Raw genomic sequence first — 144,179 nt, 5'->3', positions numbered from 1 at the left:
TACAAGGCAGCTTTTATAGCTACAGTTGAGTGTGGCTCACACAGTTGAGTGTGTGTGGCTCACACATCTTATGGCTGATTTGGGTGTATAGTCGTATAGCACTACGATTTTCACTAATAGCCAGAGCACATTAGTAGTTGTTGTGAGGAACCTAGTGTTTCATGCTCGCACTAAGCACATTTGGGTGTATAGTCGTATAGCACTACGATTTTCACTAATAGCCAGAGCACATTAGTAGTTGTTTTTGTGAGGAACCTAGTGTTTCATGCTCGCACTAAGCACATTGAGGTGCATTACCACTATGTCAGGGAAAGACTCTCTACACCTGAGATCAGCTTGGTCTATGTGCCTACACATGACAACATAGCAGATTTATTCACGAGGCCTCTTCCTTGTGAAAAGTTCGAAGCTTTTCGTAAAGCTTTGGCCTTACTGCCTTTTCAAGATTGATCGGCCATACCCTATACATGTTCACATCATCACTCCAGGATCATCACTCCAGGGGGGATTTGTAGCATTATATGGTAGTGATGTGTGTGAACACACTTAGGACCGCCAAGGCACTTTTTCCCTCACTTAGGAGGTTTTTTCCCCCATGTGTATGTACACCCTCTTATCTACTCATTTTGGGGTATGTACTTATCTTTTGTATCTAGCACACATTTGTTTATTCTAATCTAGTGAGTTGTGTGCTCTTAAGCATCCCTATCTTGTGTGTGTGCATTGTTGCAACCCTAACCTTAATTCCAACAATGAACCCCCCAAGAATGCTTGCAGATTTTGTGAGATTGCATAAAATACCTACAAAATCTTTGATCACAAATATTACTAGCTAAAGAGATTACATAAATACTGCTGGCCAAAGAGATTGCACAAATACCCAAGCCTAGACTCCATAGAGGTGCCAGGGGGTGGAGGTCAAGAAGGATCAGTTGTGGATCAAGTGCTACCACCATAGACCTACATAATATCTCCACTTGACTTTGTAAGTTGTGTCCTTAATGTTTATCTATCAGAAATATTCTCCCAACTAGTTTTTAAACTTGTTTAATGCTCATAAAACTTTGTAGGAAAGTGCTAGCATACTGCATGCAGCTTGTAAATATGATGATATTCAAGGGTGATATCTATCTAAAAAACCTATAGACAATGAATGTTATCAAATTATCATGCATCGTGTGTAATCTTAAACCCATGTGCAAAGACAGACGTAGAACAATTAATCCAAAACTGATCATTTGTAGAGCCAACTACCACCCATGAACAAAGCAATGGTGCACCATGTTGAGACATGGACCCATGAAGAGGGATTCGCTGACATGCAGGAAACCTTCAGAGCCTTGAAAGCCAGCCCATTGGCCAATTGGCATGGTGATTCTCTATAGTGTATTGTGTTCCAGATAGAGGAGCAAAATGCAGGCAATGCATTGTTTTTTATAATTTTACAAGTGGCTTATCTCACCTTTGACATAATGGAAAAGGTGACACGAGGGCAATGAATTTATTAAAGAACTAGAAAGATGGGCAGACAAGCATGGCCTATCAAGCAGCTTGGGTCCTATAGGACTAAGTGAAGGGGAAGACAAGGAGGTTGGGGACACCAACATGGGTCCAAATGGAAATGACATGGAACCACCCTTGGGGGGGCACCACCACTGAAGAGCAGCAGCCCAAAGAAACCAAGACTTTTTAAGGAACAACGATAGAGTAAGAGGGCCAGCCTAAGGAGACAGAGTTTCTAGACCCCCTTGATCATGCTTTTGAGGACACATCACAACCGACATAGGGTAGCAAGCTACATGAATAAAAAGAGGTCATGCTTGGTGTAAATTAGAGAACCACACCACCATGGATGCATGACCCTCTACCTAGAGACTGAAACCCTAAACACTTATTCTTTGAGACAGAGAAACAAATACCCAAAGAGATACCGAGAGACTTTTCCCACCTTCCCCAGATCTAAGATTATGATGATGTAATCTATAGAATGGCCAAGAAGTTCACTCATTTAAAAACAGGTCATAAATACAGTTTCTAATGAACTCTCATCTTTCCACATTGTTCCACATCATTTCTCGTTATTCCACATTCTTCTACATCACATTGCTTAATCCACATCCAATCATATGTATTCCCATCGTCCTTCATCCATTCTCATCTAGTCACATCATATTACATCTCATCTAGTCACATCATATTACATCTCATCACATCTATCCACATCACATCTCATCCATTCACATCTACCCATATCCATATCACATCACATCATATCCATTCACATTGCATCTCATCCATTCACATCTATCTTGATTCACATCACATCCATTTCACATCACATCTCATCCATTCACATCTATCTTGATTCACATCACATCACATCTCATCCATTCACATCTATGCCGATTCATATCACATCACATCACATTCATTCACATCTATCCCGATTCACATCACATCCATTTCACATCACATCACATCCATTCACATCACATCTCATCCATTCACATCTATTTACATCACATCACATATCATCCATTCACATTGCATCGCATCCTTTCACATCCATCTCATCCACTCATATCCTATCACATCGCATTCACATCGTAATCACATCCCCAATCTTATGTTGATGATGATCTCTTTCTTATTTTCAAGCACTCTTGTTTATTTTGTTTTGTTTATGTAAGGTGAATGATTTTAATTTGTGCCAAGTCTTTTTTTTGCTCTAGTTTTTATGTTGAGAAATAGAAATTCTTCTCCAAGTGTCATAAAGGTCCTAATAGTGGTATTAGAGCTTTGGGAACCACTCAAGGAGAATATTTTTTGAGAAAAAATCAAAAGTAAAATTTTACGCAATTGTTTGGAGCAAAGGAGGCCAAGGAAATAATTTTTGGCAAGTATTAAGGCTTCAATAAAGGAAGGAATAATTGCGCAAGCAGAGGCAAAAGAGCTAAGGCACGAGGTAAAAGGGTTGAGGCATTGTCAAAAGAAATTGTGAAGTGGAAAGGTCAATCTACATCTTTTTGGGGGGTCTTTGGGCAATAGAAATCCAAAACCTTTTAAAAACATGACATAAATAGAAATACAATGAAACCATTCAATGACACTGTAGCTTCTCCCATCATGCCACTCTATGACATTTTCAAAAAGAGATAGACACAACACTTCCCTAGGCACACCATGTTTATATTGGCATTGACCTTCGAGCACTCAAAATCCAGGCTAGATCTTCCTTTTTGAGATGTGGCTAGTGTATAAACATGTTATTGTTTGCATCGAGCGCAAGTACACACACAAATAGACAAAATACATAGGCTTACATGCAACAAACGGATGTCTGCCACTTACTCTCATATGAAAATTTGGACATCATACCTCTCACATTGCATCCTTGAAGAATTAGTCTCTACTACAAACACTTCATGTTCCATTTTCTTCACGACCCTTTCTGTAGTGATTGAAGCTGAAAAAGTGAGAGCATTGTCTATCCTCTTGGCTGCTATTTATGCGACACTCCTATCTTATACCTCAAGGTTGTGCTTCTTGTTGTGTTCTCTTCTTGTAAACTCTCCTTTTGCAGAACAAATCTATCTTGGTATTGAGAGTGGATTAGCAAATCTAAGGAGGATCAAACATGGTTATAGTCATGGTTAGGTCATGATTAGAAACATGATTAAGAGTGGATTAGGAGATACTAATGAGACATGGCTTAGGCATAATCATGGAAACACACGAGTTGTTTTCTTCATTAGCAAGAGCCTCTTATATAGGCAAGTAGTACATGACCTCATGACATCACCTATGATGTTTTACAAGCATAAGATGCCATCTCCCCCATGTGGGTATGCCATCTCCCCCATGTGGGTATGCCATAAATGAGCAAGATTCCCTCTAGGCTATATTTGAAGTAGGCGCCCATTTGAGGATGTGTCTTGAGTAAAGCAATCAAGGTTATATAGCCCCTTTCAACCTTTGAATGGATTTGGGTGATATATCCAACAATCTAGCTCCTTCTAGCTCGTAAGGTTTGTGCCCTTCTAAACTCGACAAACACTTGGAGGCCGCACAGGTGCGTTTATGATTGTTGAGCATATGGATTGTCGCTTGTATTGCAGAACCACATGAACTATCTACGCACTGTCCACCTGTCCACTCACTCATTCCGTAAAAGCTTGGTGTTGAGACCCCTTTTCTTGGTTGTTTGATTTGTTTTCTGCATTTTCATGCTTGGCCACCTAGCCATGCTTGACAAGTGACTTTGTTGTTTATTTTCGTGTGACAAATTGTCCACATTATATCATGAATATCTGTTTCCCACACTCTTTGTAGGGGCGGCAAGGCGGTTTTAGCAAGCTCACCACAACCCTCCCCGCCATTTGGTTGGGGTGGGGTGTGGCCCACGTGCTCCCAAAAAAGGTGGGAGGTGGGGATGGTCAAGGGGTTATCCTCCCTGCCGTTGGGGGGCGGGGGCGAGGCCCACTTGCTCCCAAAATAGGCGAACCGGACCCCCCCTATAAGGGGGGTCAGGGTTACCACCCTCCTCTCCTCCCCTTGCATGCTTTGGACTCCCCTCCCTTTCCTTACCCTGTCATGTCTCCAACCCTCCGCCTGCTAGTAGGCATATCTCCTACCTCTCCCCTTGCGCCTCCCCCCACCTCCCCCTCCCCTCCCTGTTGCCTCCAGCCCTTCCCTCCCTCTCCCCTTGTGCCTCTTCCCTGCCTTTTACCGCCCTCTCCCTTTTCCCCTCCCCTTGTGCCTTCCCTCTGCCTCCCTCTCCCCTCCCTGTTCCCTCCCCTTGTGCCTCCCCTCCCCTCCCCTCTCCTCCCTCTCCCTCCCTTTTACTACTTCCCCTTCCTTTTCCCTCCCCTTACACCTCCCCCCGCCCCCCTCTCCCTCTCCCCTTCCTCTCCCCTTGCACCTCCCTCGCCTCCCTCTTGCCGTTGTGTGGACAAAAATAGAGGCTGATAGTGTGTACATATGTGTGCATGGCGGTGTGAAGTTTTGCTTTTGAGAGCATTGCCAGGTGTACAGAATAAATGTATTGATGTGAGCATGTACAGGCCTGTCCGGTGAGAGGTCCACTGAGGATGATATCAGCTGCTCGATGGCTTTGATTGTGGGCGCGTCAAAGAAATGAACGGGCACTCGAAGCTGCATTGAAGTGTGTATGGGAGGAAGGGCAATTAATAGGTGAAGGGGCCTTTGTTGCCTTTAAATTGGTGGGTGTGAAAGGATTATGTGGCCATCACTTAGGCCTTAGAGAAGAAATAAAATTTTCTTCAAAATAAATAAAACAAAATGAGGATAAACGTGGCCAGCTGCGTGGAGCCTTGAATGGCTGCCAACGCATCTTCTGGAAGCTGGCAAACACGTGAAGGTGACGGCTTGGAGGAAGACTGCCGGGCTGGTAATTCTGCGCGCGCGTCGAATACAGAGAGAGAGGCGGTCTTGTTCGAGAGAGCCCCGTGTGATTTTGTGTGGCCAGCTGCAGCCACAGGCGCTGGAGAGAAGCGTGGGCCAAGAAGTGTTCGTGGGTGATTCTGCTGGAGACCGCCGTGGGCACCGAGGAGAGAAGGACCTGTTAGAGTGGGCTGGTTGACGACTGAGGAGGCGCAACAGAGACTCTCCGACAGTGGGAGAGCCGACTGAGAGAGCAGCCGCCTTGTGCGAAGGTGGCTCCGACGCTGCAGTAGACAGGCTTTGGTGAAGAAGGCCACAGGACAGAGTCAAGGGTCCGCCAGAGAAGTTGCCTGGCGAGGGGCTGGCTGGAGGCTAGTAGCGATAGAGGGCAGTAGCCTTGAAAGAAGCCGCTTTGGTGAACTGGAGACTGGCAGTGGCTGGTAGCAACGAAAGGAAGGAGCCGCCTTTGGGTTGGGCAGACTTGGAGATTTTGCTTGTTGGTGACTAACGACTGGGCAGGGGAGCCGCCTGGGAAGCAAGCGAAGGAGAGAGTAGAGCAGAGAGAGCAAGAAGGCTGGCTGGTGGCAAGGACAAAGAGAGTCTTACATGTGGTGTTGTGTGAAGGCAGTCACCCAGCTTGCAAGAAAGGGTACAGGGAAGGTGGTGCTTGGGATAGAGGGGGCTAGCAACAACTATATGACAACTTGGAGTTCGAGCAGCAGAAAAAGTGAGAGCAGAGTAGCAATAAAGAGGAGAGCGATGACAATATTGCTGCTTGGTGGTGGGCTGATAGCATTGCAGAGCTTGGGTTTGAAGTGTAGCTGACAGAGAGAACACTCAGAGAGAGAGAGCGTGTATGGTCTTTGTGGATTTCTACTTCTTCTGGAGACTCAGGCCAGAATTGTAAATTCTTTTGATTAGCTGTGGCTGGTGTTTGGTGATGCCAGAGAGTTCTTTTTGTTTCTGTGTTAGTTTGGGTACAAGTTGTGACAGCCAAATCTGAAATATAATTTTGTTCATGCTCTTGGGCCTGGTTTTTTGGTGTGTTTGCATGCGTGTGTGGAAGTGTGGCATGCTATAAGGGCGTAAACAGCTTTACCGCTTCCGTGCCATCACTTTTTGGTGCCTCCACAGAGGAGCAGATTTCCTCTGGTTTGTGAAAGAAGATAGGGACTCTGTGAAGCAAGATTTGGAAAGATGGCTCAAGATTTTCCAGAGTATTGGGGATTACCACAGGAGAGTGCAATCAGGTTTCTGGAGAAGATGGAATTTACAGCCTTGATGAAAGACAGGGCAACCCCGGAGATCCTTTCTCAGATTTTGGCTTATTGCTTGCAAGGTGATGCAAAAACATGGTTACAGATGTTTGTGACTACACACAGGAACATTCATCAACAGGATCCTGAGTACCGTGTAGTCAGAGCTGCATTTTTGGCACAGTTTGCCCGTGTGAAGAGTCCAAATGAAGTGTGGAAGGAGTTGTGTAACATTCAGCAGAAGGACGGTCAGGATGTGGATCAGTATCTGATAGAGTTTGGTAGACTGTGGAGTCTATGGTGTGAGGCTCTGATTCCTGAAGTACCCCCGCAGATGATAAAGAGAGACCGGTTTGTGGCTGGTCTGGAGCCAACCCTCCGTCTGAAGGTGGAGCTGAAGAACCTGGATAGCTTTGAGGAGGCTGTCAGAGTAGCTCGAGAGAAGGAGTGGAAGGTGAAGCGTCTGAGGCAGATGGGAATACAGGAAGAGCCAAAGAAGTTTGTGAAGATGCCAGAGATTGAGAGTATACATCCTGAAAGGGAAGCTGCTGTTGTTCCAAAATAGGAGGACACTTTGAAGAGGGACATACATGATGCAGTGGAGCTCATGAAGTCTCTAAGTTTGAATTGGATGGAAGCATGTGGAAAGGGAAGAAGCCGAGGTGCACCAAATAATAGAAGAGACAATATGTCAACAGGTGAAGGGAATATGGGAGGAACAGGAAGAGGACGGGGCTACTATTTGAGCAATGTCCAATGCTGGAACTGTGGGGAGCGGGGACATATCAGCCCTCAGTGTGACAAACCGCCCAGAGCAGGTGGTGGAATGTATCCTGTGATGCAGAGGACTAATGATAGATCGGGGGATCATAGTGTTGAAGTAAAAGATCCAAATCAACCCTCTACCAGTGGAGTCAAATGGGAGAATAAAGGGAAAGGACCGGCTCTCAGCTTGATAGGAGTGGAGACCATTCCAGAGATTATGCCCGTGGTAAAGAGGACGAGGAGTACAATGGCAGAACCTGAACCATCTTCTAAGAAAGGTAAACATGTCCAATTTGATATAAGCCCTCAACCAGAGAAGAAGAAGAGAAAGCCAAGAAGACATTATAAAACTTCAGATTTGCATATTGGTCAAGGTCAGGAGGAGTATACATTGATGGGAGATTTAAAGGGAAGGGTAGCCAATATAACATTTGCCCAATTGCTTGGATTGTGTCCGAAGCTTAAGAGAGAGTGGAAGAAGTTGGCAAATCCGAGGAAAGTAAATGAGCAGGAGCCCACACAAGGCGAAATGGAGCTGATGTCTGTGGAAGACCTTCCTGATATTTGTCCATCAGTTGATGCCTGGTGTGGAAGTGTGAGTGTTGGAGAAGCATATGTTGATGGCGGTGCACAAATCAGTGTGATGACTCAGTCCTATATGGAGAGATTGGGGTTAAAACTGAATGCTAGTTCAAATTTTAGACTCCGTCTGGCAAATCATGCAAAAGTGAAGTGTCTGGGTGTATGTACAGAAGTGCCAGTGACTGCTTTTGGTGTGGTTTGCAATATAAATTGTCATATTATGCCGGCTGGTTTGGGAGCTTATCCACTGATTTTGGGCAGACCTTGGCTCAGACAGGTGGGTGCCATCCAAAATTGGAAAAGGGGAACTATAACAGTACATAATAGGAGAGGAAGAGCCAGGAAGTTCAATATGAGTAGTAAGCGGGAAATGAAGGGTGAGCCTGAAGAAACAAGTGCTGATGAGTATACAGATAGTGAAACTGAAGAAGAGAGTTCTACTTCTGATGATGAGAGCCAGGTATCATTTATAATGAAGGAAGAAAATGAGCATGTGATGCAAGCTAAAGAGGAGATAAAGAAAGAAGAAGAGAGCAGACTTGAAGATATGGATGGTCTGATGCAGCCTCCATCACCCAGTGCAGAGAAAGAGAAGCTGTTACAGGGCATGCTGAATCCTAAATTGCAGCCAGTGGAGAAAGAAGAGTATATGAAGGTAATACATAAATTCCCTCATTTGTTCATTACTTCATATGAAGAGATCCGAGGATTCAAATGTGAACCAATGCCCATAGTATTGAAAGAGGGTGTGAGGCCAGTGTTTCAGAAACTGAGGAGGATAAATAGAGAGCTATTGCCTGTATTAAGAGAGGAGCTGAGTAAGTTGTTAAAAGCAGGGTTAATTTATCCAGTAGATCACTCAGATTGGGCAAATCCAGTGGTCTTTACTCCAAAGCTTTTTCTCTGGGTGTTTTCAGATCTCAATTGCTGAGGAAGACCAGGTTAAAACCACTATCATTACACCGTGGGGTTGCTTCTGTTACCGAGTAGTACCATTTGGTTTGAAAAATGCACCCTCGTGGTATCAGAGGAACACTGATAGAGTACTTGCACCTCTTACAGATCATTTTGTGAGAGCTTTTTTGGATGATATATGTGTGTATAGTTCTCAAAAGGAGCATGGTAATAAATTGGAGCAAGTATTTTCTAAAATGGATGATGCAGGTGGACAGCTGAATCCAAAGAAGTGTCATTTAGGACATTCAAAGGTGAAGCTGTTGGGGCATATGATATCTCAGAATGGAATTGAACCTGATCCAGAGAAGATAAAAGCTCTTGTCTTATTATCTGCACCATCAACATCCAGGCAGCTGCAGACTTTTGTCCAGAAGGTAAAATATATGGCAAGATTTGTTCCTTTTAATGTCTCGACTGCTTTACCCTCTTCTGCAAGATATGAAGAAAGAACCATTGCAATGGAATGAAGAATGCGAGGAAGTGTTTGAGAAAGTGAAAGAGGTATTGGGAGGTATTTTCAGTGTAAAAGCTCCGGATTTCTCTCAGGTCTTTTATGTGAATCCATCTTTTGGTCCTGATGTAGTTGGAGCAATCTTAATGTAGAGAGGAGATGAATCCAGATATATGAAGCCTGTATATTATGCAAGTAGAGTGAAGACAGAAGCAGCGAGGAAATATACTGAAGCTGAATTGGTTTTGTCAAGTCTGGTATATGCTTGCAGGAAATTCAGGTCATATCTCCTGATGAGACCATTTGTGGTGCTGATAAACTATACTCTACTCCCTCAGCTGGTGAATGGTACTTCACTCTCAAAAGGTATGATGCGATGGTTAGTAGAGCTTCAAGAGTATGATTTCTCATTTTTGATTGAAGATACTTGCAAGGCAACTCTGGCAGATCTTCTAACATACAAGGATGGCCCGATACTGGTGAAGGAAGTGGATTCAAGGATAGAAAAAGAGGAACAAATTATCATTCCTGGAGCTCATGTTTTATTCTTTGACGGTTCATATAAGAGGAGTATACATCAGGCCACCGGGGGATATATAATCCAGGATTCAGAAGGCGTGCTGATTCTAAAGGATGGGATACTTCTAGAAGCTGAAAGTAACAATGAGGCTGAGTACACAGCATTGTTTCAAGGGTTGCAGGCTGCTTTAAACCAGAAAATTCAAAAGCTAATCATAAAGGGAGATTCTCTATTAGTAGTAAAACAGGTCTTGGGTAGCTGGCGAGCAAAGAATCCGAGATTAAAAGAATGTCTGGCTGATGTTAGAAGGCTGCTACATCAATTTACAGCATGGAGTATTCAACATGTGCGGCGGGAGGAAAATCATATGGCACATGAGTTGGCTCAGGAGGCAATTAATCAGGATCTAGTAATTGCAAAAATCGAAGAGCCATTATACAGAGGGAGGGAATACCTGTCCAGAGTGGTGGATTATTTACTCTCAGGTCGCTTGCCTGAAGAGCTCAAAAAAGGCCAAAAGTATCATTTTATCAGGAAAAGTAAGCATTATGTCATGATTGGAGATGAATTATACATGCAAGGAGCTGATCAGGTATTGAGGAGAATTCCCTGGAGGGAAGAGATTTATTATATTCTATCTTCAAATCATGAGGGAGCATGTGGGGGTCATTATGCATTTAAGATCACCTTGCAGAAGGTATTACTGGAGGGTTATGTATGGCCTTCCATCCAGAAGGATATTCAGCACTGGTGCAGGTCTTGCCATGAGTGCCAGAGAATGGGGAAGAGGATCTTAAAAATGGAGCCGAGAAATATTATGCTGGTATATGACATTTTTGAAAGATGGGGAGTGGATGCAGTTGGACCATTTCCCAGGACAGCCAGAGGAAAATGTTATGTGCTTACTGCAGTGGATTATCTATCAAAATGGGCAGAAGTGAAGGCAGTGAAGAGAGTGGATAGTAAAGAGGTGGCTGATTTTGTATATGAACATATATGCTGCAGATTTGGTATTCCTCTGGAGATATTATCAGATAATGGTCCTGAATTTCGAGGAGAGGTAGTTGACCATTTATGCAGACGATTGAATATCAACCACAAGTATTCCACTCCTTATCACCCTCAATGCAATGGCTTGAATGAAAGATTCAATGGTGAATTTAAGCTGATGATAACCAAAATGACAGAAGGCCATATCAAAAATTGGGATATAGAGATGAATCGTGTATTATGGGCATACAGGGTTGCAGTAAAATCTGGTACACAATTCTCACCCTTTCATTTAGTTTATGGGAAAGAAGCACTCATGCCTATTGATGTGGAAATTCCAGCTTTGAAGTTTTTGATTGAAGAAGGGCATGAGCCTATTAATTGTTACAGAGAAAGATTACTGGCCTTGCAAATAGTCCAGTTGGACAGAGAGCTAGCATTTGATCACTATGCAGCTATGCAATTGAAAAGACAAGAGAGAGAGAATGAGAAGGTGGAGCAGAAAGAAATTGAAGAGGGTGATCTGGTTCTCAGGTATAATAGCAAGCTGGATAGTACTTTTCATACTGCATTCCAGACAAAGTGGGAAGGTCCGTATAAAGTTGAGAGAAAATTTAATAATGGGAGTTATCAGCTTGCTGATTTGAGTGGAAAGAAGCATAAAAGGAGAGTGAATGGTTTACGACTGAAGAAATATTTTGCTCGATTGATGTTAGCCGTGAAAGAAGAATATTTAGCAACCCCCTACTTCTGCTGAATGTCTCAGCAGAAGTAGGGGGTTGCTAAATATGTGTGGACAAAAATAGAGGCTGATAGTGTGTACATATGTGTGCATGGCGGTGTGAAGTTTTGCTTTTGAGAGCATTGCCAGGTGTACAGAGTAAATGTATTGATGTGAGCATGTACAGGCCTGTCCGGTGAGAGGTCCACTGAGGATGATATCAACTGCTCGATGGCTTTGATTGTGGGCGCGTCAAAGAAATGAACGGGCACTCGAAGCTGCATTGAAGTGTGTATGGGAGGAAGGGCAATTAATAGGTGAAGGGGCCTTTGTTGCCTTTAAATTGGTGGGTGTGAAAGGATTATGTGGCCATCACTTAGGCCTTAGAGAAGAAATAAAATTTTCTTCAAAATAAATAAAACAAAATGAGGATAAACGTGGCCAGCTGCGTGGAGCCTTGAATGGCTGCCAACGCATCTTCTGGAAGCTGGCAAACACGTGAAGGTGACGGCTTGGAGGAAGACTGCCGGGCTGGTAATTCTGCGCGCGCGTCGAATACAGAGAGAGAGGCGGTCTTGTTCGAGAGAGCCCCGTGTGATTTTGTGTGGCCAGCTGCAGCCACAGGCGCTGGAGAGAAGCGTGGGCCAAGAAGTGTTCGTGGGTGATTCTGCTGGAGACCGCCGTGGGCACCGAGGAGAGAAGGACCTGTTAGAGTGGGCTGGTTGACGACTGAGGAGGCGCAACAGAGACTCTCCGACAGTGGGAGAGCCGACTGAGAGAGCAGCCGCCTTGTGCGAAGGTGGCTCCGACGCTGCAGTAGACAGGCTTTGGTGAAGAAGGCCACAGGACAGAGTCAAGGGTCCGCCAGAGAAGTTGCCTGGCGAGGGGCTGGCTGGAGGCTAGTAGCGATAGAGGGCAGTAGCCTTGAAAGAAGCCGCTTTGGTGAACTGGAGACTGGCAGTGGCTGGTAGCAACGAAAGGAAGGAGCCGCCTTTGGGTTGGGCAAACTTGGAGATTTTGCTTGTTGGTGACTAACGACTGGGCAGGGGAGCCGCCTGGGAAGCAAGCGAAGGAGAGAGTAGAGCAGAGAGAGCAAGAAGGCTGGCTGGTGGCAAGGACAAAGAGAGTCTTACATGTGGTGTTGTGTGAAGGCGGTCACCCAGCTTGCAAGAAAGGGTACAGGGAAGGTGGTGCTTGGGATAGAGGGGGCTGGCAACAACTATATGACAACTTGGAGTTCGAGCAGCAGAAAAAGTGAGAGCAGAGTAGCAATAAAGAGGAGAGCGATGACAATATTGCTGCTTGGTGGTGGGCTGATAGCATTGCAGAGCTTGGGTTTGAAGTGTAGCTGACAGAGAGAACACTCAGAGAGAGAGAGCGTGTATGGTCTTTGTGGATTTCTACTTCTTCTGGAGACTCAGGCCAGAATTGTAAATTCTTTTGATTAGCTGTGGCTGGTGTTTGGTGATGCCAGAGAGTTCTTTTTGTTTCTGTGTTAGTTTGGGTACAAGTTGTGACAGCCAAATCTGAAATATAATTTTGTTCATGCTCTTGGGCCTGGTTTTTTGGTGTGTTTGCATGCGTGTGTGGAAGTGTGGCATGCTATAAGGGCGTAAACAGCTTTACCGCTTCCGTGCCATCACCATATCTACCTCCCCTCGGGATGGCTTGCATGCTTAGACATCCTATTTACCAGGTTTCTTAAAAAATCTCCTATATTTGTATTTCAAAATGCTTCATTAGTTAAAATTTGATATATGTAATTTTCTATATTTGTGTTCAATAGTTGTTACAATATAAATATCTAAAAAAAATTATACATAAATATTAATTATATAATTAAACATATAAAAGAAATTACATTTATAAAAAGGGAGGACATAAAAAATAGTATATATATATATATATATATATATATATCATATATTTAGAGGAAGTGATATAGAGTGAGAGAGAGAATATATTTTCAAAAAACCAACATATAAAATACAAATAAATTAACCTCCTTGTAAAATTGAATGTATATATATATATATATATATATATATATATATATGCATATTTTTTGAAATACGTATTTTATCAAAATGCATATTTTATCAAACCTTTTTTTGAAATGTAAAATTTTTAAAATATACAATCGTATTTTTGAAATGTATTTAAAAAAATTATATTATATATATTTTTCATTGTTAAATACTATTATAAGCTTATAACCAATGCAAATAGCCCCCAATCATGTGTGGTATTGTATTAAGTCTCTCCTCAATGTCTTTTATGTTTTATGGTTGCTATTTAGACAGTATGCATCTTCTAGATAGCTAGCATCGTTGACATAGTTGGATAGTTACAAGAAGATCCGAAAAATGTCAAGGTAGCAATAGTATTATTTGATCTTACAATGTTATATTTTAAAAACTATTTTTAAATATATATTTATTTTACTTATTTTTAGGAACTTGTGCATAACAACAAAGTGATTTATTTACTTGTTGTTAGGAATTTGTGAGGAATGATGAAGTGTCCATTATGTTTGCGGGGAAGACGTACACATCCACAAGTCAAACTGTGCATTCTCGACCTATTCCAGAAGGCAATGTAGGAGTTATAATCGAGAAGTATCTAGAGCAAGACATTCCCTTGTTGTATCCAATTGAGTAGGGCGATATATATATGTTACATGATGCCGTGAACTCATTTGTGATATATAGGAAAAGGTTAACTTGGTAAGTATGCTTTATTAGTGTCACTTTTTGATTTGTGTAGTTTGTTTGACTACTAATTGGAAGATTAACATGCACAAATTTACAAAACTCAAAAGCTTCTTTTAACTACATTGCCCTTTTATAAAATTCTTGGAGATTAGGATTCCTTGCCTTATATTCTCCTTTCATTTGTCGGATGACCAATTGCGAATCCCCTTTAACCTCTACCTCTTTAATTCCATCTTTTACGCAATCTTCTAATCTCCAAATTAATGCATTGTACTCAGCCACATTATTTGATATAGCCTTTGGAAATTCCCTACCCTTGGCCCATACCTCTTTTCCTTCTGTATCAAATAAAACTATCCCCCCAGCCCCACATTGCCTAGAAGGGCTAAAGGCTCCATCAAAATGCATAGTGAAAGCAGTTGGTGGTGTATCAAAATCTTCATATACTTCTTCCTTTGTTCCTCTTCCTTCCTTGATGTAAGCAAATCTGCAAGAGAGGCCCTAGTGGTGTTTTTTGTAATAAAAGTGAAAGAGAATTCTTGAAGCTCACAAATCCACTTTGCAAACTTCCCTCTTGCAGGATTGGGTTTGCAGAAGAAGGTTGAGATGTGAGGAAGAAAAAAGGGCGAGGTAACAAGTATGACCTGAACTTCTTTACACTGCAAAAACAAGAGACAAACCACCTTTCTCCATTTCACCATACCTCTCCTCGGCATCAGTGAGTTGTCGGCTTGCATAATACACTGGTTGCCTACGCCCTTGCTCTCCCTTTTGCAAGAGTATAGCACCCACCGAATGTGATGAGACACTTATGTTCACATAAAAGTCCTCCCCCCACCTAGAAGGCTGCACAATTGGACTTTGACTCATGCATTCCTCCCTTACATTATTGGTAGGTGGTGGGAGGGCCACAATTGCCTGCACCTTCTCAAGATCCATCTCTATGCCTTCTTTTGAGATAACATGTCCCAAGAGGACCACCTTCCTTCGTGCTGCCAAGCGGCATTTTCCAGGATTAAGACACCCTTTTGCATCATCAATACTTTGCAAGGCCAACCTCAACTTTTCCAAGTGATCCATGCGGCTTGAATAAATGAAAAAATCATCCAAAAGGACCCTTATAAACTTTCCCAAGTAAGGTGCAAATACCTGACTCATGAAGCATTGAGAAGTTGTTGGTGCATTGGTCAAGCCAAATGGCATCACCCTATAGGCATACACTCCCCAAGGGGTGATAAATGAGGTTTTCCTTTTATCTTCTTCACAAATCCGGATTTGAGAGTATCCAGAGTATCCATCACACTGAATACAACTCATGACTTGCAACTTGATCCAAAATCTCATCCTGAAAGGGTAGAGGATAATAATCCCTCTGTGCATGCATTCAGAGGGTGAAAGTCCACACACACACTCCATTTTCCACCCTTTTTGGGAGTGACTACAACTGGGGAAATCCACTCTGAATTCACTACTGGAAAAATAAATCCAGCTTCAAGCAAATTAGTTACCTCATTCTTAATAAGCACCTCCGCTTGCACTACTCCCAAACGCCTTAGCCGCTGTACCACTGGCTTACTTTGGGGCTTGAGATCAATCTTGTGCTCTACTAGGGTAACTTGGCGTACTTGTGAGTAGCTGTTTGCAAAAAGGTTAGGAAATCCATCCAACATTTTTAAGTAATTCTCCCTTTCAGTACGTGCTATGGACTCATCAAGAAGAAGCTCATTCTGTTGGTGAAGACTAGTGAGGCCTACATCTCCTTTAATATCAATGGGGTAAGCCCTAGCATCAGGCTTTGTAGGAATGACCTGGAAAGTTGTAGGCACAGAAATACCACATACATCCACTCCCAAATTCCTGACAATTCCTAAGGTTTTCACCTTGGTATTATAGCAAAGTTTGATGCGATAGGGAGAGTTAGTAGTAGAAGACAACTTTAAATCGACATCTTTCATTGTTTTTTCACTCATGACATTGATTGACACACCTCCATCAATGTATGCATTAGAAATTGTTTGCCCCTCAATGATGACATCAATCACACAGGCACATCATCTCCTACATCAATATCCACCTTTTGAGCCATAGGAGTTCCATTATCCCTCTTCTTCTTTTTCTTAGATTCCCTTGTGCTAGCCAGCTTACCCCATTCCTTTTTGAGCTTTGAAGAGAGTGCCAAAAGCTACCCAAATGTGATTTGTGCCGTTTTCCCCCTAAGATCTGTTAAGAGGTCATAACTAAGAAATCCTTGTCCCCAAGAGGAAAGTCAGATTGTCCAATTTTTCTCCTAGATGACTTCTTCTTCTTCTTATTTTTCTCCTCTTCTTCAGATTTATCTTCTTGTTCTTCTTCTTCTTGACTCCTAGTTTTACGACCCCTTTTTGCCATTAATGGCATCAATGTTTCCTCTTCTTCTTTTGAGCATGTTTCCTCTAAAAGTGCTAAACTTTTATCCTCTCTTTTCCTCAATTTTGGACACTCAATGCGATAGTGCCCCTTCTCTTGACATTCATAGCATGTGACACTACTTCTATCCCTAGGTTTATCCTCAACTCGTGGAACCCTAGAAGGTGGCTTTGCGTTGACTAAGTGTAACTTCAAATCAGCAAATTCTGCCATAAGTTGTGCAATGTTATGCTCCAAGGATGGAGCTTGTACCTGAGATGTTGAGGCTATCTCTACTCGTGGTGGGGTCGGCACACTCAGAGAAGATTGGAATGTGGACTCAATATGAAGAGTGGCCTCCTTCTTCAAAGCAATACGAAGAGCCTCTTTAAAATTAGTGGGATCTTTGCTAAGAACTTTTCCATGCAAGCGGGGATCCAAAGCCATGATAAACTTGCTCATCTTAAGGTGCTCCATTGCTAAAGAACTCTTTGAATCTCCCATAGAAGGTGAAAAAGAAGAAGCAACAACATGTAAAGCAGCTTGTTGATATTTGATGAACAAGGCTTCATACCTCACTGCTGACTCTCCTTCCTTTTGGGAAATCTGATCCAATTGCAATAGTAAAGCATTTGGTGACTCCACTGTCCCAAATCTCTCCTTCATTGCTTTGGTCAACCTTTCCCAATCATTCTTGGACTCCTCTGGCAAAGCCTCATGCCAAGCTAAGGCCACATCCTCCAAGAAATCTGGAAGTATTTCTGCCCTCTCCTTCATAGACCAACCCGTCAAGCGGCATGCTCGGTTAAACTCTCGGAGATAACTCCCCAGGTCTTCTCTTTTCGATCCTTGGAACACCGGAATGTTGAACATCTTGCACCAAAAGATGAGTAGTGTGAGGTGAAAAAAAGAAAGAAAACACAAGGTCTCTATAGCCTTCCACCTCGCAACTTTGGAATACAACAACAATATGGGGGCACCAGAGACGATATCACACACGTCTGACTACACTCAACTCACTCTCAACCTATGGGAATGGCCAGGTCATCGAGGCCGGAGCTCGGCGGCTCAACGTATCCTCTCTTGCAGCCGAAACCATAGACAATGGGGCACCACAATCCCCAACACAACACACTCTTTCTTCACACTTCACCCTTCCCAAACCACCCACAAAATCACTCCTTCCATTAAACACATAGACAAGAGCCCACACAGGTTGCCATCCAAAATTGAACTCACACACATACCCACTCTTTTGATTCACCAATCCACTCTCTTCATTGCACTCTTCAACAGACTTTCCTGAGTACACATCAATGCACACACCCGACTCACTGATGCCGAGTACACATCAATGCACACACCCGGCTCACTGATGCCCAGTCAGCTACCTCTCTGTCACCATCACCCAAAAAACTCCTCTCGTCAGATGCGGCTTACATCTAAAAGAACTCTCTCATCCCGTCACCACCATTAGCTGCACCAAAGGAACCATAAACCTGCTCGCTGGCCAGAAAAAAACATCCATCCTCTCCAGGCGGCCAACTTTCTCGCTGCCTTCTCAGGTCTTCGACACAGCCACCGTTATCTCTTCACGGCGATCCTGCCATGACCGGCCTCTGTTTGGCGCCAGTAGCCACCAGTTCGCAGCTCACCAAAGCAGCTTCACCAGCCTTGCCTAACAGCTCCTCGACTCTCTGCACTACCACCGAGCGGCGACTCCAAAATGTCCGAGCCCGTCCCTTTGACGCCAACCACCACAGCAACCCAACGGCTAGCCTCGTCACTCCTCGGTTACTAGAGGCGGCTCACACCAGCCACCAGTCCTTCTCTGCGGCCCAGCAAAAAACCAACGTAACACTCTTCCCTTCTCGTTCCCAGAGGCGGCCACCTTGGCTCCCTTCCTTTGCGCCAACCCCCCTGGTTTTTTACAGGCACCACCAGCCACCGCCTGCTCCTAGGCAACTTCCTCTTCAGTCTCGCCAGCCACAGCAGCTCTCTCTTCAGCCCCGCACGCTCACCCGTGAAGCCTCACCATCGTTGAAGCCGTCAGCAGCAGCAGCTGTGGCAGCTAACCCCAGAGCTCTATCCTCTGCAGCTCATCTGTTAGCTCCTCTCTCGAGAGAAGCATCCTCCACCTTCATAGGCGGCCTCCCACCAAGAACACCTCACCATGCCTCTGCTCTGCGGTCGCTCCCTTTTCAAACAAGACACACCCCCATTTGCTTCCCGTTGCCAGAGGCGGCCACCTTCCGGAAGAATCCGCCAGCGCACCCCCGTCTACTCGTGTCTGGAAAGATTCGCCACCTATCCAAATTGGCATCCTTACTTTTTTAAAAATTTTTCTTGCACCATATTCCTCCTTACCATTTACACATCCATACTTTCCTTTTTGCTTCCCCTTTTCCAGAACCATTTCATGTACACACTTAATTGGCATCCCGACCATCAATTGTCCACATGCTTTCATACCTTTCAAATACAACCTGGTGTGCCCACTTATTTTAGGGACGCACACACATTCAGGCAACCGAGTGGTTGATGTCATCTCCAGCGGACCTCCAGTAGACCACGCTTCGAACAAACCTGTACAAACCTACAGCAAAACCGTCCACCCTGTACATCTGCCAACGCATTCAAAGGCCAAGCTCTTCACCTGCCATGCATTCCATATGTACACAAGCCCAAAACACCTTTCAGAAAAACTCCTAACAAGTAGCAACAAGGAAAATTTACTTATTTCAAAATAACTTTTCTTTAATCATGCAGGACCTTGAGGTTAAAATAAAATAATTCTAAGTAAAGCCTGCCCGCCATCTCCACCAAAAGATGTGACACAAAGTTGGGGTTTTGACTTCGGTCACTTCTTAGAATCAAAACACACTTGTATGAAACCTCACAGCCTCCTCACCTCCCTTTCTCTCCCTAGGTTAAGATAAAGATAAACATATCAAAGATAAGATCATAATTCATGGAAGAAAAGATGAAAGGCTCAGGAGAAGCAAGAATTTCTGCCAGTTTGGCAGCTCCAAACACGTGGGCAATTCTTTGTTGGAAGAAAATCTTCCGACTCAGGATTATGTGAATGGAAATATACGGGGAATGTTGGTAAGGTTCATCCATCCAAATTGGGCGATTTGGACGGAACATATTAAACTAAAAGAATATAGCAATCACTTACAAGAGGATAAGATACATGGGATTTTCTTTTTGATAAGAGATTAAGAGGAATTAATCATTATTAAGAAGAAATAATGGCCAAAAGTCTATAAAAACAGAGATACACAGAGAATTGGAGTTTTAAATCCATATAGATTGTACAAAAGAGGATTACATAAGTATGTAGAGCTTGAAGAGAGCTTCGCGCCTATATAAAAACTTTCAAAAACGGGCAAGCGAGTAAAAAGTTATAAGCATTTTACTACAAGACTATAAAACTACCGAAAGTTAGCAACTTTGGGAGAAATTTTGATCATCAATGAAGTAAAGGATTAAGAAATTAGTTACATGAATGGAAAGAGCACATAAAGAGCTTCCTAGCCATATGATCAATTTTAGAAACCAATACCCGAGTGATGAGTAATTACCAGTTGAAATTTGGGTATTAGACCACAAAAACTGCACTTCCCTCTCTTTGCATGAAACCTCAATTTTCACATCGCCTCTTGCCTTTCATCTCCTTCATGATTCAAGCTAGAGGGTAAGGGTTAACATTGCTCAACGGACAATCGTAAAGATTTACCTATGGTCCCCAAAGTCTTTCCACATGCTCATTACCGCTAAAACCATTGGTACCTCCAAAGGAGGGCGGCAATAAGGCAAGGGCTACCTTGAGAAGTCATAGGCCCACCAAGATAATAACTCCTTATTCCACGTATCATGAATCATCAAAGAGGTCCAAAATTGGGTTAAGCATGAGGAGCTAATGCTAGATGAGACATTCACATGTAAAGAGAGTGTTTGAATAAGGGTTTGAAGATAAGAGAATGGCAATGACACAAAATGCTCAATTGAGGAGGCTTCATTCATTGATTTGAAAGGGAGAGGAGGGCTCCTTTTATAGGTGGAGAATCACCCTCTCTCCCATTGTTACAAATCACAACATAAAAATCTTCAACCCTTCAGTGACATAAGGGTAGATGTCACCATCAATTGTCCTCTTAGGCTAAGTCTTCTATTGATTATTAAATTGAAGGCTTTTTGACTTTGAAAGTGTGATGAGATAATAGCCAAGTCTAAGTGGCATGTAGGTGGAGATCCCACTTACACATGGCGGAATTCTCCTCTTCCATGTAGGCATTCTAGAAGAATCTTTCCCAATTATGCACCTACACACACTCCTCCACATGCCTTCCACACTCCCCAACTTGTAGCCTTATGGTGAATACTATATTAATAATACAATTAAAATCCATGTGAGCATGAAGGTCCACTTTTATTTTCCACATCACTAGCCTATCTACCATACCAAAGTATTTATCAAGCATACTTGTGGCATTTACAATGTGTGCACCCTAAATCAAGTAAAACCATTATATTTGAAGATAGAATGCTGTTATCAGGGTAGCCGCCAAGCCGCTGTATCACCACGCCGTTATTCCACTGTGGGCGCCGCAATCTTCTTGGACAAGCTTCCACCTTATTACCATTGAGAAACCATCAAAATATACACAAAAATGAAAATGAAAGATATCAGTTTTTCATGTCACAGTACTAACTTTTCCATTGTAGACAATGTGCACATATACACGCAGGACTTCAGGAGGTTCTTGAAAAGAGAGGTGTTGTGGAGCCAAATTTTAGAACAAAGCACCTCTATAATCCGGAATATAGAGATGACCTACAAATTGAAAAATTCTTGACACATTCTCTGTCACCGTACTCAAAACCAAAAGGAAGTACTTCAATAGCACATTTGACGAGCTAATCGAGAGAGTATAGTATTTCTTCACAATTGACAAGTAGCTTAGATTGAAGGAAAAGAGATGCTTATTTAGGTACTTTCTTGTTGACCAAGCCTCTGACACCTTGTTATGGCACTGTATAGACTACATTCTGTAATCCCTTTTTGTTGTACGCAGGTGGCTTAGAGCATGCACTTTAGCTCGAGAAAACAAGACCATCCCCCCAATCATCAAGGATTGGATGGATAGGTTCTCCAACGACACAATGTACACAAACTTGCAGGCCAATGATTTTTGGGAGGAGGATGTATTTCTTACTTGTACTTGGTGGTTGGACTTCCCTCATGGAAAGTATCCTATAGAAGAGCAAGCAGAATTTCTACTACAAGAAAAGAAAAGGATATTCAACCAAGCTACTATAAAGTAAGTAAGCATGATTTTAAAAAGGATGAATGATGTTGGACCCTATGTAAAAATACATAACCATTGTTTTTATTTCATAGGGAATAAGAATGAGAAGCTCAAAGGAAAAGCAATCTGGTACACGGGCAACAATGAGGATTCACCACTCCAAAACAACGAATCATATGGGCCTCCCTCTTCTCAACCTAGAGCTGACACACTTGACCTTGGTTCGGTGAGTGTTTAATATGCATATTTTAGAAAACCTTCAACATACGAGTAGCGATGGCGGGGTAAGTAGAAGTAATGAAGTGTTGTGCCTAGCAGCTCAGGGGTGGCAGAAGGCATCGGTAACCCACTCCCCACGTCGTGAGCACCACCTCGGTATCACACATGTGGAGGTGGCGAATTGTAACCACCAAAGAGCCGTTGTCAAGAACAAGAAGACTCAGCATAAAAGAGCAACTGGTCACTCTACAAATAGTGACGAAGGATAATGCTGTATTAGGCAGGAATAGAGATAGATGCTTAGATAGAAGGAATGTATGAAGGGTGCAATCGTTGTATGCTCTCTCAACAGATAGTTGACAGTTGTGTCATGAAGCTTGATATAGTGATAGTACTCAAGAAATGTTAGTCTGTGTTGGGCAATTGCTCTGTATTAGTCTGAAATGCTTTTGGAATATAACTAAGAGCAAGCTTGCCATTTCATCATTATTCTGAGTTGTTCTCTACATTGTGTGGATTAAGTCTGCAGTGTCTCTTTTCTACTGATGAACATGATGTCTATGTATGAGAGAGTGAGTGAGATAGTGTATAGATGCAGAGTGAGAATTGAGAGAGTAAGAGTGAAGGTTTGCTCAGTAGAGTAGTGTTCTATGTGTGTCCCCACCATGACCATTTGATAGTTGGTGTTCGTACCCAAAAACTTTGGTGGGTGACTGCACATCTCCCACGGCATTACCTGATTGTTCTGTCACCACAGACTGCTGTCTTGCCATTCCCCTGAGAGTAAAATCAGCGAGAAATGCTTGGCGATCCTGTTGGGCAAACAACAAATATACTGCTAGGGAAAGCCTCCGTTGAGTAGCATTGTGCACCATCAACCAAAGGAAAGTGTAGGTCTGCTTAGAACAAGTCTGAGAAGAAACTATGTCATAGAAGGAACTTTCCGGAGAAGGCAATATGGAGAGCTTCTCATCAACTAGCTTCAAGCATGCTTCATATGTATGTTCTTTGATCTAAGGATAGTGGAAAGTAATACCTTCCAAGAGACCCTCTAGGAAGCTCGCTTAGCAGGGAGTGCTTCGCCCGTTTTAACAATCAAGAAGGCAGTGCTGAAACTTCTACAACCCCGCATGAGCAAGAAGTGTTAGAATTTAGGCATAACTTGGACCAAGAAAAGGAGTGCCAAGAGCGAGAAGCTAGGCACAGTCCAGGTCTGGAAAGCCCAAGAAGGGTGGAGCAGCAAAACCGGGAAGAATAGCCACAACGAAACCCCCGAAAAAGGTTCAAGGGAGCCATGGCGTCATTAGCCAAAAATTTCCCGGTGTACTAAGGAGAAAAAGGAGAAGATGTAGATCTGTATGTGAGGAGGTTTGAGCAATATTGGAAAGTGTTCAGACCTTGGGATGTGGAAGAGCCAAAGCTGGGTGAAATTTGCAGAGATGCTTTCATGAATACCTTAAAAGATAGAGCCACACAGAGTGGGTGTCAAGATATCAAGACAACCATTTTCAGACCTATGAGGAGGTCATGACTGCTTTTCTAGGAAGATTCCTCAAAATAAAGTCAGTAACTCAACTTGGTGATCAAATGAGAGAGCTCCGACCAAGAGGATATGGATGTGGAATCTTATGCAACAAAGATGCTAAGCTTGAGACAGAGTGGCGGAACAAACCCGACCCTCTATGCAAATTGTTGTAGATTGGTCTGTCCAAGGGCTTAAGCCGGATATCCATGCAGCAGTCAGCACAAAACAAGCGAAAACTGAAGAGGAGTTCAAGGAATTGGTGGAGCTGGCCAAAACGATTGAAAAAAGAAGTCGAGAAAGGAGACAAAAGAAGAAGCCAAGGAAGAGTGTCACCCACTGAAGAGGACGATTCAAGCGACTCCTCGCAGGACTCTCTAGTGCAGTGAAAAAGAAGAAAGACAAAAAGAAGAAAGCCCACTGCACTAGAGAGTCCTGCAACTCCTCGCAGGACTCTCTAGTGCAGTAAAAAAGAAGAAAGACAAAAAGAAGAAAATCGAGAAGGCACAAGCAACCCCCGAAGAATTGATGCTGCAGGTAAAGTAGCTGATGCAAGAAATGAAAAAGAACAAAGGCTCAGATTTATGCAAGAATGTGTTCTGTTCCCAAAACAAGCAGGAAGGTCACCTAAAGGAGGAGTGCATTGTGCCACCAACTTGCACCATTTGTAATATGTATAATCATAGTACATGGAACTACAGGTACAACATGAAAAATAGAGCTCCCATGGTGAACAGCATGGAAGGAGAGGAAAGAAGACCCCCAAGAATGAGAAGGTATGGAAATAGAGGTCGCAAAAATTATTCAGGAAGGAGAAACTAAGGATGAGCCGGTGGTTGTGCAACCTTCACGTGTTATTATTGTTAACAGCATGGACACACCAAAGGAGAATGTGCCATGAAGAAAAAGCATGATAAATAAAGACAAGCAAAATTGATGCAGCTCAAAGAAAATCCGCCAAGCGCCAAGATGATGCAAGCAGATGACATATAGAAGGAGGTGCATGGCATCTTGATAGTCAAGAGGGCTAAAGCTAATGGATCTGGTGTAGTAATAACCCCGCTATATAACCAAAACTCACCCCAAGCCAATAAGAAGGCAGCTGTGGACTGGGATCAATAGGAAAAGGTGAGAATTCAAACTACGAAGGAAATTGAGAGAAGGCAAGGAAATAAAAAGGAGGATGGCTCACGTGAAATCAAATGGGGCACATAGGGTATTACAAAAGATTCATCTTCTTATATGCCATATACACCATAGCTTTTTGTATAAGCTATTGATTATCTTTGAATGTACAGATGAATGACAATGGGCATGTGAAAAACTGAAGAAGGCATTAGCAAGCATGCCAATCCTAAGATTCCCCAGTTGGCATATATAATTTTTCATGTGCATATCAATGCTTCAGCATTTGCTATTGGATGTGTGTAGAAAAATTAGAGGAGCACAACATGGACTTCCTTCGGACCTTTGCTAGCCATTAACTTAATGATGACACTGAGCATAAAGATACAACCACTGAGAGAGAGTTAGCCATGGTATATGGCATAAGGAAATACATGCATTACCTATTAGACCAAATTTTTTTCTGTCTCAACCATTAATAAGCATTGCTATATTTGGTGAATATACCTTGCACCATGAGGTAGATCATCACTAGATGGTTTCTCATTCTTTTGGAGTTTGATTTCCTTATCACCATGCGAAAGGGATCTGTGCATATTTATGCTAACCCCACCTTTTCACCAGATGGTTTCTCATTCTTTTGGAGTTTGATTTCCTTATCACCATGCGAAAGGGATCTGTGCATATTTATGCTGACCCCACCTTTTCAGAATTCCAAATAGAGAATCCTCTCTATTAGTAGAAGATGATCTTCCCAATGTTCCATTGTTCCACATTGTCCATGTACTAGAATGGAGTGAAGACATTGCCCACTTCCTAGCCAATGGATTTCCCTTTGACCACTCCATAAAAAAGGATCAAGCCACATGCCTCATTAGGAAGGAAAACCTTTATTAATTAATAGGGGGAATGCTTTACAAGAAGGGTTAGATGACATCATGAGAAAATGCATTCATGAAGATGACTTTATCACCATTCTTGAGCAAGCCCATTTTGGCATAGGTGGAGGACACTTTGCCGAGGACATGATTGCCCACAAGGTTCTCTAGGCTAGACTTTGGTGGCCTCTTGCATCTTTGGAGATGTGGCTAAGTTTATTAAGTGTTACGATGAATGCCAAAGGTTTACTATAGTTCACGAGAAGGACTAAATGCCCCTAGCCTTCATAGTTTCAAAATAATCATTTAAAAATGGGGTTTAGACTTTGTGGGTCCAACTGCTTGGCTGCTAAGGGAAACTAGGCATGTTTCAACATTGTCGCCAATAGACTTTGTGGGTCCAACTGCTTGCTGCTAAGGGAAACTAGGCATGTTTCAACATTGTCGCCAATAGACTATTTCACGAAATGGGTTGAGACCAAAGCTACACACTAATGTGAGAGCTACTGCCAAGTTCCTCTATGATAATGTGATTACCTACTTTGATTGCCCACTAGAAATAGTGAGCAATAGTGGTACACATTTTATCAAAATGAAATGGTAGAGTTCTTGCTCAAAAAGTTCCTTAGGGTGTAAGTTGACACCTTACTACCCATAAGCAAATGGCCAGGCTGAAAGCACAAAAAAGACTTTGTGCACTATTCTCACCAAGATGGTAGAATTGTTGTGAGGAGTGATTAGGAGCACAAGTTTGACTCTACACTATGGGACTACTGTATGGCATACAAGGTGGCAAAAGCACACCTTTTCAGTTGAATTTAGGCTTGTTGTTGTTATGAAAACAAGCCTTTAAATTGTAGCCAAGCATAACCTCAAGGGAAATCCTCTCATGGAGAGGTTAGTGGCCTTAGATTAACTTAGTGTGATCCGCTTATAGATTGATGGTTGAAAAACTTGATAGGTGGCTACATCAAAGGGCTCAGAAGAGTCCTCAATTGACAATCAGAGATCGGGGAGTAGAAACAAGTTTTCAACCTATCATTTGAAAGCATTCTAAGAGCTGATGAATGTATCTTTGTTGAGATAACATGATGCCCCCTCAGTCAGAACAAATTTGATACCCAAATAATAATGGAGAAGACCCACGTCGGAAACATCAAATGTATTCTATAGGCTAGGGTGATGAAAGTTACAATGTGCCCTTGGTCAAGGCTTGTCTCATGAGAAGATCATCCACACAAAGATTGAGGATAAGGAGATGATCCACATTAAGTGTGTGTTCTCTCAGCGGGAAAAAACCCCTACCCCAGCACAAGGTAAAAAGTGCCCGTGATCAGCACAATTCACACCTGAACTTCTCGGAGTTAGAAGGCTAACAACACATTGAGATATGATGGGTGTATAGCCCATCATTATGCTTATATGGTCAAAGCAATACAAGAGACAATAGTCTTTGATGAGAGGTCCAAACTCTCCTGTATCTCGTTAAAACCAACTCAAACGTTAATTCTAGATTAAACTCGGTGTCATTCTTGGACGCATTGTCTCTAAGAATGACATCTCCATATATGAGAATAAGATCCATGTGATCACCCTAGTTATCCTTCTTTCTCAGGGGTATGGGCTCAGGTTCTTCACCTAGGCTAGCAAGGTTTATTTCTTTGACCTTGGCATGGCCATTATATGAAGCATGTGGCTCTTTGCTCGAGCTTCTCTTTGAGCCTTCTCACCATGTATGACTAGGTCCTTGATGTTGTAAGACTTAAATTACTTGAGAACTTGTTGCCTCAAGTATTACTCTTGAACTCTTTGAGTTTTTCTTCCCTCTTTCCCTCAGCCTTGACCTTATTGAGCTTGCATCTGGTAGCTTAAAAGAGCTTGTCTTGATCGGAGATCATGGACTCCCTGTCACTTTTATACACCACTATCTTGGTGTGAATGGTGACACCTTGTTTAGGTTAGCTTCCCACTATTGAGTGTAGGTTTCATGTGAATCTATGGCCTTAAGATAGTGAAGCTAGTGATGAAGATGTATCTCCATGGGGAGAAGATACTTCTTAGGCTTTCTATGTGGTTTTCTCCTTCTTAGCTCAATGGTTTTGCACCATGTAGAAGTTAATCCTTCTATGAAGGAGTCCTCACTATTCCGTTCACTAGCTACTCTTGGCTCAAAATTGTTGTCAACTCCTAAAAGGGATGCTACATTGAGCATGAATAGAGAGGTCATGTATGTCTTGTCTAGTCACGCAAACCTTGTTCCAAGTTTTATGGAAGAGTGTCCATGGTTGTTGCCATAACATGGACCCAATCCTCAAAGTTGTCAAGCTCTAGGAGAGGTGTTCATAGTCTTAGTTCTCATCTTCCTATCTTCACATCTTCACTATCCAATCCTTAGAGTCATCAGGCTCTAGGAGAGGTATTCATAGTCCTAGTCATCATGCTCTAGGAGAGGTGTTATAGTCCTAGTCATTAGGCTCTACTAGGAGAGGTGTTCATAGTCCTAGTCATTAGGCTCTACTAGGAGAGGTGTTCATAGTCCTAGTTCTCATCGTCATGCTTTGGGAGAAGTGTTCCTAGTTCTCATCTTCATATCTTCACTATCCAACAAATTAGGCATATTGCAAAAGAAATGGAAAAGTGAGTGTTCCTCCAGCATAAGTTTATGATAGGGATGAGTTTTGTCTCAAGAGGAATGGTAGTGTGTGTTCCTCACTCCTTCAAGGAGTTAAGAAACCATGTGGTGAAGGAAATGTTGAGGATATGTTCCTATAGCTCTAATGAAGGAAATGTTGGGGACATGTTCCTAGAGCTCTAGTGAGCATAATTTTTGGGTTTTACCTAGATAGTTCATGTGTTGGACCAAGAAGGGCAACATGAACTAAAAAGCATAAATATGTAAATTGAGAACCTTGGGTAGGTCAAGTAGACCTAAGGTAAATTTGAGAAGGTAAAGAAGACATATGTAACATTTAAAGTTCTAAATCATAGAGAGTGGGTGTACCAAAGGAAAGAACTTGAGAGGTCACAAGCTTTTATACTTGTTGGTAGTGGGCTATATCTTACTTCATTCTTTATTGGAGAAGTCGGTTCCGTAAAGTCACAGGATTTTATACTTGTTGGTAGTGGGCTATATCTTTCTTCATTCTTTATTGGAGAAGTTGGTTCCCTAAAGTCATTAGCATGACAAAATCAAACTCTTGAAGTGTTTGAATCCATCTTCTTTGCCTCATATTAAGATCATTCTAGGGAACTATCTTGGGAATATCTTGCTCCTAAATTTCGATTTGATAATTTTATGACTTTAAGTCAATCTTTGCAAATATTTTGGCTCCATACATATGTTCTAACAACTCATTTATCTTGGGAATATAATATTTATTCTTAATATTAAGCTAATTTAACCCTCGATAGTCAATACATAATCTAAGAGTCCCAATCTTCTTCTTTTGAAAAAGAACTGGTACCCTAAGGGGATACACTGGGACGAACAAAGTTGCTTATATCAAGAACCTTCTTCCTCTCTAGTACAAGGAATTATAGCACTAGTGGTTAGACCATTGTTGATTCAACCCTCGATAGTTAATACATAATCAGAGAGTCCCAGCCTTCTTCTTTTGGAAAAGAATTGGTACCCTAAGGGGATACATTGAGATGAACAAAGTTGTTCATGTCAAGAACCTTCTTGCTCTCTAGTACAATGAATCAAAGTGGTTAGAACACTTGTCTTAGATCATGAAAGTCCCTTTGGAGAGGCTAAAAAAGCCAAGAGGTGTGTCAATCTCTCTTGGCTAAAGAAGGTAAGAGGTGTGTCCCCCCTGCCTAGATCTACTTCAGTTCTTGGAAGCTGAGAAAGACACGTATGTCGATGTGAGGATCTTTGCTTCATCTTCATGGTGATCGTGTGAAACTATTACACCAGTTTTAGTCGTTGTGGAGAGGTTCATCATTGTATACAGGTGAACACAAAACTATAGCTCAAGATGATGAATTTAGAAGAAAACATCACCTCAAAATCTTGCATGTGGGAGGCCTTAAAAAATTAGATTCCAGGCAAAAATCTCGTAGATTTGGTGTAGTGTAGGTTCAAGATTAAGGTCAAAGGTGAGGCCTTACACATGAGACTCTTCATACTTATGCCACTCCAGGAATCCCTTCTCACTCTTAAAGTCTTACAAAAAGAAAATTCTAATCGTGTTGAGGAATTTTATTGAATCTCGGATGGCCACATCTAGGGAATTCTAATAAGAAGTGATGACTTAGATGATCAACCCAAATATCCATTCATCTGCGGTGGGAAGCATTCTGAAGGGAGGTGACTCGAACTCTGGAAAATTTAGGAGTAGAGGATTAGTCTTCTTTCTAGCTTCATACTCCTTCCAATGCATATGCCTGCACACATGCATGTACATCAGGTTCATTCTTTGGTTGACTAGCACGACACAATACATGGCCCAGTAATCAAGATTACGGAGGTATTGGAGCTGCCACTTTGGTTGATTCTTCATCTCCACACAGTTGAAAGCTTTATCATCAACTGGACTTCTATAACCCCCATTCTCTCGAATTTGCATTTTATGTATTAAAAAGATGTTTGAGCTATAGCCGCATAAGCGAGACCTCCAATTTATGCACTCCATGGATGGTTCTCTACATGTCGGGGAAGCATTTTGACCATCTTGTGAATGAGGTCGTGGAGACCTAAGTGATAAAGTTGCAACAGCTGACGGAGAGTCAACGAAGGACGTCTTGCATAGCAAGGTCGACCGAGGTCTTGACCAGCCTCGGTTCGATTTAAATGGTGAGCTTCCGGTACGGTGGATGAGGGACCAAGGAAGCGGCCTATGAGTGAAGCGATAGGTGACCTTCTGCGAAGGAGCCTAGAGGGTGCTGACCATACGGTGCTCGGGCTCTGGGTCGCGCCCTGAAGATACCCACACGTGCGTCGAGGAAGAAAATGGAACAAGGTGTTAGAGTTGTTTTCTGAACTCGGGCATGGATCTGGTTGATTGTCCTTGCTGGTCCTCCAAGTCCATGGCTCTTTTATATAGATCTATTGGTTGATCTTGCTGATCTTCAAGGGAGAGTCCATCTAGATTTTTATAAGTGAATATATTTCCAAGTACTATGAGCTAGGAACTATTGAAAAGGCCCCTGAGTGGACAGGTGGTGAGCGTTCTGGTTGCCAAATGATGCCATGAGTACACCGATGAAGAAATGATTGGAAATTAGAATTCAATCGGATATTTTGGAGGATTATGATCAGTGATACTATGGTTTTATTAAAAGATTGTTTTAAAGATAGCTGAATCTATGAAACAAGCTGAATCTATAAAACAAGCAATTTCATATTGGGTGTGTAAGTGGTGTGACTATCTTGAAGTTTGCTTGAAGTGCTGGCTAAGGGGCCTGGGAACTCTTTTCCCTGGTACCCGGGGCAAAACTTAACCAAATTCCTAAATGGATCCTATTACTACAGGGTTGGGCGGTTGGCTAACCCATGGGATTGGATGGGGTTAGGCTGGACTAATGGATCCCTAAAATGAGACTCAATTCTATTATGGTACAATAGATGAAGTAAATCTCGGATAGTCTTTGTTCTATGGAAAAGAATCAACGGCTGTGCCTCTTGATGAGGAAAAAAGCGTTGGTCTCTATGATCCAAGTGCAAGTGTTTTCCTTGATTTGATCATGTGACTTACGGGTTCGGTCGGATCAGTTTGGTTAGTTAAGGCTCTTGACTACGTTAGAATAAAAATACCTTGGAGGAATCGCCCGTGCTTTTTGGGCGAGGGAAGTTTTTCCGAGTTCGGTTTTGGAAGAACGGAGGGATTAGTCTCTTGTCCGCATATCCGTGGGCGAGTCCCCGAGTGAGAGGCTCTGCCCTGCGCAAGAACTGCTACTTCTGCTGCTAGCACCCTCGATTTTGTTGTGCAGAGGGGGCAAGGATCTCTCATGTGTAGCTTCATTCATGTGTATAGTTGTATAAAACTTATTAATAATGAACTTTGATCAACGACTATTGTTAATGCAGTGGTACATGAGTGGCTCATTAAGGGTGGGAAGGGGGGAGGGGAACGACTTTTTTTTTTAAAGGAGAAATGTCGAAGTGGTCAACACATAACAACCCGAATCCCCCTTATAGAGGGTTATTTTTATACTTGTTTATTGTAAAGTTTTTTAAAGAATTTTAATGTAGATTATGTTATCTATAAATAGATGAGAGAAAGGCATAGATTGTTATTATGGAGCAAAAAAAGGTCTATAGGATGCCTTTAATAAAGAAAACGATCGCTATTGCTCAATGCTCATCATCCACTAGTGAGCAATCTTGATCGGCCACTTGATCACCAATTTTTGGCAAAATTATCATCTGAACAATCTTGATCGGCCACTTGACCGCCAATTTTTGAAAAAAAATATTACCATCAATGGTGTCCAACTGTGTGAAAACCCCTTGAGTAACCAAAGCAAAAAGTGAATAGACCCATTAAAGGGCATTCCAACTGCCTCCCCCCCCCCCAACAATCATTACACAAAAGAACAAGAATAAAATCACTTTTGACAAACATAGAGCATATTTTTTCCGAGTTGTTAAGATGAGATTGTTGTCAAGCATGTTGCTACTCCTCCTTACAAGATTGCCAGCGTGATAGCACCTATAGTATAGAGGGTTATGAACATTACCTCTACTAGAAAATAAAGAAGATTTTGTTCATCCAAATAAGATGCATCAAGGGGAATACATGCATTGCTTCTTGGCTAAAATTTCCATTGTACAATAATATAGCAATTTGATGACAACATAGTATTTAATGCACATATATATTACACATGGAGACCAACCATGGCTTAAAACCAAGATTGTCACGGTTTGTCCGTCCATCCTTCTGTGGTTAATTGGGGACGCTTAATTACCACTATGTTCAAAGCATGGCACTTGAGTGATTCCAAATATTCCATGTGTAGACATATGAAATTAGGGATAGCTGGAACTAAGTGTGGATTTACTACTTATGTGCTGCCGTGGACTTGTGGCATGTGTTGCTAACTTGTAGTGTGTTTGAATGGACAACCTTGTAGGTTGGTGAGATTGTCGTGATGGCGGCGATATGGTGCGAGCTACTACCGGGATGGTTCTCATTTTGATATTTTGCCGTAGAGTGTCTACTATAAGATTTTGTATTTGGCCTCCCCATTTTGATGTATTCGGCGCGTGGACCTATTGAGCCGCCCACTTTTGTTATATTGGGGGTGGATTTATTTATTTGCACATGAATTAGGCCTTGGGGTTCATTTTGTAATTATCCTTTAGTGTAATTTAGCCCTTCTTTATCCTAGTTAAGTAATCAAATTGTTGAATTAAACTTTTCATATTGTTTCTGTTTTAAAAGTGAAATTTGATTAGTTTAGAGTGCTTAAAACCATTTGGGGATAATTTTTAAGTAATTTTAAGTTAGAAAAAATTGAAAAATGGTCAGCCATACAAAGGAGGTTATGGCAAAATTTTCTAAAATTTGGTGAAATAAGTATTACCTTTTATTATTCAAAAAGAGTAATCCCCATCGTTTGTGTATTCTAAAAGTGTTATTTTCATTCTATGCATAATAGAAATATTTTTATTACAAAAGTGTTATTTCTATTAGATTTAAATTCTATGCATAGAAAGATGGAACACTTTACCTAAGCTTGTGTTAAAGGCAACCCCCATTTTTGTAAAGGGTAAGCCCATGCATAAGCATGCATCTATTTTTTGGCTTATGGACTATTTTTTGGCTTATGGACTATTTTTGATTAATAAAGCATAAATACTCAAGAAGTGAAAGGAAGCTGACACTTCTTGAGGGGAGATTGATTGCACCCAATGACTCTCTCTTGTGTTTTTATGCTATGTTATGTTTTTATGATATTTATTAATTTTTTGGTTATGGTAATTTGATTGAAGTGATGAACCAGTTGGTATTTGGTTGGACGGTGTGTCTCCCCATGATCCTAGTGGTTTCAAAGATTCACTCCTACATTAAACATAGTCATCATTATACAAGCCAATGCACCCTCACTTCTCCTAGCATTGCTTCACCTCCCTACAAGGACTCAGCTCTCTCACTCTTGCTCACTCTCTCACAACATACAATAGGCACATGCACTAAGATTCATGCACTCTACTCTCAAGTCTCTCTCTCTCTCTCTCTCTCTCTCTCTCTCTCTCACACACACACACACACACACACACACACACACACACACACACACACACGACAAGAGCAAGTACCCCCCAAAATCAGCAATCCCTCTGCTAGCCTCTCCCCATGTCAACAACCCCACTGTTCATGTGCAGGCCGTGCTTTTACTCTATGTGTAGAGGGAGAAAGAAATGGAGAAATCCACACCCTTTTCTCTTGCCCCCGTTTCCCCCTTCCACCACCCTCATCAATAGAGAGAGACATGCCCCTTTGCTCTGAGAGAGAGAGAGAGAGAGAGAGAGAGAGAGAGAGAGAGAGAGGGAGATATTTGTTTCTTTAAAAAAAAAGAAAGAGAAATTGTAAATATATTAATAGAACATGATAACAAAAAATAAAGTCAGACCTAAGGGTTTAATCAGGGAGTACATCCAGGCTTTGAAGAAGCTTAATTCTAACTTAAGCTAACACATTCCTCATCTTAGTAAGGCTGCAAATGTAATTCTGCAAATCTGAATCTTTAATCAAGAGCTTGACTTCTTCATCAGCCACCAGACCATCTTGAAATTTCCTTTCATACTAGATTTCCCTGATTTTCTCTTGGAAGTCCTCTTTAGCCTTGGTCATTGGGTCTCTTTTGTTGCATTTTTTGTGTACTACACTTCACACGCCTTCATGCTCGCTCTATGCAACGTCTTCATCTGAACTTGCAATTCAGATCTCAGTCCATGCATCAAATTGCTCTGTGTATTCTTAAACAGACAGTTATTCCTATGAATCCAAATAGCCCAAAGATATTCAGCACGAATGACATTCCAAAGAGCAGCAGAGCATTTAATTTGTTGTCCCAGAAGGATTTCTTGCCCCATGATAGTTGCCAGTTCTGTATAGGCACAACTTAAAAATAGATGCTCTATTGTTTCCAGTGCAGCATGACATCTTGGGCATAAACATATTTGTTTCTTAAAAATGTCATGCCAAAATATTTATAAAGCCTCACGTCAAATTGGTTTTCCTAATCTTCTTTCCTTAATAAGCACCCACAACATTTTTTATCATTAATTAATTAATGAGAAAAATGTTACTGTGTTTAACTTTACAAAAACCTTGGTTTGTTTAACCTTACGAAAACCGAAAATCGAGCTTTGGAAAGTTTTCAAAGTTTGGAAGGCCTTTTTTTTGTTTTAGAAACAAATCTTGGCAAATCCACTTACGATCCACGCTTTGCCACGTGAACAACTGCATGGAAGCCACGCGAACGATTGCATGGAAGCCACATCTGACGAGGTTCGATGCCACGTGAACGACTGCATGGAAGCCACATCTGACGAGGTTCGATGCCAAATCTACACGTATAAAGGAGGTGACGGAGGAGGTTTGAGAGGGGCACACAACATTACCAGTTTTAGGTTCGAGAGTGCAAGCACAACTGCATTGAGGGGGCTGATTGTGGTGCCATCCTTCCAGCTGGGGCCCTACTACACCCCTGACACCCTCTACGCCCACGCCTCCTTCGCCATCATAGTCCATCCACGATGCCCTTGATACGAAAGATTGAATTGGGTAGAGATACCTTTTTCTATTCATGAGACTCTCAGCAATGCAGTTGAGCGTGAAAAGGAGTGCATAAAGAAAAACCGTAGCTAGAATCACAATGCCCTTCTCTCTGCCGCCGTCATGCTCGAAACTCCACGGAAAAAAATCCCTTATACCAACTATTTCAATACAAAAAACACTTTCTGTCTTCTACGTTTTTGTCTGTTATCAATTTTTGGCAGTAAATAATTTTCGTATGTACGTTTGTCTAATTTTTCAGCATTCTCTTAATTTATTTAACGTTGTAATTTTGTAAATTTTATTATGTTGTGATTTTCCCTTGCAGTAAGGTTATTGTTGTATTTTCTTTAATTTTAGTTAGATTGTCATTTTTTATTGTATTTTCTTTAATTTAAGTTGGGTAGTAACATTATATTATCTATTTTTTTAAGTATTTTCCAAATCTTTTGAACATTGTAATTTTATAAATTTTAGTATCTTTTGACACTAAGGTTATCAATAATAATTTAATATTTAAATTTACCAAAAAGTTACCACTAAGGTTTCAAACCTTAGTGTGCGTAAGGTTTTTTGGAAAAGTTAAATACTAGCGCCTTCAAAAGAAATTAATTAATGTGAAAGAGTGAACAAACACCTTAAAAAAATTAATGAATGTGAAAGAGTGAATAAGCACCTTAAAAAAAATTAATTACTTAATGAAGGGCCAGGGGCATGTATTATATTTGACCCTTATGCAACGGTCAGATTTTGAGAGCCTTCAGCTTCGGTTTTCTCATTTTGGGTTGAAGGTCTTCTCTTCTCCGCACAGGTGCATCTTTGCCTCTGCAGCAGCTAGCATTTCGCAGCTAGTTAGATCGATCCTCTGCAGCTAGCCTTTCGCAGCACAACACCATGAATCTTTTCAGAAAGAAACCCACTGCCAAAGGTACCCATTCATCAGCAGGGTTTCTTAAGGGTTTTCAACGGGTGGATTTTCTGCATATTAGGGTTTCTTACAGTGGGCTTTTCATATTAGGGTTCTTAACAATAGGGTCTTCACCGTACGTCAGGGTTTTTTCCGGCAGGGCTTTCTTCATCTGGCTTTTAATAGTGTGGTTTCTCCCAGGAGTGTTTTAACAGTATTTGGGGTTAAGCTTTTTCTCAGTATCGATTCAGGGGTTCTACAGTAATGTTTTACGGAGTAGGATTACAGTAAAATGCGGTTTTCTTAAAGTAGGTTTTGGAACTTATATACAGCATGGTGAATTGCGCAATCCCAGATGCATCTCCATGTTCAAGAAATCTGTTTGCTGTTGCTGTCTAGTCCTTTATGTTTGGTTCCTCTAAGCCTGATCTATCTCGTTGTGCAGACGCCCTTCGAACCAGCAAGAGAGAAACAGCGGTTGCAACTCGAGGTTCTATCTATGTTCGGTTATGCATTCATTCATGTAGTAAAGATGCATGCATTTAAAACACACATACTGACACACTTACTGACTTACACTTACATGCAAATAGATGCATGTGCACATGCATACTGGTTACATACATACTGACTTAGTGACATCACGCTTGTCAAAACTTGACATTGGCAAGCTCCTAACCCTATTTCACTGAAGGAGCAGTTGCCAACCCTGTTTAGACTCTGCGTCCCAACTTTCCAATGCCTTTCTTTGACAACACTGTTGGAAAGCATTGGTTGGCAAGTTGGGAAAGGCTACATTGCCGCATCACATTAAGCTTGGCCTTAAGAAAAAGATGTTTTATGAATATTTGCAAGCGCTGCTGCTGAGTGCAGTTGTGCCTTTGCAATTGTGGTGCATCTTCAATCAGCTCGTCCTCTCATGTAAGCTTGTCTATGTCTATAATGTGGCATGATAACAAGGTGTTGGGATAGGTATTCTCAAAACATTGCAGGGTTGCCGTTTTCATTCTGCTGAGATGCTTTGACAATTATGACTGACATATAGAGAGAGAGAGAGAGAGAGAGAGAGAGAGAGAGAGAGAGAGAGAGAGAATTGTTGGAAATTGGGGGCTCCACTTCTCGGGAGGTCACCCATCCAAGTAGTGTTCACGCCACTGCGCGCTTAACCTCCACCACTCTAATCCCTTCCAAGCCACGATAATTGGTGTAGGGATGAGAATGGCCTTGTAGGCGGCTAGGCTACGAAAATTGGTGGAGGAGGGATGAGAATGGCCCTAGTCTTCTATATTACTTATAGGTGATCCCATTGCTTGGGACTTTATGCTTGTGGGATGTAGGCAGCCAGGCCACGACTTTCCAACATGAATGGGCACATGTTGTGTGTTGATTTGTGTATACAACAATGAAGAGAGTCAAAGCTCATTAGCTACTATCTTCGCCTTATCACATTAAGCTTAGCCTTAAGAAAAAGACGTTTTATCTGTTAATGAATCTCTGCGAGTGCTATTGAGTGCAATGGTGCCTTTGCAATTGTGGTGCATCTTCAATCAACTCTTCCTCCCATGTGACATGATGACAAGACGGGGGGATATGTATCTCAAAACATTGCAGGGGTTACCATTTTCATTCTGTTGAGATGCTTTGACGAGAGAGAGAGAGAGAGAGAGAGAGAGAGAGAGAGAGAGAGAGAACGCATGCTAACCAGGTCTATCATGAGCTCGTATCAGAGAAAGATTGGGTTTTAGCCAGGGCCAATAAGGTGTGGGGATTGCACAAGTCTAAATCATGGTGGCAGAAAACTCTTATGCGTGGTTGGCAGTCTAAACTCCCTTACCAAGGTAAGGTTTTCATTTGGAGGATGTTGGTGGGAGGGTTACCTACACGGGATCAGCTCAGCCGTTGTAAAATTACATTGGCCTCTTGCTTCTTCTGCACGACATGCACTGAAACAGTTATGCATCTGTTCATGAGTTGTCGAGTGGCCTGTCAGATTTGGTCTTTTGTCTCTCGCGTTTGGGAGGCAGTAGAGAGGTCTACTGTTTCGGCTCAGCAGTGGATATTTGGGATTTGTCCTCAAGTCATTACTTCGGACAGTCACCTTGTGATATTCCATTTCCTTAGATGGACAGGACTTTGGCATATTTGGACTACACAGAATGGGTTCATCTTTGATTCCTTGTCTGGAATACATGGGCACATTCTACGTATCCGCGGTTTGCTGCTTTGGCAGTTTTCTTCTCTTCTCTCAGCTTAGCTACTGGATGCGGATGTTATTTCGTTATGGTCTGCGGCGGCTCGGCTGGCTCATCTTTGATGCTTTTATCTGGGATGCTTATTTGGCTAGGAGGCTTTCTTATTAGTGTGCAGGTTTTGCATGGTCATGATCCTTTAGAGGATCTTTTGTGGGGTTTTTTTTTGGGCCATAGGTTCTGTGTGAGCCATGTGGCTGATGTACATTTTTACATATAATATAAAACACCATTTCACGAAAAAAAAGAGAACGCATGCTTCGTGAATAATTGGATATTAGAAACTTCTACATAGAAAATGGGCACATGTACTCTGTGGATTTGTGTATACAATAATGAAGAGAGTCAAAGTTCATTATCTTCCTCTTGAAATATAATAGAGTGCATTGTCCATGTGCTATGGCGATACTTCTCTATGGCATGTGAGAATGCAAAAAGAAACTTCTACTTAGAAAATGGACACATGTACTATGTGGACTTGTGTACGGCATGTGAGAATAAAAAAGGGAACTTTTACATAGAAAATGGGCACATGTATTGTGCGGACCTTTGTGTTCATTAGCTATTATCCTCCACCTAAATGGTGCATAGTGGATTAATGTCCATGTGCTGTGGTGGTACATCTCTATGGCTTGTGGCAATCTCCTCGATTGGTCGGTGGCGGGTCTAGATCTCCAAGCATGGGGAGGACGTTTGGCTCTCTCAAAAGATTGAACCCTCACTTTCCTTGAGAGTGGGTTCCAGAGGGTCCTGGGCTTGATTGTGACACCCGTGTATTCTTTGGTTGAAGCTAAATTTTGGGTGCAGATTGTTGTGGTCACCTAGTGGGGCCTAGAAAACCTGTAATGGAGGTACGAGAGGTGTCTTGTCCAATGTGAACATATAGGAAATGTAGGTGATCATGTAGAAGAGGGTATTAGTGACCAAGGATGCTGCCTAAACTTAGCCAATATCATCTCAAGTGGTCCAAAGGGCTTACTCATGATTTTGTGTGAAAACGTCATTAGGTTCTTAAGTCCCCTCCGACAGCGGGTTGACAAAGTCGCATAGGTGGCGGGACTCACCTCGCTTCGGATACTTATTGCTTCTTTGGAGAGACCCTACCCCATAGACAGCTCACACTTTCTTCAGCAGTGGTGGAGTTCTCGGGGCTTGTGAGTCATTCAGCTCACACTTTCTTCAGCCGTGGTGGAGTTCTCGGGGCTTGTGAGTCATTGATTCATCTGTCGCCAATTGGGACACCTTGCTAGAGCTTGCTCTCGTTGATGCAATACAGCACCTAGGGCATCCGACGCTCCACGACGGCCGCGGTACCAAGAGTGGATCCCCCATTGTGTCCTCATTCTTGACAACCCTCCTCCTGCTCGTGGTGGCACCTCGTTCCGAGGAGTAGTTGGATCAGGAGTGGTAGATTGTTGGCGGTCTCAGTCGAAGATCCGTTTGGACCCACCCCAGGACGCGCAACCCCAGGACCACTTGATGCCTCCTCTGTGCTCTAGTCCTACTCTCGCCTCTTGTGATGAGCCGGCACCCTCCCCCCCCACCTCTCCACCCCCCTAAGGAGCCGACCCAGCCTCACCACGCTCCAGAGCCACCCCCCCTACGTATGTTTCTTCTACCATTGGTCAGCCTCTTCCTCCTCCACCCCCTCCATAGTCACAGGGGACGGAGGGGACGGACCATTGGAATGGGGGGACGCCGTCCCGGGAACATTGTGGGATGGGGACAGACGGGGACGGACGGACGTCCCCAGCTGGGCGTCCCTCACAAGGGACGGCGTTCTGGGGACGGATCCAAGAGGGGACGGCTGTGGGGGACGGTTGCATGGGAACGCCTGCAGGTTAATGTTTGGGCAATGGTCACATTTTTGACCTTTTCTTTTGGCTGTTTGGGAGGGGCTTTTCATGGGCCTTTAGCCTTGGCCCATAGGCCTTGAGCCATCAAATTTCATGTGTTGGCAAGAAAGATCACTATGCTCAAAACCTTTTTTCAACAAGAGTAGCCTTGGTCTATCATGTTGGCAATTTTGTGTGGTCAGATGCGCACAAATGCTTATGGTCGTTGGCTAGTTGATCCATCGGAAGTAGTACTTGGCAAATTTCAAGGTAAAATCCCTGGTTGTCCATTTTCTACTTCCTTGATTCAGGATTGGAAGAAAGTGCTCTCTCGCATCAAATGGTCTCCCCATCCTGCTTCTATAGCTTCCTCGCTTCGAATGGAAAGCCTACATTGGAGTGCTGTTTTTTGCTCTCCCCTTGTTGTACAACAACCAATTAGAGCTTACAATCTTATGAAGTTGGGCATCCGGTTCATTGACGACGTGGTAGATACTCAAGGGCAAATTCTCTCTTTTCCGGCAGCATGCCAACAATACAATCTTGGGATGCATCATAGATCTATATGGAAAGCTATTGCAGATCTCTTACACCCTTTCATTCCGATTCCAACATTGGATGTAAGAGACAGGCTTCAAGATTGGCATCTTCAGTCTTCAAGTTCAAGATTATCCGCTCAGCCTTTGCATCTATTGACTTCCATACAGGCTTATCGATTGATATTACCTCCTCCATGGATTGCTCATCATGCTAATTCTCTTTGGCATCTGAATAAGTCTTTAGCTTGGTGGAAAGGAAAACTGACATTGATATGGAAGTTGAAAATGCCATTGAAGCAGAGACTCTTTCTTTGGAGATGCATTGTTGGTATTTTTCCAGTGGGAGTGAAATTGGCTCAAAGAAGGATTGCCTCTCCTCTTTGTCCAAGATGTCATCATACTACTGAGAGTATTCCGCATTTATTGTGGTCTTGTTCATATTCCAGAGACCTTCTGGACAAGATCTCCTATTTTTTATCTCTCAGATTTCCTGCACACAGTTTCTACAGGTTTTTCTGGATGTTTGGCATGTTATCAGCTTCTTTGTCACAGTATTCTCTTTTCTTCCATTGGATCAGATACTGGGCCTTATGGACCCTCTGGCTACAGCGAAATCATGCATATCTGAATTCACCCCTTCAGCACTCTTATGAGTTCTTCCGAGCCTCATTGCGGCAGTCCTTATATGATGCCTTACATGAGGAAGATTTGGATGTTTCTTGTGTTCAGCTTTTCTTTTACTGTTTCTGATGGATAGGGCATAGGCTCTTTTCTTGAGCACTGCCCTGATGTAAAATGGATGTTTTATAATATAGTTTCTTCGTTTCACAAAAAAAAAAAAGTGTGTGTGTGAAGCTTGAGAGAGAGTGTGTGTGAGGGAGAGTGTGTCTTGAGAGGCTACAGCTTGCTTGTGTGAGCTTGAAACTTGAGACCTTGGCCCTTGGGGCTTGCCGCTTGAGGGGGAGAGAGTGTGTGTGTGTGTGTGAAGCTAAAGCTTGAAGTGTGAGAGGGAGTGTGTTTGTGTGTCTTCTTATAGGGACCACCATGCATTCTTGGTGAGCAAAGCAGGTCCATTTTGAGCAACCTTAAAGCTTTTTTATGAAGCTTAGTTTTCCCAAAAATCTCCATGGCTTGAGACATAAAAGAAGAAAGATCTCGAGATGACCAATGTAATAGAGGAAGGTAGAACTGGACATAAGCTAGAACAATGGACTGAACAATTCGAAGCCTTACGTGCAATGGCCAAGTGGAGATCTTCCAATATTCTAATTTGTCCTGAATTTTGTTTAGTACCCAAGATATTTGTTGCTTATTTCTGATTTTCCAGCCAATGGGATAACCCAAATGTCTTACTATGTTTTCTGGGTAAATAATCTGGCCGGGCCACAGGATAGCATGCCAGTCACAATGCTTGAGAGGTAAGAGTTTTGATTTCTGAAAATTAATTTTTAGACCAGCTGCCAACCCGAAATCTGAAAGAGTATCCATCAATAGGCGAAGCTCCAGAGGACTGTTCTTTGGCATGAAGAATGAATCATCTGCATAAGCCTGTGCAATGAAAGGCCGTGAACCAGAAATCTGAAGCCCCTCTAACTGTCAAGCCTCAACTTTCAAGGGCCAAGGCTCAAGCTCTTTGAGCTCTATCTCTCTCTCTCTCTCAAGCTCTCTTTCCCTCTCTCAAGCTCTCTCTCTCTCTCTCTTTAGACTTTGGCAATCAGTACAAGCATAGGGTTTTGCGCATGGCCGACATGGAGGGCTTCACATTGGGGCTACTCACCCACTTCATGAGAGAGGCTCTTGCGGGGATTCGTGCAACCACCGTGCTTGATGAGGAGGACCCTGACACTCCTATGGAGGGGATTAGGTAAACCCATGTCCCATGTTGTCAAATCTCGTTTTCACTTCTGTTTCTCATTCCTTAGAGACTTAACCTTAAAGTGAAATTTTTGCATTCTAGGGATCCCACCGAGCCTCCACCCACTCCACGACGCGATTTGATCGTGGCGCTTGTGGAGAGGAGGTGGCGATGGATGCATAGACCTATCCATGGTCTTGTGGCCTTGTTGCATCCCGCTTACAACGATCGGGATGCCTACTTGCCAAGGATACTTCCCGTCACGAGCAAAGAGACTTCCTCCAAGAGCTCATTCGATATAATGATCAGAGGGGAGCCACTTTCACGAACCCACTTTCTTCGAGTAGGGAGTCAATGGTGTGGCCACTTTTTTGGCGGGAGTCATTTAGTTATCAAATGGCTCATGTACAAAAAGTGGCTTTGAGAGTCTTGTCACAGGTGACTACTGAATATATAGTGTATACTCTAGTCTCTAGAGTCATAACTACTAACTAGTTCTTACATTCTAATTTCTAACTCTCTTATTTTTCATAGGATTGCTCTTCGGGGCATGTGAGAGGAACTCGAGTTCCTACTCACTCATACACACAACGATACGAAACCGTCTCAGCACCATGCAGTTAGAGCGGCTTGTATATTGCCGTGCTGTCATGCGCATGGTGGAGAAGATGCATGACATGGAGAAGCAGGTAGAGATCTCCAGAGTTCAAAGTTCAACTCATTAATAATGATTTATAAATGCATGACTAAAGTCTAATAATTTATAAATGTTTGAACTTTGCTTTCAAGTGAATGTCGACGAGTTCAAGTTGACAGTGGACACTCCACAAGGAGCGAGATCCAGAGGAGGAGTCCATATTCGACGCCCTACTTCGACCTCAGTGGGGCGTGGACTCGACTTCGAGGAGCACTTTAGCACCTCTTGTTGAAGAAGAGAGCCCGAGTACGATGACGAGGGCAATGTCCTTAGCGAGGGTAGTTTTGGGTTGGCCTCTGATGATGGAAGCACCTCTAAGGAGGGCATTTCTTCCCCTAGTGATTTCTCTGAGGAGAAGGACTAGAGTCTAGACTCTAGACTCTAGACTCTAGTCTCTAGAGTCTAGACTTTAGACATTTTTGTACTTAGTGTTGTGACTAGTCAGTGGTCAAAACACACTTTTTTGTATTTCCTATTGTAGGCCGTGGGCCACGACTCTTATTTATGGCATGTTCAGTGTTCATTGTTCATGACTCTTGAAAATTTGTACTAATTTATGTCATATGACAAATTACAACTTCTCTAGACTTTGCATCTCTAAATGTGTACAAATATCTTTTTTTCAAGTATTTTTTAAAGTGGATCGTACCTCAATCGAACTTATTTTTCAAAATTTAAAAGTCTCATACCTTCGTTTCGTACCTAACAACTATGCTCCATCCCCAACTCTTCCTGTCTAGACCAAAGAACCACAAGATAGACCTCCTCCCGAGCTCGGTTCCACCTAGCAGGTTTCCATACCACCTGTCCAAGTCGATGGAATAGGAGAGTTGGACCACCAACTCCAAGAACTGTTGCAATCTGGCTTCATATGCCCCAGTGTGTCGCCATTTGCAGCACCGATGTTGTTTGTCAGGAAGAAAGATGATTCTTCTCGATCGTGCACTTAATAATGTTCCTAATGCCTCAGATAGATTATATTCTCAAGAGGGTGAATGGGGCCAAGGTTTCGTACCTGACAACTATGCTCCCTCCCCAACTCCCCCTGTCTAGACCAGAGGACCACAAGATAGACCTCCTCCCAAACTCGGATCTCCTTAGCAGGTTTCCATACCACCTGTCCAAGGCAATGGAATAGGAGAGTTATACCAGCAACTCCAAGAACTATTACAATCTAGCTTCATACGCCCCAGTGTGTCACCATTTGCAGCACCAATCCTGTTTGTCAGGAAGAAAGATGGTTCTTCTCGATCGTGCACTCAATATGCTGACTATCAAGAGTAAGTTCCCGATGCCTCAAATAGATTATATTCTCAAGAGGGTGAATGGGGCCAAGGTGTTCTCGAAGAGTGGGTACCACCAGGTGAGGATTGTTGAGTATGAAAAGCTATGATTGTTGAGGGGGACATCCCCAAGACAGCCTTCCTACGGAATGGGCTCACTATGAACATGTTGTCATGCCTTTTGGCTTGACAAATGCCCCAACAAAATTCAACAGCATGATGATGGGTGTTTCAAGGACTTAATTGGACAGTGTGTGTTCATATTTTTGGCTTGACATACTGGTATTTTCAGTCATGAAGTTGCTGAAAAGCAACGAGCTCTATGTCAATGAGAAGAAGTCGGAATTATATTTGTTCGAGGTTCACTACCTTGGATATATAATCAGTGCTGAGGGCATCCAACTTGATCCGGCCAAGGTGGCCGATATTGTCAATTGGGAAATACCACAAACCGCATATGGCATTAGATCCTTTGTGGGTATATGCCAGGCATACTCCACCCACATAGACAAGTTCTCTGATCTCTCGGCGGATCTCACCGATCTGCTAAAGGGTGTCGACTAGAAGGTATCGGATCCAAATGACTCCACAAGCGTTGAAGGCATTCAAGAACCTCAAGGTGGTTTGTCAAAAGCGCCTTGTCCATAGTCACAGGGGACGGCGACGGGGACGGCTCAGGAACGGGATGGACAGGTGACGGGAACGGCAGGGGACAGACAGATGTTGCCGAAGTGGTGTTTCTCACAGGGGACGACGACGGGGACGGCTCAGAAACGGGGGACGCCGGTGGGGGACGGTTCTGTGAGGGGACGGCAGAGAGCCGTTTGCAGCCGTTGCGCCCGCCGTTTATATCCGTTGCGCTCGCCGTTTATAGCCGTTGCAGTCCACTTACTTGGGCCTTGGCCCTTGAGCCTTTGAGGCTTGGCCCTCTCTCTCTCTCTCTTGCCCTTGAGGCTTGCCTCTCTCTCTTGCCTATCTATATAAGAACAAGCCTCTACAAGGCTACAAGCACACACAACTCTCAAGCTTTCAAGCTTCTTCTACTAGCTTTTCCAACTTCCAAGTTCCAAGCCTCTCACACAAGGCCCGCGGGCCGCCGCCCTACTATCTAGACTCTCTCTCTCTCTCTCTCTCTCTCTCTCTCTCTCTCTCTCTCAAGCCTCTTGAGTCTTGAGTCTTCCAACTTTCAAGCTTCTAGGCTCTAGGCCTCTCTCTCTCTCTCTCTCTCTCTCTCTCTCATTCCTCAAGGGACAAGGCTCAAAGAGTCAAGCCATCTTCAACCATGGCATCCTCCTCACGTGCCGGGGCTTCCCGCGTAGAAGGACAACGGGATGGACATGGTGGGAGGAGGTTAACTACACCCCATCCGCTCATGGAGGCGGTTCTCAGCCATGGGTATGTAAGCTTTGAACGTACCGGCGAACGGGTGGCGCCGACAAAGTGCGAGCCCACCTCTTGCATGAGAGTGGGCATGAGGTGAGGTTTTGCACGAATGTCACGCTCGAGAAGAGACGGGAACTTCTTGACAAGCTTAGCGTCTACGAGGCGGTCGAAGCGACAAGAAGGACACCACGAGTGGCCGTGGATCCCGTGACGATGGGGAGAGGAACTCAAGCCTCTACAATGGAGTCATGTGGTGGATCGGGATCATGCACACCACCACCTTCACCATCAAGTCGGAATGTTACTCCATCCACGACGCCGGCACCCTCCATCATCTCCACGGCCTCTCAACCATTACGTAGCCCATGACGACAATCTACACTTGGGGAGAATTGGAACCCCAAGTTGAAGGAGGAGGTGGATATGGCGGTGGCCCGCTTCTTCTTCCACGACCACATTGCCTCTCAAGCGGCTAGGTAAGTGCAATCGATCATTGCCAATTCATCATTCATGTTTTCATCATCCTAGTCCCCTTCTCATTAGTAAATTACTTTCTTGAATAGGTCGGAATACTTCAAGGTCATGGTTAAGAAGATTGGGGAGTATGGCTCAACCTATACGCCCCCCTCATCCGAGAGCTTGCGCACTACATTGCTCGAGAAGGAGAAGCGCATTGTAGAGCAAGCGGCCGACAACACAAAGCGGCAATGGGAGAGGAACGGAGTCTCTGGAGTGACACCTGCAAGAGGAGTATTCACGCCATGGCTGCATATTCCCGCAGAGAGATGTACTTCATCTCATCTCATGATGCACCACCTGGTTTAGAGCTGGCCGACTGCCTTTATGGAGTAGTATAAATACCAAAGCCCACAATGATCAATCCATTGTGTCATCTCATAATTCACCAAGTGCTAAGGAGGCAATCAAGGGCTAGGACAGCCAAGGAGTGCTAACACAAAGGGGTGAAGGACTGCAGGTCAAGGGCAGAGTTATCTCAGCCAAGAAAGGTCAAGTTTTCCTGTATTTTCTTTTCAGATTTACATCATTCTAATAAAGCAAATACACCATTCGTGATGGGGGCCCTACAGAGGGTATTTGGGACCCAATACTGTGTCCTCTCCTCTCTCCCTCTCTCTCTCTATTTTCTGCACATCTTCATTCAGTTTTGTGTGTTAATTCTGTCGCGAAAAGTGTGATGATTTTCTGAGCATTGAAGTTACCGATCTCCCCCGAAGCTTCCACATGTTATAGTGGTATCAAAGCCTACTTCAAGTGCAAAGATTCAGCAAAGAAACCAAAATTTTTTCTCGTTCGTGTGGTTGGTTTTCAGACGCCGGTGGACTACCCTTTCGGAGTGACTCCTGTCCCCCGAAGGACGGTTGGTTTTCAGCCTCCTGAAGTCTCCCACACACATAGTGGATGGTCAGATTGCGCTCTGGAAAGGAAGTGCGTTTTCCTACTGTGGCGAGCTTCGACGACAAGAGAGACCAAGAACCTTGGGACTAGAGTGCACCGGGCAGCCCAGCTAGGGCACCAGGCTGGAGTGTTGCAGAGATGTTCGAGCAGATGATGCGAGCAATCGCAGACCAGACAACCAAGTTGAAAGAGCAGAAGGCGCAGATTTTGGCTCTGGAAGAGTGTACTCGTTCTCCAGCGTCGCGTTTTCCATCTCCTCCTCCCTCTCCTTCCGTATCCCAGATTCCAGATCCTCGACATAGGGACCCTCTCGCGGGGTCACGACCACAGCCGAGCTCTTTGCTTGAGTTGCAGATGTGTGCATTGGAGATCCGACATCGTGAAGATGAAGCCATGCGACGCGTGGAACATGAGCGTTACCTCAAAGCTTTGGACGCCAGATTGACACCAACGGCACCCTCAAACCATTTCCCGAGAAAATGAATTTCAGTAAGTATAATGGTAAACTCGACCCCACAACTCTCTATTCATGGTTGCATCAGTTTGAAGCTTACTTTGCCGCAATTAGAAAGACAGATACTGACAGGGTGATCTTAGCTAGTTGGTACTTGGAAGGTGAGGCCATCCCTTGGTGGACTCAGTGGGCTCATGCCCACACCAGATTAGCTATGGCAGCTTATGTGTGGGACGAGTTTGTCCGCGACCTTAAGCAGTGGTTTCTACCGCCCCACTACCTTGATCGACTCGAAGACGAGTTCAGGGGAGCGCGTCAAAACACGCAACCAGTCCTTCAGTTTGCCAATAGAATTTCGACTTTATGTTTGCAATTAGGCTTATCTGATTCGGACAAGAAAGGTCAGTTTTTGTATGGCCTTGACACGCAAATCCAGTGGTGGGAGGTGCGTATGTTTAGGCCAGTCGGAGGCTCTCTTCATTCAGTTTTGTGTGTTAATTCTGTCGCGAAAAGTGTGATGATTTTCTGAGCATTGAAGTTACCGATCTCCCTCGAAGCTTTTGCATGTTACAAGTACCTTCAAGAAAAGGCCAACCCAATGGCCGATGCTTTGAGCAGGAAAGGAATAGTGACATTGACCACTAGACTTGACCTTGTTGGTATTGGACTAGATGACATGAAGCACACGTACGCGGATTCCGAGGAATTTGGTACACAATGGGAGCGAACATTGGATGCCACAAGGCCATGCCACTTTTTGATACGAGATGGTTGGATTTTCTACAAAGGCCGACTTTGTGTCATGAGGTCGTTCAAGGCAGCTCTTCTCCATGACGCCCATGACGCCATCACTGGTGGTCACCAGGGCATGAATTCGAGTCTAGAGAACTTAGAAAGGCAATATTATTGGCCAAGAATCAGAAAGTAAAAGCTCCTTATGGGAAGAAGATAGGGTTGCTACAGCCTTGACCAATTCTCGAAGGACCTTTACAGGATCTATCAATGGACTTTGTAACAAATCTGCATCCCTGGTAAGCGTAATACGCAGTGCTTAACTGTTGTTGATAGATTTAGCAAGTTTGTTATGCTTATTCCATGCAGGGCCAATGTGACCACCATTTGTTCATTCGGCATTGGTACCCACTTGGCGGGATCCCTAGGACCATAGTGTCAGACCAAGAAGCCAAGTTCACCAATCATTTTTGGAAGGCATTGTTTGATAATTTTGGTACCAAACTGAATTTTTCCAGTGCATTTCACCCACAAACTAATGACCAGTTAGAAATCTACAACCAGGATCCCTAGGACCATAGTGTCAGACCAAGAAGCCACACCAATCATTTTTGGAGGGCATTGTTTGATAATTTTGGTACTAAACTGAATTTTTCCAGTGCATTTCACCCACAGATTGATGACCAGACAGAAATCTACAACCAGTTGGCATTTGATATGTTGAAGTGTTAAGTCCACGATCAGCAAGGTAAGTGGGAAAATCATAATATTTCTGATCATCATTTTACAAAATTCCGAGTCCATTCTATTACAATAATATTCTCTGGACTCTCCGTTGAAGACCAGCTGGCCACCCAACGAGATCCAGTATCAAAATTTGGTTCCCAAAAATCTTTCCTTTTAGTCCATCCGAAATCTTCCTTGACGTACGCATGGGTGTCCTAGCAACCGCGAGCCCATGCATCACCTCTAGGATCCTCCTTAGGTGTCCTAGCACTTCACTCAGGAACCTTAGGCCACCACGCCTTGCCAACCAACCATTGGAGGAGCTGGGCAGGCTGTCGGCCAGCCCAAGAGGGCTTGGCCAGGCCCAAGCCGACAGGCCCTAGGGCCTTGCCCATCCAGGCGGCCGTGTATGGGGGCTACCCATACAGTTTGCGCAAGGCTGCCCAACAGCCAGAAGAATGCGCAAAAGGCCAGCCTGTGCGAAAACGTTGCATTATTAGCATTTATTGCTTTTTGTCCAAGTCATGAGGCTCCTAGCAGCAGGCTAACCAGCAACATTAGGGGGTATAAATACCCATACCTGAATTCAGTCATACTATCTCATTATCCACAAAGGTTGCTGCGTTCTAAGTGCGAGGACAGCGAAGGGAAAGGGGTGCTCAACCACGGTGAAGAAGTGCAGGTCAAGAACCAGTCTTTATTTTCAGATTTAAATCATTCTAATAAAGCAAATACACCATTCGTGGTGGGGGCCCTACACAGGGTACTCGGGACCCAATATTGTGTTCTTCTCCCTCTCTCTCTCTCTCTCTCTATTTTCTGAAAATCTTCTATGTTGTGCCTTATATTCATCATGAATGATTGCTGAATTCTGAGCATTGAAGTTACCAATTCTTCTCTACAAGTCTAGGTTGTTTCCCAGAAGGAAATCACCCTTCTACAATTGAACCCACTCAAATATGCAAAAAAAATAATCTATCAAATATCGTGTACCAAATGGGACACCAAGGTACATGTCTCCAAGGTCTCCATCTTAACCTCCCAAGAGATCAACTACTCTTAGGTTCCTGTCTTAGATCACCCCTGCATGGTCCGGATCTAGTCCTTCAGATCTATCTACAAGATCGAGTTCTTCAGGTCGGTCTACCATGAATTTGAGTAATCAAGGAGAACCTTGGTCTATGTTGTTCAGCTAAGTACCACTCAAGAAGCTATCAAAAATCTGCTTCTCGATACTTACGCAAACTAAACTTCCTCCACCTAGGTCTGATCCTCATGGGTACGTATGGAACCCTCTAACAGAGGGAAAAGAGCCATTAGGTCTCTGGAAGGAACAGGAACCATCAAAAGCAAATAGGAAAAGCTTACTGAGACCTTCACCTATGCATCGTGTGATCTTCTGTGTTTAGGTTGCCCCACGGATCTCCTAAATGCAAAACACGAGTGATTAGTACAAACCTCCTAAGAGAGGTGCAGGCTAGCTCACCACCCCACCCGTAGGTTTGCATCCCATGCCGAAGGCGCCTCAGCAAGCAGGCGTTGGTGATATATCAGTGGTGATTGGCATGGTTCGTGGGCTTGGAACCGCCTGTATCAGCCTGCTTCCTCTAATCCCAAGGCTCCCCTAACCCTTGCAAGAATGGAAGTTGCGGTCAAAGCGCTACTAATAAATCCCGGAGGAAGGTAGACTGGGATCCCCTCAACCTACCAGTGAGGGGAGGAAGGGTGACCCGTCGATGAGCCAACAACCACAAGAAATAGGAAACAAAAGTTGACGCACTGCTAGAAATCCTCGAGGAAGAGTGGACCAGCGAGTGAGAGGAGGGTGGCCCAAGGGATCTTCGTCATCCCAGGCAAAACCAGTACTCAAAAAAGGTGTTGGGAAGCAGTGGGGTCATGTCAACTCCACTCGTCGGCATCCCACTGAATATGTGTTAGGAGGGGCCTATTCTCCCAAAGCCATAAACACCAAGATGGGGCGCCCATGGCCTCAAAAGGGGGAGGATCAATGTGCCACTTCCATCGTCGTCGACCCACAATGCCGACCCTCTGGAGAGGAGTGGGGGCAGTACCATTGAAGAATTGTCGTGTTCACATGAGGTTGCCCAGGGGACTGACCTCCATGGTGATTGAGTATCAAGAGAGGGACCCCTATCCTAAAGAAAGAAGCCATCTAGGCATCATCCAAGGGGGGTCGGCCGAAGGGAGGAGCTAGTGGAGTGATGGTTGAGTCGATGTCAAGGCGCATGACGGAGGTGCCGCACAAACCCTAGAGGGAGGAGCCATGGCTAACTCGATGTCGAGGTGCATGACGGAGGCGCCGCACAAACCCTGGAGGTCCTCTTGATGGATCTGCTTGTGAAGACGTCCGAAGCGCCTCCAAACTAAGTTCCCACATGATCTAGGCTAGGCTAGAGCAAAGTCTACACCAAGAATAGTGAGATCATGACCCAATCATACATTAACATTATTAAATCATCAAATCACCAATTATTGGTGTTTCACGACAAACGGTTTTTCAAGCCCATGAAATTCTCCCTACAATTACGTCATGCCAAAATTAGGAGTCCTTAGCTAAAAGAATCTTATCCTTAACTTGAGAATGACTAAGACTTTCACGCTCGTAAGAATGTACGTTTTTAACATCCGTGAGAAACTCAAGATCTTATTCCATCACCTTTTTTGAGTACTCCTTTCGTCTGGGATGAAAAACTCAATATCTTGTGATTAATGAAAGATTTGAGATCAAAATCATCAGAGAACATCAAAGGACATAATTGTGCATCATTATAAATATCCAAATCAAAACTCAAAAGTTAATAGTTTTTCACACCGTAATTTTTTAACGCCCATGAAAAAAACTCAAACCAAGTGCGAAAGAGGTTTGCAGTGAATTTGTGGACGAAGACAGTGCTAAACTCTTGTTCAACTCTCTCAAGGGGGGCCACGGAGAAGAACCATCACACATCAAGAGTCCAGGGTCCCCCCCCGAGACAAGATCTGAGATGTGATGCGGCTCGAGAGGAAGTCTTACTTTGCCACAAGATGAAGAGCTTGCCTAGAAGGGCTCTGCTCTTGTGGTTGGACAAACCTTCGCATCTCCACTTGACCACAAAAAATTCGAGATCAACCACTATACCTGGCTAATGCAAGAGCAGGGAAAGTCCCAGCAGGAGGTGATATACCACATAGTGGCGAGGAGTACCATGTTGGCCACTACAGACCAACCACAATGAGGGAGAGGCAAGCAGAGGCGGGCAGTGCTCCAATATAGAAGTTTCCTCTAAATACTGAGGAGGGACGATCTCCTGCTCCTCCAAGATGTCAAGCCCTACCTAACATCCAAGGTAACGTACTAGAGTGCCTAGAGGGATCCATTGAAAACTCTCTACTGGTCTCCGAGCCGAGGTGGGCACTCTATGTTGACCCATAAATGTGTGACTTGTGCCAGTTAATCAGAGTACTTGAGGCAAGCCAAAAATCCTCAATCATTGCCGTGAAACGACGAAGCTTCCCTTCTAATCAGCAAACTCACAGTCCAGAAGCTCCCCTTTAGAGTGTGAATGGATAGGCAAGGGCCCTAGGTATCGAGTATCAGCGAATTCAAAATCAAGAAGCTCCTCAAGAGTGCGAATGAGGAGGTGAAGGCTAGGTAGGGTCCTGTATCCTATGCCTGGGGGTAAAAATGCATTGCCTTTGCTACAAAGACGAAGAGAAAGGGTGCTAGCCTTGTCGCACCAAGCACTAGATGGTGAAGTAGTCACCTTGCCCTCCCTTAATGAAAACCTCACCACGAACCGAAGCTGGTGCGAAGCCAATACAAAGCATGGTCACCTCCAAGAAGCACCCGGTCATATGCCATCTCAAGTAGAGAAGTAGCACTACAAGGTCCTTCACCCACATCCTGCATAAAGCCTATCTGTGTCATGTGAATCAAGTCAGAGAGGTGTGGTTGAAGGCAAAGCCGCCTTGGTGAGGATCTCTAGTCGATCGCCTCCCTCCTTTGGGATGAGGCAAATGGGACCGTCCGCCGCGGGCTTTGGGGATCCCCCAATACATAACCTCACCTCCATGAGGTCCAATGTTGCATGAAAAGAGACATACAGAGTCCCCAAGGCACTTCAATCTTCCAAAGGGAGAGTGCCTCAAGAGTCTGGTTCAATAGAGAGCAAGCATAGCACTTGGGACCCAAGATGGTGGGAACTACGCTGCCCCCCTAGCGGACCCCTGAGTCCTCGAGCATGCTGAAGTTGCCTCCCATGAACCAAGCGTCTACTAGAGGAAGACCTTGGCGGAGCTGATTCCAAAAGGCGATGCAATCCGTGGCTATGTTTGGAGCGTAAATGTTGAGGAGGCCGAGCTAGGCCTTCCCAACCTAAAGAATCAGCAGCTGTTCACATCCAAGGACGATTAATCATGCCTATGTCCTCCACCTATGAAGCCAAGAGACCCAACAACAGCAAACCAGTAGGTGTGGCTCCTAGGAGCCCGGAAGACTCTTCTTAAAATGAGAGGGACGATCGACAGTCAGTTGGTGCTCTGGATCATCCCCACAAGGGATCGGTAGGGCTCCCTAGTGACTATGGTCTTGCGCCTTATGCATAGGGCGCCTCCTAACCCGCGAACATTCCATGAGACAATCCTCATGGCTGAAATGCTAGGTATCGCAACACATAGAATCTCTCCCTGGCAGCACAGTCAGCTAATCTTCAGGGTAGGTTTCGATGGGGAATAATGGCAGTCCGTGTGGTGCGAGGGTAGAGGCGCTCCACATAAGCTCGAATGTGGGCTCAAAGGACTCATCATCCCATACCATCCCTAGAGCCACACTCACGGAGAAGGAGAAGACTACTGCTCCAGTATGAGCTGAGTGGGGGAGCACTAGTGCTACATGACGATGAAAATCCGAAAAGACACATAATCCTTTGAGAAGTGTGGATAGGACAAACACAATGCTGGAGGGACGTGTGATCCTCTAAGAGGTGTCCCTCCTGCACTAGAAAGCATCGGAAGGAGGCCTAGTCCACTAGGACTCCCATAAGGAGTCCAAAAGACCCTGGTAAGGATGGGGCAAACGCAGTGATGGGGGGTGGAGAGGATCTGGGTCTCAACAAGGTCGAAGAAGCTCTAGAAAGATCTCCAATGGGAGGGAGGCATTGGGCCCTCGATGAGAAAGGGTAGGATTTCCTCTGTGCTAAAAGAGGGGGTCCTAGTCACAAGGGACGGGGGACGGGGACGGGACGAGGGACGGCCATATGTAGGGAACGGGGACGGGGGTAGGAACGGCACTTAAAAATTACTTTGTCAGTACCACCCACTCGCCTATACGGGCAAAGCTTGCATGTCCATGGCTGTGCACCACCTCCATGAGAGGATGGGGTGTGATTGACCTCATCCCACCATGTCCATCCCGTCGTCCTTCTACGGGTAGTTGGAACTTGAAGAGCCACTGCGACGAGGAGGATGCCATGGATGATGGATGCCTCCTTGTCACTTGATAGCTTGAGAGAGAGAGAGAGAGAGAGAGAGAGTGAGTGAGGCTTGAGCCTTGAAAGTTGAGGGAGAACTTGAGTGTGAGGATGGGTGGGTGTGTGTGTGTGTGTGTGTGTGTGGACTGATTATACATGTCAAATGTGGACTGATTATTCTCAACAACTATCTGATCACACTCCACTTTGGCTCAACCTTTCATTTGGTATGCCTCTAGATGATATGCAGCTCTCTTTAGTCAGACATTTGCAGGTCAATCAATTATATCTTTCTCATGAAAAATTCCAGCAAATGATCAGATTGGCTTGCAAGCCATTGTTATCCCATGCTCAGGAGGATCTGGATTTTGCTTGAAACTCTTTTGTACATCGTATTCAAAATGTCATTAAGGAATATGGAAGATGGTACATGGCAGAAACCGGACAGCATATCCAATGGGCAAAATCATACAAGCAGTCCTTGGTACAGATTAGCCATCAAAGGTCTCTTTCTGCTTCTGAACAGAATTCATTGTCTTGTGCTTCTTCCATAATTGATGCTAATGATAAACGCAAGCTTTCCAAATGGCAGACAAGGGCTAGAGTTAAACCTATGCTAGATAAGGGTTGTTCCTCGAAATCTTTCTTTCGAAATTTACATGCGTACAGACAAAGTCAATCTATCATGAGAGTCAAGAAACCCGATGGTCTTTGGACCCAGACTTTATCGCAGCTAGAAAAACAATGTCTGGATCATTTTCAGCTTCTTTTTTCTCTACCATCTTCTTCTACACCTCAGGTTGCATTAGCTCGGAGCAGATTTATTGAGCTTGTTTCTCCTATTGTTTCTTTGCAAAAAGCTTCAATGCTGGAAATGTCCTTTTTAGATACTGAATTGGATGAAGCCCTCAAGCATTTGGGTAAACATAAATCCCCAGGCTGGGATGGTTTGACGGTTGAATTTTTTGTAGCCTTCTGGGCTGAATTGAAGGGTCCAATCTTGAAGCTCATTAATGTAGCCTAGCAGCATCAACATCTTCCCTCCGCTTGGAAGCATGGTCTGGTTAAGCTTGTGCCCAAAAAACCTCTGTGTGAGACAATGGATGACTGGAGGCCTATCACTTTGATGCCTATTATATATAAACTTATTGCTAAAATGTTGGTACATCGGATAAAGGATATCCTTCATGATGGACTTCATCCCAGGCAATATGGTATTGTTCCAAGAAGGCATATACATGATAATATCTCCAATACTCTCATCGCAATGGAATATGCAAAATATTCTGCTCAAGATGTCTTGGTCATGCAGCTATGGTCATAAATCTTTAAAAGGTCATTGGGTAGAGATCTGTTGTTGGGATCTGGGAAATGGAAGGAGAGGGAGGAGAAGACGGAAAAAAGAGGTTGGAAAACGGGTGAGTTTTTCCAGGGCAGAGATCTGCGCCTTTTGCTCTTCCAATTTGGTGCTCTGTTCTGCGAGTGCTCGCATCATCTGCTAGAACGTATCCTGCACACTCATGTTTGCCGCCCTCGAAGGACTGCCTAGTGCACTTTGTTCCCAAGTTCGTCGTTCTCTCTGCAGGAAAATGCACTTCCTTTTTGGAGCGCAATCTGACCATCCACTATGCATGTGGGAAACTTTCGGAGAGTGAAAATCAACTGTCCTTCTAGGGACTGGAGTCACACCGAAAGGGACGGTCCGCCGGAGTCTAGAAATCAACCACACAAGCGCGTTTTTTTTCTTTCTTTCTTTTTTTAAGGTTTTTTGGTTGTATCTTCACACTTGAAGAAGACTTTGATACCAATGTAACATGCGGAAGCTCGGTGGAAGAATCGGTAACTTCAATGATCAGAATTCAGCAATCATTCATGACGAATATTACCATCGTGGCACCTGGTTCGCGCACAACCCAGGTAGTCCGGTTCAATATGGACGGTATGGTGGAGGTGCGGTTGTATCCAACCGACCGTTTTTTTTGACTGTTTTTTTTTCTTTGTTTTTTCTGGCAGTTTCTTGCGCATTTTTGACTGTTTTAATCTTTAGCCTTTGCTTGCATCCTATAGAATAGCCCCTCCCCTAACCCCATCCTCACAAGTGCTCATTGCTCAAGAGTCAATCGACTCAATTCTCTCCCTCAAGCTCTCCTTGAAGCCTCTCTCTCCTCTAGGCTCTCTCAAGCACCTCCCTCTTCCTCAAGCCTCCTCTCCCTCTTCCTCAACTTTGAAGCCTCTCTCTCTTTCTCAAGCCTCTCCCTCCCTTTCCCTTTCCTTCTCCCGGGGCTCCTCTCTCCTCTTTCACCATGATAGAAAAGCATGAAGCCTTTACTTTGCATGCCATGAGAAGAACGATGGGAAGTCAGAGGCATGGAAGTGGACTTGCAAGTATTGTGGCAAGGTAGGTCTACACTAGTAGTGCCACTAGGCTTCTTGCACATCTCTCCAAGATGGGGGGCAAATTGCACCTTGCAAGAAGATCCCTCAAGGCATTGCCGATGGCATTGTGAAGAAGTACTCTTTACTTGGCAAAGCAAGTGATAGTGGAAGAGTCTTCCTTGCCATTGCCACCGCTCAGGACGAAGTCATTCGCCGGCAAAGGATACATTCTCCTCATCCTTCTCTGCATCCCTCTCCTCCTTGATCAACTCCAACCTCTCATCAAAGAGACCAAGTGAGTTTGAGGTTCTACACAAGAGGCAAGCCACTCTTTGAGGCACCATTGGAGTGAATGTGACCTTTGTGACCTCTCTCTCTTGGGTCCGAGCAAAGCAACAAGAGGCAAATGTGGAGATTGCACGCGTGGTCATGCGCGGTCATTGAGTGCAATCTCACATTTTGTGTACTTAAAACTCCTCAATGGCAAAGGATGTTGAGGGCCATTGCCGAAGTAGGACCATACCATGGCCCTTGGCATGGTATCACCTACAATAATATGCGCACAAAGGCACTTGATGAAAGAAAGGAGAGAATCAAGAAGACACTTGAGCCTGTCCGAGCGGGATGGGTGAAGTATGGGTGTTCCATTCTCTTTGACAGATGGACCGATAGAAAGAAGAGGGGCATCCTCAACATTCTAGTGTCTTGCGTTCTTGGCACTTACTTCTTGCGGGCCGTGGATGCCGGAAAGGCAAGGAAGAAAATCTCGGGCGATTTCATCTATCGCCACATTCCATTCGACAAGCCATAATCGAGGTGAGATACAATTTTCAGTTTAACGCCCAAGCCTTTGCCTTTTCCTCAAGTTTCAACTTTCAAGTCTCATTTATTTTCCATATTCTCATTCAAATTTCAAGTTGTCGAATGGAATGTGGCGATTTCATCTATCGCCACATTCCATTCGAGAAGCCATAATCGAGGTGAGATACAATTTTCAGTTTAACGCCCAAGCCTTTGCCTTTTCCTCAAGTTTCAACTTTCAAGTCTCATTTATTTTCCATATTCTCATTCAAATTTCATGCATCCATCATTCTTGTAGGTTGGCCCCGAAAATGTGGTTATTGACAATGCGTCTAATTGCCGCAAGATGGGCCGCTTGCGGAGTTAAAGTCCATAATGTGGACTCCTTGTGCCTCTCATTGCCTTGACTTACTTATGAAGTACATAGGCAAGTTAGAGTGGGTGAAGATTGTGGTGACACAAGCCAATCATATACTCACTTTTTTCAATCATAAGGTTAAGGCCCTCGCTATCTCCCGTCATCACAGCGACTTTGACGCGCTTTGCCTACATGTGGCTTCTTCTAGAGCGCCTTTATGATGAGATGTAGAAGTCCTCTTCGATGCGCTTTGCCTACATGTGGCTTCTTCTAGAGCGCCTTTATGATGAGATGCCTAAGCTTTCGAAGGAGTGGCAGGAATGGATACAAAGTGAGATACCTTCGCGTGTCGATGAAGCAATAGCCATTCAATGGCTATGCTTGAGAGAGGAGTTATGGGGCCATGTCCACACCAGTGTCATTGCGATTACTTCCTTGTATAGGGTTTTACGCATGGAGGGAGCTCGCTCACTTAATGAGAGAGGCCATTGTTGAGATTCATTGCACCACAGTCCTAGATGAGCTTGATCCCAAGTATATGCTAAGAAGGTAAATAAGAATAATGATAAATCTAAATTGTTATTCTTTCTTTTTTCTCATATAATCTATTCTTTCTTTATTTCAAAATTAAGTGATCCCCTTGAGGCTACTCCTCGACGCGATGCTATCTTGACACTCGTTTAGAAGAGATGGAAGTGGATGAAGAGGCCTATCCATGGCCTTGCTACCTTGTTGCATCCTGTCTACAAAGCACTTTCACTTTTCAGAGATCAGGAGTTGCTTTTAGCTAGGGATGCTTTCTTATCGAAAGCATTACCTGATGATGAGAATGGACAATTTCAATTGTTATAGGAGCTTATCAACTATAACGATCAGAGGAGCCCCGCATTCGCTAATGCGGTATGTTGGAGGAGGAATTCCATGGTGAAGCCACTCTTTTGGTGGGAGTTATTTTCTTACCAACAGTCTCACCTACAAAGAGTAGCTTTGAGGATTCTAGCACAGGTAACCACTAAACACTAAGTTACTAACTTGTTAAGAGATTCTAACTCTTAAGACTTAAGCTAAAAATTATAATTATGTGTATACTAGAATCCTATACATTGTTTATTTGTATTGTGGATTAGGATTGCTCTTCGGGTGCATGTGAGAGGAACTGGAGTTCCTACTCACTTATACACACGAAGTTATGCAATTGGTTGAGTACGAGACAATTAGAGTAGTTGGTCTATTGCCGCAATAACTTATGCATGGTGCGTGTAATGCACGACATAGCTCAAGCCTGATATGTATATTGTTACGTTAGACCTACATAACTTTCAATATTTTATTATTTACAACTGAGATATGTTGTAACTTGTGGATTTACTAATAAGCACGGGGCCCCTATTCAGTTATAAACTTGTAGATAAACGTCGACGAATTCAAGTTGACGGTGGATACTCTTAAAATTGTCCACAAGGAGCGTAATGGAGAGGAGGAGGTGATATATGCGGAGCACTACAAAGAGCTAGAGGAGATTGATAGACGAGTCTCTCGTACTCGTCGTGGCTGGTGAGCTAGAGGTGGAGTACAGGGTCGGCCCATTCTTACTTTTGGTCCTTGAGACTCTGATCGCCCAGTTGCTACCTATGTCAGACGTGGCTCCACGAGTCGGAGCTCTACCCGGGCAGTGGTTTGAGTTGAGGATGCTTCCATTGTGGAGTCTTCTTCGACAGGTCATGATGATATCAGGGAGCCCGAGTATGATGATGAGGGCAATGTTCTTAGCGATGGGGATTCTGGTGGGAGCTCTGAGGTGTCCTCCTCTAGTGAGAATATTCTTACTTTTGGCTCTCGAGACTCTGATCGCCTAGTTGCTACCTATGTCAGACGTGGCTCCACAAGTCAGAGCTCTACTCCCGCAGCGGATAGAGTTAAGGATGCTTCCATTGCAGAGTCTTCTTCGGCAGGCAGTTCATGATGATACCAGGGATCCGGAATATAATGATGAGGGTAATGTTCTTAGCAATGGAAATTTTAGTGGGAGCTCTGAGGTGTCCTCCTGTAGTGAGAATATTGAAGAGCTTAGCGACAACTCTGACATAAATGGTGACATAGGCTTTTAGTCTCTATAGTCTAGACTCTATTATCTACTATCTATCTAGCCATGCGGTGGCATGCCCTTCTCACATGCAGTACCTAGTAGCTAGGATTTTTGTACTCACATTTTTGTACTTGCCCATCAAAGAAGACTCCGCAGTGGAAGCATCCTCAACTCTAACCATTGCGAAGAAGACTCGTGGAGCCACGTCTGACATAGGTAGCAACTGGGCGATTAGAGCCTCGAGAGCCGAAAGTAAGAATGGGTCGAACTTGTACTCCAGCTCTAGCTCGGCGGCCACGATGAGTACGAGAGAGTAATCTCCTCTAGCTCTTTGTAGTGCTCCGCATATATGGTCTCCTTCTTTGCATTACGCTCCTTGTGGACACTTTTAAGAGTGTCTACTGTCAACTTGAATTCGTCGACATTTATCTACAAGTTTGTAATTGATTAGGGGCCCTCGGGGTTTTAAATGATAAAATATTGAAAGTTATGTAGGTCTAACGTAACAATATACCTGTCTAGCTTGAGCCATGTCATGCATTGCATGCACCATGCGCAAGTCATGTCATGCATTGCACGCACCAGCCGCTCTAATTGTCTCGTGCTTAACCGATTGCGTAACTTCATGTGTATAAGTGAGTAGGAACTCCAGTTCCTCTCACATGCACCCGAAGAGCAATCCTAATCCACAATAAAAATAAACAATGCTTAGGATTCTAGTATCTACACATAATTATAATTTTAAGAGTTAGAATCTCTTAACAAGTTAGTAGCTTAGTGGTCTTGGTGAGGCTATTGGTAAGCAAATGACTCATAATTATAATTTTTAGCTTAAGTCAGAGTTAGAATCTCTTAACAAGCTAGTAGCTTAGTGGTTATCTGTGCTAGAATCCTCAAAGCTACTCTTCTTGGTGAGGCTAATGGTAAGCAAATGACTCATAATTATAATTTTTAGCTTAAGTCTTAAGAGTTAGAATCTCTTAACAAGCTAGTAGCTTAGTGGTTAGTGGTTATCGCTGTCTCTTGCTCAACTGATTGCGTAACTTCATGTGTATAAGTGAGTAGGAACTCCAGTTCCTCTCACATGCACCCGAAGAGCAATCCTAATCCACAATAAAAATAAACAATGCTTAGGATTCTAGTATCTACACATAATTATAATTTTAAGAGTTAGAATCTCTTAACAAGTTAGTAGCTTAGTGGTTAGTGGTTACCTATGCTAGAATACTCAAAGCTACTCTTCTTGGTGAGGCTATTGGTAAGCAAATGACTCATAATTATAATTTTTAGCTTAAGTCTTAAGAGTTAGAATCTCTTAACAAGCTAGTAGCTTAGTGGTTAGTGGTTACCTGTGCTAGAATTCTCAAAGGTACTCTTTTTGGTGAGTCTAAAGAGTTAGAATCTCTTAACAAGTTAGTAACCTTGTGCTAGAATCCTCAAAGCCACTCTTTTTGGCGAGGTTGTTGGTGGGCAATGACTTCCACCAAAAGAGAGGCTTCACCATAGAATCTCTCCTCTAACATACTACATTAGTGAATGCGGGGCTCCTCTGATCGTTATAGTTGATGAGCTCTTGTAAGAATTGAAATTGTCCATTCTCATCATTAGGTAATGCTTTCGGTAAGATAGCATAAGCATCCCTAGTTGAAAGCATAGTTGTCACGATATGAAAATATAATACCGTACGTGAATTTTTGGTATGATATGAAATTTTGGGATACTGTACAATAAAATACAGTTTAAAAAAAATTAAAGAACACCTACAAACATAGACGTTTTCAATTTGGAAGGGTAGACTCTATAGAAGTTGTCTAAAACTAAAATATCATTAAAAATAAGTTTCAAGTGACAAACAAAAGTACATAAGCATAGAGGTGTGATGCACGCTAGGCGCGAGTATAAAAAGAGGGCCAATGACTAAGGAGAGACTAGACAAAGGCCATAGTTGTTTGCGGGACGCGTACCGCAGCACATGTATGTAAAGTACGGGACGGTGCGAAACTACCGGAGCGAAACGTATCCGAAACGTGTTATAGGCAGGCGGACGTTTCGGTCCAGCGAAATGAAGCGAAACGGTACTGTCGTGTACCGTACCAGACTGATGCGAAACAGGACTGGGAAAAACGCGGTTTTTGTTCGTTTTTGATAGTTTTTTTGCGCCCGTTTTTTTGTGTGTCTTTCGCCCGTTTATTGTAGCTGTTTGGCCCTTGGAAGTTGGGCATGTCACATGTGCCATGGCCTTGGATCCCTTTAGGCTTTTACCTCCATGCTGGAGCCTTGGCCTTGTATAAGAGCTCTAAAGGTCTCTCCCTCTCTCATCATTCAAGCTCAAGCTCTCAAGCTCTCTCTCTCTCTCAAGGCTCAAGCTCTCTCTTTCGAGGGTTAAACCTTAAAGGCTCAAGCCTCAAGCTCTCTCTCTCTCTCTCTCGGCTCAAGCCTCAACTTTCAAGGGCCAAGGCTCTATCTCTCTCTCTCTCTCTCTTTCTCTCTCTCTCTCTCTCTTTAGACTTTGGCACTGAGGTCCGGAGGAAAGGACAAGCATGAGGCATTTGCCTTATATGCCACCACCCCGGTGAGAAACCTACCGGCATAGTTTTTTTCATACTTGTATGGAAAATATTCCATACTTCCATACCTGTATGTGTATGGTCGCGTATAGTCACGTATGGAAAAACTTTTCATACTCCAGCCAAAAAAGAAAATGTTTTGCATCTTCTCTAGACATAGAGATTAGTTGTCAATGTGTGAAAGTCATGATGGATGTAACATGGTCAATTTGTGAAAACCATGATAGACCATCTATCATGGCTTTCACATACTTTAAGTTTCTCATGGTTCACTTCTTTGAAAATGGCATGTCTACCCTTTAATTTAAGAATCAAGTATGAAATCCCACGTATGGAATTTGTCCAAGGTTTGAACCATACTTATTTCATAGTTCCAGACTCATACACGTATGTCGTATGGTTGCCGTATGAAAAAACTATGCCTACAAGTAACAGGTTTTGGCATTTGCCCACTCCACACTCCCAGTTCCCTACTTATGTAACATGTTACATGATACATGATCATCATACATCATTGATCATACATGTATGATGTAAACAAGTTACAGTAATATAAAGTCCGGAGTTTGGATTCTGGCTCTACATCATTTATGTTTTTTCTAATCCCAAAATCTTTGTAGTTTCAAGTTTCTTCGGTTTTTTGTGTCATATGTAGCATGTTTTTCCTTAAATTTAGGGTGCCGTATGGTATCCAACGTATGGAATTTCTCGGGAGTGTGAACCGTACTTTTTCGTACTTCCATACTCGTATGCGTTTGCTGTATGGTTGCCATATGGAAAAACTATGCCTACCGGTAATTCGGGGTCATGGAAATAGACGTGTAACTTTTGCGGGAAGGGTTACACAAGTAGCGTCACAAGACTCCTTGCACATGTGTCCAAGCTTGGTGGGGAAGTGGCGCCGTGCAAGGAGATTTCCCATGAAATTGCGGATGGTATAGCGAAGAAGTACTCGCTCATCCGCAACCAAGCTTGGCAAAGGTGGACCTGGGGGAACTTCCATGTCTGGTACCTCTGCATCCGTGACTCCATCGCCCGTCCCATTCGGCTCCGGCTCCGCCTCAGGCAGTTCCAACTTTTAATCAAAGAGGCTAAGGGAGGAGAGCTCTCCGGTAATGAGGCAAACTGCCATCGGTGCAAACATTAACAACCTCACCTATGTGAAGACGAAGATGAAAGCCGCGAATGAGGAGATTGCACGCACGGTGATAGACTGCAATCTCTCCTTCAATATGTGCTGAAGGTTCCTCAATGGCAGGCAAAACGTGGGTTCCCCGTTGCCGTTGGCTCTACGCGAGCCGCGGGGAACGTCGAGACTGGTCCCATCGTTCTCGGGTGCCGTTTGGCACGTCGGCAAGGTGATTTGAGCTCCTCTCGTGGGGACCGGGCCATCACATGCCTTGTGGTGGCCCTCCCGTTTGGGATTTCTATCCGGGCCACTCGGTGCTTTGGGGTGTGCTTGACCACCAACCACATATTGCATCTATATGGGGGACAAGCCAACTTCCAAGCAACCACGCACTCAAGCAACCTCAAGCGCCCAACTCCCTTCTACCTCTCCACCTCCGAGCCGCCCCCCCCCCCCTCTCCCGAAACGGCCGTGGCTCATGCCCGCTCTCAAGCGCCCTTTTCAATTCCAGCTTGCTATGTTTGCGGAACATGGTAAGCACCTTCATAGGTGAAGAGGGCGGGTGATTTGTAAGACGGAAGGGTGATTTGTAAGACGGATGCAATAATGTGGCAAGACCATGGATAGGTCTTTGCATCCACTTCCATCTCTTCTCCACAATGGCCAACATACCATTGCGCTTCTCCTCGTCGATGGAAGGAGAAGTGCGCAACTCTGCTATGGCATCTCTTATGAAGTGAACGAGAAGGCCCATGGTGGGTCCCCTCCATGCCGGTAATCCGCAATACCCTATAGAAGGGCGTGGCCACAATGACAATAGTGCGGACCAATTGCCAAAACTCCTCCTTTAGGCAAAGCCGTTGCATGGCTTTGGCCTCCGTCGATTCTCGCTCATCCCACTCATTCCACAATGTGGAGGCCACTGTTTGGCGAAGGGGGGTTTCACATCGTAGAGGCGCTCCAAGAGGAGCCACATGTAGGCGAAGTGTGTGAATGAAGGCTTCTTCAATTCGAGCTTGCTATGTTCCCGGAACATGGCAAGCACCTTCACCTTTGTGGTGAAGAAGGTGACCATAGAGGTAGCTTTGGCCATTACTATATGAATGTGCCCGATGTTTTTCTCCCTGCCTTTCCGAAATCCACACCCTGCACAAGGTATGTTTCAAGAGCAAGGTATGTGCCAAGAGGGCAAGAGACAAGTATGTTGATAATGCCTCTCTTCTTCCGGTCACTCCATCTGTCCTCTCCTACACCCATTCTTGGACCATGCAACCCGCACCGGATTGAGAGATCTATCGATTCTCTCCTTCTCATCCACAAGCCCCTTTGTGCACATGCCATGAGATAGGAGATGCTAGTCCATCTTGGCTTTCACCATTGACTTCCATTGATCCACCTTGAGCACATGGAATGAGAGATTGCACTTAATAATGGTGCGTGCAATCTCTATATCCGCTAACTGTTGTCGTTCTTGGAGATGTGATAGAGAAGAAGAGACACCCCCGGTGGCTTGGGCAAGAGTGCCTTGCCTCATGGGAGACTCAAACTTTGCCTCTTTGAGGAGGCGAAAGCGGCACTAGCCGGGGAGGATGTATCACAAGGCGCGGAGATGACCTCATCATCTGCCCTTGAGCTTCTACCACTATCACGGTGAGCACCCAATCCACCCTTGATATTGTTTAAGATCTCATCGGATATAGCTAGGGGGACTTCCTTGCATGGCGCAACTTGCCCCGGGGACCTCTTCGAGCTGTGTTGGAGAAGCCTAGTAACTCCACTTGCCACAATACTTACAAGTCCACCTATATGACTTGGACTTTCCATAGGCTCTCTACATGGATAGCATTCTTCTACCTTGTCATTGTAATAGAGAGACAAGGAGAAGTTATAAGTTAGAAGAGATGGATAGGCTTGAGAGAGAGAGAGAGAGAGAGAGAGAGAGAGAGAGAGAGAGAGAGAGAAGCTTGACTCTTGAGAGAGAGAGCCTTGAGAGAGGGGGGAGAGAGTGGCTTGAGAGTTGAGAGAGAGAGAGAGGGGGGACTTGATAGTTGAGACTTGAGAGAGAGAGAGAGAGAGAGAGAGAGAGAGAGAGAGGCCACAGCTTTAAGAATGAAAGCTCAAGGCTCAAGCTTCAAAGTTCAAGGCTCAACGTTGAATGTGAGGGAAGCTTGGTGGGGAGGGCATTTTATAGGAGGTGCTCAAGAGAGGCCATATGGCATAGCCAAAGACTTGGTCCAAGACAAGGCAAAGAAAAGGATCACAAAACAGGGAGCAAAACAGTCACAAAAGAGCGGAGAAAACTTTGAAAAAAATGGTAACTACGTTGGCTCCCAACGGTATTATCGTAATGTACAATATCGTACGATACCATACTGTGCGAACTGTGCGGTACGAACCGGTACGAGAAACAACTATGCCTGATAGCAACCCTTGATCTGTGAAAAGTGAGAGTGCTTTGTAGGCAGGATGCAACAAAGCAGCAAGGCCATGGAAAGGTCTCTTCTATCTTGGCACTCATAAAGAAGAGATGGCAGTGGATCAATAAAGAAAGAATATATTATATGAGAAATAAAGAAAGAATAAGTATTTAGATTCATCATTCTATTTTATTTTATTCAATTATTCTTATTTACCTTTTTAGCATAAACTCTGGATCAAGCTCATCTAGGACTGTGGTGCGATGAATCTCGGCAATGGGCTCTCTCATTAAGTGAGCAAGGAGCCCGATAGTTAGCCCCCTCCATTGATCTGTGGAAAGTGAGAGTGCTTTGTAGGCAGGATGCAACAAAGCAGCAAGGCCATGGAAAGGTCTCTTCTATCTTGGCACTCGTAAAGAAGAGATGGCAGTGGATCAATAAAGAAAGAATATATTATATGAGAAATAAAGAAAGAATAAGTATTTAGATTCATCATTCTATTTTGTTTTATTCAATTATTCTTATTTACCTTTTTAGCATATACTCTGGATCAAGCTCATCTAGGATTGTGGTGCAATGAATCTCGGCAATGGGCTCTCTCATTAAGTGAGCGAGGAGCCCTGTAGTAGTAGCCCCCTCGATGTCTGTTATGTGTAAAACCCTATACAAGGGAGTATTCGCAATGACTATGGTGTGGACCTGGCACCATAACCCCTCTCTCAAGCATAGCCATTGAATGGCTCTTATCTCATCGACACGCGAAGGTATCTCACTTTGTATCCATTGTTGCCACTTCGTCGAAACCACTGTTACCTGAAGCTTAGGCATCACATCAGGAAGCCACATGTAGGCAAAGCACATTGAGGAGCACTTCATCTCGTAGTCGCTGTGATGGTGGAAGATAGCGAGGGCCTTGACCTTCTGACTTAAAAAAGTGACCATATGATTGGCTTGTGTCACCACAGTCTTCACCCACTCTAACTTCACCCACTCTAACTTGCCTATGTCCTCCATAAAAGCAAGTCAAGGCAGTGAGAGGCACAAGGAGTCCACACTATGGACTTGAACTCTGCCTCAAGCAAGCGATCCATCTTGCGGCAATTGGACACATTGTTCGTAACCACTTGAACCACATTTTCGGGGCCAACCTACGAGGATGATGGATACATGAAATTTGAATGAGAATATGGAAAATAAATGAGACTTGAAAGTTGAAACTTGAGTAAAAGGCAAAGGCTAAGGCGTCAAACTCAAAATTGTATCTCACCTCGATTATGGCTTGTCAAATGTGGCGATAGATGAAATCGCCCAAGGTTTCTTGCCTTTCCGGCATCCACGGCCCGCAAGAAGTAAGTGCCAAGAGGGCAAGACACTAGAATGTTGAGGATGGGCTTGAGGGTCTTGTTGATTCTCTCCTTTTCTTCATCAAGTGTCTTCATGGCATTGTGCACATGTCGTTGTAGATGATACCATGCCAAGGGCCATGGCACGGTCTTACTTGGGCAATGGCCCTCACCATCCTTTGCCATTGAGGAGTTTTAAGGACACGAAATGCGAGATTGCACTCAATGACCATGCGTGCAATCTCCACATTTGCCTCTTGTTGCTTTGCTCCGACCCAAGAGAGAGAGCTCACAAAGGTCACATTCGCTCCAATGGTGCCTCCAAGAGTGGCTTGCCTCCCCTCGTTCTTCTCATTGGTAATGGAATGCAAAGTAAAGGCTTCATGCTTTTCTCTCATGGTGAAAGAGGAGAGAGGGGTCCTGGGAGAAGGAAGAGGAAGAGGGAGGGAGAGGCTTGAGGGGGAGGCTTGAAAGTTGAGGAAGAGGGAGAGGATTGAAAGTCGAGGAAGAGGGAGAGGAGGCTGGAGGAAGAGGGAGATGCTTGAGAGAGCCAAGAGGGGAGAGAGGCTTGAAGGAGAGCTCGAGGGAGAGGATTGAGTGGATTAACTTGAGCAATGAGCAATTGTGAGGATGGCGTTGGGGAGGAGGGGCTATTATATAGGATGCAAGCAAACGCTAAAAATGCCCAAGAAACGGCCAAGAAAAACGGTAAAAAAATTGGGAAAAAAACGGTCGACTGGATACGACCGCACCTCCACGGTACCATCTGTATCGAACCATACCGTCCGCATCGAACCGGACTGCCTGGGCGGTGTGTGAACCGGGTGCCACTATGGTATATATATATATATATAGAGAGAGAGAGAGAGAGAGAGAGAGAGAGAGAGAGAGAGATAATTAAGCGTTTACTAAAGACCCAATGGGCCTATGAGACCAAAGTGATACAATAATGTCCATGGCATATCTCATCATGGAATGGAAAATAAAATAGAAAGAAAACATAAATATAGCTATCTCACTGGGGTGATACAAAACTGTCCATGGAAACTCGTCATGGAATACTAAGAACATAAAAACAAAGAGAGAGAGAGAGAGAGAGAGAGAGAGAGAGACTAGGGAGTTCTGCCGTTGCCCCGCTGCCTCCGCCCTCCTGTTGGTCCTTCCCACTTGCTAGTCGTCGCCAGTTCTTGTTCATAGTCGAGCTTCTGCTTCTGCTCTACCTCAGGGCTTGTGTGTGTGTGTGTGTGTGTGAGAGAGAGAGAGAGAGAGAGAGAGAGAGAGAGAGAGAGAGAGATGGGTAGAGAAGTCGAATTTGTAAACACGCCTCTTGTTACGCTGGTGACTGTGTTGGCGCGATACCTGGACGTGGCAGTGTGATCGACATCCTTGCAGAGAAGACAACACACCGCCTTTCGTTATCAGTGGAGCTGCTTGCAACAAGAGGTATTACTGTAAATACAGCAGGCACACTAGGGTTTCTAGCAAGTACTGCAGGTCCAGTAGGGTTTCCAGCAGGTGCTGCAGTAGAGTAGGGGTTCTTCCAGGTACAATAGTTTCCGCAAGTACTGTAGGTACAGAAGAGTTTCCAGTTGCCGGTACTGTAGGTACAGTAGGGTTTCTAGCAGGTGACTTGCAGGTACAGTAGGGTTTCAGCAGGTGGTACAGAAGAGTTTCCAGCCAGTACTGCAGGTACAGTAGGGTTTCAGCAGGTACTGCAGGTACAGAAGAGTTTCCAGCCAGCACTACAGCAGGTGCTGAATTTGGGTTTGAGAGAACGAGTTTTCTTTGCTGAATTTGGATTTGGATGACCCGGCTGTTGCTGTTGGTGGCATGGCTGCCAATAGCCTTAACATGGATCTTATTGAGGAGATGATCGAGAAGGATGTGGGTTATGCTTCAGATGCCTCGGAGCAACAAAAACGTCAAAGGCTTGATGTTGATGCAAGCTATACTCCGGTGAATGTTGGAGAGAATGCAGAGGAAAGTTCTCAGGTACCTTCTCCGGAGTTTGCACGTTTACTGCAGATCGCTGGTGAGCTTCTGCAAGAATATGTGAAGGCAAATAGCGTGCAAATGGCTGCAGTAGATAATAGTGGTGTGGCTGATGTATGCATGGAGACTCCTTTGTTGCTACAACAGCTAGCAGATTTTCATGATCGTGCTGCTATCTTTTTCTTTACTGGGCGTATTCCATTGTTGCCTCGTCTTAGAGCATGGCTGGGCCGCTTGGTGTCGCCTGAGGCACTTGAGGAGATTTACGATGGTCCGAGAGGCTTTTATGAAATACTTTTTCGCACTTTGGAAGCCCGTAGGACAGTCTTGGAGCAGGTGCCACTTTTTTTGGATGGGCAGTTGGTTCATGTGGTTCCGTGGAAGCCTATGGCAGAGTACCAAGATATGTTGCGCCAGGCTTGCCCAGTTTGGGTTGAAGTGAAACAATTCCCACCAATGTTTTGGCGTGTTTTACCAGGTCTCATGCGAGGTATCGGTGATGTCTTGGTGGTGCCTCGAATGACATCTAGAAACCGAAATCGTCTATGCATGTTGTGGAATACTGGGAGACCTAGGCTGACACATTTGCGTGTCAATATGGCTGGGCTGCAACCTTTAATGTATGAATTGAGGTGGGATACATTTGCTGGCCACTGTTTCAAATGTGGTGAGATGGGCCACTTTGTCTCCGCATGTCTTAAGAAAGAACAAGTTGTTGCTACCAAGGATATCGTTGATGGGCAGTTGCCCGTGGAAGATGAGCATGATACTCCTTCACATGATGCCCAACACATGGATGTACATGTGGATGTTCAGAATGAGGTTGAGCAGCCATGGGTGGAAGTACGTGGTAAAAAGACACGATTTATTGCCCCACGGGGGGATTTCTCAGATGCTGTTTGGCGGGGGCCTTTGCGTACTCATTAGGGGCCCTTACATACATATGCTCGTCGCCCTTTGGGTTCAGGTGCCCAGCAACAGACCAGGATTGAGAGGCCGGGAGGCCAACTTTCTCAGGGTACAGGGCCTCTTGGGGTGGATAGAGTAGAACGCTATCCTATTAGAAGTTGCCTAACAAAAGAAGCACAACAACAATTGCCTCTTGTGTTTGGTTCGAAGGGTGAGGTCATCTCGCCATGGGATGGTCATTACCCTTTGACATGTGCTCGGGAACTCCAAGGGCAGTCTGAGATCACAAATACCTTGTCTAAAAATGCAATGCTTCAAAAGGTTCGTGATTTGGCAGATTGTCTTGGGCCTAGTACACGGCCTTGTTGATTCCTTTTCTGGGAAGGCTTATGAAAATTGTACAATGGAATGTAAAGGGTATTTCTTCGCGCCAAAAGCAGTTCAGGCTTTGGTGTACAACTTTTTGTCATGGTTGGGATGTTTTGTGTGCAGTTGAACATAAGCAGCATAAGTTGGCTGGCAAAGCCTATGTATATAAGGGGTTTCATGTTTTCCACAGCGGACATCCTGCTTCGCAGTCAGGTGTTATGTTTGCTGTCCGTTCGCAGTTTCAGCCTTCTCTTGTGATTCAAGATGTTCATGGAAGATTTCTAGTGATACAGATTGTTTGGGATGATACGCCTTTATGGTTGTTAGGGGTGTATGCTCCAAATAATGCTCGTGCACGCCGTTTGCTGTGGAATGACTTGTGTGCTCTTTCAATCTCTCATCCTGGCTTTGTGATGGGAGACTTTAATATGTGTGTCTCCAGGGAGCAAGCCACGTCGCCTCATTCTGTAATGGATGGCCCGGAGAGAAAGGCGTGGGAAGCTTTTGCAGCAAGGTCACTAAAACAAGACATGTGGTCTTGGTTGCATTCAGATGAAAGGGGTTACACTTATGCCTCACAACAGTTTCGGGGCACTTATGCTAGATTGGATAGGATGTATATTTTACATTAAGATCTCTTTTTGCCAGAGGTTCTTACTATGATGGTTGATCAGCAACAACAGGTTTTGTCAGATCATTGGCCGCTTGTGTTTGAAATGGTCTATCATCCTGTGGATGCATATAAAGGCTTGTTGGGACGCTTGCCTTTGCGCTTAAATCACACTTTTTTGGAGCATGAAGTTTTTGATGTTTATATGCGTCAGTTGATACGACATTTCTCCACAAGAGTGTCCATGGCTGATTATCATGCTTGGCCAGTGTTCCTTACCAACACTCGGAAATTAGCGTGGCATTATGGTCTTGCTAATGCCTCTATACAAAAACAGCATGTGGCTCTTCTTGAGTCGCTTTTAAAGGGCTTGTAGGCGTTCATGTTTACTGACTCTATGGATGCTGAAGTTGTGGATGCCATAGAATGGCTGAAAAAGGAGCTATCTAGGGTGCAGGAAGCACAATATGTTCGCTTTAAACTACTTGCACGTCTTGATGCTTTGCGGGATGCTAACTGTCAATCTCATTGCTTCTATGATAAGTTGCATCAAAAACATATGCGTGAGAATATTGTTAGGTTGATGGATGCCAAAGGTAACCTTGTTACTCAACCTTCTGAGGTTATTCAGCATTGCATCAGGTTTTATGAAGATTTGCTTGCCCCTCCAGAGGATGTCTCACCGGCTGTCCTGGCTGCAAGGGAGTCATTGTTTGCTGAAGTACGATATCAAGTTAGCCCTGATGTGGCGGTTCAACTTGATGCTCCTGTTACTCAAGGGGAAGTGGAAGCTGTTCTCTCCAAACTTCCCATGGGAAAGAGCCCTGGTTGGGATGGTTTGACAAATGAGTTTTTCCGAAAATATGCTGATCAGCTTGCAGAGCCTTTGACGCTTATTTGTCAAAGGGTTTTGGATGAGGGATATATGCCTGCCGATTGGAAGTTGGGCATACTTCGTTTGTTGCCCAAAGTCCCTTCGCCTACTTCTTTGGCTCAATGGCGCCCGATCTCACTTATGGGTATTATGTATAAAATCTTTACAAAGATTTTTGCCAATCGCTTGCAGGTGCTTCCTACTCTTGTTCATCCATATCAATATGGATTTGTGCATGGCAGGAATATTTTGCATAATATTCTTAATGTTCAAATTGGAGTGGATTATGCCAAGGCAAAGAAGCAAGAGATTGTGATGGTGTAGCTGGATCTTGAAAAAGCTTTTGATCATGTCAGCTGGTCTTTCCTTTCTCAGTTAATGACAGCCATAGGCTTTGGTCCCAAAATGGCTAATTTGGTGCATTTACTTGGCTCTGGCTCTATCACGCGGATTATGCTCAATGGAGGACTTTCGGATGGTATTTCTCTCACCCGTTCTCTCCGGCAGGGCTGTCCTCTTAGCCCTCTTCTCTTTGCCATTGCCACTCATCCTATGTTATCTCGCCTAGATGCTATGGCATCGCATGGTGAAGTGGTTGGTTTGCATCTCCCTCATGGCAAGCAATTGGTTGCTCAAGCCCTTGCGGATGACACTTTTATGTTTCTCAGGGCCGAAAAAGCCAATATAGATCGAGCAATGGAAGCTTGGAATAATTTTGCATTGGCTTCTGGGCTGAAAATAAATTCAACAAAATCAGCCCTCATTGTATGCACGGAATTTGATCTTGAGGCATTAGGGTGGCAAGGCCGTGTGGTGCATACAGGAGACATTGTTCGTCATCTTGGATATCCGGTGGGTGTGGATGTGGACCCCCAAGCGCTTCTTGCTTGGATTTCTGCTCGGATCTCCGATAAATTTGTGTATTGGAAAGCTCAAGGGTGGCCTATGCATGTGAGGGTTAAGGTAGCTCAGGTTATTATGCTTAGCATGATTTCCTATTTTTGCCTTTGCTACCTTGGACGCACAAATCTCTCATCCGTTTGGTTGCGCCCATTCGGTTTATGCTGTGGAAGAGGCAAGGAAATATTATGGGTCAAACATGGATAGCTTGGAATCACATTACGACGCCCAAAAGAATGGGTGGGGCTGCTTTACTGGATGTCCGCTTGCATATGGTGGCGCGTAGGTGGGCGCTTTTTCAGGATATGTGTTTGCAGGAGCAGCCTTAGGTATTCATGGCTCGTGACTTGATTGAGTTGGAGGGATTGTCACATGGGCGGACACGTGTGCAGGCTTCATGGTGGGACATTGTGAATGCGGCTCATCCTGTCCGTATTCGCTCATCACACATTTTATCGCATATTCTCCTTTCTTGGCATGAAGTTCTACTATTGGCTCGGTGGGATCTTGGTCATGAAAGACTACTTTTGAACTCTTTGCAGTTCGAAACATTTGTGGAGTTGCGTGTCATTGTTTGGCCAGACAGAGATGCTTCACGCATACGACTCAACCGCATGGTCAGGCTAGGCTTGGTTAGAATCCGAGATGCTGTGATACCTGGTCATGACAGGCCATATTCGTTTCGTCGTATTCGGTAGCACTTTAGGGTTCCTCGGACATTTCAGCCACTATGGGTTGACATCATGCATGCAGTTGAGCCTTTTACTCCATTGCCTCGGCCATCTGCAGATCAGCCTTGGCTTGATTGGGCACTATGTAAATCTGGTGACTTGATATCACTCTCAGCTAACCTGGTCTATCATAAGCTTGTATTAGAGAAAGATTGGGTTTCAGCCAAGGCCAATAAGGTGTGGGGATTGCACAAGTCTAAATCATGGTGGCAGAAAACTCTGATGCGTGGTTGGCAGTCTAAACTCCCTTACCAAGGTAAGGTTTTCATTTGGAGGATGTTGGTGGGAGGGTTACCTACACGGGATCAGCTCAGCCGTCGTAAAATTACATTGGCCTCTTGCTTCTTCTGCACGACATGCACTGAAACAGTTATGCATCTGTTCATGAGTTGTCCAGTGGCTTGTCAGATTTGGTCTTTTGTCTCTCGCGTTTGGGAGGCAGTAGAGAGGTCTACTGTTTCGGCTCATCAGTGGATATTTGGGATTTGTCCTCAAGTCATTACTTCGGATAGTCACCTTGTGATATTCCATTTCCTTAGATGGACATGACTTTGGCATATTTGGACTACACGGAATAGGATCTTTTGTGGGGGTTTTGTTTGGGGCCATAGGTTCTGTGTGAGCCATGTGGCTGATGTACATTTTTACATATAATATAAAACACCATTTCACGAAAAAAAAAAAAAGAGAGAGAGAGAGATTTGTTAATGTTTTACTAAAGACCCAAAAGGTCTATGAGACCAGAAGTTCGTACATGTGATACATGAATAGATTGAATGCCAACAAAGCATGAAAGTAAAAAAGCTAAGTATCCCAAAAACAAAGCCCATGTAGTACGTGAACACTCTGCATGTACACAATGAACAATGAAAGTAATTCATCTCATGGCGGTGTCGCTCTATGGTGCTGGAGTCCGGAAGGGGTTTGGGCGGGGGGAGGGCAGACATCAACTTGTTCTTTATATTTTATGCAGGAATTGAGCGAGAAATCGGAGCTTTGCAGCTAGAGGTATGCAAAAGACTATACTTTTACTGGAGCTTTTATGTAGTGTGGTTTTGAATCTGAATTTACTTACTAGAAGTGGCTACATTATGATGTTATGAGGTGGGGGAAAATGTTTTCAGGAAAAGAAACTTGTTGCGGAGATCAAGAAAACTGCCAAGACAGGCAATGAGGTTTGCTGTAGTTTCCTCTTGGCGATTTGTGTTTCATCATGTTGCACACAATATTAGCTGCAATTTGAATGCTTCTCTCCCCATCATGCACCCCGACATGAGTTTTGATCAGATCGTCAAATGTTGCTGTTCATCATTGGGCTTCTTTTGGTAAAATTTTGAATTTATATATTATAATATCTAGCCTTAGCAGAGAGGGCTAGTTACAAGCAGCAGCTGATAATCATCGGGTTGTTTTAATCATTAATCAAGCATTTTAGTCTCATAAAAGCTTATTCTTTAACTCCTCTTGTCATGAGAGCTTTTCAATATCAAGGAGCCTAACGAAAATAAATGAACTTGTTTATTTTTGAAAGGTTTTCTGAACTTTGATTTGTGAGAGAAAATAAATGAACTTAGAAAACTAGCATTGCAAATAACGGAAAAAACAAAACAAATAATCCAAACTACCGGGTATATATTGTTTTTCATAACATGTGGGATAACTTGCACCTCTTGGCTCGCATGAAATTGAGAGCGTTGCAAACTCTTGCTAAGTCGAGAGCCAAACACCCCCCCCCCCCCCCCCCCCCAACCCTCCTCCCGTGTTTCCCCTATGCTCCCTAGCCTCTCCTCCCTTCTATCACCTGCTGCCCGCATCACTTCTCCGAGCCCACAATCCATAGTCACAGGGGATGGGACCTTGGGACGCGGGGATGCCGTTCCGGGATGCGGCAACAATGGGGACGGCCGGGGACGGAGGGGACGGGGGGACGGGGACGGCTACTAGCTGGGACGGTGTGGGGGATGACAGATAGCTGTTGCGCTTTCCAATGGTCAGTTTTGTGACCGTTTTTCTAGCCGTTTTGGGACGCCCACACACCTTCAAGCCTTCAAGGAAGTTCAAGCTTCAAGTGGCAAGCCACACACACACAAGCACTGAGCACTCTAGTCTCTACTCTCTGTAATCTCTCTCCCTCAAGCCTCTTCCAACTCTCAAGCCTCTCACACAAGGCTCAAGCACTCTAGTCTCTCTCCCTCAAGCCTCTTCCAACTTCCATATTTGTTAATATGACTCAAAAGCTTACCATTTTAGTGTAAATTTGTGCTCATTTTGATGTACTTCCAAAGTAGAATAAGTGTAGAGTAGAAAAACTTAATAAAAAGTATTTTTGAAGTGCCGTTCTCTCCCATGTCCCTGTTCCCTACTTATGGCCATCTCCCCCCTGGGATAGAACAAACCAAGATCCAGGGTACCCTGAAGATAACGAAAAATGCGTTTGACTGCTTGCCAATGCTTTGTGCATGGGCTGTGCATGAATTTGCTCAACAAAGACACCCCAAAAGATATGTTTGGCCTTGTGTTACACAAGTAAATGAGACATCCCACTGCCTGGCTGTAAATGCCGGCCTCAAAAGGCTCTCCAATATCATGCATAGTAAGCTGTACACCTGGTTCTACTGGAGTAGAAATGGGCTTACATTCATCCATGTGAAACCTTTTTAGCAAACTTTTTATGTACTTAGTTTGCTGCATAACAATGCCATGACATATCAAATTCAGCTTTCAAATCAGCTTTGAAATCCACATACAATGTGCTTTCAGCTGGACTATTCACATAACCTTGGCTGGTTAGATGAGCATGTATTTGATCATACCAAGCTCTTGGAGCTTGCTTTAACCCATACAATGCTTTGTGTAACCTGCAAACTTTATGTTTCTCACCAGGAACAACAAAACCAATGGGCTGATCTACATATACTTCCTCCTGTAAATCCCCATTTAAGAATGCAGTTTTGATGTCCAATTGATGCACTTTCCATCCTTTATGTGCAGCCAATGCAATCACTGATCTTATTGTGGTCATTCCCGAAGTAGGAGCAAAAGTCTCCTCATAATCTATTCCCTTTTTCTGGGAGTAGCCTTTAGCCACAAGTCTTGCTTTGTACCTGTCAATAGTACCATTAGACTTCCTTTTGACTTTGTACACCCACTTTGTTCCAATGACACGCTTGCCTTTAGGCAATTCCCCAAGATCCCAAGTATTGTTCTTCATGATAGAAGAGATTTCAGCTTGCATAGCTTGCACCCAATGCTCATTCTCATGTGCTTCTTCATAAGAAAAAGGCTCTTCTGAATCAAAGAGACCACCCATGGCAGACTCCCCACGATGTATAGTCAATGCATGGCTGGAACTAGCCCTTGTCCTACCTGTGAGTGGAGTTGCAAGTTTGCTTTCTTGCAAAGTTTTCAGCAACCATCTCGGCACTGACTTGGCTGTGTCTATGGCTGTTTGCTCTTCCCTGACGAGATCTTCCACTTCTTCCATAGAAGGGGGCTGAATGGCTGGCTGTTCCACATGTTCTACATGAGGATTTTCTTGTGTAGGGGCTGGCTGGTCTGAATCCCCCCTAATTGCAATGGGTAATAGTCCATCAAACATGTCCTGTATGCCTGTATCATTACTTTTATACAAGCTGTACATGGGCTGTTCTGAATTTTCAGCAAATACCACATCTTTACTGACAAAAATCCTTCATGTTGTTGGATTATAGAGACGGTATCCTTTGCTCTCATTGCTGTAGCCCACAAAAATGCATTTCATTGCTTTGTCATCTAGCTCTGTTCGGAGTTGTTCTGGCACATGTGCATATGCCAAACACCCAAATGTACGCATATAATCCATTGTTGGCTTTCGGCTATACCAAGCCTCAAATGGTGTTATGGTTTTCAAAGCTTTTGTTGGACACCTATTCAACACATGAGTTGCACACGTTATAGCTTCCATCCAAAAATTGTGAGGCAACTTTTGTGCTTTCACCATGCATCTTGCCATCTCCATGAGAGATCTATTTTTTCTTTCAGCTACACCATTCTGCTGCAGTGTATAAGGCACAGTACATTGGTGTTTGATGCCCTTTTGAAGCATATAATCCTTGAATGCTTTTGACATGTAGTATTCTCCACCTCTATCTGAGCGGAGTGTTTGGACTTTACATCCACACATATTTTCAGCCATTGCTACTAAGTGTCGAAAGCATGCAAACACCTCTGCTTTCGCTTTCAAAGGGTAAACCCAAGCAAACCTGGAGTAGTCATCAATGAATGTGACGAAGTAAAGATGCCTCCCTATGGATGGTGTCCGCATTGGACCACATACATCACTATGTATGAGCTGTAATTTACTTTCAGCTCTAACAGCTCCATCTTTGGGGAATGGTTTTCGCTGCATCTTTCCCAAAATACGCCCCTCACATACATGTCTTGGTGGAGACTCAAGAGGCGGCATATTATCAACCACATGATGCTTCTGCAAAAGTATCAAACTCCGAAAATTTACATGCCCAAAACGAGCATGCCATAGCTTTGCATCATGCAAAGCAGGAGTGTGGGCAGCCACTGTATTTGCATTATAAGTACGCTTGTCATAGCTGTCCAGCTTATACAAGCCTTTGTATCGTGTTCCAGAAGTGACTATTTCATAGCCCTTTGATGGGTCTTTTACCAAACACTTCCCATCTTCAAATTCAACCCTTAAACCTTGGTCATTTATGGCTGAGACGGAGAGCAGATTTTTCTTTATGCCTGGAACATACAATACATTTTTCATACATATATTGGCACTATTGGCTGCGATAAGTATGACATTGCCAATTCCCTTTACTGGATATGTGGTATGATCTGCACATGATATAGTGCGGCCATTTGAAGCATAAACCAAGTGCTGAAATACATCTTTGCATGAAGTGATGTGGCTCGAAGCACCACTATCAAAATACCATGATACATCTTGTCTATCAGATGCAATGCAAGACATATCATTGTCTGAAGCACTTGGTGTGTCACTAGTGCATGTGACCAAAAAAGTGTACTCTTCCTGAATTACATCAGTTGATTGCTGTGCTTTGTCATCAGAAGAGTCTGCTACTGCATTGCTTGCTTCTTTCCTTTTCTCTTTTGCAATGCGCTTTCTACATTCACTGATGTAGTGTCCAGGCTTATGGAAGTAGTGACATTTGCCTTTCTTTTCAGGCTTGTTTGCATCCCCTTTGTCAGAATTTTCACCACCAGAAGAAGGCTGTCCATGACCAGCCTTTCTAGACTGTTGTCCCCCATGCTTAAAGCTCTTTGCTTTACCCTTATCCTTGGCTGTAAATGCCTTTTCTCCACCACGGTTGCTCGCTAAGTTTGCTCTTGTTTGCTCTTCTTGCAAGAGTAAACCCACGACCTCTTCAAAAGTGACGGGATCACCACTTCCTCTCATAGAGAGGTTGAGAGAGGTGTGAAAGCCCAAGTAGGAAGGTGGTAAAGAATGAAGAGTGTTGGTGACCAGCTGTCTATCTGGGATAACCTCATCAATGTTGAGCAATTGTTCCTGCAAATCTTTCACTTTGGTGAGATGATCTGCCATGGAATCACCCTCATCCATAGAAAGAAGATCCAATTGCCTCTTCAAGTAGGCAACTCTTGCCTCGTTGCGTACTTGATACATTGCTTCCAATGTGTCCCATGCAAGCTTCGATGTCCTGCAAGAACGAATGTGCGGAATAATAGTCCTTTTCATTGAAAGGGCTATCAATGACACGGCCCGTGCATCCCTAGAGTCCCATCTCTTCTACTCTTGTGTGGGAGCAGGCTCTACTTCAGGAGCTCTTTGAGTACCTCCTCTTTGAGGCGTGGCTGGCTGAATGGTAAGTGGGCGTGTGTCATCACCACACACGATGCCCCAATTTGGCTACCAGCAAATTACGGATCATGAAACTTCAGAGGGAGTAGTTAGATCCATCCAACTTGTCCTCCTGGGTGAGTACACCAAATACATCTGTAGCATTTTGAGCCATGTCAACAAAATATACCTGCAAGCGAACCAAGCACCAATGTGCACTGCCAGGTAACCAAATGTCTTGTGCAAATGTTTGCCTGCAAACTGAAGCAAGTGTAAACTTGCACCAAATTGTCCAATTACACACAATGTGTATACATATGTGATAAATCACAGCTGTAATGTCCAATTACATGCTCCAATCTGAAAAGCCCCAATTTTTATGCACTCCAATCGCTTCAATGTGTAGTTAATTGGCCAATTTCACAAAAGCCCCAAATTTCTGCAACTGAAAGAGGCTCAATTTGCTGATTTTGACCTCAATTTGGAAAACCCCCAAATTCCAACTCAAACAGCATGAATGGTACCACTTGCAATTTTTCTGGCAAAGGGGAATCTTGGCAAACCCCAAAAGATTGTTGAACCTGCACCAGAATGCCTGCAAAGTTTTTTTTTCTTGTTTATTTTGTTATTTTCTGAAATAAAAGTACCTGCACGTGGCAGGGCACCACGGATGTGCAGGCGGAGGAGTTGCAGGCACGAGCGTGAAGCTGGCGGAATCAAGGCCAGACGGGGAACTGCATGTGGCGGAATCGAGGCTAGGCGGGAAGTTGAATGCCTGGATGTGGGAGACGGGGGCGTGGAGGCGTAGCCTGTCTCGCAGCTGACGGTCGAAGGTGACTGTGCAGAGGGCACTGCCACTGGGCGTGGAGGCGTAGCCTGTCGCCGCAGCCAGCTGCACAGGCACAGCCACTGGACGAGGAGGCAGGAAGCGCCGGCCCGCTGTAGGGGCTAGGTGGAACGGGCGGCGGCGGCGGCCCGCTATAGAGGCTAAGCGGAACGGGCGGCGGCGGAGGTCTGTTCACTAGTGCTGCCGGCTGGAAGTGTCGGAAAAGGGAGGCGGCGGCGGTGCTCTCCCCACTAGTGCCGTCGGCTAATGACGGCCGGACGCAGACAGGCGATGGAAAAGCCACAGCGACGGTCAGACTGCCTCCGTCGACGGAAATTCGCAGGCGATGAACGGACAGACTGCGTCGACGGAATTTCGCAGCTGCAGGGCCAAGACTGAACTTCCAGAGCTCTGATACCAATTGTTGGTGTTGGACTCACACACTCACACACACACAAACTTGCACATTAGGGTTAGGTGCAGGATGGAGAAGCTCACACAGAAATGAGAGAGAGAGAGAGAGAGAGAGAGAGAGAGAGAGAGAGAGAGAGCCAAAAGTGTGGTAGCCACAAAATGCAAGTCAACCCTTACATGTGTGTCACATCCATATAATATAGAAGTACTTGATATCCAAGGGGAAAAACCACATGGGAAAAAGTGCCCTTGGTTATGCCCTGTTCACACATAGCACTACCATAAGTGAGCATATGCCTACACGATACTCACAATTGATAGCTTGAGAAGCACATCTAAGCAAATCCAATCCACAGACACATCCATGAGAACTTTCGGCTGACAGTCACCACCCAACCGTTGGCCCCAAACCAAGTTTATGGTAAGCCACCCCTGAGGTATAGACCACTGAGGCAACCATGGCAAAGCTTGCACCCTTAAATTAAAGCGTGTGTGTCCCATACCACACACCCTTAGTCCTCACGACAAGTGTCACTGGTGCGGCTAACTAGTGGGCTACCCAGAAGCTGGGTCCTTTGGAAGGCCCCTCTCCCAAGGTAGGGTACCACACATGAACTCACAAATGAGCCATAAAGCGTGTGTCCCATACCTCAGACCCTCCGTCCTCCTCATGACTGTCATTTGTGCGGCTAGCTAGTGGGTGAACCAGAAACTAGAAGGCCCCTCTCGGATCTCCCAAGGTAGCATACCACACATGAACTCACAAATGAGCCATAAACCCAACTATACAGCCCATAACCAGTTCACATTAAGTAAACCAAATGACCATCCTCTACACTAGCCTAGTTATATCCAAACACGGGATATAACACCATGTCCAAACCAACTTCGAAAATCATGAGAGTCGTGGGGGAAGTACATCCCACCACCTTCTCCCCTAGGCATGAAAAGCTACCTTTGGTCTTCTCACTACTTGTGAAACGGAACAACAAAAATGAAATGGTTTCAAGGTTTTCCTATTGAAATGGCACCCAAAACACCTTTAAAAATTAAAGTTTTGATAGATTTGTAAATCTGTAGGTTTATTAAATTACAAGCTTTCACAATCTAGGATTATTTAAACTCATCAACTTACAATAGTTAGTTAAAAAGAACATTAAGCTTTGTAGCAATCATAGGTTTTTGATTAATGAGCTGAAGAATCCAACCATATGTGACATAGATTAACCATAACTTGTTTCTCTTCTTAGTTTGGATGTCTAACATTATACTTCACACGTTATCTGCACCACTAGAAAAGGAGCCTTGGGAGTCGAGCCCGACCAAACGTCTCCCACCATGACACTGGAAATGCAGTATTGGGATAGCACTAAAAAAGAAAGCCTCTGAAGTGAGGGAGTCAAGTCACCAAACTTCTCCTACCATGACACTACCTTTGATTGGTCTTGTGGATTTTGAACACTCAATTGTGCGAAAGCATGCTAGGCTTTGAATTGCACCAATTCATTCTCTATGGAGTTTTGAATGTCTTCCACTTTGTAAACACACACTCTATACTTCGCTCATATGTTGAGAAGTGTGGTGTCAATGTATTGTGCCTCATTTCTCCAGTTTGGATGGACAATTGCATGAATCGGCCTCTGAAACCAAGACCATTTGGTTTTATACTTTTGCTAAAGCCAATGCGGTTTCTTTTTAAAAAGGAAACACGATGTGTTAGTAATAACTCTAGCTAGAAGGCTGGGGTCATAATTGAAGATGATCGCTATAAGGTTGTATGTTGCAAGTAAAACCTTTGCATACGCAAATCTCGCCAAAAACTACTTTAAGTAGATTGATTTGTTGAACATTTTCTGTACCAAGAGAGGAGTGGCCAAAACATGTTTTTTGGTGGCTTGAGAAGCTCCTGCCAGCACTTCTTAAATATTGCATATGAGCTCTCCTTTCGTGTGATGTACTTCACAATAAAACTAGTTTTTGAACAAGATCTGAAACCCATGGAAAAATTTGTGATGTCTTCCATTAATAGATCTATTTACATTTAAAGAAAATCCAGTTTTCATGTATCATTGTTGACCAAGAGCAATCTTTTTAGGGGTGTTGTTAATTTTGATGTAATAACCCCTTAATTTAGCTCTAATTTCTTGTTCTTTGGATTGATTGAACCCAATAAGCCTAACCTACACTACCCTAGCTATCTATTGAGCCTAACAATGCAAGGATTAAGCTAAAATACAAAGGTTAATGCTAAGATTTATGTTCCCCTACTACCTAGCTATCTACTGAGCCTAACAATGCAAGGATTAAGCTAAAATACAAAAGTTAATGCTAAGATTCATGTTCCTAAAGCAACAAGAATCCAATAAAAGCAAGGAAAAACTTAAGGAGGACCTACTTGCAATATGCATTCAAAATGATCATTGGCATGTTGCTTGAGTCTTCTCCACTTGATTCTTGGCTCCAATGCTTCAAAAATCCAACCAAAACATAACACACAAAACCTGTGGCTTCCACAATCTTCGGGTGGCTAGGTTAGACTCTAGGAAATCCAAGAATAGGTGCAAGTCTCCTAAACCTACCAGCACTCCTTGGTAATGGTGCCAAAGTTGTACAATTCCTTCACCCATGAGCCGGTCCTTCCCTCGGCCACTTGTGATGCCGCTCCTGGCCGTAGCTAGTGAGATTTGAACTCAAGACCCTTTGAGAACCTCTCACCCACCACTACGCTACACATTGGTGGAAGCTAGTTTCTGATGTACTCGATGTTGTCACACCACCAAGGTCTAGATCTGATTGGTGAAGTGCAATAGAGGGGAATACAGCTTGGGATAGCTCCTCTCAACCCCTATTACCATATTTGGCCTCTCTTTTGAGCAAGAAAGAAGGAGAAGGAGACGATGTTGAGCAGGAGGAAAAGATGGAGAGGAGCAATTACACTCAAGAGGCAAGCAATCCCACTCACATGCAAGCATTAAGAGTTGTAGACACAACTTGCACAATGGAATCTATGCTTTTTAATTATTCAAAATGTTTTAAATACATGGCCTTGTTTTTACAATTGGCCACCCACAAGATGTGCAGGTTGTCTTATCCACAATATATAGCTATTCTAGACTCAATTTGAACAATGGAATCTATGCTTTTTAATTATTCAAAACGTCTTATATACATGGCCTTGTTTTTACAATTTGTCGCCCACGAGATGTGCAGGTTATCCACAGTATATAGCTATTCTAGGCTATGTACATTACTTTGTTGGCTTTTCTTACATAAGCGTAATAAGCATGGCATCCCATCGATACATATACATGAAATGCATTTGTGAACATAATTAGGGCTTACGGGTGCATCCTGTGTGATACAAAAGTCACGTTAACCAAATGTCTTAACACATGATTGGGTTGGGAGTTACTACAGGGAAAGCAAGGTACCCCATTGATACATATATATTTGCGTGGGATGCTTATGGGTGCATCTTGCATGATACAAAAGTCATGTTAACCAAATGGGTTTGGGTTGGTTGGGAGTTATGAGAGGGAAAGAATGGTATCCCATTGATATATATACATGAAACATCTGCGTGATACAAAAGTCATGTTAGCCAAATGGGTTAACACATAGTTGGGTTGATTGGGAGGTACTACAGGGAAAGCATGCAAGTAAAGCCTTTGCTTTTTCGAGGTACTTTGGGAAAACTAGTCTTGCTTTTGAGAAAGTCGTGCAAGAAGAGAGAATAGGGATGGGAGAAATAGATCACACTTTTTGTTTGTAGCAGATGGCAAGATGTAGAATGCCTGAAAACTCCCATAGGCCCATCATTTTAATGCCCCTCCCATATTAGGTGTTATGTTTGGGGGTGCCTGCCCTTGCTAGAAATTACTGAATCTGTTGATCCTTATCTGGTCCATGCACTTAAGATTAGGACCTGGAGGCTGGTTTGCTCAAGATGGTATATTTGCCTGCCTTCTCTCACTTCATACCCGAATGCTGTCCTATTCTCACTCTTATAATATTTTTCCTCCTTGCTTTGGTCTCCCGTTGTGGAGCAGTAGTCCTCTGGTCCATTTCTAATTTATTCATAGCCAACGTTATGGGCAACAATGCATGTGACATTCTCCTCTGTGGACCCTAACAATTTAGTAATTACATATTCCACCTTTCAAAGCCAGTCTTACGGTTGATGCATGTGTGTTGATGTGACTAAGACAGTATTTTTTAGAGTATTTTGTTTGTTATATTTGTGTGCACAGGCAGCAACTAAAATTTTGGCAAGGCAGCTGATCAGGCTGAGACAACAGATAGCGAAATTACAGGGTAGCCGCGCGCAGATGCGTGGTGTTGCCACACACACACAGGTCTAGCAAATGCAACTACCATGTAATGATTGTGAGGCATTTTGGTTTAGCTTCAAAATGATCTTAAACCACAAGGGTTTGGCCTGCAATCTGTGCACAGCCCATATGCTGTAAAAGGCAAATGGCATTGGCAAATGACACTCTTTGTTTTTTTGTTTTTTTGCTCGTGCAGGCGATGTATGCAAATACTGCAGTTGCGGGTGCTATGAAAGGGGCTAGCAAGGCTATGGCAGCTATGAACAAGGTGTTTTTGCATTGTGTTCCCGGAAAAAAAATAAATTATGCGTTGTGCTCATAAAAGTTTCCTTCTTTCTGCTGAGAAGTGTGAAGGCCCTCAATTTAATGCCTACGAAGTGTATAGGCGATTTTTTTTTTTTTTTTGGGGCCTGATCAGTGTTTGATTGTGGATGTGTTGTGTCAAATATAGCAAATGGAACCAGCAAAACAAGCAAAGGTTATGCAAGAATTTCAAAAACAATCAGCACAGATGGACATGACGGTGGGTTACTTTCTCATAACAACTGTGTGAATTTCAAAACTCTTTTGTACGCTTATGGGATTTAACTACTTTGGGCTCTAACTTGGGTGCATACCTTCGAATGTAAAAAGGAACATAGCCTAGTAGGGTGCTTTTCCTGTGGGCTTTCAAAACTGTCTTTCTGTGTGTATGCTGCTGAAGTTAAATGAACATTTCAATAAAGCTGCATGCAAATGCACCCTATGCCTTCGAATGGAAAAGCACCCTCACTAGGCTATGTTCCTGTGGGCTTTCAAAACTGTCTCTCTGTGTGTATGCTGCTGAAGTTGAAAGAACATTTCAACTGACCTCACTAGGTTATGTTCCTGTGGGCTTTCAAAACTGTCTTTCTGTGTGTATGCTGCTGAGGTTGAAAGAACATTTCAACTGACCTGCATGCAAATGCACCCAATGCATTGAAAATTATTCTATTTGGCTGTAGTCAATAATATGCTGTTTAACATAGACAAGCACCCCCTTTTGGGGTCCATCTTATATGGAACTTGAAATTATTACACTTTTTATTGGCGTATCTGTTGCACTATGTGCAATTCTTCATGTGCAATTCTATAGGTCCGGGGAGGATAGCAATAAAATCATCAAAGTAAAGGTAGCTTAAAACAGGTTGACCCTTAGACAACTCTAGGGAGGATGACATGATGGCTGTGCATGAAGTTCAGCTTGACACCACATGTGTAACATGCATCTCACACTTGGATGCCGTGGACAGTGCAAAGATCCTGTGGTCGGTTGTGAGCCCTTGTCCAGGGACGTGTCAGCTAGTGTGTCAGCATCAGTCATGCACGTCGTTGTGCCAGTCTTACACATGGATGTGACCCTCTTGAATTATGTAATGGTGTCAAGGAGTCCCTTACACTTATGTAGGCACGCATACAAGCAGGCGGTTTGCAAGATTAAGATATGATCGATGTAACTCTAAAGCACCCTTTATATGGCGATATGGACTCACTAGCATGTAGGCCTGGGCCCTGGCCGACTTGAAGAAGACAAGGCAAAAAATGCCTTTTTGCTTGCTTTTCACTCTCCGGCCCCAACTAGCATAGGTTGGGCACCAATGCTTGGGCACCCTGTTAGGGGGTCCTTCGCCCCTCAAATAGGCTGGCATCGGGGTCTGTAAACAGCCCATGGCCCCTCAGCCATCCACGTCCTCAAACTTGGTGTTGCTAGTTTCCATATGCTGGGTTCACAGACACCAGGGACTCATCTAAACCTAGACATTTGACATGGACAGGTATCCATACACCCAACCTTGCAAAGAAGCCCTACACCTGGTGATTTCTTGTGTGGATGATGGTTCTGGTCTCTCATTCAGCAAGAAAATTTTTCTTTTGTATGTGATGGTTTAGAGAGCCCCAAGGAACACTTGTGAAATAGCCCTACACTTCTGATTTCTTTTGTGTGGATGGTTTACTACTGCTCCAAGGCAACCTATAAGAGCAGCCCACACGGCTAGTGAATGGCTTGTTTGCGCTTGGATAAAATCTTGACCTGACCGCTCCCTAGGGCTATGGGACAGCAAATTGGAGGAGAGAGCAAGAGATGCAACGAACCTTCGACCATAAGGAGTCTCGTGCCACCTTTTGGACGAGACTCCTATTAGTTTGATGCCCGGAACACTACACAAGATCATCCAAGATGCGGTGGCAAGTGCCATTGTCGCCACATCACGAATAGCTGTTTCCCAACTGCCACCCCAACCACAACCTTCTTCTCCAACTCTAACCAACATTAAGAATCCCGACTCCTGAGCAAGCCTTTGCTTTGGATTGGCACTGCCTCCAATGCACCCATGAGTACGCCATGGTCGAGATGCTGCTATAGTTCGATGCCAAAATGGAGAAGATTCTCCAAGAAGAAGAGACGTGTTGATGGAACTTGGATCATGAACGCAAGGTGGAGGAAGTTCTTTTGAGAGAGCAAAAGGCTGTCGAAGAGGCACAACGGTGTTAGGAGTAGGAGACAACAAGACAACCACTGCTTCTTTTTGTCACCATTTGGCCACCCAATTGGTCTACCCGTGCTTTCTCATCATGTATGTACATTGGACTGGTGTCCATGACAGTGTATATGTCGGGGATTGATGCCACTCATGTGATACTGTGGACTTGGCTTTCCGTTGGGACTTGTACCTCTGTGTACATGCTTGGTGGATTGGTGTTGCATTGGGTCTGGTACCTCATGTACTTGCCTAGAGCACGTCTATTTTGGTAGTCTCATGAACGGGGATTGTCCATACCAATGCTTCATTGCATATCATCTTTATGTGCTTGCTTGCAATTGAAATTGCATGCTGTTTTCATGCTTGCTTGACCAATGTGTAGTCTCGGGTAAGGGGATGCCCACCCGCGAATCGTGCGTGTGAAACTGTCTGCTGACATGGTTATGTTACATGTCACAGGTCGTAAGTATTGGTCATCAACCTAGCCTTAGGAGTTAGCACTAATTTATAAGTGAGTGTGTACACACTTCAGTAAGTTTTGGGCGCCCAAAACTCACTTATAAATTATGACCACTGATGTCTCGAGGCGGACAAACCTCAATGCCCACCGCCTAGACCTTATCCCCTTTGTACAAAGGGAGTAACGAGCCATGTGTCTACTCTAGCTTGCTCCACAAAGCACCTGCCTGCCACCTACTTTGGACAACTCACCACCTCACTCCTCCTTTCTCTAGAGATTGGCGTCTCCTTCATGAGGGCATTTGGGCTGTATTTTTTGCACTTTCTCCTTTCCAACTCCATATCCAAGCTTGCTAAGGTGTTTCTCAAGCTTCCAAGAGTGTTAGTGTCTGCTGACATGGTTATGTTACATGTGACAGGTCGTAAGTATTGGTCATCAACCTAGCCTTAGGAGCTAGCACTAATTTATAAGTGAGTGTGTACACACTTTAGTAAGTTTTGGACGCCTAAAACTCACTTATAAATTATGACCACTGATGTTCCGAGGTGTTCCCCTTTGTACAAAGGGGAGTAACTAGCCATGTGTCTACTCTAGCTTGCTCCACAAAACACGTGCCTGCCACCTACAGTGGATAACTCACCACCTCACTCCTCCTCTCTAGAGATTGGCGCCTCCTTCATGAGGGCATTTGGGCTGTATTTTTTGCACTTTCTCCTTCCCAACTCCATATCCAAGCTTGCTAAGGTGTTTCTCAAGCTTCCAAGAGTGTTTCCGGGTGCTAATCACTCTCTTACACACTCCCAATGACTGAAATTCAGCAAAACAGCTCTCTTTATTGCTGTAATTTTTGGTCTTTTTGCTGAAAAATCCTAATTTCAGCCCTTCTTTCTCAAGTTAAACCATAGGGGAAGCTTTCCCAGGGTTCCCTTCATCCTCATGAAGACATTTATCGTGAAGAAATGTGACAAATCGAAGATCTCATCATTCCAAGGACTTCCATCGCGAAAAGTTCCGTTGTCATCGACTCTACTTGCAATTGGTAAGCTTTTATGCTTAAATATGGAAGCAAGTAGCAGGAGGGAGGAACCATATTACAAGATCACAGACCCTGTGTAGTGTTCTCTTATCCTACGTGCTCTCTTGCAGACTGTTGCTACCATGTGTTGGTGGAACAATAGAGAGCAGATGGTAGGGAACATGGGCACTTGAGAGGGTGGTGTGAGTTGCAAGTCTACATCGACAACCACTTGTTTGCAATACTGTATTCATATGCATTGGTATGGAAATCTGGTCAGAAATGCCTATGACACTATGTACTTGATTCTCCCAAGATCAATATACTTTATTTGAGGGAGAGACCGGCCGTTCCGGCTCATTGTGTGTCTCTTGTCAATTCAGCAAATAACTTCTTGTATTGAGCATGTGTCCATCAAATCTTAGTGTCTTTAAGTGTATTGATTAGCATTGTGTTCAACCAAGTTACATTGGTATCAGAGCATACGGTTCTCTTTCTCTTCTATCGAGAGACGATCACCGTGAACACTAGCTATCTCTACACTTAGAACATTATGGACAGCCATACAGTAAATGTTGGAGATGCTAACACGAGGCAGGGACAATGAAATGCATGCCTCCAATGCTTTACAGGATGAGCAAACTCATGTGGTGCACTATAGGGAACATGAATATGTGGGACAGCCGTCCCGTAGCAAAGAATAGATACAGGAAGAAGAGTCCATAGTCTTGAGGGCTGAACTTACTCGTATGCAGGCTCTTTTCCATGCACAGCAAGAAGAACTGAATCTTTACCGCCGCGAGGATCCTTTGGTACATGACCGTTTGAAAGCTAAGAAAGCTGAATCTTATATGGATCATGCAATGGCAATGATTGCTCAAGAGTTGCACATGCAACCGAGGGATGCAACACGTGCATACTTGGCTCGTACCGAGGATGCCTATGCAGAAAAGATAACCATCCCACATGTCTTGGAATCCCCACAGGTACCCTTATGGCTAAGAGGATGAATCTCCATGCTATGGGAGAGGAACGATTAATCAGTGACTTCACGCCATGCAGGAATACCTTATGTAGCCCGTGAAGGATACAATGTTTATGGTAGTGGTCAAAATGTATGTCAAATGCCATTGCCGGCTGAAAATGTGCATGCACAACATATGCAACATGGGTTGCAATTTTTTGTTGGTGCAGGTATTCCGTGCATCTCTTATGCCACATGAGCCTTCGAGTGTGCTCGTGAGGGAGAAGCTATGGCTGAAAATGTACCAATGCATGTTGAGGGGCCAACCATGATGCCTCACGCTTCCAGGGCACATGTATCTATGCCTTATGCATCACCTTTTGGTCCTAAAATGATGCCAGTCATAGGGGTTGTCTCAATGGACAAACATGGGGGAAAACATGTTGAGATGCAACCACATGCATCAAAGTCTCGTGACTTCAAAGTCGGAGACAAATATGTGAAGTTTGACGCATATCATGGGGAATATGACGCATCAAAGGCACTTGCTTTTATTGCCCAGTTGGATATTGCTTTCAGTGATGAGGATTTCACTCAGAAGTCCATGATCCGGCATGTAAGCATGTTTATGAAAGGCATTGTTGTCCATTGGTGGCTCACGGAGAAGCTCTCACCAAATCTTGTTCGATCATGGGAAGAGTTCAAGGAGAGGTTCTATGCTCAATTCTTGCCTCCTAATGCATTGAATGAGATAACAATGAAGTGGGATTAGGTGAAGCAAAATGAGGAGAAAACAGTGAATGCATATGTACAAAAGTTTTGGAAAGTGCTTTTGGAGGTATCTCCATTTATGCATGTCACCGAGGCAGAAAGGAAGAGAAGGTTTCAATCGGGATTGCAACCCGTGTACAAAGCGGGACTACAAATGTATCGTGGTCACACCTTACACCAACTAATCGCAGCCGCCACTGCCACCGAGCAATTGAAACGCAAATTGAGTCGATCCAATAAGGCTAAACCCTCATTTCAAGGCAAAGAGAGGGTTGTCCAAAACCTGCAAAATAATGGACAGCTATCTAAAAAGCACCAAAACCAAGATAAAAATGGTCCAAAGGCTGAAAATAACACTACCAAGAAGTGTTCCTTCAAAGTGAGAGACTATGGTCTCACTCCGGAGCAGAAAAAGCAATATATGAGTGAGAGAAAATGCTTTACTTGTGGTAGCACCGAGCATATTGCAAAGGCATGCCCAAGAAGAAGCATGATAATGCAAATGCATCAAAGCCTTATGTGCATATGGTTCCGGATGTGCAGGGCAACACTTCACATGATAGCAAAGACAGGGTTGTATGTAAAGCTTGGGGACAGCTTAAGGATCAGCCCGCTTTGTTCATGTTTGATGATTGTGCAATTGAGAACTTCATATCTACACTTCACATGATAGGCAAAGACAGGGTTGTATGTAAAGCTTGGGTACAGCTTAAGGATCAGCCCGCTTTGTTGTTTAATGATTGTGCAATTGAGAACTTCATATCTACACAGATGGCAGCTGCTTTGGGTATTGAAGTGGAGGACATTGGTCCTCAAATTGAATCAGGTCATGTCTATTATTGGCAAGTTGCGCATACACATTCAAGGTTGTGGATCATGATGATTTTCTTGTGGCGTCTTTGAATGGCTGTGATGTATTGCTTGGAAAGCCTTGGCATACACGTATTGATCCGTGCAAGGCTTACAAGACCAACAGGATCACACCTTCATACATAAAGGCCGAGAGCATGTAATTGATGCTGGTGAAGAGGGTGATACCATTCCCCTTGTATCTCATGTACAAATTAAGAAAGTAATGAAAAAGAGTGTTTTTGCCTACTTGATTTTTGTACGGGATCATGTTGAGGAAAATAATGTACATATAAACACTCTTAGTAATGATAGGTTGAATTTCTTGCAAGAGTACAATGATTGTTTTGCTGATGACTTACCAAATGAGTTGCCACCCGTACAACTGGAAGATCTTGTGCCAGGTAGCTCACCACCTACTAGGCCAACCTATTGTGTAAGTGCATCCCAAAAAGAGGAGATCATGAAGCAGGTGAATGAGCTTCTTGAGAAGGGTTTGGTTCAGCCAAGCTCTTTCCTATATTGTTCACCCGTCCTCTTGGTTCAAAAGAAGGATGGATCCTTTCGTATGTGTTTATTATAGAGCTTTGAATAAGCTTACCATCAAGAATCGGTTTTCGTTTCCACGCATAGACGACACCCTTGACAAGTTGGATGGATTGGCATGCTTTAGCCGAATAAATCATCAAGTGCGTGTAGTGCTTGAGGATGTACACAAAGCTGCTTTCAGGACAGCATTTGGGCTTTATGAGTATCTTGTTATGCCTTATGCTCCGGCTACATTCAATAGAATGATGGATCGCATATTCCGTGGGTACAGGAAATTTACAGGTGTCTTCTTTGATGACATCCTAGTCTTCATGAAGACCGAAGAAGAGCATAGAGCCCTTTTTGCCATTGTTTTTGAAGAACTCCGTAAGCATAAACTCTTCATAAATGCAAAGAAGAGTGAGTTCTTCTTGTCAGGGATACATTATCTTGGGTATATTGTGTCCAAAGATGGAGTGCCGATGGATCCTGCAAAGATTGATGTAATTCGGAATTGGCGTGAATTGAGTTCGGTGCATGAGATCCGTAGTTTTCTTGGATTATGCTCTTACTACCGCAGGTTCATTCAGCACATTGCATGGATTGCTTCTCCTTTGCGTGATTTGACAAAGAAGAAGGCCACATTCAAATGGAGTAATGTAGAGAGGGATGCATTCCTCAAATTGAAAGATGCAACTACTCATGGTCCAGTGTTGATCATTCCGGATTTGCAAAAGCCTTTTAGTGTGGAATGTGATGCATCTGGAAATTGCATAGGAGCTGTCCTAAATCAAGAGGGACATGCCGTGGCTTATGAGAGCCGAAGATTGCATGATGCAGAGCTATCTCTTGGCATTTATGAGAAAGAGCTCTTGGCTGTAATTCATGCACTTACTATATGGAAACATTACCTTCTTGGGACTGATTTCACTGATACGAGGCCTTGTGCACTCGTGAGCTCAGGAGAGAGCGTATGCAGGTAGAGAAGGACATACAACCCCTTAGAGCTACATGGGAGAAATATGGATGCACACTTCTATGTGATGGATGGTCAGATGTACGCAAAAGAAGTGTGTATAACATTTTGGTGTCCTCCTACAAGGACACTATGTTCTTAAAGGCTATCGATGCCTCTTTGCCAGGTACAATGTTGACAGGGGAGTTCATTTGGAGACACTTGTGTGAGGCTGTGATGGAGATAGCATGAGGAGTTCCCAAAAATTGTTTGGATTCCTTGTGCATCACATAGCTTGGATTTGTTGATGGAGGATGTGGGAAAGATGCCGTGGGTTGCCAAAGTGTTGGCCACTTCAAAGTTCATTGTCAAATTTGTCAACAAAGAGGCCAAAGGTGCTGAACATCTTTAGAGTAGAGAGCGAGCTGCAGCTCCAAAAGCCCTCCTCCACTAGATTTGCCTACATGTTTATTCTAGCTGACAAGGTACTACGAGTTGGGGCCGGACTCTTGCGCACAATTGTTTCACACGCATGGTTTGAGATGAATGAGGTGAAAGAAAGAAGGGCCAAGTTTGAAACCACTGTAATGGAAGATGAAGCCTTTTTGAAGAAGGCTGAAGTGTTGGTGAGGATTCTACAGTGTCTTACGCATCACCGATATGGAGGGCAGCACACTTGGCTTATTGTATGAGTATATGGACAAGATCGGTGAATGCATTAACAAGGCAGAAGGCTTGGAAGAAGAGGAGTAAGTACACTACTACATTGACTAGAAACTTGTATCATTTATGCATAACACACCTAATGAATTTTAATGTTTTATGTATAATGTTATTATGTTTTAATGAATCAATTAGGGTGACGGATCTTCGCAATGCGTGGCTCACTCGATGGGATTGGTTTCATAGACCAATTCATGCTGTTGCACACATCCTTCATCCTCTATGGAGAAATGACAAGCAATTCTTATGTGAGGAGGTGGAGGATGGCTGGAGGGAGTACATTGATGATTTGACTGGTGGAGATGTGCAGCAGTTGAGGATACTAGAGCAGGAAAACACTTTGGGTCCCCCACTGCTCGCCTAGGAGAGTGACAACTTGAGCCTGTGTCATGGTGGGAGAAATATGGCATTCGTGCTCCCCATCTGGTAGGAACTTTGTTGCAACTTGCCTGTGATCCTAATTTATTCTTTCATTTATTGTAGTAGTTTCTAAGTTCTTCTAATTTTTGAATGGCAGTGAAGCATTGCCATGAGAGTTCTCTCACAGGACTGCAGCTCGAGTCCTTGTGAGAGAAACTGGAGTACTTGGGCCCTCTTTCACACAAAGAAGAGGAATAGATTATCTACCGCTCAGCTAGAGGGTTTGGTGTATTGCCACTGCAACCTTCGTCTTCTTGAGGAGAAAGGCAATCCTATTGAGCCTCACCAGGTGAATGTCGACTTGATCGACATCGAGAAGGTGAAGGAAATTCCAGAGATCCCACCAGTTGAGCGGGACATTTATGCTATGCTCTACAAGGAGGCCATGCAGCCGATTCGCACCACGCGGAGCCATTCGAGAGTGAGAGCCCGAGTTCAGGCCACGACTAGTTCATCATAAGCGAGATCTAGTCCTCGAGTTAGCACGAGTCAGGGTGTTGCAGCATAGATAGAGGAGGCAGATCTGGATGATTCAGATGATTCGGATGATTCATCTACTTACACTATAGATTCAAAGGCTGAGGCATCGGATCATGATGTTGAGATGGATCAGGATGTGTAGACTCTAGAGTGTCAGTCTTCAGTCTTGACATTATTTTTATTTCATTTGTACTTGGCACTTGTGATTGGAATTTGGCATTTTGATTCGACTTTGATTATGGATCATGGATGGTGGATTATGTTACTTGTCTCTTAGCTCTAGCCTCTGGAGCCCTGAGTTCTTTAGTTATCATTCTTTCGAATCTCGATTTTTAAACTTTATAATGTATATGAATGGTTAATGTTGAATGGTCATTGGTAAATCGTTCCTTGGTCATTGTTTTCATGCACAAGGTTAACTTTTATACATGAAATCTGTGGTTCCAACATCCTAGGCTTAAAAACTATAGATACATGTCATAATTACAGCTTTAAAAAATTAATGAATAAAAAACTTATTTAAAAAACTTTTTCAAAAATAAAAAAACGTTTTTAAAAGTATAAAACTCGTGTAAAACTTCCCGTTTTAAAAACGTCTGGCAACTATGCTCTCATGGGGACTCGTCTGCCATGTGTGATTTGTATCATACGGATGCTGATTTTGCCACTCTTTGGGCTGATTTGATGGTTGGTCATGCACGTGCCTTATATGCGATCAAAGAAAATTATCTCATGAAAGATAATTGCCTATGTGTGATATTTGACTTAAGGCAAAAAAGTTTTTGATGAGTGCCATACTCCTCCATATGCTGGTCATAGAGGCATAATGTCTACTACGCACATGATTGAGCGGTATTTCTTTTGGCCAGGTATGCGGAAGGACATAGAGGCACATGTACGTACGTACATGTATCACCTGTCAAAAGGTGAAATTTGATAGGCAAAAGGCACCTGGTTTGCTTGAGCCATTGCCTATTCCCTCACAGTCATGGAAAAGTATTACAATGGATTTCATTATGGACTTGCCACGGACCCAATAGGGTAATGATGCAATTTGAACAATTGTGGTCAGGTTTAGCAACCAAGCTCACTTCTTGCCGGTCAAAAAGACCATCAAAGCTACGCATATGGTTAAAATATATCTTGCACAAGTGTTCAAGCATCATGGAATGCCGAAGTTCATTGTGGGGGATAGAGATCCTAGGACTACAAGTCTCTTTTGGTGGGCCTTATTTGATAACATGGGTACCAAATTGGACTTCAGCTTATCACCCTCAAACGGATGGGCAAAGTGAGGCTGCAAATTCAGCCGTGTTGGATCTCTTCAAATGTTATGTGGCGGATCGAAAGTCTTCTTGGGAGAAGTACTTACCGCTTGTAGAATTTGCATACAACAACACGGTGCATGTATCTACGGGAAAGGCCCCGTTTGAGATTGTTTATGGTAAGGTGGTTTTGCCACCCATCCTTCGCACAAAGGATGAGATATTTGCAGCAGCTGATGAGTATGTAAGAGACTTGGATATTGCTTTTGCTCAGGTGCAGACAGCCATTGCAAGGTCACAAGACAAGCATAAAAAGGCTGCCGACAAGCATAGAAGGCAATCGGATGTTAAAGAGAATAATTGGGTATTGTTGAAATTTGAGAAAGCAAGACTTACAAAGAGGCATGGCAAAGAGGGTGCATATCCTAAGCTTGCAACGAGGTACTATGGGCCTTTTCGAGTGATCAAGAAGATCAATGAAGTGGCTTTCAGATTGACATTACCTAGTCATTGGCACATACACAATGCTTTTCATGTGAGTCTCCTTTGCAAGTATGTAGGGCCGAGCCCAGTGAAACGGTCATTGAGGATCCACGAGAAGTGGATGAGCTTGAGGAGATCTTGCAGCCAGAGCATATTGTGTATCACAAGGAATGCAAGCTTGCTGCAGGCAAAGTTGTCTGGCGTTACCTTGTGAAGTTTAAGAACTATCTTCCCATTGATGCTAAATGGGTAGATGAAGAGTTCTTCAGAGATTGGGCGCATTTGCTTTCAGACATATTTGGATGCTTTTCAGTTGCGGATAACTTTTTAGAAGCCGGGGGGGATGTCACCATTTGGCAACCCAATTGGTCCACCTATGCTTTCTCATCATGTATGTACATTGGACTGGTGTCCATGGCAGTTGTGTATGCCGGGGATTGATGCCGCTTATGTGATACTGTGGACTTGGCTTTCCGTTGGGACTTGTACCTCTGTGTACAATGCCCAGAAATGCCCGGTGGATTGTTCCATTGGGTCTGGTACCTCACGTACTTGCCTAGAAGCACGTCTATTTTGGTATAGTCTCATGAATGGGGATTGTCCATACCAATGTTGCATTGCATAGCATCTTTATGTGCTTGCTTGCAATTGAAATTGCATGCTGTTTTCATGCTTGCTTGACGAGTGTGTAGTTCCGGGTAAGGGGACGTCCGCCCGCGAACCGTGCATGTGAAACTGTTTGCTGACATGGTTATGTGGCATGTGACAGGTGGTAAGTATTGGTCATAAACCTAGCCTTAGGAGTTAGCACTAATTTATAAGCGAGTGTGTACACACTTCATTAAGTTTTGGGTGACCAAAACTCACTTATAAATTATGACCAGCACGGTGTTCACACGCATTGATGTCCCGAGGTGGACAAAACCCAATGTCCACCACCCAGACCTTATCCCCTTTGTACAAAGGGAGTAACCAGCCATGTGTCCACTCTAGCTTGCTCCACAAAGCACCTGCCTGCCACCTACACTGGACAACTCACCACCTCACTCCTCTCTCTAGAGATTGGCACCTCCTTCATGAGGGCATTCGGGCTGTATTTTCTGCACTTTCTCCTTCCCAACTCCATATCCAAGTTTGCTAACTCATGTGATACTGTGGACTTGGCTTTCTGTTGGGACTTGTACCTCTGTGTACATGCCTGGTGGATTTGGATTGGTGTTCCATTGGGTTTGGTACCTCGTGTACTTGCCTAGAGCACGTCTATTTTGGTATAGTCTCATGAACGGGGATTGTCCATACCAATGCTGCATTGCATAGCATTTTTATGTGCTTGCTTGCAATTGAAATTGCATGCTGTTTTCATGCTCGCTTGACCAATGTGTAGTTTCGGGTAAGGGGATGCCCACCCGCGAATCGTGCGTGTGAAACTGTTTGCTGACATGGTTATGTGACATGTGACAGGTGGTAAGTATTGGTCATAAACCTAGCCTTAGGAGTTAGCACTAATTTATAACTGAGTGTGTGCACACTTCATTAAGTTTTGGGCGCCCAAAACTCACTTATAAATTATGACTGCTGATGTCCCGAGGTGGACAAATCCCAATGTCCACTGCCCAGACCTTATCCCGAAGACATTTGTCGCGAAGAAATGTGACAAATCGAAGATCTCATAATTCCAACTTCCAAGGACTTCCATCGCTAAGACTTTCGCTGTCATCGACTCTACTTGCAATTGGTAAGCTTTTATGCTTAAAGATGGAAGCAAGTAGTAGGAGGGAGGAACCGGATTACAAGATCACAGACCCTATGTAGTGTTCTCTTGTCCTAGGTGCTCTCTTGCAGATTGTTGCTACCATGTGTTGGTGGAGCAGATGGTAGGGAACATGGGCACTTGAGAGGGTGGTGTGAGTTGCAAGTCTACATCGACAACCACTTTTGCAATACTGTATTCATATGCATTGGTATGGAAATTTGGTCAGAAATGCCCATGACACTATGTACTTGATTCTCCCAGGATCAATATACTTTATTTGAGAGAGGGGTCGGCCGTTCCGGCTCATTGTGTGTCTCTTGTCATTCAGTAAATTACTTCTTTTATTGAGCATGTGTCCATCAAATCTTAGTGTATTTAAGTGTATGGATTAGCATTGTGTTCAACCAAGTTACACTTTGAATCAATATGGATGGTTATCTCGACCCCTCTTGTTTACATTCTTGGTTACATCAGTTTGAGGCATGTTTTTTTGGCGGTAAACTCGCGATGCCATTGTTTGGTGGCAGGATCTCCTTTCATGGAAAGTATGATTAGTTTGGCCATAAACTTGCGATGCCACTGTTTGGTGGCAAGATTGGTCCAAAGTCCACGCCAGGCATGGTGTTGTAGATTATGAGTGGAACTAGTTGAAAAGTGACTTAAAGCGGCGGTTTCTTCTGGCTCATTACCTTGACATAACTCGAAGACGAGTTCTGAGGTTTGTGCCAAACTTTGTAGCCATTGCTTCAATTTGCCAGCAAGGTCTTACAGTTGTGCAAATTGGATGAAGACAAGAGAGGGAAATTCCTTTTTGCGCTTGACTTGCAAATCTAAGGGATGTGGGTATGTTTAAGCCTGAGACTTTTGAGGTCATGTTCTCGCTTGTGCAAAGCATGAAGATGAAGCATAACAACAAGAAGCCCAAGACAAATCAATCCCATATACCCAACCAAGGGCTTCTTGTTGGGTGTATGGGATTGATTTGTCTTGGGCTTCTTGTTGAAAGGGCCAAAAACGAACAGGGACAACTCCAGGAGAGATCTCGAGACAATGCGTCTAAAGTGACTCTGAACCAAAAGGCTAAGGAGAGTAATGTTGGTGGTAAATTGAGCCAATTTGACAAAATCCATCATCATTGCGAAGGGCATTGTTTCCGGTGGCACATTAAATACCTGACCCAAAAAGACCCCAACCTCTACCCTGGCCTTTTCAAATTTCAACTGCTCCTCTCCCCCATGGACTCCTAGGTGTGTGACTGCAGTCTCTCTAGCTTCTAGTTCATCGGGTAGTGCTATTATTAGCAAGTAGCTAGAAGACAAGCAGAAGGGGAACCAAGACAAGGTCCAAGAGTATGAGTGCAATGAGGTGCTCATTTGTTTTGGCTATACATTGGTCATCAACAAGTTGTTATATTGTTTGACAACGACACCATTTAGGATGTGATTACAGAGCAGACTGGTCGATGATCCCGCTTCACTTTTACTCCTGTGAAACAAAAAGTTGAGGGATTTGGCATAGGAACGAGCACGAGCATCAAATTTGAAGGCATATAATTTGTGCATGATTTTATGGTCTCTCTGCTTGTTGGAGCTAACATAATTCTAGGCATCCACTGGTTTCACAAGTTCAGACCCCACCACTCCTCTCCCTCATAGACCCCGAGGTGTGACTGTAGTCTCTAGCTTCTAGTTCATCGGTTAGTGCTATTATAGCAAGTAGCTAGAAGACAAGCAAAAGGGGGACCAAGATCAAGAGTATGAGTGCAATGAGGTGCTCAAATATTTTCGCTACATTGGTCACCAACAAGTTGTTGTATTGTTTGACAGCGACATCAGTTAGGACGTGATTACGGAGCAGACCGCTTGATGATCCCGCTTCACTTTCTCTTGTGAAACAGAAAGTTGAGGGATTTGGCATAGGAACGAGCATGAGCATCTAATTTGAAGGCATGTAATTTGTGCGTGATTTTATGGTCTCACGCTTGTTGGAGATGACATAATGCTAAGCATCCATTGGTTTCACAAGTTCAGATCCCTTATAGATTGGGAATAAATTGCTCATTCAAAAGAATGTGTCAAAGGCTCTTGTCACATCAATGCAGGGTGGGATACCCAACTTTCCAATGATTACCCCCCATATGCAAGCAAAGTGCGATATACATACAAACCTCTCAGACGTGTACTTTCGAGAAGTGCAAAGCCTTGTATTACAATTTCCAAAAAGTTTTTTTCTTTAGGAAAACCTTCTCCCAAAGCTTCCTTCTTTTCACAAGACCATGGAAACCGAGCTTGACTGCCAGCTCGAAGAACTGCTACACTTTGTTGTGTGTCACCATTTACAGCGTCAATCTTGTTCGTCAAGAAAAAAGACGGATCGTAGCAATTGTGCATGGTTCCCAATGCCTCACATTGGTTGGCCAATTAAGAGCAAGTTCCCAATGCCTCACATTGGTTATTTTCTCAAACATCTAAATGGCACAATTTTTTTTCTTAAAAATTGACTTCAAGTGTGGATACCACGAGGTAGGATCGTGGAGAGGGTGGACATTCCCAAGATAGCCTTTCGTATAGAGCAGTGAGCTCAATACAAGTTCATGGTCATGCCCTTCAGATTAATTGACGCCATCGGATGATGATCATGATTTTTAAAGCCTTGATAGACAAGTGTGTTTTCATTTTTCTTGATGACATACTTGTGTCTATTAAAGAGCAACCTTGATGTAGAGCAGGTGATGAAGTTGTTAGAAAAGTGAGATGTCAAGATTCCAGGCGCATGGAAACCCTCTCATTGGATTGGGAGGTCCCAGTTCGATCTTTTGTTGTGGGTATTTCCAGGCGCATGGAAACCCTCTCATTGGATTGGGAGGTCCCAGTTCGATCTTTTGTTGTGGGTATTTGCGAGGCAAACCAAGCCCACATCGAAAAGTTTTCCGACCTCTCAATAGTCCTCACAAACTTGTTGAAGGATGTCAAGACCCATCAACAATGCATCCACATGACCCCTAGTGAATTGCAAGCTTCTTTCAAATCCTCAAGAAAGCTTTTTAGCCAAGGCTTCTAGTGCATCCACATGACCCCTAGTGAATTGCAAGCTTTTCGCATTCTCAAGGAAGCTTTAGCCAAGGCTCCCTGTTTAGTGCTACCCTCCTAGGATGAGTTGGTGCAAGTTATCAGTGATGTAACGACTTAATTTGCTATAGGGAATTTCTTGTTGTGATACATGCACTTATACACTGGAAACACTTTCTTAATGGGCGTAAATTTGGGTTTGTATGAGTCAGGCTTTGCGTTGGATGTAGACGATACCAAGTGTGCATTGGAGTGACAGTCAGCACCGTTGGAACTAGATTTTCTAGCAATTTGGTGGGGTTTGAGTACTGGCCTTCGTGGCAAGGCCAATCCTATCCTATGATGATGCACTCAATAGGAAAGGGCCGTTTCTACTATCCAAACCTCACTTCTCAAGCTCACTATGGCAGGGACCCAAGACATGAAGCATAAGTACGCCGGCTTTGAGGAGTTCGGTACTCAGTTGGCCTAGCCTTTGGACGCCATGAGACCTTGCCATTTTTTTTGAAGGACATGAGGCTATCTGTTCTCCACGATGACTACAACGCCCAAGGGCATGAACTCAACTTTGAAGCAATTGGAGATGCAGTTCTATTGGCCATGCATGAGGCGCGATATCACATCTTCACCTATTTGTAAGAAAGTAAAAGTGTCTCACTGGAAGTTCATAGTGGACCCTTCTAGGGTTTCTCGAGATATCTCACCTGTCGTATGAAGTTGCTTTTGGGAGTTTTACCAGAAGATTTTGAAATCTGTCAAAGTTCACCTAGCCAAAGCGCAAGTGGCCTACACATGTGACGTGACAACCTACACACTACACATGATAGGCCACACATGACAACCTCTTACACACAATAGGCCACATGACAGGTCTACAAAGATCAAAGAGATGTGAAGTTTTTGGAAGACGATTGGGTCTATCTTTCAGGAGTTTTAGACCGTTCCCTACCGTCAAGAAAATCAACGAGGTCTCCATCAAGCTTCCACTTCCGTTAGTTGGTGGAAGCAGTATGCAGGTCCACTTCTGATTGAAGTTCAAGATGAGCCTAAGCCGGATGTATTCAACAAAGCTGAAGTCGCAATTCCTGAAGCAGTATGCACATTGCAGGTCCACTTCCTCCTGTGGGAGAGAGTGGTGCCCCGAACCCTACGAGTCACTGCTTCATAAAAGGCCATCACCCCTCATATCACGTTATGTGGGAACTGAAGCTCCTGCAGGTGTCCTTATAAACAGGCACTATAAATGGGACCAAGAGATGGAGTTGAAAGCTTTGTAGGATTTCACAAAACAACAGTATACATGCTGTTTCCGTGACCTCGCCTCCTCTATGATGGTCTTTAGGGTGAAAATACGATCTAGAGTGGAGAGGTTCGGTCTTAAGCCTGCCTGGTCTGATGCTGTGTGTCCCAGCATCTCTACCGGAGAGAGAGAGAGAGAGCGAGAGAGAGCGAGAGAGAGAGCTCAAAGTCAAAACTTATCAATTGAAATTTCAAATAGATTGGTTGAAACAAAGCATTTTGTCTACATAAGCTAAAGGTGAATTTTATTATGGATGATGCATGCAGACTGAGATGATTTCAGACTCCATTGATGATGCTTTGGATAATGATGAAGCTGAAGAAGAGACAGAAGAGTTGACCAATCAGGCATGTGATTTTGTAATGATGATATGTGTGGCTTGCAATCCCATGCTACCCAAGGTTCTAATTTTTTAGTTTCTTACTTTTCCATTTTAGGTGCTGGATGAGATAGGCATCGACATAGCTGCCCAGGTCAGTAATGTTTTTCAAGATAATCCATGTTTGCACATACACGAGTTTTGCATGCATGTGCACACACCACAAACAGCAACCGCACCCCCCACCCCCCCCCCCCCCCCCCCTCCCCTTCCCCCGGTCCCATGGCTCTTTTGTCACAAGTGATGAACATGAGAGAGATTTTGATTTCCATTTATCTGTTTCTGTACAGCTTTCATCAGCCCCAAAAGGAAAGACTGGAAACAAACGGGTACAAGGAGTTGGCAGGTATGCTTAATCATGCTTGCTACTACAGCAAGGGGCAGAGAGATTCAACATGAAGTAGATGTGAATAGCTCATTTTATATCAATCACATAATGCTGTTAAGTTAAAGAGGTCAGACCTTGTGTGTACGAGACTCTGAGATAGCAATATTATAACTTCACACTAGCTATTAAGACAGATTTACTGTGCCAGAGCTATTGAAATTATTATTTGGTGGGTGGTAAACTGAGTGGTGTTTGAGGAACGAGCAGTTAACTGAGATGTGAAACTTGTCTTCATCAGCAGCCATACGTTGATGATTACCACCCTTGTCTTAATACTCATTTACCACCCTTGTCTTAATGTCTGGTGCAAACTAACAAAAACAGGCCATTATTTTCACACAGGGCACTTATCTAGGTTTATCATAACATAGATATGCAAAATTTTAAGCTGAACAGAGACTGCTTTGCAATGACAATAGTTTTTGGGATAGCTTAGTAAGCAGGCAGTCTGTCACGTGCACAGCTGTGAAAATGGCTAATCCCATCTAATTTCTTATTAGGCAGCATGTTTAGGTTTGGTTAAGGTGCTGACAGGTAAAGAAGAGAGACCCAGGTTGGTTGGTGTCCAGTCGGCCAGGTGTGCAGCAGTTGGCCAGCAGTGGGGGTAGCAGCTTGTACACGTGTGAAGCGAGGATGGCAGCAGCATTTAATGCCATAAGCAGCAGGTCGTAAGCACATTTTAGCAGGCCGACAGCAGCTTCAGTAGACCGACCAGCAGGAGATGAGTCCTATAAATAGAAGTCGTAATCCAGTCATAATCATCTAATCCCCCCTTTGGGATCAGGTTATAGGCAAGCCAGCAGGTCGTCTAAAGTCAATCTTTTGGAAAAGGCCTTAGAAGTTGTACAGACATAGGAATATACTGAAATACAGCTGCTCGCTCTCTCCACTCTGTTGTCTATTCACAGTCTATGCATTCTTATTGCATTAATGTTCCTAATCAGTAAGCTTAGGGCTGGATCAAGTACAATCACATTGGTATCGGAGCATTCAGGGCTCAGCCATCTAATTACTTAGCTGTCCCAAGAAAGGTGCACAGATCCATGGAAGAATACAACCCGGGTAGCATTTATGAGGTAGTCTGAAGCAGGCAAAGCCAGAGGAAAGTATTCCTGGTGGGAGTTGTGTGCTCAAAGGAGCATACCATTGGCTCTCAAATCAGTAAAGGTGGAGCGTCAGGCATGATCATTCTCAGTAGGTGACCATAGCTTTGTTAAGGAAAAGGGATTACAGGCATGGGGACAAAGTGGAGCATTATGCACAGTTCTCTAACCAGACTTGGCGTGGAATTAGAGGAATGACCGGTTTCAGTCAAAGTGTCAGACTCAGACGTCAGTCAGAGTCAGTAGTCAGGGAGAACGGATGATAAGTTTCCAACCCATCATCAAGTTTAGCAAGAGGAAATGTCACGTGTACGGTCATGAACATGGCTAATCCCAATTAGGCAGCACATTTAGGTTTGGTTGAGGTGGTGACAGGTAAAGAAGAGAGACCCAGGTTGATTGGCTAGGTCTGCAGAGCTGTCGGCCAGCAGTGGGGACAACAACTTGTACACATGTGAAACGTAATGCTAAGCACATATTAGCAAACCGGCAGAAGCTTCAGTAGACCGACCAGCAGTACATGAATCCTATAAATAGAAGGGTCATAATTGCGTTATAGTCATCTAATATGCCACGATTAATAAAGTTCACACCCCTATCTCTCTGTCTATTTGTCCATCTGCCTATTTGTTTTGGAGAGAGAGAGAGAGAGAGAGAGAGAGAGAGAGAGAGAGCATTGGATTTCTTTGCTTTGGCAGCTCTGGAGTGGATGAGCTGGAGGAAAGATTGGCAGCATTACGCAACGTATGAGTTTACAGCGGGGAAGAATATCTGGAAAGGTTGGATGCTCCTTTTCAATGTCTTCAAGATGATTGTTTACTCTGCTTGTTGCTGGCCTTTGGCAGACTGGCAACTGTTTTCTTTTGTGTATATATGGATTTCATTTTTTAATTATATGTATTGGAGCTGTTATATGGGATACAAATATAAAGAAATGAGGTGAAAATTTCAAGAGAAAGATTCTTGCCCTTTTGTATGATGCAAACCATGTGGTTCAATGTATTCCACTCTACTTCATATGAATTCAGAAAACCCCACATGCAGGTAAGCAAGAGTCGATTTTAACTTTGTATTATGGATAGAGGCCATTGGTATGCAACAGACATTGTTAGAGCCGTATTTCCAAATGGAGGAAGTGTGTTGTTCCTACTTGATGTAATACTGGAAAATTTAGAAGGTATCATTGCCATTGGTAGTAATTCACCACAATTTGCATTTGCCGGGATGGCATCTCTGGTGTAATTCATAAAGACACACGGTATTGAATCCGGATGTTAGTGAACACGGACGGTGTTGCATGGCCATTGCCATTGGTAGTAATTCACCACAATTTGTAGTAATTCACCACAATTTGTAGTAATTCACCACAAATTGCATTTGCCAGGATGGGATCTCTGGTGTAATTTATAAAGAGCCTGTGGTCAGTTGACACACTGTATTGCATCCGGATGTTGAACACGGACGGTATTGCATGGCTTTCTTTGGGCTTTGCTACTGGTTGACACTTCGAAATAACTTAGTATTAACAAAATATAGGTAATGGGGGAGGGCTATTTGATCAAGGAGTCTTAAGATGGACGTGCTTCTAAACAAGGACTTGTCTTAGCTCTGTAATCTCATTATGTCTAAGAAACTTGAGGAAATGGCCTTCATCAAGAGGCAGTTACAACACAATGTTTCTGCTTGATGATGCTTCAAATTCCCAATGGTTCCCCTTTGAGTAAAAGGTCCCAAGCTGTGTTAGTTTCTAGGAGAGCTTGTTGGCACTAGAAAAATCAATATTTGATCTTAGTAATCCCTTTACCCTTAAGCGATCTCCACTTTATCTTACAATCTCTTTGAACCATGTGTATGCAACCTACAATATAATAACCTCTGCAAGTAATGTTCCAATATGTCCTTAATGATTCTGACAATGATTCTGTTGCCTTACTCACGTGTAGTTGACACCACCATCGTGTGTGTGTGTGTGTGTGTGTCAGAGATCAGCTGTTTATACTGCTGCATCGTTGTGCAGCATTTGTCAAGAAGTGGCTTGAAACAAGGACCATACTGGCCATATGAAACGCCCAACCTCGGAAAATGAAACGCCCAACCTCGGAAAATGGCTGTCCTTTCCAAGGCCAAAATTTTGATTGTAGCAAGAATTGTAGTTTGTCAAAGAATCTCTCTTTGATCTTGTTTCAGCGAATTGCTGGTTCTTTCCCCATCCTGTTACTTCCACGTTTTGGCTCAGAGATCTTATCATTAAGTAGCTTGTCCGTTAGGATCTTGAAATAGACCAATCTGAGCCTTAATGTGACTACCTAAATCAGGTTGAAATCTTGAAATCTTGTAATTAGTGGGATTATTATATATGCGTTATGCAAGGGAGTAGGTAGGACACATTGTGAGTTGAGAGTGATCTGTTGAGCTATTATCTTGTAATAGACTATAAGCCAAGTTGGAGTGTGTGTTGTGGTTACATCAAGCAGTAGAGTTGATCTGTAGCTGCTTGGTGTGGAAGTAAATTGTTTTAGTGATTGTGATTGGAAGTCTCTCTCTCTCTTCTTGCACTGTTCTCACCCTATTCTTACACCCCACACCTAGGCAACCAACATGTACATAAGGAATTGGTGATCATATTAAAGTGAGTCAAGAGTGAATCTTTCCTAGGGGCATGAATCTTGGTTTCACCACCTCATGAATGGACAAGATCAAGAATCAATGTTAGATCTATTGAATAGACTCCCTCTAGACCTTGAGTATGTTATTGTTGATCTTCTTCCCCAACCTTTTGGAGTAAACAAAAATGGCTCATTCCTTTTAGTCGATTTCTATTTGCATACTACGTGGGACAAAAGTCAGGAGAGAAAATCCCATGTTCATTCATCAACTATGTTGCCATTGGGGCCTTATCAATACCATTGACTTTAATACTAGGTTTGGCTACTACTTGGATTTGGATATCCAAGTAGTAGCTTTTGCGGATTTTAGGCCATTCTTGAATCTAACCAATCAAGACAAGCTAGAAACCTTAGAGAATAGGTGCCAAGAAGTGGAAAAAGCCCACAAAGTTGGTACTTTGGGGTAGTGCATCATTGGTCTACAAAGGGTAGAAGATCATTAAAATAGCAATTGGTGCTTGAATTAGTGGATGCCATCAAAAATTGGTTCATCAAGAAGCATATCTCCACTTGTACAACACCTTATCCACATTAGGAGGAGAAGAAGTTCACCTAGTTGACCTTAAAGTGAGAAGCTTCCACTAAATCTTGTAGTAACTAGTAACAGTTGGTAGTGCAACTAGAGAAGCAATAAACCAACCAAATCATGCTGGCCTACCATAAGTGGTCCAGCAGCCACCTTTCGAAGGTGTACCTCCTTAAGGGGATCCTCTGGAAACCATACTTAATAGGGTGAGTGTAAAGCTACTTAGGTTTTGGGCACCTCTCATTAGAAGATACTAATGACCACATTAGAAAATTTATTAATGCATGTGTTAATCACTTAGTAAGTTAACATAGTTTCACCCGCGCGACCTACCGTAAGGTACTTTGTCATCTTACTTGTTTAAACAGGCACTTATCTTTGGCGGTGGAACATATAAAGTTGCCTTACGTTGTACTTAATCTAAGGACTTTGTGTACATACTTGTTTAGACTAATAATAGAGGCTGTACCATTTTTAAATTTGGCCGGCTTAGTGTGGAAACTAGTCACTCATATATAAGTAAATTTTTTACAATAAGGAATACACAAGAATTCCCTTATAATAGTTTTCTTGTGAGCTTTTCTTTTCCCTCTTCTTGCTTGCATATATGTTATTGAATCTTGTATGTTTGATGGATGCTTGCTAGATAGGATTGGTTGTGGGTTACCTTCTTGCATCAACGTCCCCTTAATCTCCTGTCTTTTGTGAGAGAGAATCACAACGAAGGACCATCTCTTGTTATCTCCATCTAGGGGTAGAGAGAGCTTCCTTTACCCCATCGGTAAGGGGCATCTTGGTATAGCAATGGAGTGAGGACGTGATGGAGGAACTAGTGCAGCACCTACATAGGGAAGTTGCAATTGCTTCAAAAAGGCTAAGGTAAGCTCTTGACTTGAACATACTTGGCACTTTTTGTAAGGGGACTAGCCTAGTGCCTAGCTGTGTTCTTCAGTCCACTCCAAGCTTATACGGTTTTGGAGTCTTCTTGTTGTTTTATGTTGATTTGAAGCTTGTTGCATTAGGGCATTCTATTTTCATCTCTTAGAAGAGTAAAATCTTGGTTTCTTGGTGGTTTGCATGATTTTAAAGCCCATAAGGCTTTGATCTTGGTGCATTGAGGCAAGATAGCTTAGCAATTATGATTAGAAGTGAAATCCACTTTTGAAAACATTGGGTGTAGTTAGAGTGGGATAGGTAAATTTTTATTCATGTATTTCATATTTTTTCATGCATTGTTGAATTGATAGCATAGAAGCATGCAAATTCATCAAAATAATCAACCAAGAGGCTAGAAGAAACCTACATAGGAAAGGATTGAATTTAAGCAAAGTAGTCTTAACCTTGTCGTGGTTACTTTGATAATTAGGATCATCAATGACCTTATTTAAGTCGAAAAAACCTCAAAAAACATAAAAAACCACGTCAAATGAGCTCACCGAGTTGGGAGACATGAGCACATAGTATGAGTTAGCACACATGAGCACATATTCTTGTAAAAAAAAGACGCGAGTCATCACATGAGTCAGTACACATGTGTGAGCTTGGAGACGTGAGTTGTGAGACGTAAGCTATGAGTCTAGACATGTGAGGAGCCAGGCATCTGGAGACGTGAGTCAATCGATGTGAGCCTAAAGGTAGGTATACGCAATACCATACCAACCAGTTATTATTTAGAGTGGAGAGGTTCGGTCTTAAGCCTGCCTGGTCTGATGCACAAGAAACTAGTCAGACCATTTTTTAAATTTGGCCGGCTTAGTGTGGAAACGAGTCACTTATACTTATATATAAGTAAATTTTTAAGGAATACACAAGAATTCCCTTATAATAGTTTTCTTGTGAGCTTTTCTTTCCCCTCTTCTTGCTTGCATATATGTTATTGAATCTTGTATGTTTGATGGATGCTTGCTAGATAGGATTGGTTGTGGGTTACCTTCTTGCATCAACGTCCCCTTAATCTCCTGTCTTTTGTGAGAGAGAATCACAACGAAGGACCATCTCTTGTTATCTCCATCTAGGGGTAGAGAGATCTTCCTTTACCCCATCGGTAAGGGGCATCTTGGTATAGCAATGGAGTGAGGACGTGATGGAGGAACTAGTGCAGCCACATAGGGAAGTTGCAATTGCGGCTCTAAGGCAAGACCCAATGGCACATGCTTCAAAAAGGCTAAGGTAAATGGAAAGATAATAATAGTGCATCAAATCACACTTCCTCAAACCCACCTAGCAAACGACCAAGCATTGGACAGAGTGCTTCCCTGTTAAGAAGGCAAAAGTCCTTTGGATCCACCTTAAGGAGCTTTAGGATGAGGTGAGCCAACTAAACACAAATGTGAGCAGAGGAACACTGGAACACTTGGAAATAGGAGCCACCAAGACCTCCAGATTCAATAACTAGCTTTGTAAACAATGCCACAAGCTTTATGAAAAGGGCATTAAAATGGCCTATTTTTGGGTGGAGGGTTATCCCAAGCTGACCACAGCCAACAATAAGCTTCAGTGAAGGAGTGGGAAAAGACCATGAACCTTAAGGTTGTCTCCCTCAAGAAGTGGCAAAACCATGTCGGATGCTATAATGTTTCAAATATTCAGTGTTGATCTTGAGTTGGGATTATCCCATGTTGACCACGACCAACACAATAAGAAGCCCATTAACCGTAGTTTTAGGGGCATGTCTCTTTTGTTGTACTATTAGGGGGTAAGTGTTCCTTAATACACACTAGAGAAATCACACACAGTGCGAACAAGAGTTTCACTCTGCATAGGAGCTAATTATAGAAATTATTCACCACGGAACCAAGTTTCAATTCTTCTCCATTCAAATGAGGAACATGGAACACAGGGTAGGGTAAAGAGCCAATGTCAAGGACTAACTCAAACCAAAGGGATCCACAAGGGCATTCACATAATGTGTCCTTAGTCACACTGAGCATGAAATCTATGTATGTATGTATGTATATATATATATATATGTATGCACACACACACACACACACACACACACACACACACACACACACACACACACATATATATATATATATATATGTATGTATGTATGTATGTATGTATGTATGTATACATACATACATACATACATACATACATACATACATATATATATATATATATATACATACATACATACATACATACATATATATATATGTATATGTATATATGTATGTACATATATACATATATATATATATATATGTATGTATGTATGTACATACATACATATATACATATATATATATATATATATATATATATATATATATATATATATATATGTATGTATGTATGTACATACATATATACATATACATATATATATATATATATATATATATATATATATATATATATGTATGTATGTATGTATGTATGTATGTACATACATATATACATATACATATATATATATATATATATATATATATATATATATATATATATGTATGTATGTATGTATGTATGTATGTACATACATATATACATATACATATATATATATATATATATATATATATATATATATATATATATATATATATGTATATATACATACACATACATACATACATACATATATATATATATATATATATATATATATATATATGTATGTATGTATGTATGTATGTATGTATGTATGTATGTATATATATATATTGTGTGTGTGTGTGTGTGTGTGTGTGTGTGCATGATATATATATATACACACACACACAAACACACTCTTTATGGAGGAGAAAAAGGATGCATAATAGGATGGGGACCAGCAGCAGCAACAACACTTGTAGACACTAGAGGAGGTGGGAAGAGGTGGAGGAGGAGAATAAACTTAATTCAATTATAAAAATTCATATGGTTTATATAGAGTGCATATAGACCATACATAGCACATACAAGCCATTGATATCACATACAAACTTTATAGAGAACATGTGGATCGTATAGAGCACATACAGTTTATATAGAGCACCATGCAGGCCATAAATACTATATAGAGTACATATATAATACTATAAAGCATATATGGTCCATATACAACACATGTGGACCATACAGAGTATATGTAGATCATACATAGCACATACAATCCATGCTTATCACATGTAGAGACCATATAGTGCATATACATACTATACAAAGCACATAATGTCCATAGAGAGTACATGTTGACCATGTAGAGCATACATGGCACATACATAGCAGATAGAGCAAAGGCTGATTATATAAAGCATACAAATGACATACAATAAATGCATATATAAATCATATAGAGAACATACACTATGCATAACAGAAGAAACATATACAATGTTCATACAGATTATACAAAGCAAGTGCTCTGTCTTTACAAACCATGTATAGTCCATAGAGAGCACATGCTATCCATAAAGATGATATAGAGCACATGCTATCCATAAAGATGATATAGAGCACATGTGGTCAACACAGATACAAATATATAGAGCACATAAGTTCCATACAAAGCACATATGGACCATATAGAGCACATATAAACTATATAGTGTACATACATTCCATATGCATTACACATTTGGACAAAAAGCACATATATGGTCCATACAAAGCACATACAACCTATACAAAGCGCATGTGCATCATATAAAGAACATGCAAATGATGCATAAAACATACAACTTATATAAAGCACATGCAAACAATATAGAGCAAATGTGGTCCAAACAAGGCACATGTGGACAACACAGACACATGTGTCCATATAAAGCACATATGAGACGTACATAGCACATGCAAACTGGGATGGAAACCATACTCACCACATATGAAGTCCATACAAAGCACATATATAAAACATGCACAACATGTGCGGACCATACAAAGCACACACAGACCATACATAGCCCATGTGAATCATACACTGCATATTATGTCCATACTAAGCACATCCAGACCATACCAAGCATGTAGACATCACTCTAAATACATTTTGATTATGTACATACATACATGGATAATACCAAGCATGTGAAGACCATACCAAACCATACCAAGCATGTAGACATCACTCTAAATACGTTTTGATCATGTATATACATATGTGGATAAAACCAAGTATGCAAAGAGCAATGGAGTCCTTTCAAACTATGGACACAAACCACATAGATTGTGTAGGCCATAATGTGTTAATAGGAAGCATGTACAGATCACCACCATGATAATTTGATGATAGTTGGACCATATGCCACTGTAGAGTCCACAATGTGTTAATATCAATTATGTAAGTATTATGAACAGCTCTTTCTAGCCATGTATGGATGATACATACCATGTTAGGATAATAATAAGCATGTAAAGATCACATGAAGTGTTTTCAAAACCCATGTATGGATTGTATAGGCTATATCGCAATAATCCTCAACATGTAAGGATCATGAGTGCCATCTTATTCTAATCATGTACACAGTATATACACTATACAATCCATACATGGTTTTAGAAAACACTCCATGTGATCTTTACATGCTTGCTATTATCCTAACATGGTCTGTAGTATCATCCATACATGGTTAGAAAGAGCTGTTCCTAATACTTACACAATTGATATTAAAATAATGTGGGGCATATGGTCTGACTATAATCATATGTATCATGGTGGTGATCTGTATGATATGTACATGCTTCCTATTATCCCATTATGGCGTACACAATCTATGTGGTTCGTGTCCATAGTTCGAAAGGACTCCAGACCATACCAAGCATGTAGACATCACTCTAAATACATTTTGATCATGTATATACATACAGGGACAATACCAAGTATGTAAAGATCAATGGAGTCCTTTGAAACTATGGACACAGACCACATATACTATGTAGGCCATAATGTGATAAATAGAAGAATGTATAGATCATCTACAGATCACCATCATGATAACATGATCATGATCAGACCATATGCCACTGTAGAGTCCACATTGTGTTAATATCAATTATGTAAGTATTAGGAATATAGCTCTTTCTAACCATGTATTTATAATACAGACCATGCTAGGATAATAACAAGCATGCAAAGATCACATGGACTGTTTTTGAAAACCATGTATGGATTGTAAGGATATGAGTGCCATCTTATTCCGATCATGTACATAGTATATAGACTATTCATGGCACAATAGACAACATTGAGCACATAGAGATCACATGGACTCCTATTAAACCATGGTTAGATCATATGGACCTTGCATACCATGGAAATATAATACCATGCATGTATGGATCGATTTCATTCCATTTTAACCGCGTGGCCAGATCATATGGACTATAGAGCACACATTATATTAATACTGAGTATGCAAATATAATGGGCAGCCCTTTTGGAGCATCATATAAAGATCACAAACAACCATATGTACTGCAACTAACAACATATGGACCATGTGAGGTCATGATTTATGATAACATGCATGACCATCATGGTGATGATATATGTATATCCATGGTGGACATGATAGCAGGCATGTATGGGGATCCCATATCACATAATGACATGGACACGTCAACTGTCACTTTAACAAAGTAGTCCATGGGTGCCAAAGCTCACCAATATAAAAATTGCTCACCACCAAATGCTCGCCAAAAAAAATTAATCGCCGCCCTATCTTATGCTTTCTTAATAAGAGGGTATTAATGCCTATGGTGTTCACACACCACTGGACACTTCCTAGACTTCAAAAATATCAAATAGACCCCCCTTCGGAATGAAGGAGGTGTCATCTAAGAGAGATCTTCATTATGATGATATAGGCTCCTAGGCTATAATGATACAAAAGAACACAATGATGCCAACAGTTGAAACTCTCAGGTCAAGTCAAGACCTTGACCATACATAATGCCTACATCACTCTATCCATAGACAACCCCCTAGCTTTAAGTAGGGAAAGTTAAAATAAAAAGGAGCCAAGCCTTTTATAGAAACAAGGCTTTACGAAAAAGCAACTAAAATATTTAGATTCTAGGAGACTTTATAGGGCAAAGGAACGCATGACTACAAAATATTCATATTTTGCATTAGGGAAAATCCGAGCTCATTCCTAGGCTTTTTAGAGTTTGGGAAATAATTTTATACACCACCAATTAGAGCAAAGCCACTGTAACAGTGAAATTCATTAAAACATTATGAAAAAAACATAATTGTAACAATTTTCAATCTAATTTTTGATTTAAAAAAACAAAAAGGGAAGAGAAAGAGTATAGTAAAGGTTAGATACATTCAGAGCTCAGTATGTATTGTAAACACACATAATTAAAATGGGGAATGGATACCATTGATAATGATAAAGGGAAGTTGGGTTCTTCTACAAACAAGGTCAAGAAAAAGGCAAAAGATTCAAAATGAGTTTCTCTCAAGCTCGAAGGCAAGAGTGATAGACTTCAAGCAAGGAAGAAACAACAAAATCAAGGAGCTACATGTACACCATGTGTACATGCATAAGGAGCTCCATTTAAAGAGCTGGCCAAAGGGTTTGCTAAAGAACATGCCAATCTATAAGTAGAATATACCTATTATTATTATTATCTGTATGCTAATTTAGTGATAATGTTGAAGAAAACTATTTTCTTAAACTCTAAAATTTTGTTTTATCAATGTTTATCCATCATCTTATAGAGAATGGCAACCCATAGAATTGGTAATTGGATTGTTTGATGTTCTACATGCTTTCATTTTGCAACAATACAAGGGGAGGACCAGAAGGTCACTTTGTAGAGAATGCTATTTTTTTCTACGATAGTTTTTTTAAACACACTTGTGGTACACTCAAAAAGCTTGATCTACCTGAGTTTTGTAGCCTAGAATGGCAACAACCTAGTAGCCAGAGTATTGAGAGTCTTTGTTGCAAGATTTTTCAAGCGGTTCAATGCAATTTGAAACCCTAAGTGACAACAAGATTTGTTAGAATCACACTGCCAAATCAATGTATTTATTGATCTCTTTTCCAACATAGATATTCATATTATAAAAACAATGTTTATTTGCATAAATGTAAGTATGGGTATTCTTGACAACAAATGGGTTCATAGAGAGACAGATGGTATAATATGCACAGTTATGGCCAAAACGCTACCATGCAAATACATCATTGGAAGCTAGAATTTGAAAATGTCTTTTTTCTATACAAGGGCACATAGAGTTCAAAATCAACTTGTGCCTCTTGACCAAGACTTAGAAAACATGAGGCAAACATACAGGTTATTGATGTTCAAATGAAAGTGCATGGTGAAGCTCAAACTATAATTCCAATTGTTGAAAATTGTACACTTCCACAACCTCAAAAAATATTTACATGCAAAAGGTATGAGATAATGTTTCATATGTATTCTAATTTAGTATTTGTGTAAGCTCTTACATTTACATTGTTTCACATTTAGGTGCCAAAGAGAAAAGAACAAAAAATGACATGTAAGGATATAGAAAATTCTTCATTTTATAAGTACTTAAAAATTACAAATAGATAGAGCTCTCAACCACATACATTTGGTGGTAGGGAAAAATGATAACTTTTTGCAAATCGAAGGGTCAAAATAACTAAACCATGCTTATAGCTCAGTATCTATATAGTTAGATGACCTTATCGAAGGAGATATAAGGGGATCTAGAATAAAAACAAACAATTCATCATCACCATCTACAAGATTTGACCTTAGCAACCTTATACATGCAAAGATAATCTTGTCAGTGGCTTCTACATGAACCATTTTCATAGCCTAGATGTCCTCTCTTTCAAACCTAAGTATACTAAGTTCATCCATCATCTACATTTACATCAAATGGAGCACCAATGTCTTATAGTTTTCTCCTTATAGTACTCTGATTTGTACTACATTGTCCATTGCACTTATTGGTAGCTTTTAGTTCTTCTTCTTTCTTGGCCTCTTAATCATTGTTCTTCTTAGCTTCTTTAGGATGAGCATGCAACCTTGTTTCTTTCGTGCGTTACTTTGTGTAATATTCGACTCATCCTTAGGCTTCCTTTTGTAGGAGGAACTACTAGGATGTCTTTCATTTTTTTGTCTATAACATCCATAAGGTGAAAAAGCTTGTCATACCTATATCTCACAATTCTGAGAGTGTTCATATCCATTTCCATTATAGTCACCCTAGTTCCCCTAAAAAAAAAAAGGTTTTCCAAGGCAATGGATATTCCTTTGGATTTATCCTTAATTATATGCTATGTAGTTTACGTCAACTCTAAGAAAATGTAGCAAGATAGAGTTTCTCTGTTACTCTAGGGGAATCCTATCCAATCTCAAGGCAAACATGCTATTTATACTTTAGAGTTGTTTTTCTAAATGTGTCAGTATTTTTCGTTTGCTTATGAATTTTGATATTTGTGGGGCAAGCAAAAACATTAGTAGAAGAAAATTGTTATGATTTTTTAGTCCAAGCTAGAGCCTGTCATCATTGTCATAAGTTTCTACCAATGTTCAATCCAAACTTAAAGCTGGATGATATTCTAGAAAAACATAAGGAGTACTTCCAGGAGGAGTTTGAAGAATATGAGAGGCTTACTTTTATACATATAAGGAGTACTTCCAGGAGGAGTTTGAAGAATATGAGAGGCTTACTTCTAAAGATAGTTTATCTCTTTCTTCAAAGACCTATGTGCATGTGCAAGATCTTTCACTTGAGTAGAATGACAAGAAAAATATTAACAACAAAATTCAGCAAGCTACCAGATCCAACAAAACTGGTTGTGATGAAGAGTTCACCGTGTGAGAACAAGCCATAATGGATTAGTGGACTAGATGCTAGAAATTGGAAGACAGTGCTTGGGTGATGAACATACGACAGTTTTGCGCTATGAGAAGAAGGCTGGAAAGAAGCCCATGGAGCAGCAGATGATGTATCTGCGGGGTAACCTATGGAGGAGTGCAATAGCAGAGAGCTGAGGATGCAGTTCTTGCAAAGGATAGCACAACAACCTGTGCTCGATTGAGATTCAACATCAACGAGCAACAAGATAGAGGTGATGCAGGCAGAGAACAAGCTTGTGGCTATGGCAAAGAGGTAAGAAAAGAACTGGGAAAGCAAAGCAGATTGAAGAAGAGTAGCTTGGTGATGTCTCAAGGAAAGGCAGATCCCATCAAGGAGGTTGGCGCTCTCAACTGGAATTAAAAACTGTTGGGTTCCCTGCCTCGCTATTCCTCCATCAAATGATCAATCACCCCCCGTGGAATTAACCAACTGGGATGGTCGAGAAACTGGGTTAGACTATCCTATCCTGATATTTTTAAATTTTAAAGCTTAAAGGTGTCAACTTTACACTTATTAATTGTAATAAGGGGGGTTGATTCACACACACCAAAAGTCAAAAAATAGATAATGTCTTTGAAGATTGTTCATATGGTGTTGAAATTGATATAATTGTCCTCAAAGATATGCTCACACACATATGGGTTCGTTTTTGCCGGCTTCGGCCAAAAATGGAATTGTACTTTTTTCTTTCACTGATGTATATGAGGGCAACCGTGCTCGAGCTTGCGTACTTAAAACAAGATGTATATTCACCCATTGGAATGAGGGTTGCCCTACTCGAGCTCCCCGAGAAGCTCAAAATGGTTCTCATGATGTGTGAGAGATGCACGTGTGAGGTGCATGCGCATGGGTTGGTTCCCACCCGAACTTCTATGTTCAAATCGGACTCAGTGGTTCCGCTGTGAGCGAGTCGGCTCAAAATAGACTTAGTGTGTCTAAGATGGTAGACACGTGCATACATGTTCGTTTGATGGTGGGTGAGTTGTGGAACACCTCGATTAAGAGGGGGTGTTGAGAGATATAATCACGGTGTTATGTGTATGTGGGAAAGCACCCTAGAGGTGCAAGATATTGTGGTAAGATAAGAATGCCACATGTGATATTGTATGGTGTATAAGTGTTGACCAAAAGAGTGGAAAAGGGAGTGCCACATGGATGATGACATGTAAAGTGGGATAAGGCTAGAAGGCCTATATCATTGTATGGTTCAATTGAGATATGCAATAGAGCTTGTGTCTTGAGTGTGCAATCTCTCTCTCTAGTTATGGAGTTCTTAGTGTGGTTTAATCCACCATAATTATGCTTAATCTATTATGTCTATCACCATGATCAATCCCATTTTAGGATTGTTATTAACACGTTTCACATGGAGGAGGAACATGAAGAGGACGAGGATGCAATAACACTAGAAGAAGAAAGAAAATTGGCTTTAGGTTTGGATATAATACAGATAAAATTTAGCACAATACAATGAGCTAAATAGGATGTCAATGTAGCATCAAAAAGTGATATTTCTATTCCATTTCTTCCTTCTTTTTTAATTTTAAGGGTGAGAAGTATATTTTATTATACGACTTACAAGTAATGTTTAATATCCGGGAAGATTGTACTCTAGCACGTATTGCCAATGCTTGTAGGGATAAGGAAGGGTTTCTTGAGCATGATGGAGATCAGTATGCTACTCTTGAGGATGTCTTGTCAAAGTATGATGATCCCAAGAATATGCTACAGCAAAGCCAAAAGCTACAAAGAAGAGTTTCCATCTGAACAAGAGTTCTCTAAAATTCAAAAGCGTCTTAAGAATTGGATTGGGGTGCACCAAAATTGTTAGTGAAGAGAAGAATACTCGTGCAAGAAGTTTGATTGATATATGGAAAGATAATATATTGGTTTCTGATGAAAATCCAAAGATATGTATAATATGGTAGCAAATTTATGTTATACATTATGTGCCCTCTTCTACAAAGAGGAAGCAGTGCCGTCTCGTAACCTGATTAAACTATAGTAGGATCAATCCACTATTGATTGATACTTACTTTTTTGTGCCCTTCACTTTGCATGCCTTTGTGTTGCATTTGATTTCTTACATGCATTTTTTTTTCCTTTTTTGCTAGTTGAAATGTTATCATGGGTTTTAGCTTTTGTACTTGGTGTTTAATCCCTATAGAATTCTTATGTAGAACCATTGAAATAATTCTTTTACATTGTTTGCTCTAACTTTGCCTCATGCTAAAAAATGCAATCCTAGCCTTGTAATGGGACTTCTCCATTCCTTGAGTTAACGAGATTACTGGACTTCCATACTCCTTAATAAACCAAGGAAGGTGATTATAAATAATTTGTTGAAAAAAAACAATAATGCATGTTAACGATTACAAATGTTGTTTTTTAGTTTGTTATATTCAAAATTTTGAATTGTATACATATCGTATGATGTGTGATATTAAAATATGTCCATGCATCCTTCATGGATAAGGAAAAAAATAGGGGCTAATCTTCGTCAATTGGCTATATTTTGGGTTTTTCTATAAAAAGATTCACCCGATATCTTAAAACATTCGTCCCTATTTTTTGGGTTTTTTTATAAAAAGATTCACTCGGTATCTTAAAACATTCGCCCAAATTTTGGTCGTTTTGAAGGGTTTTAGAAAATATTCGCCCAATTTAGGACATTTTAAGGCATGTTTTGAAAACATTTGCCCCATTTTCTATAATCTTAGAATTATATAGGAGGAATAATCGCCAACCAACCTACACTTATATATTCATGGAGGCATCTTATTTTTTACCCTGTTTGTGGACTTGAAAAATACTTGTAGCATAACCGTAAATTGTTTCAAGTCATTGGACTTCCAATCTTTCTTTTCACAAAAATGAAAGATCTTGTCAATTGACTTCTATACATCTATTTTTTTTATTCTTACATTACCCACTGTTAGCATGGTCTTTCATAACATTATGTGAGGCCTTCCACTTCTCAAAACAAATAGTAGTTAGCCCCCTCTTTGTAGCTTTAATATCCCAATCCAAGAAAAAATGTCATGCTTTTACACCATTAATGGATGGCTTTACAGGGACTTCAACACAATTTTTGGACTTCTTTGCATCATCTACTTTAATCTTTACCTTTCGTATATGCCAATTTCTAATAGAACTTCTTCCAGGGCTTTGATTGCTTTTTTTCTCTTGCATATAGGCATGAGCTTCCATGCACATCCAATATACAAGAATACAAGTTTTTTAATTATTCTATATAGCGCATGCAGTATGCATATGTTTACCCTTTCCAATGGTATGTCCAACACCAGTCGAAAATTAGGCTCTTTTTCATGCCTATTTAGTGCTATTGTTTAATTTTTAAAATCCATTGTTTTTGCATATTGCATACAATAAAGACATGGACATTTGGCATTACCTCCTTTTGTATACTATGCATGCATTTTAATGTGTTGAGATCACCTAAAATCAAGAAAAAGTTGGTATTAATTATAATAAATACACTATGAAGGAATTATTTTATAAAAATGGTTTACCATGTGCCATTGAACTCAAAAAAATTCCAATATTTTCCATAAAGAGTACTTCTCCCTCATTTTGTCGATTAAAGATATTTGGAATATTGGTTTGGTGGAAAACCCAATAGAGCACATCATGATCTTTTACATTTATTTATGATTAATGCTCTTTAATTATTACATGAGTGATGAATAAGTCAAAATAAATAACCAAGTATAACATGACAATAGCAACATACCTCTAATGAGACAAGCCACCAAATATTGTTTTTTGATTACACAGTAAAGTACCTAGGATCATGTTTACCAATTTTTATATAAAGAGATCTATTCATCAATGTAATGGTTACACTTTCAGTGTTTTTCTGTTTGAACACTTTGCATTCATCAAGCTTTATCACAAATTTGAGTACTCATCTTGTCTCCTCGAGTGTTATAGAAAAATAATGCACCATTACTTTTTGTATTGATTGAAGGTCGAAGAATATGTTATTGGATTGATCATAATTCAATTCATTTAATTTTAATGTGTAAATGGCCTCAATGTGGAATGGATGAACAATGAATCTAGGATTGATCATAATTCAATTCATCTTATTTTAATGTGTAAATGGCCTCAATGTGGAATGGATGAACAATGAATCTAGCAATTCTTTCATTTAATGCAATGTGTTCTTTTGCAATGCCATAAGGTTTTGGCATGATCGGTGCTTTGATATTTTTTTCTTTAAGCTTTGCATGTATAAAAGTTTATGAGTATCCTTTTTCTACCAAGGCCAACATCATCTAAACATTTTTGTATGTCAAGAGCTGAGACCTGATTCTGAGTTATGAAGTCTTCAACAATTGGCCTCCTCCTTACCATCTTACACTTTTTTGTCAAAAAATATTTCTTTGGCCATGGTAGAAGAGAAAAGCATTGAATATTTTTTGGTGGCTCCTACAGGTTGCTTGGTTTCCTTTTTAGGATGCAACAATGACCTAAATAAAACACATTTTGATATTGCTTTAATACTAATATAATGTTTCAAAAAGATGAGTAGTTTATAAACAGAGAACTCACTTACCTTTCATCCCTCCACTGTTTGGATTAAGGTTTTCAATATTCTTCAACTTTCTCAAACTTGTTCTTACGCCAATTCTCGTTTCTTTCATGCTTGTTCCAATGTTGTTTCAAGTTCCTTGATGGTCTCATCTTGAGGTTTGATCCTTTCTATCAGCTTCTCATAGCTCAATGTACTATACTATTGATGAAGAACCCTCTGCTCTTACTATGCTATATGATTGAAATCTTTATAAACTTGTGTTGATGATGAACTGAGAGCATTACAATACCAAAGCAAGCCTTGGTGGCCATCTCCTATATATCTTACAATGAAGAAAGTGAAAAAGGTGAGCTTAAAGTAAGAGGTTGCTTTGGATATAGTTGTCCATTACACCATAAATCAACATGTTTATCTCATATTATCTTTTTCTTTGCTACTTATCTGAATAGGCTTGTTCTTCTTTTGCGATGGCTCATACTCACTCTCGAGCTCAACATGCAAATTCTAGAGTTTTTGTTTGAGTAACATGGTTGCATTGACAAAAATGGATTACTAAGAACAAAATGACATATATTGTGCAACTAAGCTTAAATAACAATCCAAAATAAGACATAAGACTATTTAGAGGGAAAGTAATTTAAGAAGGAATTTAAAATTTCATATAATAAGAAGAGGGAGAGTTTGCTTTTCGAATATAATACATTCATGACAATGTATTTATTACTAAGGGTGGATAACTAATTATTCTTCTGACTAAAGGGTGGAACATTTTTCGAAAAAGTGGCATGGCTATGTGAATATTCTCGTTCTTCCATACTCATTAAATGAAAAGGATAAGTAAAATTGATTCTCTCTCTAGAAAAAACATCAAAATATCATCGTATTTCCTCATAAATCTTGGTATTTCATAAATTTCAGTACTAAAAAAATAGAATGATGTGTATTTTCTTAGAAGGCCCAAGAATGAGCAACCTGGATTTTTCCTAATGGGGGACATCTTGGGCAGAGAACTCTTGACTCAAAGGACTAGAAAGACCAATCATAATCTTCCTCATTATGAGAAAGATTGGCCATGAAAGTGAGGGCTTTGTTTCAAAGGACTAGAAAGCCCAATCATAATCTTCCTTATTAAGAGAAAGATTTAGCTTCATCTTCATCTTCATACTCTTGCATCAAGTTTGCGTCACTCAATAAAGCAAATATACCATCCTTGGTGGGGGGCCCTACAGAGACCCAATCGAGTGTACTCTCTCTCTCTCTCTCTCTCTCTCTCTCTCTCTCTCTCTCTCTCTCTCTCTCTCTCTCTCTCTATTTTTTGCTACATTGTGCAATCATCTGGAACCAAGGAGCTGAATATTCCTTATCTAAAGTATAATCTTGTCTGTAAGGTTCCACATGTTACAGTGGTATATCAGAGCTTTGCCTTTTGGTAAAGATATTCAGCTAAGAAAAAGAAGATTTTTTTTTTCTTGTGTGGTTGGTTTTCAGACACCGGTTGCATTCCCATTCTAGTGTGACTCCAATCCCTTGAAGGACGGTTGGTTTATAGTCTCTAGAAGCGATCGGGAAGGTCTCCCACACACAGTCCGGGAGAATCCTGACCACTCCCACTATGACAAAATCCAATGAGATGAGAGAGCACAAATCCCAGTAGAAATTATTTCAAGACAACTTCTAAAAGCTAAGTCACTAATGACACGAATGCCATGTTCCAAGAATTTATGCATGTCACATCACGTGCAACAAGGGGAAATAATGGAGAAATTCATAGTTTCTATATAGGTATTGGAGAAACAAAAACCCCTTCAAGAAGCCTCGACACCCATTCCCCTCCTCTCCTCCGCTAGTCATCATCACCACGGAGCACCCTTCCCAGATCCATGCTTCAGCTATCTCCCTTGAGAAGCTAACACAACATTCCCATGCATTATATTAAATTCATGTACGGGAGGTACCAACTTCCTTGACTCATCTTCACGAGCAGGTGAACTTTAGTAAAGTATAACTATAACTCGATCCCAGAACTCTTCATTCTTGGATTCATCAGTTTGAAGCCTACTTTACTATTAGTAGGAAGTCAGACATGGGGAAGGTGGTGGTAGCTAGTTGCTACATCAACCATCTCATGGTGGACTCACTAGGCCCAAGTCAATTCCAACTATGGAGTTGCTGACTATAGGTGGGACCAACTTGTCACTGACCTCAAGAAGCGGTTTCTATTGTCTCATTATCTTGAGGTGACTTGAGGACAAGTTTTGAGGTTTGTACCAAAACGTGCTACATGTCCTACAATTTGCAAACAAAGTCACTCACTTGGCTTTATAGTTGTAGAAGTCGGGCGCACACAAAAGAGGATAATTCCTCTATGGATTGGATGCACAAATCTAGTGGGATGTGCACATGTTTGAACCAAAAACCTTTGGTCGGGCACTTTTGCTTGTGTGAAGTGCAGAGATGAAGTATAATAACGGGAAACCGAAGACCTCCTATCATGGAGTAGCCAGTGGGATGTGCACATGTTCGAACCAAAAACCTTTGATCGGGCACTTTTGCTTATGTGAAGTGCAGAGATGAAGTATAATAACGGGAAATAGAAAACCTCCTAGCACGGAGTAGCCAAGGTAGCCCACTTCCTTTAGCAAGGGCTAGAACTAGGCCCAGTTAGGGTTTACCCCAGGAGCCTCTAGCTCTTAGAACTCGAACAATGTATCTTGCCTATACAAGACATGTGGTAAGCTCAGTGTGAGTGAAGAGCATGCACACTACAAGAAGGAGGGGTGGTGCTTATTTTTCCGTACAAAAGGACACACTATTAGGGATTGCCCTAAGAAGACCCCTTCTCAGACTACCACCTCGACCTCGACAGCTCCCACACCTTCGGTTGGCAAGTAGCGCAATAGTTGGAGCTCGAAGATAGGCGAAAGGGAAACGATGACTCAAAGTATGAGCATAACAAACTGCTGAAGAACTTTGGCTACAAAGGTGGCTAGAAAGTCATTGTCTTGTTCAACAGCACTAGTATATAGGACATGGTCACAAAACAGGCCGCTCGGTGAGCCCGATTTTCGTTGACCTTAGTAGATAAGAAAGTGGAGGGGTTTAGCATGGGCATGACAACGAGCATCGAGTTTAAAGCTCACTAGGCTAAATTAGTCATATAGGGCACAGAATTTGTGTGGGATTTCATGGTTTCCCTTCTTGTAGGAGCATACATAATCTTAGGGATCTTAAGGATCCAATAGTTCCACAAGTTTACCTCAGACATTAATTGGTCCAGCACACTTTCCAAATTATCCAAAATGTGTTAATAAAGGCCCTAGTAATCATTAAGTGTGAACCGAGATACTTAACTTTCTAGTCATTAGCCATCACTATAGGCTAAAAGAGAGATTTGGAAAGGCATACAATGTGTAGTGATCTATGTTCAGACCACCCTAAAATTGAGATCCTCCCAGGTTTCGACCCCCCCCCACTAGGTTTCCATACCGCCGCTTGAGCAAGGCCATGGAGACGGAATTGGATTGTCAATTCCAAGAATTACTACAGTTTGGTTTCATACGATCTAGTGTGTCTCCATTATCTATTCGTAGCCCCAATCCTCTTTGTGAAAAAGCAAGATCGATCTTCTAGACTTTACTTAGATTATCACACACTTAATAAGTTGATGGTAAAGAGCAAATTCCCTATGGCTCGGATTGATTATATCTTAATAGAGAGGCTAAATGGAACACTAGTTTTTTTACTTTGAGTTTAGAGGATTACACCCACAAGGCATGTCACCTGCATATATCACTATGGGCATCACCCACAAGGCATGTCACCTGCATATATCACTATGGGCATCACAATTTTTTTCACATCTCACACCTCATAGTCACACACATGCACCTACAACTATCCTCATCAATGGCAAGTCAATCTCTGCATGGGGGGATCATGGTAGGACTAAGTGTGGCCCATGGTACAACCTATCACTTGGAGAACCCATGACCTTGTAAGTACCTTAGAAGAGCTTTAATGCATGTAACCTGCTTCGACTCCAATTCAATACCAACATAATCTTGCCTTGGTTTGCTTTATTCCCCACCCCACGAAGAAGCCAATCTCTAGGCATCAACACTATGAGCTCGAGGTATAATATCATGTCGTGCCAAGCAGATCCGAACCGCCATCTACCCATGCAAATCACTCCATGGTGGTCCTGGCACTCACTCTGCCAATCACAACGTAAGGACCACTTCTACCAACTACCTAATTTTGAAGGGTCCTAGCCATTTCATCAACAACAGAAGGAGACCTCACATAAAGAACTTCTACATCCCCGATACCTTTCATGCCACCTCACAGTATGTATGCACACATGCACTTGCAAATAATCTCATCAATGCCAACCCTCCAAGTACATCTTTGGATGGGGGGCAAGCTTGTCCCATGGTATGACCATAGTTGATGTCGTTGTAATGGTACGGTGTCGTACAGTACTGTACGGTCCAAAATAATGAAATATTTTCCCAATTTTTAACCATTGCTGGTTTTGATTGTTTTCGACCTTTTTATAAAAAAAACCCATTTTTGGTTGTTTATGGGCTGTTTTTGACTGTTTATGGTCATTTTTTATTGTTATGGGGCTTTCTTGGCCTTGGATGGGTGCCTTGGACTCTTTGGCCTCCCTTTAAAAAGCTCTCCTCTAACCTTCTCTCCATCACAAGTTTCAGGCTCTCATAGCTCTAAAGTCTAGCCTCTCAAGCTTAAGCTCTCATTGCTCTTATTTTTCAAGCTCTCCTCTCTTAGGCCTTGGCACTTGCAAGGTGCCCAACTCCAAGTCTCCAAGCATTCTCTCTCCAACCCATAGCCACACACACACACACACACACACTCTCTCTCTCTCTCTCTCAAGCCGCAAGTCCGTCTCTTCTCTTCTTCTTATCACAATGGTGAAGGAGGTGAATGAAGCCTTCAAGTTTGCACACTATCTATTTTGAGAAAGCCACCAACAAGTTTATTTCGTGTAAGTGGACTTGTAGGTATTGTGGTAAAAATTATTCAAGCGACATCACAAGGCTTCTCCAACATCTCGCAAAGGTAGGGGGGAAGTTGTGCCATCCAAGCAAGTCCCCCAAAGTGACATGTTCAAGAAGATTAGTGGTGGAGTGGGTGACCGAGATGGTGGTAGGAACTCATCGGCATATGATGAGGTCATCTCTCCGGTGCTAGAGGTGAATACATCCTTCCCTACCGCCTCTATATTCGCTTTCGCCACCGCCTCTGCCTCCACAAAGAAGCAAAGGTTTGAGCAACCAAAGAGGCAAGCCACTCTTGTTGAAGCCACTAGGGGGGGTCTCTACTTTTTCTTCACATCTCCGAGAACACCAATGCCTAGCGCACAGGTGGAGAGTGCATGCACCATTATTGAGTGCAATCTCTCATTCCATGTGCTTAATGTAGAGCAATGGAAGACAATGGTCAAAGCCATTGTGAATGTGGGCCCATGTGAAGGATGGACCGGCATAGGCTAATTCGACATGCACACTAAGAGGCTTGATGAAGAGAAGGATAGAATCAATAGGTCTTTCGACCTTGTGCGATCGGGATGGGCCAAGTACGGGTGTAGTATCCTCTCCGATGGATGAAGAAACCGAAAGAAGAGGGGTATCATAAACATACTCATCTCTTTCCCTCTTGGCACTTACTTTGTCCGGGCCGTGGATTCCAAAAAGGTAGGGAGGAAGACCTCAGGAAAGTTCATATATCGCCATATCAAGTAGGCAATAATGGAGGTGAGCTACAAAATTTCAAGCTGCATATGAATCATGGCAATGCTGCATCCATAATTCCATTCACATCATGATGTATATTGTGGACCTTGTATGTAGATCAGCTCTCGGAGAATGTGGTGCGAAGCATCAGATGGGGCGTTTGATCAAGGAGGACTACCCCTCCATATTGTGGACTCCATGTGTCTCCCATTGCATTGACTTCCTCATGGAGGACATGGGCAAGTTAATGTGGATGAAGGAAGTGATGGCAGACACTTCATCCATTATCACCTTCTTCACAAGGTGAAGGTGCTTGCTATGTTTTGTGAGCATAGTATGCTAGAGTTGAAGAAGCTATCGTCTACATGCTTTGCCTACATGTGGCTTTTATTGGAGCGGCTCTACGATGTCAAGTAATTCCTTTATGCATCTTTCTATGCATAAAAATCAATTTTAATAATTTATATCAATGATATCCATGCATATTCATAGGTGAATATGTACATGGAGTAATTAGAATATTTCTTTTAGATGCAAAAATGGTGGGAATTACTCTTTTGGAATAACATAAAAATAAACTTTCTTTTCCAAAAAATTCTAGAAAATTTTGCCACCATAACCTCCTTTGTATGGCTGACCATTTCTCATTTTTATCATTCTTTAATTGACATAAATTAACCCAAATTAGATTCATAGAACTCTAATCATTCTTTAATTGACATAAATTAACCCAAATTAGATTCATAGAACTCTAATCTACACAATTTTCTAAATTCAAGAGAGTAAACAAGAAGAAGAGTTTATTTAATCCTTTGGTTAATCTTTCTAGGATTAAGAAAGGCTGGAATGTAAAGAAGAGAAGGGGGTGGCCTTTTCATCAAGGCATAGCATTTGAATTTAATTCAATTTACTACAAAACATAAAAATCAAGAAAACCATAGATTTAAAATTAAACAAGTAAGAAAATTAACTTACGTAGAGCTTGTAAGCTCTCCTTTGGCTTGAGGGATTGAGGGTTCTACTCTTGTTTGAAGCAAGAGTGGCCACCAATTCACTTTGGAGAGGATTAGGCCAAAAACAATTGAATTATTAAAAAATTCAATGTAAATGGCTCAGGACAGGAGCAGAGTAATAGTGCATAAACACCATTAAGCTTTTACAACGGGGGAGGCTTCTATTTATTGGAAAGTGAGCCTCTAACCAAGCAAACCGATTCTAGAATTTTCCAGATCAGTTTGGTCAATGGCCAAAACAGGGTAAAACACGATCTTTCTTTTATTTCTGAGAGAGGAATAATTATAAGATCAGAAGGGGAGATTCTTACACCTGCACACCTCAAAAGCTGGAGGGAGGAATCTTACATTCTACCCTACTTAAAAAACGTGAGATGTCCTCGTTTCGCAAACTAGAGGACAACTCTTTCCCTTAAGATCCAACTACTTCTCGGGTTCCTTATAGTTTGGTGAACCCAACAGAATCGTGGGATAAAGATCCCTTATATAGAACTCATCATCAGATAACAATTCTTTTAGATCATATTATTCATATCTTTAACACAATAATGGTCCATTAGACCAAAATTTCCATCTGAACAGTCCTCCAAGGGAATTTCAATTATACAGATTTTTAATTTGACATCCCTTAACTTGATCCACTGGGTAAAGTGTTAATAGTAGCAATCAGTTCAGCACAATCCACTAATCTCATAGTGATTTGCTGAAGTCATTAACGTCATTCTAATTATGAACATCATCACAGGGACTCGTCCCATTCATCCTCATTGTGGTTTTACTCAGCTTATCGCTTTTCAACCAAAACTCAGGAATCATCATTTTTCAATCAGAATCCAAATCAACTTATCAGTTCTCAACCAGAGTTTTTAAAATCATATCAACCACATTCGAATTCATCATGTGGATAGCATTTTTGCTTATAATTTCAAGTCTTAGATTTACTCGTATATATTGCCAGTAAAGAGCTGTAGTTATACCCTCGGTATATACAGGTAGTCACGGTCCTTGGAATTATAAGGTAAATACTATCATGTCTAGGCCTCAAGCAAGTCAGGGATTCCATGCAATTGCATTACTTCCATCTGAAGACCCAATTAGTAATTTATGAATTTTAGTCTGAATATCAATTTGTATGAATTTCATCATACATTTCTAACTTTTTACTCTTACTTCATAAATTTTTGACATTTTTGGCTTCTCAGTTGATCCACTTTAGCCAATTCGCTCTCATACCAGCTAAAAGATCCCTGTCCCCACCGCGCAACGAATTCTGGGGTGCTAGCAGCAAAAATAGCACTTCTTGCGCGGGGCAAGGTCCCTCACTCAGGGCCTTGCCCACGTATATCCAGACAAGAGACTAATCCCTCGGTTCTTCCAAAATCGAAGCTGGAAAAACTTCCCTCACCCGGAAAACACGGGCGATTCCTCCATGATTTTTTTTACTCTAACGTAGTCAAAAGCCTTAGCTAACTGAACTGATCTGACCGAACCCGTAAGTCTCATAGTGTGAGTGAGATCAAGGAAAAGATTGCACTTGGATCATAGAGACCAACGCTTTTTTCCTCGTTGAGAGGTGCAGCCGTTGATTCTTTTCCATAGAACAATTTTTATCCGGGATTTACTTCATCTATCGTACCATAACAGAATTGAGTCTCATTTTAGGGATCCATCAGTCCAGCCTAACCCCATCCAGTCCCGTGGGTTAGCCAACCGCCCAACCACTGTAGTGATGGGATCCAATTAAGAATTTGGTTAGGTTTTGTCCCGGGTACTAGGGAAAAGAGTTCCCAGGCCCCCTAGCCAGATATTCATGCAAACTTAGAACTAGTCACACCACTTACACACCCAATATGAAATTGCCTCTTTCACAGATTCAGCTATCTTTAAAATAGTCTTTTAATGAAACTATAGTATCACTGATCATAAACCTCCGGTTGAATCCTAATTTCCAATTTTTCCTTCATTGGTGTACCTATGGCATCATTGGCAACCAGAACGGTCACCACCTGCTGTCAACTCAGGGGCCTTTTCGATAGTTCCTAGCTCATAGTAGTAACTGGTAATATTTTCACTTATAAAAATCACAATGGAATCTCCGTTGAAGATCAGCAAGATCAACCAACAGATCCATATAAAAGAGCCATGGACTCATCCGTTGAGGACCAGCAAGGTCAATCAACCAGATCCATACTCGAATTCAAAAAACAACTCTTACTCCTTATTCCAATATCTTTCCCGATTCATTCATATCTATCACATTCATTCTCATCAACATCCCATCACATACATTCTATCCACATAACATCACATCACATCTATCCACATCATATCTCATTCATACACATCTCATCTCATTCATCCACATTCATCCAATCGTTCATATATACGACTACCCACATCTATCCACACATTCATATTTATCACTTCACATCCACATATATTCATGTCACATCACATCTCTTTACATCACATCACATTCTTTCACATACACATCCACATCCATTCTTTCACATCCACATCCACATCCATTGTTTCACATATATATCCACATCCATTCTTTCACATACATCCACATACATATCCACATCCATTCTTTCACATACATGCACATCCATTCTTTCACATACATATCCACATCCATTCTTTCACATACATATTCACATCCATTCTTCACATACACGTCCACTTCCATTCATTCACATCTATCTGATTCACATCACATCTCATCACCTCTATTCACATCACTTCCATCCATCCATTCATTCACATCTATCTGATTCACATCACATCTATTCACCTCACATCTCATCACCTCTATTCACATCACATCCATCCATCCATTCATTCACATCTATCTGATTCACATCACATCTCATCACATCTATTCACCTCACATCTCTTATCACCTCTATTCACATCACATCTATCCATCCATTCATTCACATCTATCTGATTCACCACCTCATCACATCTATTCACCTCACATCTCATCATCTCTATTCACATCACATCCATCCATCCATTCATTCACAACTATCGGATTCACATCACATCTCATCACATCTATTCACCTCACATCTCATCATCTCTATTCACATCATATCCATCCATCCATTCATTAACATCTATCTAATTCACATCACATCTCCTCACATCTATTCATAGAATTTAAACATAGAATTTAAGAGAATTCTAATTTTGATATAAAAATTCTTTATGCCTCTATTTATGCATAAAAATTCTTTATGCATCTATTTATGCATAAAAATTAATTTTAATGGGAATAACACTTTTGAAAAAAAAATCCTTTATGCATCTTTCTATGCATAAAAATCAATTTTAATGAGAATAACACTTTTGAAATAAAAATAATTCCTTTATGCATCTTTCTATGCATAAAAATCAATTTTAATGGAAATAACACTTTTGAAATAAAAAAAATTCTTTTATGCATCTTTCTATGCATAAAATCAAATTTAATGAGAATAACACTTTTGAAATAAATATAATTCCTTTATGCATCTTTCTATGCATAAAAATCAATTTTAATGAGAATAACACTTTTGAAATAAAAATAAATCCTGTATGCATCTTTCTATGCATAAAAATCAATTTTAATGGGAATAACACTTTTGAAATAAAAATAATTCCTTTATGCATCTTTCTATGCATAAAATCAAATTTAATGAGAAGAACACTTTTGAAATAAAAATAATTCCTTTATGCATCTTTCTATGCATAAAAATCAATTTTAATAATTAATATCAATGATATCCATGCATATTCATAGGTGAATATGTACATGGAGTAATTAGAATATTTCTTTTAGATGCAAAAATGGTGGGAATTACTCTTTTGGAATAACATAAAAACAAACTTTCTTTTCCACAAAATTCTGGAAAACTTTGCCATAACCTCCTTTGTATGGCTAACCATTTCTCATTTTTATCATTCTTTAATTGACTTAAATTAACCCAAATTAGATTCATAGAACTCTAATCTACACAATTTTCTAAATTCAAGAGAGTAAACAATAAGAAGAGTTTAATTAATCCTTTGGTTAATCTTTCTAGGATTAAGAATAGCTGGAATGTAAAGAAGAGAAGGGGGTGGCCTTTTCATCAAGGCACAGCATTTGAATTTAATTCAATTTACTGTAAAACATAAAAATCAAGAAAACCATAGATTTAAAATTAAACAAGTAAGAAAATTAACTTACATAGAGCTTGTAAGCTCTCCTTTGGCTTGAGGGATTGAGGGTTCTACTCTTGTTTGAAGCAAGAGTGGCCACCAATTCACTTTGGAGAGGATTAAACCAAAAATAATTGAATTATTAAAAAATTCAATGTAAATGGCTCAGGACAGGAGAGCAGAGTAACAGTGCATAAACACCATTAAGCTTTTACAAAGGGGAAGGCTTCTATTTATAGGGAAAAGTGAGCCTCTAACCAAGAAAACTGATTTTAGAAATTTTCAGATTAGTTTGGTCACTTTTTGACCATTTTTGGGTCAGTTTAGCTTACTTTTTGGATCTAGTTGAAATAGGAGAGAGGAGAGATGAAAATATCTCATTATTTTTGAGTTTAAAACTCCTCCACACGTGAAATAGGTGCCTCCTTCATGAGGGGAGATCCCCACAGTGAGGTGTCAAAAATGCATCATTTCCTCTAAATATCTCTTAATTTTTAACTAATAAACCTTGTACTCAATCAACTGTTCATCTTATGTGAGCATTTACTCATTTTTGGGAGGTTTTTCTTTTATTCTTTAATTTATCTACTCCTACATTTGGATTAATCTTATTGGTCCATAGGAACCTTAATTGGACCATAATCCAAAAATTTCTAAAAATCTAGACCCTTAGGCTAAGGTTCTTTATACCTATTTTTAATTAATTCCAATTGCACATTGGAAAGTTCTTTTTGGATTTCTGTTTCAGGGAAAATCATTTTAGACACTAGGAGGATTTTTATATCCAAAAATATCTCAATTTTGAATTACCTCCCTCTAGACATTTTCTCTCTCCAGGCCAAAACAGGGTAAAATAGGATCTTTCTTTTATTTCTAAGAGGGGAATAATTATAAGATCAGAAGGGGAGGTTCTTACACCTGCACACCTCAAAAGCTGGAGGGAGGAATCTTACATCCTACCACACTTAAAAAACGTGAGATGTCCTCGTCTCGCAAACTAGAGGACAACTCTTTCCCTTAAGATCCAACTAATTCTGGGGTTCCCTATAGTCTGGTGTGGTGAACCCAATAGAATCTTGGGATAGAGATCCCTTATATAGAACTCATCATCATATAACAATTCTTTCAGATCATATCATTCATATCTTTAACACAATAATGGTCCATTAGACCGAAATTTCCATCTGAACAGTCCTCCAAGGGAATTTCAATTATACAAATTTTTAATTTGATATCCCTTAACTTGATCCACAGGGTCAAGTGTTAACAGTAGCAATCAGTCACAGCACAATCCACTAATCTCATAGTGATTTGTTGAAGTCATTAACGTCATTCCAGTTATAAACATCATCACAGGGACTCGTCCCATTTATCCTTATTGTGGTTTTGCTCAGCTTATCGCTTTTCAACCAAAACTTAGGAATCATCATTTTTCAATCAAAATCCAAATCAACTCATCAATTCTCAACCAGAGTTTTTAAAATCATATCAACCACATTTGAATTCATCATCTGGATAGCATTTTTGCTTATAATTTCAAGTCTTAGATTTACTCGTATATACTGCCAGTAAAGATCTGCAGTTATAACCTCGGTATATACGGGTAGTCACAGTCCTTGGAATTATAAGGTAAATACCATCATGTCTAGGCCTCAAGCAAGTTAGAGATTCCATGCAATTGCAGTACTTCCATCTGAAGACCTAATCACTAATTTATGAATTTCAGTCTGAATATCAATTTGTATGAATTTCATCACACATTTTCAGCTTTTTACTATTACTTCATAAATTTTTGACATTTTTAGCTTCTCAGTTGATTCACTTTAGCCAAATCGCTCTCAAACCAGCTGAAAGATCCCTGTCCCCATTGTGCAACGAATTCTGGGGTGCTAGCAACGGAAGTAGCACTTCTTGCGCGGGGCAAGGTCCCTCACTCTCGGGGCCTCACCCATGTATATCCAGACAAGAGACTAATCCCTCGGTTCTTCCAAAATCGAACCCGGAAAAACTTCCCTCACCTGGAAAACATGGGCGATTTCTCCAAGATTTTTTTAACTCTAACGTAGTCAAAAGCCTTAACTAACTGAACTGATCTGACCAAACCCGTAAGTCCCATAGCCAAATCAAGGAAAAGATTGCACTTGGATCATAGAGACCAATGATTTTTTCCTCATTGAGAGGCACAACCGTTGATTCTTTTCCATAGAACAATTTTTATTTGGGATTTACTTCATTTATCGTACCATAACAGAATTGAGTCTCATTTTAGGGATCCATCAGTCCAGCCTAACCCCATCAGTCCCGTGGGTTAGCCAACTACCCCCAACCACTGTAGTGATGGGATCCTATTAAGAATTTGGTTAGGTTTTGTCCCAGGTACCAGGGAAAAGAGTTCCCAGGCCCCCTAGCAGGATATTCATGCAAACTTAGAACTAGTCACAACACTTACACACCCAATATGAAATTGCTTTTTTCACAGATTCAGCTATCTTTAAAACAATCTTTTAATGAAACTATAGTATCACTGATTATAAACTTCCAAAATATCCAGTTGAATCCTAATTTTTAATTTTTCCTTCATCGGTGTACCTATGGCATCAATGGCAACCAGAAAGCTCACCGCCTGTCCACTCAGGGGCCTTTTCGATAGTTCCTAGCTCATAGTAACCGGCAATATTTTCACTTATAAAATTCAAAATGGAATCGCCGTTGAAGATCAGCAAGATCAACTAACAAATCCATATAAAAGAGCTATGGACTCATCCGTTGAGGACCAGCAAGGTCAATCAACGAGATCCATGCCCGAATTCAGAAAACAACTCTTACTCCTTGTTCCAATATCTTCCCCGACGCACGTGTGGGTATCTTCGACGACCCAGAGCCCGAGCACTGTATGGTCAAAGCACCCTCTAGGATCCTTCGCAGGTCACCTAGCGCTTCACTCATAGGCTGCTTCCTTGGTCCCTCATCTACCGTACCGAAAGCTCACCATTTAAATCGAACCGAGGCTGGTGAAGACCTCGGACGACCTTGCTACGCGAGATGTCCTCCATTGACTCTCCATCAGCTATTGCAACTTTATCAGATTAGGTCTCCACGACCTCATTCACAAGACTGTCAAGATGCTTCCCCAGCATTCTTGACATAAAACAGTCATTTAAAAACAGGTCGTCATCATAAATACAGTTTCTATAACGAACTGTCGTCTTTCCACATTGTTCCACATCAATCCACATTATTTAAACCATATCCATTTCATATGTATTCCCATTCTCATCCAATCACATCATTTTCATCTCATCACATCTTTCCTCATTTATCCTCATCAGATCTCATCCACTCGCATCTACCCATCTACCCTCATTTATCTTCATCAGATCTCATCCACTCGCATCTACCCATCTCCACACATAACTACCCCGATCCACATCACATCCATTTCACCTCAGATCTCATTCATTTACATCTATCCCGATTCACATCACATCCATTTCACTTCACATCTCATCCATTCTCATCCATTCTCATCCATTCACATCCCATATCATTCATTCACATCCCGATTCACATGACATCACATCTCATTTATTCACATCCCGATTCACATCACATTCATTCATATCCATCACATTCATTCTCATTATCATCCCATCACATTCATTCTATCCACATAACATCACATCACATCTATCCACATCATATCTCATTCATACACATCTCATCTTGCTCATCCACATCCATCCAATCGTTCACATGTACGACTACCCACATCTATCCATAAATTCATATCTATCACTTCACATCCACATATATTCATGTCATATCACATCTCTTTACATCACATCACATTCTTTCACATACACATCCACATCTATTCTTTCACATACATATCCACATCCATTCTTTCACATACATCCACATCCATTCTTTCACATACATATCCACATCCATTCTTTCACATACACATTCACATCCATTCTTCACATACACATCCACTTCCATTCATTCACATCTATCTGATTCACATCACATCTATTCACCTCACATCTCATCACCTCTATTCACATCACATCCATCCATCCATTCATTCACATCACATCTATTCACCTCTATTCACATTACATCCATCCATCCATTCATTCACATCTATTTGATTCACATAACATCTCATCACATCTATTCACCTCACATCTCATCATCTCTATTCACATCACATCCATCCATCCATTCATTCACATCTATCTGATTCACATCACATCTCATCATCTCTATTCACATCACATCCATCCATCCATTCATTCAAATTCACATCACATCTATTCACCTCGCATCTCATCATCTCTATTCGCATCACATCCATCCATCCATTCATTCGCATCTATTTGATTCACATCACATCTCATCACATCTATTCATAAAATTTAAACATAGAATTTAAGAGAATTCTAATTTTGATATAAAAATTCTTTATGTATCTATTTATACATAAAAATCAATTTTAATAGGAATAACACTTTTGAAATAAAAATAATTCCTTTATGCATCTTTCTATGCATAAAAATCAATTTTAATGAGAATAACACTTTTGAAATAAAAATAAATCCTTTATGCATCTTTCTATGCATAAAAATAAATTTTAATGGGAATAACACTTTTGAAATAAAAATCAATTTTAATGGGAATAACACTTTTGAAATAAAAATATATCCTTTATGCATCTTTCTATGCATAAAATCAGATTTAATGAGAATAACACTTTTGAAATAAAAATAATTCCTTTATGCATCTTCCTATGCATAAAAATCAAATTTAATGAGAACAACACTTTTGAAATAAAAATAAATCCTTTATGCATCTTTCTCTGCATAAAAATTAATTTTAATGGGAATAACACTTTTGAAATAAAAATAATTCATTTATGCATCTTTCTATGCATAAAATCAAATTTAATGAGAATAACACTTTTGAATAAAAATAATTCCTTTATGCATCTTTCTATGCATAAAAATCAATTTTAATAATTAATATCAGTGATATCCATGCATATTCATAGGTGAATATGTACATGGAGTAATTATAATATTTCTTTTAGATGCAAAAATGGTGGAAATTACTCTTTTAGAATAAGATAAAAATAAACTTTCTTTTCCACAAAATCCTGAAAAATTTTACCATAACCTCCTTTGTATGGTTGACCATTTCTCATTTTTATCATTGTTTAATTAACTTAAATTAACCCAAATTAGATTCATAGAACTCTAATCTACATAATTTTCTAAATTCAAGAGAGTAAACAATAAGAAGAGTTTATTTAATCCTTTAGTTAATCTTTCTAGGATTAAGAAAGGCTGGAATGTAAAGAAGAGAAGGGGGTGGCCTTTTCATCAAGGCATAGCATTTGAATTTAATTCAATTTACTGCGAAACATAAAAATCAAGAAAACCATAGATTTAAAATTAAACAAGTAAGAAAATTAACTTACATAGAGCTTGTAAGCTCTCCTTTTGCTTGAGGGATTGAGGGTTTTACTCTTGTTTGAAGCAAGAGTGGCCACCAGTTCACTTTGGAGAGAATTAGGACAAAAACAATTGAATTATTAAAAAATTCAAAGGACAGGGGCAGAGTAACAGTGCATAAACACCATTAAGCTTTTACAAAGGGGGAGGCTTCTATTTATAGGAAAAAGTGAGCCTCTAACCAAGCAAACTGATTCTAGAATATTTCAGATCACTTTGGTCAATTTTTAACCATTTTTGGCTCAGTTTAGCTTAATTTTTGGATCTAGTTGAAACAGGAGAGAGAAGAGATGAAAATATCTCATTATTTTTTAGTTTAAAACTCCTCCACACATGTAAAATAGGCGTCTCCTTCATGAGGGGAGATCCCCACATTGAGGTGTCAAAAATGCATCAATTCCTCTAAATATCTCTTAATTTTTAACTAATAAACCTTGTACTCAGTCAACTCTTCATCTTATGTGAGCATTTACTCATTTTTGGGGGTTTTTCTTTTATTATTCAATTTATCTCCTCCCTACATTTGCATTAATCTTATTGGTCCATAGGAACCTTAATTGGACCATAATCCAAAAATTTCTGAAAATCTGGACCCTTAGGCTAAGGTCCTTTATACCTATAATTAATTCCAATGGCACATTGGAAAGTTCTTTTTGAATTTCTATTTTAGAGGAAATCATTTTAGACACTAGGAGGATTTTTATAACCAAAAATATCTCAATTTTGAATTACCTCCCTCTAGACATTTTCTCTCTCCATGCCAAAACAGGATCTTTCTTTTATTTCTGAGAGGGGAATAATTATAAGATCAGAAGGGGAGGTTCTTACACCTGCACACCTCAAAAGCTGGAGGGAGGAATCTTACATAGCTTTTTCTTCCCTTTCCATGATACATGTGTACGTGCATCATTCCTCAACCTGCCTGCATGGATCCACTGCTCGAGGACTCTCCAGGTCCACTTAGCACCTGTGATTGTTGCTCTACATGTGGTGCAACATCAGCACTTCTTACATATGCATCTTCTGTTGCCTTCACTACTGGTGCATACCAGCTACTCATCTCATCGAAGACAATATCTCTGTTTACTCGCATCTCACGATCCAACTTTGTTCTCACTTCATCAGGAACTTGTACATATGCAATACACCCAAACACTTTCAAGTGAGACACATCCGGTCTTATGCCTGTAAACTTATGTTCAGAAGTCATACCATGAACAATTGTAGTGGGTGTCCTGTTCATAATGTACGTAGCAGTTACTACTGCTTCTGCCCAAAAGTAATGTGGCGTATGCTTTTCAGCCATCAAGGCACGTGCCACTTCTGCAATATGTCTATTTTTCCTTTCTGCAGCAACACCATTTTGTTGCCGAGTGTACTTGCACGTAAACTGCCTCTTGAGTCCTTGCTTTCTCAGGAAATTGCTAAACTCATTGGAGAAATATTCTCCCCCACCATCTGATCTTAGGTATTTTATTTGCATGCCTTTTCCTTCTCGACCAAGGCTTTAAATCTCTGAAAGTGAGCAAACACCTCACTTTTCTCCTTCATGAAATAAACCCACACTTTCCTAGTGTGGTCATCAAACAATGAATGTAACAAAGTACTTGCAACCTGCAATTGTTGCAGTCTTGGTCGTTCCCATACATCTGAATGTATGACATCCAATGGCCTTGCACTGACATGCTTTTCATGTGGGAAAGCATGTTTGGCCTGCTTACCAAGTTGGCATGCTTCACATACCTTATGCATACCACCAACCTTAAACTTTGGCAAACCTGCAAGGCAAACCTGCAATAAGATTTTGGGCCTGCATAGACTTCAGTCGCTGTACATTCATATGACCAATGCGCTTGTGCCATATGTCAGCAATGACACCTCTTCCATACGCAAACATGGCTGCCTTTATCTCAGGCATGTTCACATCCAAAGTAAACATCCTGCCATTTCTGTTACCCTTTGCAACCAAGCGACACTTATTTTTGACGTCTTCCACAAAACATCCTTGAGGATTAAACCTCACTTGTAGACCCTGCTTAACCATCTGTCCCAACAGAAACCAGATTCTTTGTAATATTCAGAACATGAAGTACATCAGCCAAGTACTTCATTTTGCCATCCTGCATAGACAATGGCACTTTACCAACATGCGCAATGGGATGCGCAGTATCATCACCTGGTTCTACATAACCTGGTTTTTCCATTTTATGCATATCTCTAAACCACTCAGCATGACTGGTCATGTGGTTAGAGGCACTAGAATCCACATACCATATATCTTGAGATCCTGACATATCTTGTGTTATGCAACTAAGCATGTGCTGCATCACAAACAACTGCTCACTTCTGTCATCACCTCCATATTTGCTAGATGATGTATAGTTGCCTTGCTGCAACTTTCCACTTTTAAACTCATTCTGCTTTTTGTAGCAGTCATTTGCCATGTGTCCTAGTTTGCCATAGTAATAGCACTCTATGCTATTTGCATTTTGATTTCTTTTCCAATCACCTCGGCCTTTATGGCTCCCCCTGCCCCTCTAGACTGGCCTCTTCCACTTGTGTATGATTGCTGCTGTGAATCATTGGATTGTTATTGTCCAGAATTCTGATTTCCTTGTCAGCCACCACCTTGACCTTGACCACGGCCTCTACCTCTGCCTCTACCTGAATTAGAGTAGAAGGCTTGTTTCGATGTGTTCTTGCTTTGTGAAGAAGAATCCTCACCTAAAGCCTTTTCTTCTATGATCAGCATAGATATCAAGTCCCGAAAGTTAGGAATATTCTCCCTAACTGCAATGGAGGTCTTGAATGGCTTGTACTCTTTGCCAAGCCCATTCAGACAGACACTCACCAAATCATCATCCTCCACTGATACATTGATAGACCCAAGGGATTCAACAATGCCCTTGATCTTTAAGGCATATTCATTGATATACATGATTTTCTTTTCCACAGTATGCAACTCTTGCTTTAACTGCAACTTCCTTGCCTTTGTGTTAGTCTGGAATATCTGAACCAGATTCTACCATGCAACTGCTGGAGTGTTTGCATCCTGTATGTGTCCTATCATAGTGTCTGTGATACTAATTGAAAGCCAGTACATGACTTTTCTTGCACCCTGACTAATCCTTGAATGCCTTTATATCTGCAGGAGTGCCATTCTCCTCATATAACTCTCGAGGCTCCTCATTGTCTCCTTCTACATAATCCCAAAATCCTTTACCCATTAGGAAATTGGTCATTCTGAACTTCCAGGCATGGAAGTTATTCTTTTCCAGTTTCTCACTAACAATTTGATTAATTCCGTCAGACATGTTTTCCTACAGCAATCAAATAACCTACAAAGAGACAACTTCTGTATGCAACCTGTAATACATCAGTATCTCTTGTAACTGCTGCACTAATGGTACTTCAGCACAGCCTATGTGTCACCAAATGTCACCAGAGTACATGTACATACACCCAGTATTAACAATACATGTGCAAACCCTGTCTACACTTCTAAAATGCACTACTACACTGCAATAACCAGATTTTGAGTAGAAACAATTCTCTACTGTAACTTTCAAAAACTACCAAAAATACCTTGTAGTGACGAAACGGGGCCCATAACGCGCCCGAAACGCGAATTTGGCAAAAAAAAATTCAGTCCAATAAGATAATATTTATAACTACCCTATAGCTTCGGTCCCACGAAGACAGCTCCTGAATCGGAGATGTGCAGCTCCCAGAGCTACTGAGGGAGTGTTGTACCTAAACCAAGAAGGGGAAAGAGATGATGGTGCTCTTACCTGTGTTGTACCTAAACCAAGAAGGGGAAAGAGATGATGGTGCTCTTACCTGTGTAGTACCACTTCCTTCCTTGCTTGTTCTTGCCTCTTGCTTGCCTCCTTAGCTCTCACACAAACCAGGCTCTGATACCATAAAGAGAATGTGGGGGAGAGGGAGAGCTTCAAACCCTAGCAAGCAAACACACACACACACATTCAAGAGAGTGCAAGACACAAGAGAGAGATGGATAGCTGAATTTTCTTTTATCTTCTTCTTCTCTACTCAACCAACATAACATAAAGATAAGAGTACACACTATATGGGTTAGTACTTAACTACTACAACATACAAGGGTTGGTCCATATTGTGATGAGCTGGCGCTATAGCTATGCTAGTCTCTAGTAATCCAAAATGGCTGTCACACAGTCTGTCATTCCACTGGCCGCATATCACCCATAATCTCACCAACCATGCCAGTGGTGTAGATGCGGAATCTATCACCCAGGCGGAACTACAAATGTCTGCCCCGTAGCACTAGTTGAGCTCGATATCTCAACACCTCCTGCTACTTGCTTCCACATTTAAGCATAAAAGCTTACCAATTACAAGTATAGTCGATGACAACGGAAGTCTTCATGATGGAAGTGCTTGGAGTGTTGAAATCTTTGTTTTGTCGCAATCCTTTGCAAGACAAAAGACATTTAAGAGGATGAAGGGAACCCTGGGAAAGCTTTCCCTATGGTTCAACTAGAAACACTCTTGGAAGTTGGAAAAACACCCTAGCAAGCTTGGATACGGAGTTGGTAAGGAGAAAAAAGTGCAAAAAATATAGCCAAAGAGGCCTCATGAAGGAGGCTCCTACTTCTAGAGAGAGAGGAAAGAGTGAGGTGGTGAGTTGTCCAGTCTAGGTGGTAGGTAGGTGCTTTGCGGTGTAAGCTAGAACAAACACATAGCTTGTTACTCCCTTTGTACAAAGGGGATAAGGTCTGGGTGTGGTGGGCATTGGGTTTTGTCCATCTCGGGACATCAGT

General features: G+C 42.1%; 1 protein-coding gene across 1 annotated transcript; it reads left to right on the top strand.

Moving 5' to 3' along the window:
* The first annotated feature begins 36,282 nt into the window (after positions 1-36,282).
* On the top strand, positions 36,283-106,641 carry LOC147615361 (vacuolar protein sorting-associated protein 2 homolog 3-like). Its single transcript, XM_086779449.1, has 11 exons — positions 36,283-36,462; positions 36,887-36,931; positions 75,514-75,548; positions 75,665-75,715; positions 85,852-85,956; positions 86,129-86,200; positions 86,384-86,455; positions 103,734-103,814; positions 103,905-103,940; positions 104,137-104,192; positions 106,036-106,641. The coding sequence occupies exons 1-11, from the start codon at positions 36,429-36,431 to the stop codon at positions 106,085-106,087; spliced, it is 639 nt and encodes a 212-aa protein (XP_086635575.1). The 5' UTR covers positions 36,283-36,428; the 3' UTR covers positions 106,088-106,641.
* Positions 106,642-144,179: the final 37,538 nt, after the last annotated feature.

This window comes from Cibotium barometz, chromosome 40 (genome assembly GCF_041138505.1).
Source record: "Cibotium barometz isolate CiBa-2024 chromosome 40, ASM4113850v1, whole genome shotgun sequence".
NCBI classification, from domain to species: Eukaryota; Viridiplantae; Streptophyta; class Polypodiopsida; order Cyatheales; family Cibotiaceae; genus Cibotium; species Cibotium barometz.
The sequence above is the reverse complement of the archived record's forward strand: the minus strand, read 5'-3'. Positions and strand labels throughout refer to the sequence as shown.

What these genes read in the sequence shown, in the direction of transcription:
- LOC147615361 (XM_086779449.1), top strand. Translation starts at nt 36,429, where the DNA reads ATGAATCTTTTCAGAAAGAAACCCACTGCCAAAG. An exon ending in CTATGGCAGCTATGAACAAG is followed by an intron (nt 86,201 to 86,383) that starts GTGTTTTTGCAT and finishes TGTCAAATATAG; the next exon opens with CAAATGGAACCAGCAAAACA. An exon ending in CAGAAGAGTTGACCAATCAG is followed by an intron (nt 103,815 to 103,904) that starts GCATGTGATTTT and finishes TTTCCATTTTAG; the next exon opens with GTGCTGGATGAGATAGGCAT.